Genomic DNA, 138,967 nt, shown 5'->3' on the forward strand with positions numbered 1-138,967 from the left:
CTAACAGAACCCTCATTTTGTTACAGGTGGCAATGTGCCCAGCTAAGACTACATTTCCCAGACTTCCTTGCAGCCAAGTGCGGCTAATAAGTTACTGGGTGGAGCTTCCAGGAAAGACTCTTCAAAGGGGCTAACTCAACTGGGAGCTTGTTCTTTTCTACTCCCTTTCACCTCCTCCCTCCAAAACACAGTTATGATTAGACACAGAGGTGACATTGAGGACACATTAAGGCTATGGAGCAGAAAGATGGGAGCCTGGGTCCCTGATGGCATAAGGCCACCCCACAAACCCTAGACAGCCTATTTTACACATGCTGCTCACCAGTACACACTAGCAAAGTCAAAGGCCCTCAGCCCAAATCTCCTGAGCTGCCTCTGAAAGCTTTCATGATGATAATTTCCCATGAAGTTCCTCTTCAGGGTAGATTAGCAGCTCATTAATCTGAAATAACTAAAAGCAACAAGGTCTTGTGCTTAAGAATGAAAATAACCAAAAAGGCATTTCTAATCTGTTCAGAAGGGAAAAGATCCCCAAATGGAGGAGAAAGCTCCCAAAATGATATCTTGAATGCTGACAAATAACCTGTTTCCTTTAAAGGAACGTTTTTGCTTTAGAGGGGAAATGACACCAAAGTCCTTCACTGGAATGGCAGCACCTGCACGGCAGTTGCATGCAGTCTTCAAATGGATGAGACCAGTCCAAACTGGTACTGGGCAGAACACTGCACAACCCACATAATGCAGGAGAGCGTGGTGAAGTTAGAAATTCCCCCTCCTAGAAAACGTAGACAATAGAAAGAAATGGGACTACATCCTAGAACACCAGAGCAAGGAAGCTGATCACTTGAGAGACAAGAACACCTTAACGCCTGTCTGAATTACAGAAGCGTTCAGAGCACTGCCTTTGTGCGACAAAAACACCACCTTGCTCTATTTTCTGTCCTGTTCACCACTCTATCCCCAGAACCCCCTCCCCTACCACCTTCCATCCCACTGTAGCCAGAGTGGGCCTTAAAAATACACAACTTACCTCCCTTCTCTTCCCTCCCATTATCCATGGGTGGTTAGGTCACTGGTGGGCATTAACCTCACTACAGGGTCTTAGCAGTCTACTTTTCTTCCAGCGGTCTATAAGAAAAGCCAAGGAACCTGTTCTCTCTCAGGGTCTGGCACTTAAAAAAAAATCCCATGTTGAATGACTGAAGGTGCCATACTATGGTATTTTAAATATTTTCTGCATTTAACATACACACATCTGTTTAAGTTATTAAACGAGGTTTCTATTGCACAAGCCAATATTTAGCATGAAGCACTTTGTACTTTTCTAAGCTAGAAGGAAGCATAGCTAAGGAAAGTCAAAATTCCCTGATACACAGGAGCTCTTGCTTAAACAGTACCACTAATGTGTAGATATATTACCCCATTTGCTAGCATAGAAGACTCACAGGAGCAAGACACTCTTCTGCAAGGAAAAGCTTTTCTGGAAAATAAAAATAAAACACTTTCCATCATACATACATTGACAGAGATTTTAAAGTAGCTTTGTGAATGGATCATTCCATCATTGTCCCTTAGCGCAAGGTAAACGTCAACCCATTAGCAGGTCATGAAATCAATTCAGAGTCTTGATGAGCATTAAACAAATAATAAAAGAAATAGAAAATATCAGTGTCACACATTATGAGCATTGAACAGTTTTGTAGGGCCGGCCCCGTGGCGCAAGTGGTTAAGTGCGCGTCCTCCGCTGCGGCGAAGGTTCGGATCCCGGGCGCGCACCGATGCACCGCTTGGAAAGCCATGCTGTGGCGGCGTCCCATATGAAGTGGAGGGAGATGGGCATGGATGTTAGCCCAGGGCCAGTCTTCCTCAGCAAAAAAAAAAGAGGAGGATTGGCAGATGTTAGCACAGGGCTGATCTTCCTCACACACACACAAAAAAAGAAAGTTTTGTAACATTTGTTTCAGAACTATAAACTTTATGTGTATACAGGATTATGATATTAATTTCTGAGTGCCAGGAAAAAAAAGTTAGGAAAGTGTGTCCCCTGGGAAGTGACATTTCTGTTTGCTGGGACATTGTTTATCATCAAGCTTCCCTACTGGGGGAGGGAGGGGGTGAACAGGATGCGGGGGCACCAGGCGACTGCTTTGTCTAAAGGTTCGTTTTCAGTCTCTATTTTGTCACTATAAAACCCGCTGTTTTACAGCTTTGGTGCCTGTCCTTCCCCATTTTGGTGGGGAGGGGCTGGAAGATGCCTTTCACCACGCCACAAATACAACACTCCCTCAGTTACCAGGATGTTTAAAGAAATGCACTGATTTTTAAAGTAACTGCACTAAAACAGAGTTCAAAGCACGCTAAATTTAACTTATCTTGATGACTCGGGACTTAGTCATCAAGAAAAAGGTAAATTTTGTTCAGTACACTCGATTCTTATCTGCCACATTTAAGAGGGAGGGTACTTCATGAAATATGCAGCATCCACAAGGTTCCTTGTGAGCAAAGCCAGTTTTCTCTCAAGCACTCGGATTCTGATTCAACAGGTCGGGGCTGAGGCAGGAGGGTCTGCATTTCTCACAAGCTCTCAGGTGGTGCCCATGCTGCTAGTGACCACACTTTGAGTCCCAGAGAGCCCCAAATGCTAGGCAGGGGATGAGATCTTTGGCCTGGCCTGCCGGGCCTCATCTACATACCACATGGGTCACTAGCTCCAAATGCGACTGGGTGGGAACCCACACAGGATCCACAATGGTTCCCATAGGTAGGAAACATGCTAAAATCTCAAATAAGAATGAGTCTCTCTCTAAAAGAATACATATACAAAAGAAACACAAATAGGTTCTTAGTCTCTACCAGCTTAGCTTGTCACTGAGTAGGACAGACAATTCGGCCTCTGTTCCTCCCTGCAGTGCTGAGTGTACACACCCCACTCCACCAGCAGCCTGGGTAGAGAGCTGTTTCAGGGCTCCTCTTCCCAGTCATACACCATCACTCTGGTTCGAGGGTCCCGGCCATCCACAGGACGGGCATGAGGGCGCAGGCACTGGAAACACTGACACAATCCCCTCCTTAGAAACTGGGGATGGTGCCCAGCCACCTCTGCTTCTCACACTGCTAAGTGACACAGAAACAGGATGAGATGGTGACAAAGATATTTTCTTAAATCCTTTACATGTAGACCCTTAGCAACACAGATAACAATGTTCTCTTCTCACAACTGGCACTCCCCTACTCCCTCCCTCACACCTCTGTCACCTGTCACATTTATACAGACTGGTCCCACAAAACTTTTTAAATGTGCATTTCTTTAATTTTTAAAAATATATACAGGAGAAGCCATGTGTTTTACATAGGAATACACACATTAACAAAGCATTTCTTATAGTTTTCCAAAACTCTATTATATCAGTCTGAAACTTATAAATTAAATATATCAGAAGTTTTTAAAGTTAAAATGAAATCCCTGAAACTACTGGATATGCTAGGCTTTTTCCAAAATCAAATAAACAGAGAATATGAATATGGTTTGTGTTAAATAAGGTTTATTGTTAGCTTTATTGCCTATAGTCTATAAGATGCAACTTTATTGTGCCTTTGCAAACAGGATACATTTCTTAAAAAACTGATCAAAATTTTCCATACATATAGCTCTATGATAGATTACAGTGCAACACTATTCTTGTAACATAATTATAGAAATACTATAGAACCCAAGAGCACAGGGTAAGCAAAAGAAATACAATCCTGAGCCATCTGAACAGATAATTTGATGAATCCTTTTAGTGTAAGTTTAGAAAACATGGAGGAGAAAAAAAAAAATACATGCATACTGCAGTCATGAGCAAAATACATTAAATTTCTGTTCCCTGCTAGACACAGGTGGGATAATGGTGACTTGCACATACATGCACACTCACTCACACTCCCATTTTCTTCCCCTGCTTCCCTCCCAGCCCCAATACATTCACTCCCACCCCTTCCCAAAGAAAACATCTGGCACCAAATCCTAAGGAACCCCACATCCGCCTTGCTGGAAAATGTTAAGTGACTGCTAATCTAAGAGTGTAGGGTCTTCATCCACGACACGAAACAAAGCAGGTGCCATGAGCCAAAACCAGCTGCTTTTGCCTCTTTGAAAGTAAATGAAGCGTATGCTCACTAGAGTTTAAAACTGTAGAGGGAAAGGCCTGGAAAACAAAACTTTGTTTTCTCTCCCTATGTCTTGAAGTAAAATCAACAGTGGAAAACTCGCCCTAAAACTAATTGCCTCATCTGCTATTAAAATACATTTGTCATTCTATTTTTGGTATCTATTCAATTATAGTTCAACAAGAACAGTTCATGTAATTGCTTATGGTAAACACCATGGTACCACATAAATCCCGCCACAGCTGGACAGGCTTAGGAAGCACCACACCTTCTGTGTGTTCCTTGCTAATGTTCCCTCAAGGCCACAGCATTCTAGCGTTACCAAAGACAACGTACAGAGTTAAGTAATGAAAGGTATTTGGTTTGTCTCTTCATCTTACACATCCCAGTGGTGAAATGAACCAAACCATGCCTCCGTGGCTTCCCTGAAAACAACCTGAGTCTGCTGACTAGGCAGACTGGTCAGCTTGACTATCAGACCACTTAGTCCTAGGCTGAGCTGGAAAACCAGGACTAATGTCTACCAGCAGCTTGTCTCGTGCAGATACCCACGAGTTCTTGTTTTCGCAGTATCTACTGTCCCAGAGGCTGAAAGCACTGAGGTGGAAATAACTCACAGCATAAGAAATACTGAACTTAAACTGCATAACCTGTGGGACAGCTGGAGAGAAAGAAGGATCCTCATTCCCCACATAAGTTGGTGTGGGTTTTAGTGTCACTGTATACAACAGCTGCTACGGAAAAAAAATCAAAACAAAAGGTTTACTTCATAACTTTCTTATTTTCAATTAAATGCTCATACACTCACAAAATACTCACACACCCTATGAATATGAGGTGGCTCTTTCCTTCAAAATTTTTAAAATCAAGAGGCACCAATACCCGTTCATTTATGTATTAGAAGTCTCTTATAATCACCACTAAAACAACAGAAATGGCTTTTGTGATGATCACACAAAGGAGAAAAAAGATCGAAAGACAACCTTAGCCACTGTACTTCAGATTATACTTGAAAGCACAGATGCTCTGGCTAATAAGAACCTACGGATCTGGTAATAATGTTTTATTGGTCTAGCATAGTCCCATGGCCTTTGTCCACAACTGATAAATGGAAATGGTTCCTAAAGAAATTTAAGAAACCATTCTGAAATTCTGTTTTCAAGGTACGTTGTGATAATGAGCCTCACTAAAAAAACCTTGGCTCTATCATGACCTTTTGCAAGTGGAAACAGCGTGACGGAGAGTATCCTCCCGCACTGCTGACATACAGAGCCTCAGCGGTGACATGGTCCCGACACCATTGGTGAAGGTGTTTCTAGAGAAGGAAGGACAGCATGTTCTATTTAGCATCTTTGGTTGAGGTCTGGCCTCTTCAAATCCATGTCTCCTTCACATTTAGTCACCAATGATCTTTAAGTCGATGTGTTTAGTTAAAGAAGGTCACAAGACATAATTTTGATGTTAAATTTCAGATCAGTAGAGTTTCAAAATTTTTGGCCCTAACCTTGCCCAGTGGGACTACAAGGACCTTGCACAGGAAGCTGTACAATCAAACACATTAAAGCATGTTCTTTTTAAAGTTTCAGGAGCTGCACAGAAAACTGTCAATAGGATTCCCAACACTGGGAGAGGGACAAAGCAGAGCACTGGCTTTTGTCCTTGAAAGTGGCCTGAGCCAACTAGGTCAAATGTCTGGCCGCCAAAAATATTTACCACCAGCCTCTAGAGCGATGTCTGTATTGTTCAAATCCTATGTGAACCCTAAATGTTGTGTAGGTGTTTGCGGCGAAAAGGTGAGAACAAGTTGTGAATAAAGCTAAATCTGGCCTATCGAGAAAAAATAAATCTGGCCTATCGAGAAAAAGGTAAAAAAAAGATGACACTCTGGGTTTTAATTCAAAGGAAAAAATATATAATAAACCAGCTTTACATCCTCGGCCCGAGTATTGCCTGGGATCTCTACCTTCTCTTTTGAAGTCCAAGGAGCTTCTCTCTGCTCTCTTCCTTCACTGTATTAGTGGAGAGAGGTTTCCAACTGGAAAGCAGAAACATGGGACAGAAGTCGCTGTGAGGCCAAGGCTGAGGCTGGACAAAGCGAGCTCTGGGCAGGTCAATCACGATTCCTGGCTAACCCACATGGCACACAGCAGCGCTCGACGTCAGCCTGACCACACACAGCACTCCTTTCCTTTACAAAAAAATCCCAGCTCTCCCAGGTAAACACTTCAGGACAAACCATCCAGGCTGGTATACTACTGCAAATGCTGCCAATTTCCAGTCAACTTAGCAGTGACCCTGTTCTCTCCCTCCGCCACAAACTAAGTCAATCTGTAGTTTAAAACTCTGAAGTGTCACGTTTCTCTCTGCTTCAGTGTTTTCTTCTTTTTTCATTTTCTCAGGAAAGTTTTCATACATTGATGTTCAGTTCCATGTCAGATGAAATCAAGTTCAAAATATTTGGTGATTTCCATAGAACATTCTTCTCATAATGAAGTAACTTAATGGGTTTAAGTCAGAATTATGTCCACAGAAGTCTTTTCCATGTAGTTCATCATACAGAGAAAGACTCTTACACATGGCTATTTCTGGACAGTGCATTAAATGAAGATACCTCACAAGAGAAAAGATCATCATCTGTATCCATCAGAATAATATACAGATTCACAGTCAATGAGATGATACACTTTGCAGAAGAGAGGCATTGAACAGTATACTACTCAAATACAAAAACAGCAATAAACAAAAACAGCAATAAACATATTCTGCACTACAGAAAATTTGCTAGCTTCTAATTTCAAGGATTTAAAGTAATGAGTCTGGTAACTGCATTTTAGGACTGGAACATGCTTCTTCTCTTCCAGATACACAATGTTTGATGCTGGCGCACATATATACACACACACACAACACTGTGTCTGCAGTGATATACAAACGCAACAGACAGCCAAGTCCTGAAGGCAGATTTCAGAGAATAGGGCTACCAAGACCAAGAGAGCAAATATCAACTTAAGAACACTTCTAACTTCAGAATCTCATTTTATTGAACACACTTTTAAAATAAGCACCTCTTGGCAATAAAAGCAAAGAAACAACAGTACTCCTTCCACTCTGTTCTAGCAGAAGACTTCTCACACCAAACCGCCAAATTCATGATGGAATTTTAAACAGGTAGCCTGCTGGGGCTACAAGCAGAGCTCAAATGCAGGTCTGCTGACTTCTCAGTGAGAGCTGGAGCAGAGGAAAACATCAAAAAGCAAATTTGGAATCTACCACAGCTTTCTCCCTTAAGCAAAAAAAATGCAAATTAGTTTTATAGCCACAATTCAGTTTTTCAAACTTTTTCTGAAGAATTTTCATTTAATTATGAATACATAACAGGAAATAAAACTTTCTCACAAACATTCTCAATGCTTACAATCATCAAGAAAATGACAAAAGTAAAAGCAGGAGAAATATTAAACACATGGCGGGGAGGTCAATTTCTGTTTCTGCTCTTAAAAAGTAAAAAAATCACCATATAATTAAGTACAAAAACCTGCATTGAATGACAACTGCTGGTGTATTTACTTGATCAGAAATGAAGACCAAGAATATAATAAAGCCCTATGATAATATTCGCCTGGAGCACTCCCCTCAGTGTGTACACACTAAAATGTTGGCAAAGTTTCTGGAGCATTAGCTTATACAAACACGAGAGTCCTTGGTTAGCTGCATTAAATGGAACGCTCTCTTCTGAAATGCGCCCACAATTCAGTTTCACTTACAAATTGCAAACTAAAGTTATTTCTTCAGAAAAATATCTGTTTGGCATCTCCTGGACTTTGTTCCATTGGACAATATGGACATTTTAATCTAAAGACAAGAAAGAAAACACTGAATCAAGGAACAGGATCAGTACTGAGCATTCAATTCTCATCTAGTTACAGAATATCTTTAACAATCATACACCCACGTACATACACACATCTGTATTTTGCTCTGAGGGTTAACTGTGCTTTCTGTTAATATAACAGTCAAGCTTTGAAGGGTCACAAGTAAATACGATCCAAGCCAGACTCTAAATTGAAAGGCTCTTCTTCAGTGGAAATCAGTGCAAACTGTTTTGTAAACAAAACAAAGACAACTGTTCTGAAAATTGCTTTTGGGGTTTCAGAAGTAAATTCAATTTTTCTTCTCCAAGGTTTAGGTTGAACCTGTCTCTGAGTTTCAAATGTACTGGTCACACAGTCCACTTAGATGCAGCAACTCTGATGCCAGCTGCTGAGCCTACAAGGCATGTCGCCTACCGAGAGCGGCCTAGCATGCCTTGCAGTGTGGCACATGAAACTAGCATGGTCTGAACCAAGATCAAGATCTGGCTTCTAGTCACCACTGATCTGCACTACCAGGGTCTTGCATGGTCTGGGAGGGGCGCAAACAGCTTCGTCACACGCCAGGGCCTTCTTCTAAAAGAAAGACTTTACCATAATGGGTCTGAAACAAACTCCAATGAAAAATTTTCTAGCTGCCTAAGCTAGAAATAAGCTTTTTAGATTGTTTTTTAAAAGTTGGGCTCATTATATATAAAAATTATAAATGTATATATCCTTTGAATTAGCAATTCCAATTCTATGAATTTATATATTACATACAGATAAAGTAATTCACTTTATAGTAACAAAAATGAAATGCTCATCAATAGGGAACTGGCTAAATAAATTATCATATTTCCATATGGTAGAATACCCTGCAGCTTTAAAAAGAATGAGGGCTCTTTCTGTAGCATATAAAAGATCTCCAAGATATACTACTAAGTGAAAAAGGCAAAGTTCAGAACAGTATATAGTATGCTACCGTTTGTGTAAAAAGGCGGGGTGGGGGGGTTGAGGGGGTGGAGAGGACAAGGTATTGCCTACCCGAAAAGTTAAGATTTAAAGGTCATGCTTATAAATCTAATCATCAAATTTATGAACTAATTAAAAAGAATGACAAGAAAGCAGATACCATCCACTATGCCAAATGAATAGTTACAAAATCTATTTATTTCTAAATTCTAGCTACATTTATTTATCCTCATTACTTCTTATCCTCCCACTAAGTTCCAAAAGAAAAATTTTTTATTAACATTTAAAAAGTCAGACACTTACTTGCTACCATTAAACATTTTATTCAGGGCATCTCTTGATATAATATGACCACACACCAATTTCATGGGTGGATTGTTATCTGTCGTTTGCTGACGAAGAATAGGACAGGCAAATATAGAGTGATACCAGCACTTTTTACCAAGGTCCACCTCAATCTGTTCAACAAAAGTAAAAAGGCTTGAGTTATAGTTCAGAAAACCATCCACATGTGAATGTGCACTGTGTGGCAAAGAACACTGATCAAATCTACTCATCTGAATGGAATTTTTACAGCACTCTTCCAACTAAAAGGTGGATAGTCTTAGGGATTCAAGTATTACTTCATAATTCTAAATTAACCTTCAAAATTACTTATAATCCTACTTTTCAAACAGATTCTGATGTCCGAGAATGAGAGCCACATGCAAGGCAACGCCCCAGACATCAAACGCTTGTGAAAATGCCTCAGGATATACCTAAGAGCAAACCCACCAGAAGTCCTGACTGGCGTGTGGCACACTTAGCTGGTGATACAATTTAGTGTGATAATCCTTTAAAGGCAGACTAAACGCGGTTTCCTTCTGTGTCAGCTTCAGATCTGAGCTTCCCGTGTATCGTGTGTAACAGTCCACAGAACCACCTGAAACAAGGCTTTACGCTAAAGCTCAGCAGGCCTTTCACAGTCCGTACATTTGAGCTCACGGCACTTGTACCCACTGTTTCTCTCTGCACTGAAGAAACAAGCAAAAGCTATGAGATCCCCTAGCTAGGCGGCTGGCACACGACAGAGGCTCCACAGATGCCAGATCTTTCTGTTTTCTTTCCTTCTAAATCTAAAATGGCTATCAGGGGCCAGCCCTGGTGGCGTAGTGGTTAAGTTCGGTGTGCTCTGCTTTAGTGGCCCAGGTCCGGTTCCCAGGCACAGACCTACACCACTCGTGGCCATGCTAGGGTGGCAATCCACATACAAAAACAGAGGAAGATTGGCAATGGTGTTAGTTCAGGGCGAGTCTTCCTCAGCAAATTAATTAATTAAAAAAATTAAAATGGCTATCAATATAAAAGTCTATTACCCAGACTCTTTCAAGAAAGTTGACAAAGTCTAACAATAACCTTGAGGGAAAAAACAGCCAGATCATCACCTCCAATTGCTTCATTACTCTGACACACAGGCTTCAGGCGAATTCAGATTTCAGTATACTCTGTGCTAGTGTGCAAGTGTCAACGGTGCTTACAACCTAACTGCAAAACTGCCATTTTCTTGCAGGCACCTGCCACAGCAAAGCAAGTGAGGGCTCACATTCTTTTCACTTGCTCAGATGAGCAGCAGTCAAGCAGGAGTGCTGTTGAGTCCTGACCACACTCAGGACTGGGAATGCACCTGTGCCTTTAATCAAAACTGATCTCTGAGGAGAAGCCAGGGCAAACAACCGACAGAGTTACCAGCTGGAAAAACAAGGTACCTGCAGATAAACCTGTGCACAGGTGTGGCAGAAAAGATGCAAAAAGCCAAATGCACACTTTAGCCCTTTAGAGTCTGTGAGACAATCGTGACAAAAATGATAATTCCAAAGTTCTAGTGCCTACTGTCAGAGGCCTGGTGGAAACACACATACAGTGATCTTTGTCACTCCATGTCATAACTACCATGGCAGCAAAACTTGAGTACCTACTATATGTCCCATATTATTCTAAGCATACCTATGTTATCTCTAGCCTTTAATAGCCCCATAAAGAGAAGGACGGTCCCCATTTTAGATATGGACAAACTACTGCTTAGAGAATTACAGAGCTGGCAAATGACTGGGGTTGATGTTTAAAACCATGGCCCGTTCCACAACAGCAGCGGACACGCAGTACTGGAGGGCCACTGATGACTGCAGGTGTCACAGGGACAACACATTCATAACACAGCACAAACCCATGATCTCATAAACATCAATGCTTAAGACAAAACTAAATCCAATCTAATTGGCTCACTGCTTTTATATTTAAAAAATCATAGCATGAGTGGTCTGTCGACTGCACTGCACAGCACACTGCATGCACAGTATGTACCACCCTCCCTCCTTCTGATGTTTTCCTTCATTAGCTTTTATTGCCACTCCAAGTCACAATTTTAAGAAAACTCCTCCAGTGCCTCCAAAACGTACTAGCTCTCCATTTCTATTGTTCAACCATGTCTATATAGACATAAAAGAATCCCTGTTGAATGGCTACAATAATGTTCCCTGGTTAAAAGGCAACATAGGCATTTTAAATCCCTAACATCCATGTTTTTCTAATGGCAGGAAAGGTAAATAACCAATAGAAAATGGAACTCACGGGTAATTCGTCTTTCTGGTTCCAAACTCCAGTGCACTGCCTCTGTTCAATCACAGCTTTGATATTAATTAAAGCTGGCAGCGCCACACAACCTGCTGAGAAACTGGGAGAGCAGAAGAGGAAACGTCAATGCCAGGCCAGGTGTCCGTCAGCTTGGTCCTGGGAAATGTCAATTCCTCCACATCCCGCATGCAGAGGGCCCTGGCCACTGGACAGGGCACAGAGCCCTCTGCTTTGCTAAATTAGCGCCAAAAACAAAAAAGTTTTAAATTTTACAAAACCACTAGATTTAATGGGCTCTGCATTATCAGTCATTAATGACATTCGTAACATTAATGACACTCTGAAACATTTTCTTGCGTGGTTCCTTCGAGACCTGGTCATCCTTGCCCAGGGCAGAAGCACCAGCAGTCAACTCTCAGCTGAGTCCCTCTTCAGGACCATCCTCAGCTGAAGAAAGCCACCTGACCAGGGTCACATCTCATGACTGCTCCATATGAAGATAAAAAGTCCAGCCCTGCTGCCCCAATTTGAGACAACTCCACAGGCCCACTGTAGCTCCAGAGCTCCTCAGGGATGGGCTGAGGCCTTTGGTGAGACTGAACCGCAGTCCAACTTTTCCCTCCGCCTAATCCTGCTATTTTCATTCCCCCACAAGGGATGATCCCAATAAACTTCCTGCATGTCAATCTCCATCCATTTCAGAGTCTGTTCCCCAGAGAACGTGACCTGCAGCCTGGCCATGCATTATAGTTAACTGCATGAGTGTCTCCCACGCTCAGACTGAACACACAATGGAATGCAGATTGTACGTTATCCATCTTTGTATCCACACAATGCCTGGCATGTAGCAAGGGTTCAAAACACTTGAGAAATTAAATGAACAGAAGAGCTAAAAAAGTTATTTTCTTAAAACAACTTCTTAAACTTTTTAGTTTCAGGACCCATTTACATGCTTAAAAATGAAAGCTCTCAAAGACCATTTGTTTTTGTGAGTTATATCTATCATTATTGTATTAGAAATTAAACTGAGAAGTTTTTAAAATAATGATTAGTTTATTTAAAATAAATATATTACATGTTACCATAAATAACATTCTTATTAAAAAAAAACTATATTTTCCAAACCAAAAATAAATTCAAAAGTGGCATTATTTTACATTTTTACAAATCTCTTTAATGCCTAGCTTAATAGAAGACAGCTGGATTCTTATATCTTCCTCTACATTCAGTCTGTTGCGATGTGTTCTTTTGGTTGAAGTAAATGAAAAAAAACCTAGCCTCACAAAGATATGTAGTAATTTAATTGCCTTTTCAGATAATTGTGATATTCTTATTTAATGCCACACCAAAACTCAACAAATAGTAGTTTCTCAAAGGTTAATTGCAAAGTGGAGTCTGACTCCTTACCATTGAATTTTTTGCAACCTGCTACGTTAAAATCCAATGGTCTGGCTCATACTTTGAATAAATCTTTTACTCAGGCGTGATTTTATATCATACTGAATTAAGAGCTTCTAGTATAAACACATGTCATTATATAATAAAAAAATACAATTCATTAATATCACCAAGCTCATGAGAAAAATCTTTAAGTATTAGGAAGCTGTCAAGCCCATAATAGCAGGTTAAGTTTTCCAAAATTTCTAGTTTTGCTTAAAATCTTGAATTTTACTATTGTGGCAAAATGTTACTTATTTTCCTTGACGTGACAGGCTCACTTCACTCATTTGAAAAAACGTCTGCCAAAAACCTGAGTATAAATAACTGTAGTTTGTCTTTTAGTGATTCTTTCAAGTAAAAACTGTGTTTCATGAAAAAAGCAGCTATGTGTTTATTAGTTCATAACTCACACAACACACAGGTGCTTTTTCTTGAGACAGCCACCTTCCGTGGCTTACCAAAAGCACGAAGCTGAGGCGCCTCATGGGAGCTTCCCATGCTGTCACAGGGAATACTAAAAAGATGTGCACTCAAAGGTCGAGATTAATAAAACTAATAATTTTTAATGTTTAGTCAAAAACATTCTTAACTAAAACCAGCATGTCTTGAACTGCAAGCATGTGGTGGTGAGGAACACGGCAAGTCCCTTGTAGAGTTTGAGACCACTGCCCTGATCTGTGCTAAGCCTCAAGCACTTTAATCCATCACTGTTTCTGCACCATCTGTGCAAATGTCAACGCAGTGGAAAGGCTCTCAGAGACCCCCCCGAGGTTCACAGACCATACTTGGAGACCCACTGCTCTAAAACTGCTTCACTGTCAATTGTGATGATCTCTTGAAATACCAACCCCACTCTTCTTCAGAAAGACAAACATTCTCTCGGCTTTAATGTCAAGAACTAGACAACAAATAGAAAAGAACTGACCGATGCAGTACATATTTCAATAATAGATAGGACGAATTTCCATACCTGACACTGAGAGGGGACTCCACAGAGAGCCCCAGGAGGGCACACGCATCTCGTGTAAAGATGTCACAGATGTCAGCCCACTGGTTTGCATCAAGCAGGTGAACATATGGTGAGTTCTCAATCCCTTGTCTCAGGTACACAAGGCTTCCCATCAAAACCTGAATGTCTAAACAAAAGTGACAGCAATTTGGAGGTGTGAATGATCACACTTAAAACAGGGCTGGCTTGCAGGTAACAGGTTGAGAAAGGAAAGAATTTCCCCAACTGACATAGCCTAAATTAATTTATTAACAGTGTCTTTTAAAATTCTGGACCTTAAGCTTGGTTTCTCCCTTTACTCTAAATTAAAGAAACAGCATAGAGAGAAAGGGGAAGAAAAGGAAAGCACTAAATATTGAACTTCACGTTATTTTGTTTTCACACAGCATAATATAATTACCATTATCTGGAGTGGCAACAACTATGTATAAATGGGGTCATCACATATCTCTGGCTGTAGAACTAGCCAGGCCTCCCACACTGACACTCAGTGTTACTGTTGCCATCCCGGTGCACCCTCAGACACTTTGTCATGGCAACAACAGCAGCATGGCGGGGAGGAAGTGCACACCTCGCTCTTTCTCATGTCTCCTCTTAGTTTAGTATGGAATCCCCAAAAACGCAATGCCTTTTTCGGACTTTTCGTTGAAGAAGACAATGTTTTACTTTTGTTCTAGGGCAAGTCAGAGATTTTTCTGTAAGTGATCATCATCTACAATTGTTTTAGTTTATTAGCAAATATGCATTAGACCTAGTTAAGATAAACAAATTCCAGTGGTGGCTACAGCCCTGTTCCAAACATTAAAAACATCTGACTCCAGACTCACCTTTCTGATGATTTAGGGCAAATGGCTGAAAATTTTTAGCATATTGTAATGCCTCTCGCTGATTTGTAGTTCCACCCATCAACAAGCTAATAAAATACAATCTGTGTAGCTTAAATTCCAAGGAGCTGTTTTGGGCTATGAGCATTTCTCGGTTTGATACTGCCCATCTAAAGAAAAAGCAAAGATTTTAACAGTAATTAAGAGCTCAGGCAAGGTGTATTAAAAATTGTTTGAAAACCAGTAACACAAAAGAAGGGTTTGTCTGCCACCTTGTGGAAGTCAGTGGTAACATCAATCCCAAGAAGATCAACAACAACTACACCCAAAGAGGCCCTTCAGCCAGTGAAAAAGAAAGAAAAACAGTATTAAGTCAGATGACAATTACGTATCTAGTAAGGTTTTACACCAAGACAAGACGGACTCTGAGGAGTCACATGATATATCTGGAATGGTACAAGGCCACACTTTGAAGCAGGTGTCAGCCATGAGATTCACTTCTCAACTGTCTACATCCAATACTCTTTTCTTGTTAAACTGGCATGTTTATAAATGAATCAAAAGATTCTGAAGGGGAACCATCTATTTTTAAACTTTCATTAGGTGCAAGACTTTGTGCTACTCACTCTGGGATTAAAAATAGTAAACATAGGTATTTACCCTCAAGGTGGTTTCAGTCTAATCAGGCAGATAAAACTACATAAATATCATACAGTGTATCACACTGTGCCAAAAAGACTTGAACATAGTGCTAATGAGGGAAGGAACAATATTCGGTTTTGAATAAACCAAAGCACAGCAACTCAGGCCTCTATAGTACAAACAGCTGGAATAACCAGTCTTGAGCTGGGATCACCAGTTCAGGCGAGCACTGAGGCAGAAAAGTATACCAGCCAGCTGCTAAAATCAATTTTGCAATCAAGTGGTGAGGAAGCATTACTTTATTTCTCTAAACATATTAAGATGCAGAAGCTGTTAACATCATATTCTTCTTTAATTTGACCTTAAACTGGACAAATATTCCCCACCTAACCCCATTCACCAAGAACCACTGGAACCTGAACTGAGTATGAATACAAACTCAGAGTAACTCTACAAACTACAGGAGTAAAACGCTTGAGTTATGCATGACGAATCAGTTGATTGGGATTAGACTTCAGAGAACTGCACTTTCACTGGATCCTACACATATGAATATTCCAATCAACTTCTTGTTGCATCCACACCTTAGAGTCAAATCACACAACTTCTCTAATCTCAAAATCAATGTGATTTTTAAAAATGTTAATCACCTGGACCTTGGAAATATTTACTAAAATTTAAGTAAGCCTTGGATCCTTGCCTGGCAAATCTAAGATGAAGGCAGTCAAGTTGCAGCACCAAGCCTGGTAAATCCTGCTGACACCAACAAGGTACTTCCAGCAGCTATCTTTTGTGAATGCCCAACGCCAGGGCAGTCTCTAGTCTGCCAGGCACCTTCTTGACTTCCAATTCCAAGGAGTGCATTTACATCAGATCACTTACCAGAAGTCTATCCTGCCCCCTCTCACTCATAAAAGCGTGAGTATGTTTTCCTACTAACAAGCAAGGAGAGCTTGTTAGTAGGCCTTTTCTTTTTCCTGTTTCTGATGTGAGGTATATGTGCAAGAGTTTGTAGAGTCAAGAAGGGAGCTAATAGAAAGAAATTACAAATTTTAATAAACAATAAAAGCCAGCAGAAAAAGGGCAAAGTCCTTAAGGAGGCAATTCACAAAAGAAGAAAACAATCTATTTCATTTTCATAGGCAAATGTTCATAATATAATACTAAAGGTGGGAAAAGTTGTAATACATAAAAAAAAAATAATAATAACTTCCAGTCACCAGAATTTTTAACAGTAATGACTCCAGGAAAGTTGGGTTTCACACGTTTATCAACTGCTAGGCACAGGCTATGACAAATCAGAACAGCGCAGCAGCTATCAGAGCAGCACCAGGGGCTAAAGACCACCAGGAGGACATCCCTGAATGCACAGCAGCTAACAGCAGTCCAGACGACAGTGATTTTTAAATAGCCTATGCTGTCTTATGTTTTCCAAGTATTCCATAATGAACATATATTACTTTCATACTTAGGGTAATAACTTTTTAAGCTAATGCAAAAGTAAACAAAATTTCTTAACTTCCTTTTTTCATCAAAGAGCTGACAGTAACTGCAAATTACTTTTCCTAAAAGTAATTCAAGCTATGAACTATGAATTCAAGCCTTTCAAGCTATAAATATCTATCCTATTTTTTAAGTTGGGGAGGTTTTATTTAGACAATGGAGTTCCTAATGTACCACTTGAATTTATTTTTACACACTTTCAAATTATGCTATGAACAAGGCTATAAAATAATCAGAAAAAACTAACATTGCTAATTCCTGTCCCCCTACCAAGAAATTTTTAGAAAAGGAAATAGATATTCATTACAAAAAGGAGCTGGAGGAGTGTGGGGAGAATGCAAAACCCAAATTCATAGAATACAAGTTTTCACAAGTTTCTTAGTCATATTTCCTGTCAATCTGCTCTGAAACAATGTACTATCTTCATTTAACTTCTGAATATTATATTAAACCTAAATCTCACAAACCCAGAGATTAGAATAACCATTTCTAAGCTTCTCTCTCCCTGGCAAAATGTCATTTTCTAAACTAAGGATGATATACCCCATTTTTGCCCCCCAAACGTGTGCAATCACACTTAAGCATTAAGGTGAAACCCTTGACAAATAGGACCTCTCCCTCATACCCCCAGGATTGTACCCAAGCACCCAGGTTTGTATTTTCTTGACCCCAATTCCTTGGCCACAGTTAACTGGTCAGATAAGCATAGGTTTTAAAGTACTCTCTGTGTTGCTTCCTAATAAGAGAGTTTATCTATCTTTATCTCCTTTATGGTCATTTCAAGATCCTACGTCTTTTGCTGTATAAGTTCTTGACGGGCTGCCCTCCTGGACAATCACCATAACATCTCCCTTAATTAATCTTTGGAATCTGGGTACAAATTTCACAGCAGCATTCTTATTCACACTAGCAACCTCGCCAGAGAACTTAACATTAGTCAATTCATGATGACTTGTGAAATAATGAAACTATCTTTTACTGGCAGTAAAGTTCTTCTTCAATCTCCCTGTGATTATTGTTTTCTTTCAATGAGGCAACTAACGTCAACACTTTGGCCTGAACGTTAGCCAAACTGATGGAGATGTTTTACCGTTTGTTTGTTTGTAATCCAAAGTAGAGGTAAATGCTCCATTTAAACCATAAGCAGCTTTCTGTTCCTAGTGCAATTCAAATTAAAAGATGTTGAAGCGACTTGACCTTGGTTTTTACATTCATGGGACTTCTTCAATATGCTTTGTACTATAGCTTCATGCAGGCCTAGGTCTCATCCTAGCTTCACTTCGCTGTCATCATTTTCGAATCTTTCTAATCACATTCAATTTCACTTCCAGCAATTCATCTTTGTTGACCACGTGGGTTTATCACTGAGGATGAGGAGGCACTACATCTACACACTTGCTGTCTGTGAGTGAAATGAACAACAGATGTGCAGCGACCAATCACTGACAGACTTGGAAAGAAGTGATGTGGCTAGTTATGATCATGATGTGTATCTGTTTTTTATATACCGATTAGTGGACTGAAGAGCTGGCAGAGAAGTTTATATTTTATGCAATTACTCACAGTTAATGTATTGTGGTAACTGGAATTTGACCCATGTTGTTGGAGAACTGGTGTTAATTTAACTAAACTGTGGTAAATGAAATTTGGGCATATTGGAATTGTGCCGAGAGGACCGCCAACAGGCTCAATAGAGAAGACAAATAGGAGAGCCAGTACACAGGGATCTCACAGGCAGGAGGTTACTTTATAAAGACCAGGAAGGTCCAGAGTGGCACAACAGAGAAAGATGTAAGTTTGAGGAACTGAGCAGGCTAGGCGTCTGTGGCCTATCATCACGAATCTTAAAGGATTAGAAAGAAAATGAGATTAGTTTTCTATTTCTCTCCAAGATCTCTGCCCCTCCACTTTTCTTTTCTGAGAGGAGGGAAGCTGGGCTGGAAAACCAAGAAATTTATGCCAGATGCAACACTGGGGTGGGGTGGGGGATAAAAAAACAGTGGTTGGCCAGTAAGATAAATTAGAGGCATCAGTCATGTGGTGTGAAGAATTAAAGGAGGAAAATAATAGGCCCCTGACAACAGAATGGAGGTAGAGAGAGGTGCAGGTCAAGAAAAACATTCAAACATATTCAGATATCCTATCTAGCAACTTGCATTACCATCAACAGTGATGTGTCCAGGTGAATTAAAAATGGTCCAGATAGAAGACTTGTTCGCTTTATGAAAGCAGAAGCCATGATCCCATCTTCCACCACAGGTGCCAGTTAATTTTTGCAAAAGCACAATCCAACACAAAGTGAGTAGCTGAGAACAGCTGGAAACTCAAGGCCCAGGCTCAATTACCACATTTTCTACAACTTTCCTATAATCTCTCCATCCACAGAACTCTAGATGTTCTTTATTTGAACTTCTCACACAGCTCATCTCACAATCTATTTGGTAGCACAGGTTCCAGTCTCTTAAGACCAGACTCTGTCTCGCTCATCTTGGCGCGCCCTCTACTTTGGATGGAGTGTACTGATCAAAAGCACAGGCTAGTAGAGTCAAATATGCATAGACTTAAACCTGAGATCTGCAGTGTGAATCTGGGTAATCTGCTACTTAATTCTTTAAAACATGTTTCCTTACTGTAAAATGGAGACACCTCAAAGGGCTGTGGGCATTAAATGAGGGGGCTAGTTAAAGTAGTGAGCACAGAGACTGGCACAAACAGACACTCAATAATAAGCTACCTAATTTGTGTTTACTGAATGGATGAACTCTGACAGTTCTTCAAAGTCATTATTTTTAATAAGAAAATTATATTTAAAAGAGTTACTTGGGCACCTCCATGTAATACTCAGCGCCACTTTGATTTTTATAGATAGCACCAACTATGTGGGAATATGATGAAATGCATATATCTGTTAATCCCCTTGAAAAAATTTTGAAGTTTTTTTAGTTAGAAGTTCACACTGAATATCTGGGTATTTGATTCACTGAGCAGGAATAAGGAGTAGAAGATATAGTCACAGCCTTAACTAACCTGGTAACAACCAAATCCATAACTACAAAGCACATGAAACTACAGAACTAAAATTAGCACCAAAAACTTAACCCACTGTCTACAAAGCACTAGAAGACAGCACAAAAAGCTGGTTGAGATATTAGGGAATGGGATGCTGTAGTCTGGATAATGGCATTTCCAGCAGAAAACTTTTGATTTTTAATTAAAAAAAAAAAAAAAACTACCACTATACTACAAATAGCAAGCTAACTAAACATTCAGTTAAATTATAACTTTACTGTGATTTAAAAAAAACAATTCTGCTCCCAAATCTCCAATATGAGCCACAAGAACACTGTCAGCTTTAGAACTATTCCTTGTTTAGAAAAACACTGTAGACCAAAAAAAAATGACAACGAGTAAGGTCACTGATGTCACAATTATCTCCGTTCACTGTTACTTCATTCTCCAAGAAAGAGACCTTTTGTGCCTCTTTCATAAAAAGACCCCAAAACAACACTACTGACTTAGGTGACTAAGTTAGAAGCAACCCACACATCTACACAATTATCCCACAAAATAGTAAGCATTAATTATCCTAATTGTCAAGCTTCTGAAAAGACTTGACACACTGTTAGCTCTGTATTTAGAATTTCCATATTATTCCAAAAATAATTAAAACAAGATTCTGCCTTCATAGTCAGCTGTTGTCCCCTAGGAACCTAAACGACAGCATTTTTCTGTTTCTCTCTCTCTCACAGTTTTGCCAATTCAGGTTGATGTAATTTCTGGTAATACTGAAATAAAAATGCCTTTTGCCAATTCCCACAGCACACTCCACTACAACCTTTCACAGCATTTTTAAAGACTTACAAATATCTTCTTTTTCTAGTCTCTTTTAGGGCTATATTCTTGGGAGTAAAAGCTGAAGTTCCGGGAAATGAGTGACATTTACTTACTCCACAGGCATGGACTTGGCTGAATGTTATTGGTGACCAAATCATGTGCTTAAAAAATTCAGAAAACGACAAAAATCAAAGCTCAGCCAAAAAAGTTCAGAACCCTATATCTTTGCTTTAGAGACTAAAAAGGATAGCTAACAATTCATTTCTGAGATATTTTCAAATGGTAATTTCTCAGATATGGGTTGAGTCCATTACTGGAACTACCAACAGTTTATTCACCTCAGAGCTGGTATGAATCTTTGTCCTTCTTACATGCCACTTAAGAGACCACACAAACTACAGTATTACACATCTGAATCTACTTAAACTTAAACTTAAACTTAAACACACTTCCAAGTTTACATGAGGTTCTCAGTCACACAGAGTTTGGTAAGAATGCCCAGTAGCTGCATGTTGCGAGTAGCCACCATACTGGACAGCACAGTTATACAGATGAGTGATTTTTTTTTTAAAGTACTTAAACATGACTGTCTTATTTACTGCGAATTTCCTACCACAAAACCAAGAGATTTTATAAACCTAAATTAATAATCACCAGCATTTTATAAGCACAAAGAGTCTTTCCTCCTAGTTCCCCCTCCTGACCTAGTTTAGCTACTTATTCTTTTAAACTCTTAATCTCAGGGATAGTTTATTTCAACTTTCCCTTTCTCTTTAAGAAGATTCTCAATTCCTCTACAGTCATGGCTTGTCCACTCATTTCCAACAATGCTCAAGTCCTTGGTGAGGATGTATCCAGATAGAGATGGTCATGTCTATTCTTCCTCCTGAGGAACAACTACTGTCTTGGAAATTCAAATAAACTTTTGCCAGCAACAAACAGACAACAGAAAATGATGCCATCACCTCAAATATTTTCCCCCTTTTGGCCTTCATATTCCATTGTGCTATCTTCTCTTCTGTATCCTTTCTACTGGGCACCTCTTTCCATTTTCAATTAGCTTCTTTTTAATAGAGTAGCTCTTTCTCCACCAGACTTAGTGCATGGGCACAGTGAGTTAAAAATGTATACCTCAGGGGCCGGCCCCGTGGCGTAGCTGTTAAGTGCGCACACTCCGCTGCTGGCGGCCCAGGTTTGGATCCCAGGCACACACCGACGCACCGCTTGTTCGGCCATGCAGTGGCAGCGTCCCACGTAAAGTGAAGGAAGATGGGCACGGATGTTAGCCCAGGGCGTCTTCCTCAGCAAAAAGAGGACGATTGGCATGGATGTTAGCTCAGGGCTGGTCTTCCTCCCAAAGGAAAAAAAAAAAATGTATCCCTCACTCAGCTCTTCTGCCTTTTCACAATTAAGAAGCACCCTCAACAAAACAAAAATAAAAAAAAAAGAAAAACTCAAACTCTGGAAAAAATCCAACTTGTTCAAATCTTGATTCCTTTTCTCCAAAGGTACATCCATCAGAGGCTTCTCTTTCTTCTGTGGTTCCCTGTGGCTACTAAAAAATGCCTGAATCAGCATGACTGCTCACCTACAGGAAGCCAAAACTAAGAACAAGAAAACGACACCAGAAACTGCTTCATCGTTGTCACCCTCATTTCCAGTGGTCGTCAAGGCTCTATGATCAGGCACTTCGGCTTGCTTCTTTCATATTCATTTTCTAAAACCTTTCTCTGCTTATACTACAACTTTTCTAAGTCCCGCAAGCATCTTCTTCTTAGAACCACCATCCACACACACCACCAAGAAACCACAATGGCAAGCTCATCTCACATCCCTCTGTGGTTTTTATTTCTAGCCCCACCTAATCGCTAGGCTTGGAGACAGAGTCCTCTCATATTTTAGCAGCCTGATACTGCTCATGGCCTGTCCAATCTAAAACCCTTCTGTGGTCTAAACTCATAAAATATTTTTTCTCTCTTCCTCTGTGAAAAATTCTATAATTTCTCTCTCTCTTTCTTTTAACTATTCAGTTATTTTCTGTTCCCTTATGGCATTCTACTGAGGCTTTGCAAACAGAATGACAAATTCTTCTAAACAAGTGCTATGAGGCGCCTGGGCCTGCTCTCAGTGTTGAAAACGACCAGGTTTCCAAGTCCGCAAGGTTGATAGTCAGCTCCTAGACTGCAACAAATCCACCAAAGGTAATATTACTCTTTGAAACACCTTTAGGAAAGCAACCAATTGGCTTCTCCTAAAGACTGCACTTTCCTTCAAAATGTCAATAACTGGCACATAGCTACAAGGACAGTTTCTATTTTTCTAACGTTTCTCCATCCTTTTGTATTAAGTTATGTTACTCTTTTGTTAACACTAGCTATTTTTGGCTTTGCCTCTACCCATGCTTACAATGAAGTAAGCACTATGCTAGATGCCAAGAGGAATTCAAAAAACAGATAAAGCAATCTGGATGAGAAGAAAATCTGTACACAAACTAAGAAATATAAGCGCAGGAACAAAAGAGTAGGCAGGGTCCTAACTAGATCTGTATATATAACTAGCTGTTCCTCGGCCACTTCTCGCTGCCATATCACCTTTCTTTTCTGCCTTCTTTCCACTGTCTCTTATTACCTGCAATTAATAGCTAACACTCCCCAGACTTCCTTCTCATCTAGTCCTTCCATGGCCTCTAACCGTATTAATTTTTTTTGTTGGCCTGGCCTCTGCCTCCTCAACTGCCCAGACTGCCTGGAGGAACTAATGCAGCATCTCACCTTCTTCTTTTCCCTCATGGGTAGTTCCACGATGCTGCCTCCCAGCATGTACAAACAGAAGATGCCACACAACTGTAAGATATTTTCCCTCTTGTATCTAAAGAATTCCCCAAACTGATGTCCCATATTTTTCAACTTTTGCTACAAGTTGAGTAAAGTGAATTTTCTGTGTCTTGCTCATAAAAGATGCTGAATAAATATTTGCTTTGCATCCACTAGTAATAGGCAAGAATTGGAAAAATCTGAGTTGTTGTAATAGAGATTTCTATTAAGCTATCATTTTCCAAAATTATGTTTTATAGAAATCCAACTTTGTGGGTTTTAATAGGCATTAAGCGGGGAGAGAGAACAAGGATTCTTTGGTCAAATATGCAAGGGAAACCCTGGACTTTACAAAGTTAAATGAATTTTTTTACTGTAGAACTGATGATGGCCCATCTAAAGTGCTCAAGTGAATCTCTTAGAGGAGACTATTAAGGGAATATCATGTGACTAACATATAACCTTTTGCCTCCATATCCTTTCTTCATGGAGCATCTTCCAGGCCTCAATTCCTCCTCTGTAAAATGAGTACTTATTTCATTGGTTATTATGAGAACTGAGTAAGTTAATACATGTAAAATGCTTAGAACAATGTTAGGCATATAATAAGCACTCAAGAAGAGTTAACTATAATTAGCACTACATTCCCCTACACTGATATTTAACATGGCAATACTCCCAGAGAAGTGAAATGAATAATTTTCACTGTATAGTAATTTCCACTGTTAGTATCCTCCCTTTGCCTGAGAGGCACTGCTTCGGGCTACAAATAACAGAAAACATTTACAGAGATAATTGATACATATGGTATGGTTATCAGTAAGAAACTTAGATCTTACAGAAAAAGCACAAAGTTAAAAATGTCTTATGAATGTTCTTCATTCCAAAAGAAAAAGCCTTGAGTACTTTGAGGGCTGAGGTTGTCCTAATACTCAGCACCGTCTCTGGTGCACAGTAAGCACTCAATAAAAGTTTGATAAAAACCTGAAAAGTTAATGGATAAATGAGTATTACTTTGAATAACTCAAATATTATTTCTATTTATTTATTGTGAGGAAGATCAGCCCTGAGCTATCACCTGTTGCCAATTCTCCTCTTTTTGCTGAGGAACACTGGCCCTGGGATAACATCTGTGCCCATCTTCCTCTACTTTATATGGGACGCCGCCACAGCATGGCCTGACAAGCGCTGTATCGGTCCGCACCCGGGATCGAACCTGTGAACCCGGGCCGCTGAAGTTGAGCGTGCGCATTTAACTGCTACACCACCAGGCAGGCCCCTCAAATATTATTTATAAATCACTATAAAATAACTGGGACCCCCCCATCACATTTTTATATTTAGGTTCCCTCACCCTCCTTTACAGATGTTTAATCATACAGGTGAAATATGAACATAGAAGAGTGGTTGCCATATTCTGTTTAAGAGGTGTTAGAGGTACTTGATTGAATTTAATTTCCTAGGTGTCACGATCTAACATCCACTAAAAAACAAAAATCAAAAAAACTATAAAAGTGATATGCATCTTACAAAATGGTACTGTTTAAGTGACATCTATCTTTAAAGATACAGTACCTGTCTACCACCTGTTTTTAATTTATGCAGGAATTTATAATTTATGAATTTACAAAGGAAACTACCTCTACCTGTTCATCTCGGCTGGTTTTAGAACTCTGCAAAATTTTCAAAGAACTGAGAAATGATCAGAAGTAAAAATCTAAGCTTTGAAGAATTAAATGGGTGGGGCCAGCCCAGTGGTGCAAGCAGTTAAGTGCGCACACTCTGCTGCAGCAGCACGGGGTTCGCGGGTTCAGATCCCGGGCGCGCACCGACACACCGCTTGTCAAGCCACGCTGTGGCGGCGTCCCATATAAAGTGGAGGAAGATGGGCATGGATGTTAGCCCAGGGCCAGTCTCCCTTAGCAAAAAGGGGGATTGGCAGATGTTAGCTCAGGGCCGATCTTCCTCACAAAAAAACGGGGGGGGGGGGGGATTAAATGGGTTACTGCAAGACAAAAAATGTGCATTTTACAAAAATCAGCAAGGATCTTCCTTTTTTCCTGATAACAACGATCTCAAATACTTCTAATTTTAAAATACTAGGATTCTAAGGCTATGCCCTCACAACACCACTGCTTCTATCACCCAGTTTCTTCCTTTTATGAGCTCTTCTTTTCTAAAGAACTAACCCAGTAATCCTTACACTAACAAATTCTAGGACAAGGGTCAGAAAACTATGGCCAGGGGCCAAATCTGGCTTGCTGTCTATTTTGTACGCCAGATGGCCAAGATGGTATTTTACATTTTTAAAGGTTTGTAAAATAAAACAAAGAAGAATATGCGACAGAGACCTTATGTGGCCTGCAAAGCCTAACATATTTACTATCTGGCCCTTTATGAAAAACTTTACTGACCCTGCTCTAGGATATTATTATCACAGCTTACTCAGCAATTTCAGATAATTCATATCAATGACAAGTTCAGTGAATCATTAAATTTTCAGCAATTAGAATAGAACTCCCTCATAACAACATTTGCTCTCTTCATGCATACCACTTAGTTCTGATAACCAATTAAATTGTTTTTTAGAATGCTGGCACAGAAACCAGCACGTTATGGAAGTTCAAATATCAAACTCAGACCGCCTGAACAACAGTACTTCACTTATAATCGTGGTCTGCACTGGGATACAGGAAACTCTTCTCTCTCATGGGAATTCAGACCAACTGATAAGTGAAGTAAGCTCTAACCGTTTTCTCATATTGCATATCCCCCATATTCACTTAGCAAAAAGCAATAAAATAATTCTCCCTTGATTTCTCTGAAGTCTACCCCAGGTGAGAGAGAGATATATCTCAAAATCTCTAATGTGTTTCTAATTAAGTTTTCTTACAGAGACTTCTCTCAAAGAGAGAACAAACTCAGTAACTCACTCCAGAGCCGGTCTCAGAACTCTGACTTTTAATGCTTCTAATATTCGATTTAACTCCACAAATGGTTCCTTCTGACTTGGGTCTACAGAAAGACCAGATTCCTGAAAAAATAGAAAGAATTTTTGTTAGCATTAAAACGGTAAAGAGATATAGTAAAATGACGCTCTAAATTATAAAATATGGGGCAAGCCATTAGAGATAATTTTTTTTAACATGTATTTCTATGGCACAGACCAATGATTGAGCCCTAGTATTATTCTCTCCCCTTTTCCATAGTAGCAGGACCCCCAAATTTTAGCTGGGCACATAACCATATGGAATCAAGTTGGATATGACTTTGTGAGATGTAAGTTTTGGCCAATAAAATATAGGCATGTACTCTCTGCCCCTTCCTGGAGTACCAAAGATGTAGCTAGAGTTCTAGCTGCTATCCCGAGGATAGGGGACACTTTAGAAATAGCAGAGCTACAAGGAGCCTAGGTCTCCAAGAGCTTCCTGGAGCCTAGCTACCATAGACGCTGCGGATGGCTTGCCACCTCCTATTTCTGTGCAAGAGAGATAAATTTCATTTTTGTTTAAGCCACTGGTATTTTGGGTCTTTGTTACTTGTAAACAAACTTAATCCTAAATGACATAATTTACTTTAGGAAATTTATACGGACACACACAAAATTCCTATAAGGTATAGATAAAGACCTGAGTTATCATTATCTGAATTGTTTAAAAGAGAAAAGGCCTAGAAGTTTGGTTTACAAACTGGCTTTAAATTATTTAATCCTTACACTCCTTCATTTTTCTAAATGCAAAATACAACAGCACATGGTGGCTTAGAACAGACACATGAATTTGGAAGACACATGAATTTGGGACTGAATCCTAGTTCCTTCTCTAAGAACCTCTATGGCATTGCGCAAGTTACTTCTCCAGACCGCAGATTCCTCTTCTGCAGAATGGGAGCAATAATTTCTACCTCACAGGACTGCAGTGAGGAATTAAGGCAGGGCGTGGCTTGTGGTAAATACTCGATACATGGCAGCTGCTACTACTACAACTATGTGATATTGATAAACTGTTCTGAGATCCCTAAGCTGTGTCTAATAGAAATGAAAGACAAATGCTGCTCACATGAAGTAAATTTTAGCTTGAAATTCATTTGATAAACAAAATTCTACAAGTTGGGCCAGATCAGAAGAACAAACAAAAACCTCTTTGTCCTTTTCTGCTACACTAGTTCCCTATCAAAGGAGGAAAAGGAGAAAGTGGTATCACTGCTGACGACCTGGGACCAATGTTATGGGGCTGGAATAAGAAAAAGACAATTTGAATAAGAAGTTCTAGGACTACAACTTTTTCCCAATCAAAAAAAAAAAAAAAAGATTTCCTAGTAAAATGAGGTCAGTTCTGATAATTACAATATTAAAAATCTATCCACGGCTAGAAGACGACTCAAAAACTCCAAGGAGTTCCCTTGTTTCTGTTTCATCTTCTCACAGTGGACACGCTGTTACCTGGCAGAGCTCCTCAGCTACATCCAGCATGCCCTGTCGGAAGAAGTGCTCCACCATCACCTCGTTGAGAAGCCTCTGGCTGTCTGCTTGCCAGCAGCCATCTATTCCCACACTGCTAATGTCAGAATCAAAATTCTGAAAGAAAGAAAAGGAATCATGAATTGACTAGGATACATCACTTTATACGATTTCCACCCCACCTAACAGAAAGAATGGCCTTCACTTCACTCTGAGGCACCCTCAGTTAAGTACCCAATTCAAATTTATCTGTAGCCTATGACAGGAAGTGGTTTTTCCACTGCTCCTTTCTAAAACTTGTCACTCTCATTGATTATAGCTGGAAGAGTAAACAGGTACATTTTTAGAGTGTATTTTGGAAAATATATAAATTTAATAATGATTCTGTGAATAAACTGATTTCTAGGCATTATACTATAGCAGTATTTTCAGAGGTGTACAGTGATACCTATAAAAGCACGTTCAATGCAGCACTGTCTAATAAGGAAAATGATAAAGCCCATATGTTCAATACAGGATTAGTTAAATAATCATGGCACACCCTAACAACTGCAGAGCCAAGGTGGTGGTGGAGGTAGGAGAATGGCCAGGTGGTTAAGAGAGCAGGCTCTGGGTCCAATCCACCTGGGTTTGAATCCTGGTTCTCTCTCCTACCAGCTGTGTGATCCTGGCCAAATTAGTCAAGGTCTTTGCACCTCAGCTTCCTTATCTAACAGTACCTTCCTGTTACGGGCTGAAATGCATCCTCTCAAAATTTCTATGTTCAAGTCCTAAGTCCCAGTACAGTCAAGTGTCGCTTAAGGACGGGGATACGTTCTGGGAAATGCATCATCGTGATTTCATCACTGTGTGAACATCACAGTGTATACTTACATGAACCTAGATGGTATATAGCTTACCATACCCTAGGCTATATGGTATAGTCTAGTGCTCCTAGGCTACAAACCTGTACAGCATGTTACTGTACTGAACACTGTAGGTGACTGTAACACAATGGTAGTTGTGTATGTAAACATATCTAAATATAGAAAAGGTACAATAAAAATATAGTATAAAAAGTAAAAAATGGTACATCCGTATAGGGCACTTACCATGAATGGAGTTTGCAGGACTGTAAGTTGCTCTGGGTGAGTCAGTGAGTGTTGAGTGAATGTGAAGGCCTAGGACATTACTGTACACTACTATAGACTTTATACACACTGTACACCTAGAGGCTACACTAAATTTATAAAAAAATATTTTTCCTTTTTCCATAATAAATTAATCTTAGCTTACTAAAACTTTATAAACTTTTTAAATTTTTTTTACTTTTTGACTCTTCTGTAATAACACAGCTTAAAACACACACTGTACAGCTATAAGAAAACAGATATTTCTTTATATCCTTATTCTATAAGCTTTTTTCTATTTTTAAATTAAAAAATTTTTTTTTTTTACTTTTTAAACTTTTTTGTTAAAAACGAAGACACAAACACACACGTTAGCATAGGCCTACACAGGGTCAGGATCATCAATATCACTGTCTTCCACTTCTATATCTTGTCCCTCTGGAAGGTCTTCAGTGGTGATAAACACACATGGAGCTGTCCTCTCCTATGATAACAACGCCTTCTTCTGGAATACCTCCTGAAGGACCTGCCTGAGGCTCTTCTTGAGGAGGTGCACCCTTTTCAGAAATATGTCCATGGTGGTTTCCTTGGTTTGTTTCTTTTTTTATCATAGATTTGCTTGCAAGCAGATAATGCACCACAAACATTCCTCTCTATTAATGAAAACCTTTTGGGGTTGGGGTCCACGTTTTTAAACCTTTTAAGGAGCTTGCCAAAGTGTGCAAAAGCTTCTGCTAAACCCTTCACTGTGAATTTTCTTGGAGGTTCTTCTTTTACTTCTGTAGTTTCCTTTTCTCCTGCCTCTTCTTCAGCTGTGCATTCCTGTTCCAGTTCCAACAAGTCCTCATTAGTCAGTTCCTCAGGAACCACCTCCAGGAGCTCCTCAATGTCATCCTCATCCACACCCAGGTTAAAGTTGTTTGCCATCTCAACCACAGCCGTGTTGATTTTTGCAACCTCCTCATACTTCGCAAATCCTTTGAAGTCATGGACGAACCTCCAGCGTCTTCTTCCAGGCGCTATTCACACACTCCTTGGGGACACCATACCAAGCCCAAGCAAGGTTCTTGATGCAGTCACAGATGTTGTTCCAAAACTGCATCAGTGTCTTCTCAGTGTCTTTCCCAGTTACAGCAATAGCCTGGGCAAACATCCTCCTCAGGTAGTAGGCTTCAAAAGCTGCTCTAACTCCTGATCCACTGGTTGGATCAAAGAGATGGTATTTGGAAGGAGAAACACTGCTTTGATATTGGGAGGAAGATCACTAATAAAAGAAGGATGTCTGGGAGCATTATCAACAATAAGCAAAATCTTGAAAGGTATGTTATTCTCCAAACAGTACTTCTCCATTTCACTGGCACAGCAATTCAGGAGGGCATCCTGGAAGAGAAGCCGGGTCACCAGTGACTTCTTATTGCTCCTGTAGTGCACTGGCAGTGTGTGCTTACTGACATGCTTGAAGGCCCTGGGGCTCTCACTGTGCCAGATCACAAAGGGCTTCAATTTGTAGCCTGCAACATTGCCCCCAGCAAGATTGTTATCCTGTCCTTAAAAGCCTTGAAACCTGCCAATGATTTGGCCTCCTTATGAATGAAAGTCCTTTAAGGCATCCATTTCCAGAAGAGGAAAGTTTTATCCTAATTGGCAAGTAATTTTCCTCCCCAATCAGCTTATCTAGGGTTGCCAAAAATTCTTCAGCTGCCTTCATATCAGCACTCGCAGACTCACCACTCACTTCACATTATGAAATGAAGAATGATTCTTGAATTGTTTAAACCAACCAGAGCTAGCAATAAATTCAATATCGTAGTTAGGTCCAGCTTTCTCTTTCAACATTGCAAACAAACTATTGGCTTTGTCTGTGATCATCACGGTGCTGAGAGGGATACATTTCTGTGTCTGGTCTTCAACCCAGGTCATTAGAAGTTTCTCCATGTCTGATATAGGCCCTTCTCAAATTTTTGTTAGACTCACTGCCTTCAATGAAGCAGATCCTTTAACTGTTTCTGTCACTTTGTTCTTGTTCTTCGACATCATAGGTATGGTGGAATGGGACATGTCTGACTGGTGAGCAATAACCACCAATTTTCCACTTCCATAGTCATTAATCACTTTTAATTTTGTTTCCAGGTCAGTCAGTCGATGTGGCCTCTTACTGGCAACATTAACAGTGGATTCTGTATGCTCAGGGGCCATGATGAACAAAACAACACAAGATTAAATCAAGCACAAGAAAAATGACGCAATCAAGAGACGTGGTGAACACAAGATGCATGAGGCAGCTACCAGCGTAACAGAGCATACTGTTTTACAGTAAACTTTTTTATAAGTAGAAAGAGTATACACTAAAATAACAATAAAAAGTATAGTATAGTAAATACATAAACCAGTAAATGGTCCTTTATCAAATATTATGTACTGTACCGAGTTGTATGTCCTATATTTTTTTCTTTTTTTAAAGATTTAAAAAAAATTTTTTTTTTGAGGAAGATTGGCCCTGGAGTAACATATGTTGCCAATCTTCCTCTTTTTCTTTTTTTTTTTCCTCCCCAAAGCCTCAGTACATAGTTGTATATCCTAGTTGTAGGTCCTTCCAGTTCCTCTATGTGGGAGGCCACCTCAGCATGGCTTGATAAGCAGTGAGTAGGTCCGTGCCCAGCATCCAAACCTGCAAACCCTGGGCCGCCGACGTGGAATGGGTGAACTTAACCACTATGCCACAGGGCCGGCCCCTGTGCTATACTTTTATAAGTCTGGCAGTGCAGTAGGTTTGTTTACACCAGCATCACCACAAAAACGTGAGTAATGCGCTGTGCCCCGACGTTATGACATCACTAGGCGATAGGAATTCTTCAGCTCCATTTAACCTTATATGGGACCACCGTGATATATTTGGTCTGTCATCGACTGAAATGTCATTATATGACACATGACCACACCTCATTAACATGACATCATTAGGGTGGGCTCTAATTCAACAGGACTGGTATCCTTATAAAAAGAGGAAATTAGGACAGACAGGCACAGAGGAAAGACCATGTGTTACGGACTGAATGTGTGTCCCCCCCACAAAATTCCTACATTGTAGCCCTAACCGCCAATGTGACTGTACTTGAAGACAGTCTGTTAGGAAGTAACAAGGGTTAAATGAAGTCATAAGGGTGGCGCCTTAATCCAGTAGGTCTGGTGCTCTTATGAGACAAGGAGGAAACACCAGACCTCTCTCCACCACGGGAGGACAGTGAGAAAGCAGTCATCTGTAAGCCAGGAAGGAGGTTGTCTGCCCTCAAAAGGAAATGAATTGGTTAGCACCTTGATCTTGCACTTCCCAGTCTCCAGAACTGTGACAAAATAAATTTCTATTGTTTAAACCACCCAGTCTGTGGTATTTTGTTATAGCAGCCCTACCAAATTAATGCACCACTTTATTGGGTGAATGAAATGGTAGTTGCTACTATTCTAGTATTACTATTTACAATTAAAAAGTGAGGATTTCATTGCTCTGTATCTACTAACATGGAAAACTGTCCATAAGACCTTAAGTGGAAAAAACGCAACTTCTACAAAAGTATGAACCCATTTTTGTTTAAAAAAAAAAACTTGCAAATGCTTAGGAAACAAATTATTTAGGATCATTATATTTAGGAATATACACTAAAATATTAGCAGAGATTATCACTGGAGATTACTACTCTCCGAACAAAGAGCAAATATTCCTTTTACAATAAACTAAAAGATTTTTTAAAAGCACACACGTTGGGCCGGGCCCGTGGCTTAGTGGTTAAGTGTGCGCACTCCGCTGCCGGCGGCCCGGGTTTGGATCCCAGGTGCACACCGACGCACCGCTCCTCTGGCCATGCTGAGGCAGCGCCCCACATACAGCAACTAGAAGGATGTGCAGCTATGACAGACAACTATCTACTAGGGCTTTGGGGGAAAAATAAATAAATAAAATCTTAAAAAAAAAAAAAGCACACACGTTGACGGTTCCAGTTCAGGGCAAGATGGAGTGAGCACACTCCACCCTGTCTCTCCCACCAGATGCAGTTATCAAATCAGGACAGAATGAATGCAGCAGCTATCAGAGGACACTAAAAAGTGAATAGTAGTATGTGGATTGGGGAAGAAGGTCACAGAACTAGTGGTGAGTTTACTACTTTTCTCCCTCCGACATCTCTCAGCCTGGATGCAAGGCAGCCAAAACTCAGAACTGGGCACCCAGAGTGTGGAGAGAGTTCCAAGGGAAGTCCTCTAGTTCTGGCAGGAGGAACAGGGATGGGTTCTTCTACCACTCAGACAGTAGGGGAAATCGCATATTTTTTTTCATTTTCTTGCACCTTTAGCTCATTAGTTTTCTACTGAGACTTAAAACAACATAATTTTATTATCTCACAGCTGTATAGGTCAGAAGTCCAATAGGCTCAGGAGGTTTCTCTGCTCCAGGTCCCACAAAGCTAAAATCAAGATGTCAATGACCTAGGCTCTTATCTGGAGGATCTGGGAAGAATCCACCTCCAGGTTCATTCACATTGTTGGCAGAATTCAGTCCCATGCAGTTGTAGGAATGGGGTTTTCCTTATTGGCTGTAGGGTATGGGTTGAACTCAGCTTCTAGAGGCCACCCACATTCCTTAGCTCGTGGTCCCCTCCATCTTCAAAGCCAACAACAAAGGTGACATCCCTCACGCTTTGAATCTCTCTGCCTTCTCTTTCTGCTCACCTTTACTGCTTTTAAGGGCTCACGTATATTACACTGGACCCACCTAGATAATCTCCCTATGTTAAAGTTGACTGCTTAGTAACCTTAATTACATCCACAAAGTCCCTTCACAGCAGTACCCAGATTAATGTTTGACTGAATAACCAGGGGACAACAAACTTGGGAGGATATCCCTAGAATTTTGCCTACCACAGCAGGCAACCTAAGACTCTGAGGGAAGGGCTTCTTTCTCTCCGATCAGAAAGCTGTGGTCACAAGACGGAAGGGCAAAAACCCCTACTGCATCATTGCTCTCTGTCCTTCCACCATCTAGCCCCAGATACAGGCATAGTAATGGTAAATATACAGGAGAGCAGGGTAAATAAAGCCCCAGCTTTGTAGCTTAATGATCAAAAAAGTAGCCCCAGAGAACCATAAAGTACCAGGGAGATCATGGAGAGGGAGGAACTCAGAAAAGTGGTCCCTTAAAGTTCCTGGGCTCACTCTCGAGTTGCACATGCACACGTCTTACCCTAAGCAGCATAGCCCAGACTGAAAACTGAACTAGGGGACAGACCTAGTTTCCAGGTCCCAGAATGGCCACTGGTTGGCACACAAACAGGACACAGCTGAACAGCTCTGTAATGGCTTTGGAAATGAAGTTGACACTGAAACTACAACTCAGAGAAGACTGGTCAGAACTTGTAGCTTGAACCCCACCAGGTCTATTGGCCGCTAAAACAAAACCATAAATATCCTCCACAGAATTTAAACAAGACCCAGAGCCTCATCACATAATATTAAAAATATCCAGGATACAATCCAAAATTATTTGGCTTACAAAAAACCAAGAAAATCTAAACTCGCATGGGAAAAGATGTTCAACAGATACACCAATGCTGAGATGACACAGGGACTGGAATCATCAAAGACTTTAGAGCAGTTACAAAATTGCTCCAAGAAGGAAGGGTAAACACTTTGAAACAAAAGACAGCAAGTCTTAGCAAAGAAACAGAAGATAAAGTAATCAAAATAAAAAAATTCATTGGATAGACTCAATAGCAGAATGGAAGTGACAGCACAAAAAGCCAGCGAAGGTCAATAGAAATGATCTAATCTGAACAACAACAAAAAAGATTGAAAAAAAAAATGAACAGAGCCTCAGGGACCTGTGGGACAATAACAAAAGATCTAACATTCACGTCATCAGAGTACCAGAAGGAGAGGAGAGTGCAGCATAAAAAAAATATTTGAAGAGTATTTCCCAAACTTGACAAAAGACATAAACCTACAGTTTCAAGAAGCTCAGCAAACTCCTAAAAGGATAAACTCAATGAAACCTGGACACCTCACAATCAAACTGCTAAAAACTAACCACAAAGAAAAAAATCTTGAAAGTAGCCAGAGAAAGGTGATGCATTGCTGACAGGAGAACTATGATTCAAATGACTACAGATTTCTCAACAGAAACCACGGAGAACACAAGGAAGTGGCACATTTTTCAAGTACTGAAAGAAAAGAATTATCACCCCAGAATTGTATGTCAAGTGAAAATCTCCTTCAGAAGTGAAGATGAAATAAAGTTAACATTCTCAAATTAAGGAAAGTTAAATTTATTGTCAGAAGACCTGCTCTAAAAGAACTGTTACGGTAAGTTCTTCAAACAGAAGGAAAATGACACCAGAAGGCAACTTTGAACATCAAGAGCGAAGGAAGAACAAGTCTACCTTGTGGTCTGAAAGCTGTCCCTGCCTAATCTCATTTCCACCCCCTTCATCTTTCATAGGCATTACCCCCTAATAAGCCTCTTACATTGTTTTTAAAAGCACATAAATTTAATTAGACAAGATCATTTAGATTTAACTGAAATTACAATCCTCGTCAATCATTGCTTAAACACAGTCCAAGCAACATAGGGATTATTTTACAGCACATATAGGAAGAGCACATTTGCACATTTTTCTTTAAACAGCTATCTATCCCATTCTTAGATGTCAATTCAGTAGCTTATAATAAAACACATATATTAAGACTCAAGAATTACTCAGACAAATGGTGTCAGCCTGGTGGCGCAAGCAGTTAAGTGCGCGCACTCCACTGCGGCAGCCCAGGGTTCGCCGGTTCAGATCCCAGGCATGCACCGACGCACTGCTTGTCAAACCATGCTATGGCAGCGTCCCATATAAAGTGGAGGAAGATGGGCATGGATGTTAGCCCAGGGCCAGTCTTCCTCAGCAAAAAAAAAAAAGAAGAAGAAGAGGATTGGCAGATGTTAGCACAGGGCTGATCTCCTCACAAATAAAAAATAAAAAAAAAAAGAATTACTCAGACAAAAAAGCAAAATTACTATCAGTCTTAATTTTTTATTGATTTGCTTTTCATAAACATCTTTCTTGGTCTAGTACTGAACCTAAAGAATGGAAATAATACAAAGTACCCAGATGCTAAAGCAACAGCTTCCATGCACATACTAGCACTGAAGAGAAAGCCACAACTGCTTGGATAAGGTTCCCTAATTTCACATCAGCTGATCAGATTCTGCCTGCTGAGAGATGATTTTTCAACAGTTCATCAATACTTTCAAGCAAAAGTATTATTATATCTGTATGCTGTCCGTGACAACTAGAGCTCTACTTTGTCCCTCTTCTGGACTAGAGTAGATGTCTAAAAGGGTAACTGATGTCACAGATACTCTCCCATATTTTCTTCCCCAAACAGCCATTCAAATGAATAAATGAATGAGTATCTGAAGATGCCAGAATTAATTGAAAACTCAGACATTTAGAGAGTTATAGGCAGATTCCTAAGTGCACCCTATAAGCAAGAAGCATTGAGACTAAACAAAAAAGATTCCTCACCTATCTATCAACCTCATTCAATCCAAATACAACTTTCAGATTTCTACTTATTCAATTAATAATTATTCCCCAATCCCATCACAAATTTATCAGGTGTCTGTTCTGCAGGAAAGAAAGAAAATGACTTTGGAAGAAACACTGATCAGCTCAAAGCAAAGATCATGTCAAAACAGATAATTTTATTTGGCAGTATATAAATAGCTATCACCAGACAGTAACTGCTCAGATCAAACAAAAGAATTCCTTCAAATCTTTCCTTAATAAACATAAAAAGTAAATTTTGATCATCTAGAAAACTTCAAAATGTAAGAGTCTAATATTTAAACAAATTTAAAACAGGTTTACAACAATGCTCTTCATATACCTTTATTTCCATAAGGTATACCGTGGTCACCACTATATGGGTAAGAAAAATCGAACACACTTACGCTCAGGATATCTCTACTACATTCAAAGTCTATAACTTATTTACTAGTCTTGGAAAATACAACTAAGCATAAATAAGCAATGTATTAGATGAAATTTTCTGAGCTCCCTTCTACCATTCTGATTTTGCAGCTTAAACCACTGCAGTAGAAAAGTAAACTTCTTTCATAGCTTATTTTCTGCTCACATGTAGTAAAAATTAAAGCTAAAGTTGTAAAACGAGTTCAAGGAAATGCAATATATTGTCAGAACTCCTTTTGTTATAACTGCACATTCTTACTGTTGTTGCATCAGAGCTAAGATAAGTTCCAGCTTCTGTTGCTAAGTAACCAAACTCGTTTGCATGGCTGCCCAGGTAATCAGCAGCACTGCAAACCAGCCAAGAAGTGGGTAATGAAGAGAAATATCTGTCTATTATGAAATATCTGTCTATTATCAGCACTTCTGTTTTACTATATTTTTTCCTTTTATATTTTTAAAGAAAAAAAGACTTGAAAAGTTCGCAAATGTGATGGCAAGATTCAAACAAGAATCAAAAGCAAAAAAAGCACAAATTCAAGGGTGTGTCTGCCTGGAGAAGGTGTTATGGCTTGGAAAGAGAAATTCAGGACACACTAATTCATACACCATCTCCTGTACTTTTAGTGTCATTCATGTTTTTGATGAATTTTAAAGGTTTTAAAATCTAGAAGCTGAGGCCGAGAAGGAGTAAATAACTTTAATAGAACATCATTATGAAACTGAAATCTAAACAGATCATTCTATCTCTTTGGCCATATCATGAACATGCTTACAAATTGGTTAGACTAGTCTAAGGACTGGCTTTCACTGTTCACCATCCAAAACCAATACATTTCCGAAATACATTTTATGAAATTATAATTATTGAGCTGGCAGCAGTAACAATACATATGATAAAACTCAGTATTGTTTTAATTCTTAAGTTCCAATTCTTTAATACTGTTAACAACTTTTTAAAAATTCCCCCAGCTACTTTTGAAGAAAAATTGGTGTATGAACCTAACAATGTGCTATTGTTGAACCTACCAAGAATCAATTTCCCCTGTAAGCATCCAGTTAATCTGGTTTAGCAGTGAGAGGTACTCCACAAAGAATATCTAACAGAGAATAAGAAGACCTGGATTCTGGTTCCAATCAGTCTGGGAAAAGATATCTACTTTACATACAACCCACAAAAGATTAACATCCAAAAGAGCTAAAAAAAAAACAAATCCTCCCAATCAATAGTAAAGACAAAAACCTAATAGAAAAAGGGACAAAAGATAAGCAAGAAATTCACAAAAGGGAGAAATTCTAATGGTCAACCTCATGAAAAGATGCTCATTTTCAAAAATGAGGAAGGAAATGCAAATTAATGCAACTAGATACTACATCACATCCGTCTGATTTATTTAAAAAATTACAAAGTCTGATAATACCAAGTATAGGTGAGAACTGAGGAAACAGGAACTGCTATACATGTTTGGTAGGACTGTAAATTGGTATAAACCCTTTAGGGAAAAATTTAGCAAACCTAGCAAAGCTGATGTTGAGGTACATGCTCCATGATGAAATAATCCATATTTAGGCATATACCAGATAGCAGTGCTTTGCAAACTACAGGCTGGAAAATAAATTTAGTACTAGTGTATCATAATCAGCATTTGTAGATGCATTTTTAGATGTAGATGCTACCTTTTTAGACATTCCATTCTCTCCTCTGTATGACACTCATACCTCTACTTTGGTTTTCAAACTTAAGAACAAAGAAAGTTGTGCCAGATCAAGGAAGGGGGGAAAAAGCCACTTACAAATTATTACTTTATAAACAAAGGGAAGTAATGTGGCATGGTCAAAGATATGCCAAACTACTTTGCTAAGCTTTTAAGACCCTGAAAATGCTCCATAATCTAACCATCTGTCACATTTGCATCCCTATCCCTCATAATTATTTTACATATTATTTTACATACCTTTCTGCTTTGTCAATCTGCCTCCCCAAGTGCCTCCTTATCTGAACAGACTACAGACATCTGAGTGACTATTTTACTAATGCTCTCCAATATGCCACATACTTCTTAGCATTCTAGATGCACAGGAGAGAAATTCATACATATGGTGGGTGCCTCAGGGCACTAGGGATTAATTCTCTCAATGAACTCCAGTTGAGAAAGGCTCCTCAAAGTCTCAAAAGCTGGGTTTTTATCCCAGCTCTTCCATTTGCTTTCTAGTTCTTTGATCTCAGGTGGGTTACTTAAAGTCTTAGTTTTCACATCCGTATCTGCAGACAATAATCCCTACCTTACTAAGTGTTGGTAAAGACTAAATTAAATCAAGTACACAAACATATCTACCAGGACCTATCCTACAGTAAGCCTTCAATACACAGTAGCTGAATGTGAGAGCCAGCCCTTGCTCCCAAATCTTCTGATTCTACATTTAAAAGAACCTTCATTTTAGAAAACATAAATAAAAACAAATATACAAAAGCACATTAACAGAGGCATTAATAACAAACTCATTAATTTCAAAATCACTTCAATACAATTACAGACTGGATTAGTCGGCACAGCTTATTGGGTACAAGGTCCTCTTTCCCTCTCAACCCAACCTGACTTGGACGCCAGACCAAGCAAGCTAGCCTCAGGCACAAGCGGGTCTGTACCACCTCCAGGTCCAGTGGGATTCTCCGATTCTGCATCCTAATATGAGACCTGACTGCAAAGGTACAGGCTTTCCTCTGTGCTAGACTATAATTCAACAAATAATTACCATTATCAACTAAATAATGTAGTTTCATTCTGCTCAGAGCAGAAGTAATAAGAACAATATAGGCCCACAGTTTAGAGCTAATGATGTAAGGTGACAGGTGGCACAGAAAGCAGAGCTCAATTCATCTTCTCTTTTAAGAATGATCTTCAGACTGAAAAGGGCAAAACCAGTATTGTTTCACAGAAACTGGAGCCCAATACAAGTAAAGAAGCCCAGAGAGCATCTAGCTGCTTGTGTGAGTTACAACTCTTGGTTCCTACAAACAGAAATCTCTTTTGTCCAAACAAGCTGGATTTAAAGAAAGGCTCGGGTAAACAGAGATAGGCAGGAGAGTAACTGAGCCTCAAAAGACGTCCCCTCCTCATCTCTTGCCTCTACTTCTCTCAGCACGTGAGAGAAGTATTAATCACTCCTAGGCTCACATATTTCCAGCCTTTCTTTCCATAAGAGCTCTAATGAGAAAGATCCTATAGAAGGACTTTGAGGTATCAACTACGGAGCAAACAACTGTGGCCAAGCCTGGGTGGGTCAGTCCATCCTCAGACCACGCACTGTGGCCAAAGTGGACAGGGTATTGAGAATTTGACTGTTTTTAGTCAAATGACATAATTTAAAAAGGAACATCTTCCATCTTGATCATAAAGATATGAGATTTTTATTAAATGCCTTGCAAAAATTTAGACACACTGTCTACTGCATTTTCTTGGATTACTCACTAGTAATTTGGGGAAGGGTGTTAGTTTTATAAGTTTTATTTTATTTTTAGGGTATACATTCCTGGCTTTTTATAACTTTGCTAACCATTCCTTTTCAGTAATTCTAAAAATTCCACCCCAAAAATATATATCAAATTATCTGTCTATATTTCAGAATTCAACTTAGCTCTTTTTCTTCTTAATCAGAACGAATTTTCTAATTTTTCAATTTCCTTTTTTCCTTCATTAACAGTAACATCTCTCCACTGCATAAGGATTTACCCATCACATAAGAACAGAACTTGAGCGCCAGTACATAGCTGCCCTTACCCACTCTATCCAAATTACAATTTAAGGCTAAATCCAAGAACTTATCTCCCACTGGCATCTTTTTCTCCTCTCATACCCTGGTCGTACCTACATAAAAGGCAGTTCCAGATGGCTCACCCAGAACTATTTTAAAACATTCTACATTTCACTTTTTAAAGCATTACTCCATTCATTTCTTAACAGTCAGCATTTTGCCTCACCAATGTAGATGCTCCATCTAGTGGCAGAAGATCAGCTTCCGCAATGAGGATTAAACAATTTTTTTAACCATTATTTTCCCCCTTAAAACACTACCAGCTCTGCAATGGCCTCATTTCCTAGTATAGCACAGTGTTTGAGGAACAGACTCTCAAAAGAGATCTTTTTCCAAACCTTGATTCACCACTTCCAAGCTGTACACCTAGGGTATGTTACTTGGTATCTCTGAGTCTAAGTGTCCTCATATGTAAGAAGGGAATAATCTACCTGCATCACGGGATATAAACGTATGCAAAGCACTCAGCTCAGTATCCAGAACATGGTCAATACTCAGTAACTGATAGCTATTATCTTCCCACTCTTAACTTCTCCTTAGTTTAATTCCATCCTATTTAATGAGGGCAAGCAAATCCTCAACTGCTTTTATCATTCACTCCCTTTTCCCCTAATCTCCTTGGATCAAACCCTTGGGCTTTCCATCATTTGCCTTTCCCCAACCTGATCTTGCCCTATTCCCAACAGGGGCAGCCACTCCAATGCAGTCAGTCCCTGAGAGTCGTTAGCAGGAGTCGAGCACCTTCTCAGTTGTTGTTCTGTCCCATTCCCAGCCCCACAGACAACCACACCTCACTGCTCTGCTGCTCTAAATCGTACCCATTCTTCCAAGTCAGATTTAAGATACCAACTTCACAAAACTTAGATTAAATAAGAGCACAATGATGTCCCCTTTACTTTATAGTATGCAGAGTCCATCCCATACAAATGTTACTTTATGTTGCCTCAGAATTTTTCCAGTTCTTTCCAGCACTCTTATGTGACCAAACTAGACCACAATCTTCTAAAGAACATGTACTATGCGTTTCAGTTTCAACTGTCCCATAGCAAATTTTAGACAGTTAAAAATCTTAGCACTATTTACTTTAACACACACACATGTCTAAAGCAGTAATCGTTTTACTGACTTTCCTTACTTAGGAAGTAAACAAACAAACAAAAAAAAGTCAAAAGACTAAGTAAAACACTAAATAAAATGCCCTAAACAGGAGAGAATTCTAGCTTTTCTTAAAATGGGGGAGGTAATTAAAAATAGCCCAACATGTTTGTTTTTCCTAAAAAAAAAAATTTGCCACAGAACCCAATGGCTGATATTATTTTCTTGTTTTTATGTATATATATATATATTTATTTATTTTTTTTTTTTTTGCTGAGGAAGATTCGCCCTGGGCTAACATCTGTGCCAGTCTTCCTCTATTTTGTATGTGGGTCACCACCACAACATGGCTGACGAGTGGTATAGGTCCACGCCCAAGAACCAAACCTGTGAACCCAGGCTGCCAAAGCAGAGCATGCCAAACTTAACCACTAGGCCACAGGGCCAGTCCCCTATTTATTTTAAATAGGGATCACACCATGAGTATCTGAAAATAGTCAACACATTAAAGCAGAAATCTTCAATAACTTTTTACGTTCACAATAATTAAAAGCCAGAAAATGCCTTGGCTAACACCACAAACTTCTTTTCTGCTTATGTTTTCAGGGAAGTGATGACTAAAGAACTTTAAAACAAGCATTAAAACATTAAAGGAAAAAAGGTCATTCAGCAGGTAAAAAATTCACTCAAGTTCCTCACTCAAAACCAGCCTACTCATAAAGGAGTCACCAGCCTCTCTGACTGTCCTCCTCTCAGCAGGGTGGGAACATGTGTCCATCATACAGTGCTCAGAGGCTGCTGCACAGCATTCCAGTATATTACTCAAGTCTGTCTGTTGTGGTACTTAAAGGCTTGTGCCACAATGGCATCAGCTTCATCCTGTTTGTTCATCACCAATCCATGAGTCCACCCAGCCTTAAAACAGGCAGCCCTGGAAGCCTGTCAAATTTACCAGGTCCAAACTAAAAGTGAAGGAAGACTTTACAAGTCAATGGAGTCTTATACAACAATGGCCTACACAGAATTCCTCATGTATGTGAGAAGCTCATGTACAATGTCTAGGTAGTTTTAGTAGGGTAACAGCTTCCTCTACAGCTAAGACCAAGTAGATGCCAAAAAAAAAAAAAAAATTGGGGAGAGAATGCACTGAAAGATGTGTAAAGACTTGCTAGATCAGGAGAAAGACATGCTTGGCAAGTCACCAGGAGTTAGAGGGACAAGAGTAAAAGGGGTTTCTGACGATAATTAGGACAGAACAACAGACATAAACTAGGAAGCGGGGATATTTGGTCACCCTACCAGTAGCAGAATGCAAAGCTGGTAAATTATTTGCCCACGTGGTTAAGATCCTGGTGGCCAGCGGTCCACACTCTGGAAGTATGGCTGCTGAGGTTCTCCCCACCTATTCCCAGAATCTGGGATCTCTTCTCAGATACTTTCTCTGATTGGCTGCTTTTCTTCAGCTCTTCTCACTGTCATGGCATCTTCTAGTCGTGCTGTCCCCACCCTCTGTCATAATCTGGTGGTCAAGCAGATGCCTCCAGGAACCTCCTAGGGTTTGAACCACTGGAATCACTAGAATGCCTTGGTCACTGTCAGCCACCAAAATCTGAAGCATCCTAAACACCACCAGTAGTTACTTCACCCTAGAGGAAGTGAGGGTTCCTCACCCACGCTGATTTAAGATCATCTCTACAGGGCCCCACTACCATTCCCATAAGTCTTTAATCTGGTACACACCAACAATCACTTCAGGTACCAACTGAAGACTTCCAATGCCATAGCCTGAAAAAGCCTGATGCTGAAGCCACTGTGTTCACTCCCTTGGAGTTACCAAACAGGTGTCACAACCTCAAAGCTATTTCAGAGAATACTCATTGCCTTCCCAGCTTTTGCTGGCAACTGCCATCACTGATCCAAAATGGGGCTGCTGCTGCCAATACCACTTCTCTGGCCTCTTTTGCTGAGTCAAAGCCCTCAGCGCTATGGGTCACTAACACTTCTGTAAGCCACAGTTACCCAAACAGTGCCCAGAGTCCCTGCCACTCACAGTCCCGTCATACTGTAACTACCACTTAATGATATCTTGTTAGAAGCATATAGTTCTGCCTTAGGCTGCCTCAAGTCTAGCCTTTCAATACTACTGCTCTATAGGATAATTCCTAAGTGTTAGGCTTACCCACGAGTTAGAGCCACTTTCTAGATTCCATGAGTTTCTGTCTATGTTACAGCCATTGCTCTCGGGCACACAGACTAAGCAACATATAGGACTGGTTTTGCTAAAAGAACTCTCCCCAAAAGTTCTTTCTACCCTCCCAGAGTTTACAATGTGTGAACAAAAATGTCCATAGCCAGTCACAAACTCCCTAATGGCTGAAGTAGTGTGAGGTATAACACAGTAACCTTAGGCCACTTCTCTTAGGCCCTACTAGGACTATGAACTCCAAGGGCAAAAGTGGCCCAGTGCTAAAAATAATAACTGCTTAAAAGTAAACTACTAAGTCAAAGATTCAAGAGATGTCACAAGGAAAATCACCCAATACAAGTGATAGCCTTGCTGACACAGAAAGTAACACTGGAGAAAAGTGACCAGCAGGCCCACAGGAAGACAACAAGAGTTAGGGTGATGCAGGGGAGACGGATGTTATCCTAATCAACCCATAACAGAGACAGAGTCACAGCCAGGGAATTACTCAGGAAGTCGGAAAAATTACTTCTGTAAACAAACTCCCCCATAGTAAGTTAAAATTTCTTTGGAAATTTACTCATCATGATACTAGGAGCTGTAGTCATATAAGCAAATGGATAAAAAACAACACTGTAAAAAGAAAAGGGTTTTTCGGTTTGTTTTTATTTTTGCTTTTTAAATTATACCAACAAGGAACTTTAAGAATAACACAGTAAAACCAGATCTGCAAAAGTTATTAATAGCAAGGACAAAAGGCATAGATAGCATAAAACAACTTGGGAAAGCTAATGTTATCAAAGCAGTGAGAGGAGATGAAGGATGAAGCTAAAAAATACCAAACACTTCCTTCAACATCATACCTTATCAATGGCTTTTCCAACCCGAGAAACACTGCTGTGGATGTCTTTGTGGTCTGAGGCCAATTTTTGAACAGTATCCTTTATTCTTTTACAGCACTGTGTCAAAACAAGTGAAAGTGTCCCTGATAATTCAGCATCTTGGCCTATAAAAAAAAAAAAGAAAGAAAGAAGACTGGTTACTCATGAAAGCAAACCCAAAGATGGCAAGTTTCAAATAGGCCCTTCAGAACATGAAAGATGGCAGAAAAGTGAAGAAAAATCAGTGCCTGCTTTGATGCATGTGGTCACATTTACAGATAATATTTTTCAAGTGAATAGTAAGAAAGCTATCTTAATAATTTTTATTTTTTGGAATAAGGACATTTTACTATAAAATAAACCACTTTTGTAATTATTAAAATCAGCATAGACTGTGAACAATATTGCCAAGGAATGTTTGTAAGGTTGGCCCTTGGCTGGCCTCTGGGAACTTGAATTTCGGGAGGGTTTCCACCATTCCCAGTACCAATAAGAATGGCTCACTGTGCCTAAACTGTTTGTACAATGTGATTTATCCTAAACATCTGCTTTCCTGTTTTGAGTGTGGAATTTTGGTATGTGCCAGGCAGAGGGTGCCTATACGACCAGTCCCCAATAAACACCCTGAGTACTATGTCTCTAATGAGCTTTCCTGATAGAAAACACTTCACACTTGTCACAATTTGATGCTGGAGGAATTAAATGTGTCCTGTGTGACTACACTGGAAGAGGACTGTTGGAAGTTTTCTCCTGGTTTCTTCTGGACTTTGCCCCATGTGCCTTTTTCCTTGGCTGATTTTGCTTTGTACCCTTTTGCTGTTATAAATCTTTGCCACGAGTGTGACTACACGCTGAGTCCTGTGCGTCCTCCTTGTGATCACTGGGACCTAAAGGTGGTCTTGGGGACCTTTGACACACGTGATAAATCAACTGAAAGTTACTACAGTTTATATCCTCTTTCCCTGTGCTACTTCCTCAGGAAAAGAGGAGGAGAAGAAGGGAGAAAGAACAAATTCAGTTATATTTGTCAATTACCTCACATATCTACATATTCCCACCTGTAATCAACAGGCCTGGCTTCTGAAATCCTACTCAAATTATATAGAGGTGGTTCTTAAACTTTAATTTACATCAGAATCACCTGGAGGCCTAGTTAGAACAAAGTAGTTGGACCCCCATACCCAGAGTTTCTAATTCAATAGGTCTGGGATGGGGCCCAAGAATTTGAACAAGAACAAGCCCAAAAGTACAGTAGCCCGAGGATGTTCATTCATTCAACAAATATCTATTGAGCACTCAGTATGTGACAGATATAGCGGTGAAACAAAACCACCGAAATTCCTGCCCTAAAACTACCTTCTGGTGAACAAGATAAACAATACACAAAATAAGTCAATTATACAGTATGACAGAAAGATGATACATGCTACTGGGGGAATATAAAGCAGAGTAAAAGAGCTGGGGAGTGTATGTGGGTTGAGCAATTGCAATCTTAAACAAGGTGGATGTGATAGGCCACACTGAGAAAGTGACTTTTGAGCAAAGACTTGAAAGTAAGGGAATTAGCCATGTGGCCACCTTAACGGTGAAAAGTAGCAGAATATGCCACCCCAAAATATGCTTCTTTGGCGTAAGGATCATTTTGAGCTGATTATTGAGAAACAGCAGCCACAGAAGCTCTAAGAACAAAGAAGTTACCCTTTTGTAAAAGAAATTTACATTTATATAAGAGAAATCTCCATTTGTAAGGGTGTCTCCTTCTCTGTTTCAGGAAGAGAAGGATGACTCTAAATCACAAGAAACTTTCATCAATGGAGAAGGCTAAGACTCAGATCTGCATAATAAACCTTACTCTTGTTTACTGTGCTTTTCCTGGTAACCTCCCCAGTACTGGCCTCCCCACACCTTTCTTTCTTTTGTCTTTAGCTGAAGATGGTATTTAAGCCTGAATTCTAAGCCACCTCTTTGAGCTACTCATTTTTCCCTGGGCATCTCCCATGTATACATGAGGTATACATGTTAATAAGCTGTTTTTCTCTTGTTAATCTGTCTTTTATTACAAGGGTCTCAGCCAAGAATTCACAAAGGTAGAGGGAAAATTATCTTTCCTCCCCTACAGGGGAAAGGATTCCAGGTTGCAAGGAAAAAAGCCCTATTGCAGAAACATACCTCAACTATTCAAGGAATAACCAAGAGGCCAGTGTGGCTAAAGTAGATTTCTGGCAAAGGAAAATAGGAAGAGAGAAAGTCCAAGAGATAATGGGGGTCCTGATCGTGTGGGGCTTTCTTGGTACCATAAAAACTTTGGCTTTTACTTTGAGTGAAAAGGATATCCACTGCAAGGTTTTGAGCAGAGCAAGTAAATAAACCAACATAACATTTTAATATGGTCACTCTGGCTGATGACAGGAGTATAAGAACAGAAGCAGGGAGAAAAGTTAGGAGGTTGTGGCAGCAATCCAGATGAGATGATAGTGGCTCAGCCCAGGGTATTAGATGTGGAGGTGGTGAGAAGTGGTTGGATTCTGGATATATTCTGAAGGTAAAGCCAAGAGGATTTCCTGACTGGATACGAGGGCAGAAAAGGACTCACAGATTACTAAGGTTTTAGCCTGAGTCAGTTGGATAGATGGAGTTGTCTTCCATTAAGACGAAAAACATTTAAGGCAGAGCAGGAATGAGAGGAAGGAAGAGACAAAGAGTTCAGTTTGGGGCTTCTTAAATTTGAGAGGTTGAGTAGTCACCCCAGTGTATATGTGGAAGAGTGAGCTGGATATAGAAACCCCAAGTTCAAGAACAAGGTCAGTGCTGGATATACAAATTTGTGAGTCACTGGCATACAGATGATACTTAAAGCATGAGACTAAATGAAATCACCAAGAAAGTCCATGCAGACACAAAGAAGTGGTAAAAGGGGAGAGTCCTGGGAACTCCAAGTTTATGAGACCAAGATGAAGTGGAACTGGAAAAGGAGACTAACAAAGACTACTAAAACACTAACTGTGAGGGCGGGCCCCGTGGCTTAGCAGTTAAGAGCACGCGCTCCGCTGCTGGCAGCCCAGGTTCGGATCCCGGGCACGCACCGACGCACCGCTTCTCCGGCCATGCTGAGGCCGCGTCCCACATACAGCAACTAGAAGGATGTGCAACTGTGACATACAACTATCTACTGGGGCTTTGGAGGAAAAATAAATAAATAAAATTATTAAAAAAAAAAAAAAAAAACACTAACTGTGATGGAGGAGAGAAATAAAGAAAGTATGGTGTTGGGGAAGCCAAGTGAAGAAAATGTGTCAACGAGGGAGCAACCAACTGTGTTAAATGCACTGCTAGGTCAAGTAAGATGTGAACTAAGAACTGAGCCCTGGATTTACAATGTGGAAGTTATCAATGACCATGACAAGAACAGCTTTTCTAGAGTTTCAAAGAAAGAAATCTAGAAGGTTGTAGGGACTGTGAAGAGGGAATATAATAAGTCTGGTTCAATGACAACCACTGAGAGAAGTAAAAAGATAAGCAAACAGAAGATAGTGCCCATAAGATACCCAATCCAATATTGAGTGGCCAAGACAGAAGCTGCCCTTATCTCTAAATACAACTGCACAAAAGTATACAATCATGAGCCACATAACAACCTTTCAGTCAATGACAGACTGCATATACAACAGTGGTCCCATAAGATTAGTACCATATAGCCTAGATGTGTAGGGGGCTATAAGATCTAGGTTTGTGTAAGTACACTCTATGATGTTCACACAACAACGAAATCACCTAATGACACATTTCTCAGAATGCATCCCCATCATTAAATGATGCAAGACTGTATGTCAGGTGCTTCCAACTTCTAATAACATAATTTAGGCTAAGAGAAGACTTGGTAATTCAGGAAAATTTCAAAATCTGTCCAAAAGGTGCTCCATAAATACTTTGGGCCAAAAGAATCTAACTGGTTCAATAGCTCTGCTCCGGCTATTTCTGGTCTTTCTGTATCTAACCTAACGTCAACGGGTTCATCTCCTCTATGAACTTCTCTGCCCACAGACTTACCGGGTCTTCTCAATTTCTAATGAATTCTGTTCTCTCCACCACTCCTGTAGCACTGAATCATGTACCATTTAACAATTTCATGTATATATGCCATCATCAGTCTTAGATATAAGTCCTGAAGGGAAGACAGGTTCTTATTGTAAACTATATACTCCACAGTCTTATCACATGCCTTGCACATATGCAGGCACTATTAATGTAAGTATTTGGATTGATGGCAAATAAAGAAAGGGAAAAGAACAGTTAGAAAGAAAGCCACATGCAACAAATGGTGCTGGGATAACTAGATATCCACATGCAAAAGAATCATACCATATACAAAAGCTAACTCAAAATGGAATAAAGACCTAAATGTAAGAGCGGAAACTATCAAATCCTTAGAAGAAAATGACTGTGTTCTTGACCTTGGATTAGGCAATGGTTTCTTACATATTATACCAAAAGCACAGCAACCAAATAAAAAATAATTAAACTGGACTTCATCAAAACTAAAAACTTTTGTGCTTCAAACACTACCAAGGAAGTGAAATAACAACCCAAAGAATGGGAGAAAATATTTGCAACTCATATATCAGATAAGGGTCTAGTATTCAGAATACATAAAGAACTCTTACAACTCAACACTAGCAAGACAAATAAGCCAATGTGAAAATAAGCAAAGGATCTGAATAGACATTTTTTCCAAAGAAGATATACAAATAACCAACAAGCACAGAGAAAGATGCTCAACATCATTAGTCAATAGGGAAATGCAAATCAAAACTACAATGAGAAGATACTTCACAACCACTGGAATAGCTATAATGAAAAAGAGGGACAACAACAAGAAATGTTGGTGAGGATGGGGAGGATTTAGAATCCTCAAACATTGCTGGTGGAACGTAAAATGGTCAAGCCACTGTAGAAAACAGTTTGACAGTTCCTCAGAAAGCTAAACAGAGTTACCCTTGACCCAGGAATTACACTCCTAGGTATATACCTGAGAGAAATGAAAACATATGTCCACACACAAACTTGTGCATGAATGCTCACAGCAGCATTATTCATAATAGCTAAAAAGTGGAAACAATCCAAACGTCCAAACAATGAATGGATAAATATAATGTGGTATATCCATACAATGGATTATTCAGCCATAAAAAGGAATGAAGCACTGATACATGCTACAACATGGATGAACCTTGAAAACCTTATGTTAAGTGAAATAAGCCAGACATAAAAGGCCATACGTTGTGTGATTCTATTTATATGCAATGTCCAGAATAAGCAAATCTCTAGACAGAAGTAGATTCACAGTTGCCGGGGCTGGGGGAAGGGTGGAATGGAGAGTAACTGTTAATGAGTATGAGGTTTCTTTTGGGAGTGATGAAAATGTTCTGGAATTAGGTCATGGTTATGGCTCCACAACTCTGAATACACTAAAAGCTAGTGAATTATACTCTTTAAAAGGCTGAATTTTATGGTATTTGAACTATATCCTCCCCCAAAAAATGCAAGCTAAAAACTAAAAAACTAAACTAAACTAAAAAATGTAAGCCATAACTCCTATCCATCCAGACATGTTTGTTTCTACAGTCAGTAGATGACAAAGTAAACAAAAGGTTAAAGAACAAAAAAGCAGAGACCAAGCTGGAGGAGAGACAGCATTTGGAATTTACCAACTGAACTTCTATGCCCCAACCTTGAAATCCATTGTATTTTCAAATCTTAGCAACTTAGGTATCTGGAGTTTGATACTGCTATCTCCTCTTCTTCCTTTCTCATCTACAAGTCCCTTTACTTTTTGGTTTTCAAGTTTATAAATGATAGATACTAGTAGTATAACGTCAATTAATTGAGAGTTCTCAGTATGCCCCAAGGAAATATAATTTCTACAAAGTATTTGGAAGTGCAAGAAAAGTATAATGGAATACTCTGAAAGAGAACCCTGGGACAGCTCTGGTCAGAGAGAAAGATTCCACTAATGCATTTCCAAATGGATTCAGTGGAAAGCAGCCAAAGGTAAAAACAGGTTTGAAAATCACTATAATAACCAAACTGACCGAAACCAAACTTCTCAGTCTTAAAGGGAGAGTTCTAATGTTGTTTTCTCTGTCTGAAAACAAAACCTGCTTCTAGGAGAACCTTTCTGTGAAAGAAATCTAATTGGATTCAGTTCCTAGAAGTAAAGCTGGGGAATTACTGTGATAGTTATCTTTACCGTAACTACATTAGATCTGAAGGTGAATGCTGGAATCCAGGTTGGTCACTGGAGTGGTCACTTTTTACCCAGAATGATGTCCTGTGCCAACTGTGTCTTTCAATGCAGTAAACCTCCCTGGACTCGGGCCCCATACACAAACATGAAAGAAACAGTTCTGGGGGCTGGCCCGGTGGCGTAGTGGATAAGTCTGCGCACTCCAATTCAGCGGCCTGGGGCTTGCCGGTTCGGATCCTGGGCTCAGGCCTACACACTGCTTATCAAGCCATGCTGTGGCAGGAATCCCACATATAAAGTAGAGGAAGATGGGCACGGATGTTAGCCCACAGCCAGTCTTCCTCAGCAAAAAGACGAGGATTGGCAACAGATGTTAGCTCAGAGCTAATCTTTCTCACCAAAAAAATAGTTGTGAGGTCATGCTTATCACCTACAGTCACTACAAGTACTTTCTTCTTTTTTAAGACTATTTTTTAGGGCTGTTTTAGGTTTACAACAAAAGCGAGAGGGAAATACAGAGATTACCCAAATACACCTTGCCCCCACACATGCATAGCCTCCCCCATTATCAACATCACTCACTAGAATGGTACTTTTTTTTTTTTTAACCAAGGATAAACCTACACTGACCCATCATAATCACCCAAAGTCCACAGTTACCTTAGGGTTCACTCTTGGTGCTGCACATTCTGTGGGTTTTGACAAATGTATAAGGACATGTATCCATCATTACAGTCTCATACAGAGTATTTTCACTGCCCTAAAAATTCTCTGTGCTCTGCCTATTTCTTTCTCTCCTCCACACCAACTCTGGCAACCACTTATCTTTTTGTCTCCATAGTTTTGACTTTCTCAGAATGCCATGTAGTTGGAATCATACAGTATGTAGCCTTTTCAAACTGGCTTCTTTCACTTAGCAATGTGCATTTAAGCTTCCTCCATGTCTTTTTGTGGCTTGATGACTCATTTCTTTTTAGTGCGGAATAATACTCCATTGTCTGGATGTACCACACTTTATTTATCCATTCACCTACTGAAGCACATCTTAGTTGCTTCCAAGTTTTGGCAATTATGAATAAAGCTGCTATAAACATCCGTGTGCAGGTTTTTGTGTGGACATAAGCTTTCAAATCCGGTAAATACCAAGGTGTATGACTGCTGCATCTTATGGTAAGAGTAATGTTTAGTTTTGTAAGAAACAGCCAAACTGTCTTCCAAAGTGGCTGTACCACAAAAGTACTTTTTAAGATCACTTTTATTATGACTTGATTCAACAAGTAAAATAATTAGCATGTCAACAAGAGATTTTAAATCCAAGCAAAGGACCAACACACATGGCTGGTCTAAGTTAAGATAACATCCTTCCAACACAATAGAATAGTACCTTTTATAAAGAGATTTTAAGCACAATATTGTCAGAAATTAGAATAGTCATGGTCTCCTCCAAAATCAGACATTCGCCAAACTAAAACATATTTGAGTTTACTCCTAAACTGTTTTTATAGAGCCCAGCTAAGACTTCAAGCTCTGCCCTTGGGCTTCGCCGCCTAGCCATTTCAGGATTTATGCCCATTAGTTTCACAGAAACGATAAATTAGAAAAACGTTTGTTTCCACAGCATCCTGTACTTCTCTATCAGGGTTTCACATGTCATTATAAATACCTACTTCCCTATCAGGGTTTCACATTTCATAGTAAATATTTGTCTATCACCCCCACGAAATTACTTGAAGATAGGAAATATGACTGTTTAATCTCCAGTATTTAACATGGTAATTGGCACATATTAGGCATTCAATAACTATTCACTGAATAGAAAAATAATAGATTGTGTTGTATTACATATTCTCAATTTCAAGCCCAGCATTGGAGACTCGAGCACTCTGAACCAACACCCTCTGAAATGCTGGCAGTTGCACACTCGGCAGCTCGTGACCCTCCACTCTCTAACAGGATGTTTAGTGTGTACTACACAATAGCACTGCAGCCTAAATTTTCCAAATACCCAACAAATAAATCAGTCAATACACACACACACCAATTTCCAAATAAAACATCTTCACAAAATAGAGTCCCCCAGTTATAAGTTTTTTCTCTTTTCCAAATAACTCCCCCATCCCCCACAAAAAAACAAACCTTAAACATGTAGGTAAAGATTTGGAATAAAAATTCACAAGCTTGTGTTTAGAGCCAGAGTTTCCTTGCTTGTAAAAGAAAACTTTCCCAAGATTTGTCAAAGAAATGAAATATATCTCAACTTTAGCGTATAATGTGTTCCAATAAAAGTGTGCCCCAGTCAGAATGTAGGAAAGTAGAACAAACTTACACTTAACACGAGTAGGTGTTTGGTTTCCACAAAGTAAAAAATTATAAAATTCCTAATTATAGGTTGGGTTTATAAATAACTTTAATACAGTTCTATCACTTTGTACATATATTTGTTCAATTATTTTCCTTCATTACTCATCACATGGCTTAAGACAACCATGTGTCCAACTATGTGACAAGATTTGCTAATCATCTTGGGCCATCTAATACAATCAAAACAAACACATCAAGATTGAAAACTATGTTTCTCATCCCTACTCTGTGTTTGCATTTTCAATTCTGTCACTTATTTTTATGATATCAGGGGAAAAAACCCCTCAAATAACTGCACACACACTCTTACAGAAAGATAGTGTTGCTAAAACTAAACAGCTGGTTGGTCAGTAGCACTACAATGCTGTAGTTTGACATGCCTGCTCATCAGCAGATAATCAAAAGTTCTACCTGGGTCTATACAAGGGAGTTGAGAGGTGTCAATTACACCCTGAAGTACATGTTGCCTGCGAGTCAAACACATGGGTCGAGACCCACTATAACTGAGAGCACTCTATAAAAAATGATGAGGCACAACACAGGAAGGTACTGCTATCATGATGATGACTGTTATTCAGATTTCCAAAAAGGATGAACTAGGACTCACCTAGGACTAAAATATTTTGGTAGAAATAGTAGGATTTCCCAGAAATCACTAAGACTTGACAAACGTTTTTATGAATATTGTGGAGACAGGAAAAACTTTATTTATTTATTTTTTTTTGGTGAGGAGATCAGCCCTGTGTTAACATCCGCCAATCCTCCTCTTTTTTTGCTGAGGAAGACGGCCCTGGGCTAACATCTGTGCCCATCTTCCTCCACTTTATATGGGACGCCGCCACAGCATGGCTTGCCAAGCAGTGCGTCGGTGCACGCCCGGGATCCGAACCAGCGAACCCCGGGCCGCCGCAGCAGAGCACGCGCACCCAACCGCTTGCGCCACCGGGCCGGCCCCTAGGAAAAACTTTAAATATCCAAGTTTATAAATATTATGTAGATCGCATTTGAGCTCTTTTGAGTTATTAATTTCATTTTTATTTATTTTTCCCCCCAAAGCCCCAGTAGATAGTTGTATGGCATAGCTGCACATCCTTCTAGTTGCTGTATGTGGGACGCGGCCTCAGCATGGCCAGAGAAGCAATGCGTCAGTGCGCGCCTGGGATCCGAACCCGGGCCGCCAGCAGCGGAGCGCGCGCACTTAACCGCCAAGCCACGGGGCCGGCCCAGCTCTTTTGAGTTATTAAAAGTTAACGCCACCTTCATAAAATGGACAGAGATTTTAAATTTGGAATTAAATGGAAAGCAAAACGGCACACAAGTTCTGATGTAGATAAATACAAAAAAAATCTATTTATTAAACATAATCCTAACTCTAACTAATAGAGCTGTACTCCAGAATTCATCCTAGACTAATTCCTTTAAAAAAAAAACAGAAAGCCAAAAGAAGGCTATAAGGGGAAAAAAATTCTACGTAATCCCACTCTTATAAAAAAAAATCTTAATACCTTAAAGTAAACAAAGTGAAACCAGACAAAGACAAAACAGGAAAAAAACGAAAGTCAAAAGGAAGGGAGAACCATGACATTTAGATTCAATTAACATTTACTGAGTGCTAAATGCCTGTGTCAGCAGTGTTCAGGGTACAGATTAAGAAATTGAGGATGTGAATAAAACGAGATAAAGGATAAAAGGTCTAAGATTGACTCTAAAGAAGTTGTTGACAAGGTGAACATGGATATGCTTGCAAAATAGTAAAATAGAAAAACTTGAAAAGTGAAAAGATTAAGTTAGTATTAAAAAAATAATAATTTTTTATTTCATACTGTGAGCAGCAAACTAAACTGTGTCCTATGGAGTTGGGGCTTCTTATGAGCTACCTCAGCACCCAGGACACAGCAGCTACTCAACAGAGATTTACTCAGAGGAGGAAGGAAAAGGTACAAATAGAACACACTCATTTTTTTCTAGCGGCAGTACACATCGAAAACAAAACAAACTTTTTTCAGTACATTAATAGCTAGCAAATCTACAAAGTATAGTATTTGTTGGTCAACCCCTGACCTTTCAGAACAGAAAGGTAGATTCAGATAGGTGTTCTGACCTGCTGCACCAAATCACAGCCTAGTGTGCTGCTAAGCCAAGCAGGAGAAAAAAACAGAAAAAGAAAGTTTATATTTAAGAGCTACACTGCATGGTACAGACTAATAGTGCTCCTGGGGCAGAGAGCTGGACCAAAATGACTGGCATAGGGAAGAAAGGGAAGGCTTCAAAAAGCAGACTAGGAGGCAAGAACTGGAGAGAAAGAAGAAAAAGAGAATGTAGGCACAAGTTTTTAAATGTCTGCTCGATAGTCCCACTTTAGAGAGCCTATCCATTCCCTTCCAATTTGAAATACAGAGAATTAATCTCTAGGCATCTATTTATCTCTGAAATGAATGGCTGAATCAAATAATGTTTCTTTTAGCATTTAAATGTGGATGTCATATTTAAAAGCAAACTGAAATTTCTACCTTCCCCTCTCCTAAACTTCCCATTTTCTTCCTGGTTCCTTAATTGTCTACCTGTCTCTCTTGCTCAAAACCTTAGGTTAACTTTTGATTTTCCCAGCCCTTCTCTCCCACTATGCCAAACCCCATCCATGTACCAAGAACTGGTAATTCCCTCCCTCAGGAGATCCCATGCAGAGGTCCCTTTACATCTCTACCACTACTACCCAAAGACAGGTCCCTATTCGATCAGATCTAGGTTGACATTTAACCTTAACTAGTCTTGTTGCCTCTAGCCAGACCCCACTCCCAACTCCAATTAACCTAAATGCTGTTAGTTCGTCTCAGATCATGTCCCTGCCCCTCCTCTGTTCAAAATGTCCCCCCACCCACCCAAGTCATTTAATATCTTTCCAGTTTACTCTTTCCCTGGTAACTGTGACTTATACAAAACCTGATTCCAATTTAATTCTAATTCTTTCATCCCATTTCTCCATACTCTGGTCCTTGACTGTTCCCCGAATGCCTTTTGTACTCTCATTCTTCTGCACTTTCTTCTTGCCAACCTCCTCTCTTGGCACTCCATCCTATCTTCCTACTATCCACATTCAATCTCTGTTATTGAAACTTCCTACAGGTTAGAAGAGTCTCTCCCTGTCTCAAATCCTTCCCCCTCTTGTCTGTACCACTCAATCAGCATTTGGCCTATACACATGGCCTTGCATTACAGTGCATTATTTCTTTGTTAAAAACATACCAGTCTCATCTCCCCTAACTAGATGGAAAGTTCTTTGAGCATGAGAATGACTGCTTGTAACTCCCACAAGATTTAGCCTAGTTCCACATATAATCGGTGATTAATAACTATCGACCAGGTGCTCTCAAGTTCATTTGATCTACCCTTCCCCCCAAGCAGTTCTTTCTAAAGGCTCCTTCTCTTCCCATCTCTTTGAACTGCTAGTATTTGTACCAACCAGAAGCAGTTATCTATACTGTGCCATGGCCATAGTTTTTTCCCCTCTCAAACGTTCAAGTCTGTCTCATTACCCAACTGAAGTTCTCTGAAGACTGTTTACCTTTTAAGTATTCCTTTCAGTGCTAAGCAGACCACTGGGCACAGAATGGTAGTTAACACAGTAATCAAGACACTTAAATAGTCAAAGTGTCTCAATTAAAACAGTGCTTAACACTGTTTAAAGGCACAGACCTTAACAATAACTAATATACCTTGTTTGTTACAGATTTCAAAGCCAGCTCACATCTATTATCTATTTAATTCCCATAACACTGTCATATAAATTATCAGTTTAAGGAAGAGGAAACAGGCTAAGCAAGATTGTAGAACAAGTAAAGTGGCAAAGCAAGGACTCAAACCCAGATCTCCTGAGCTCAAGGACAAAATTTTGTGTTCTACTCCACAAGCGCAGACTCATCTTCTTATCACCTCAACTAGCCTCCAAATTCCTGGAGGACTGAGGCCATGTATAATGTTTCTTTTAAAAGAGGTCTCCTTATCTCCTCCCAAATGTCTTCATAGATCAAAAATAAGATATTAAATCTATATGGATTCCACAGATATAGCAAACTCATCAAACATAACACACAACCAGACACTGTGCCCCAGTATGAGAAGAAATTACTATTCAGGCCTCAATCTTAAGTGGAGAAAGGCTTGGCAATAGAAGCCTTGCAGAATCTCCACACAATGTTCCCGAAGAACCATTTTGAGCTCAGCCATATAATCAGCAAACCCAAATAAGGTGAAAGCATATTTCTAAAAGCCTGAAATTCTGCTAAAGATTCTAGTCTCTATTCTTTGAGGTGTGAGACTAGCACGTAATCTAACAGGAAGACCTGAAGTTTCTGCCACTCTTCTACAAACTCTTGGAGCTTTCAAAGAAATGTCCAGTTTAGAGAGTATCACCTCCCTGGTATCTATCAACTTCTGGGAGTTACATGGAGTACCATGGGGCTCCAAGTACACAGCTCCAGGCCACAGCCCTCTACATTCTCCCCTAAACTGCATTTTGGGGTCATTTTCACAGATTCACAGATGAAGAAGCAGGCCCCAAAATAAAAACAAGTTAGTTTTAATATCCCAAGTGAACAGTTCGTTAAAACACCATTTTCACTATCCTAACAACTAGGAGACTAAGACATAACAACAATGGAAATTTCTCTATTAGCTCTAGTATGATAGTATCATGGAAGTGTTGGCAAGTTTCCCCCTCACCAATGTTATTATCCAGAGGTAGAAACTACTTAAGAGATAAAATAATCTTAGGAAAATGATTTTATTATGCCAAGCATTAAAGCAATTTCAAATAAGTTCCTAAAGGTAACATAAATCAAGTTGTATTCTCTAGTCTACAGATAAAGTCATACGAACTCAGTATTTGAATTATGTGAACATTATAGTTAGGAGGCAAGGCAAAAGCTGAGAAATAAGGGTTAGGCTAGTCAAGAAAAACATCTCAGAGAACACTGTTACTGATATAATATGTAGTTGGTCAACTATAATAGACAGCTATCACTTTTGTGTGGGTGCAAGTTTTCCTTTCTAGAACTCTCTATCTGATCAACAGTGGATCACATGGCCATACATCTCCTGACATAGGGTAAGCACAGCCCAAGGTGGTGAATGGACTCCATGCTGAGGTCCCAGCTGCTGATTCAAGGAGAGGCTATGACCCAAACCAAGACAATAAGGATATTCCCTGCTAATTTTGCTGAAAATACAGAAAAAAGGCATGTTCCTGTCTTTGGGATCACTAGCAGTATAAGGATGACATGAGCTCCACTGGTCATCTTTACTTCTATGTGGAGAAAGCTCCTCTGAGAATGAAGCCAACCACGGAAAGCGCAGGTGAGAGAGGAAGAGAACAAGACCAGTCCTTATGACATCCTCTGTGTGCCTGGTGCCAGCTGGCCTAACCTCAGCCTATTTAGTTGAGTCAACAAATTCCATTTTAATTAAAACTATTCTGCCACGTGCAACCAAAAGAATCCTGAGTAATACAGCAGTCTGAAAGAATAAGGTGCCAAATAACAAAGAATTATCTCCTACATGGGCCTGGAAAGGAATGACTGACAAAGTTAAATCTGCTTCTAAACTCAACTGTAAATACCATTACTAACCTATTATTCTCATCATCTAGAACAGCCCAAGTAGCCTGGTAGCTGGTCTAGTCTCCTCTTAGGGTATTTTAACAATGGCTGCTGCTATCCTTTTTTTTTTTTTTTTTTGTGAGGAAGATCAGCCCTGAGCTAACATACATGCCGATTCTCCTCTTTTTTTGCTGAGGAAGACTGGCCCTAAACTAACATCCGCGCCTATCTTCCTTCACTTTATGTGGGACGCCGCCACAGCATGGCCCGACAAGCGGTGCGTCGGTGCACGCCCGGGATCCGAACCCAGGCCGCCAGCAGCGGAGCGCGCACACTTAACCGCTAAGCCATGGGGCCGGCCCCTGGCTGCTGCTATCTACCCAAACTTTTCTGACCTACTTATCTGCTACTTTCCAGACTGGATGTTAACTGTAGATAACAAATTTTATTCAATTCAAAACTTAAAGTCATTATTCTCTCAAGAGTGTCTCATTAGTATTTAGCAAAAAGTTTGGTTAACACATAGAAGACCAGGCTACATAGCCCACTCCAAGTACACCAAAGAATAATGCTGAATAAGTAAACAAAACACTAGTCCACCAAACCCTGATCCTTTTACCTTCATTCAACACAATACATTCAACACTGGTAGGCTCTGAAAAGCACAGAGAATTTATATATATGTGTGTATATATATATATATATATATAAAAATAAATAAGAATACTTTCCAATACGTATGTATAATATATACAACCCAGATACTAGAATGGAAAGTTATACGTAACACGTGAACCCTGGACCTCTGATTTCTGCCTACTGAAAAAATACCATATCACAGAAATTAGTTAAAAATGTGACCACCATAATTTGGTTTTTTCTTTCATGCTTAATTGCCTACTTACCTTTTCATATGTCACCTTCAAATTTAAAAAAAAAAAGGAAGCAGGTTTGCAACTAGTAAGTAAATTCTCTTTGATTCACCAAAGATTAAATAAAGGTAGATGATCACGGTTTAAATGTTTTACTACTAGGAGTCAGATCACACACACACACACACACACACAAAAGGAGTTTTAGATGTTACACTCCCACAAATGAAGGTGTCTTTACCAACTTGCAAATTGAGATAATACTAAGCCTAAATTACAGTAAGTAGAACTACATGTCCAATACCCTTTCAAAGTAAAAATGAATAGTGACAAATTATCATTTCCCTGAATTCTTCTGGAAACTAGCATTTTGTCTGTGAGGTAGGCAACTAGGTGGTCCAGGAATAAGAAAGAGTGGGAGGCAGATTTTTTACTGGGTATCCTTTTTTATCATTTGACTTTATAACCATTTGAATATATTATCTACTCAAAATAAATAAAATTTAAATTTAGAAAATTCCTTGAGAATCACTTTCAGAAACTATATTAGAACTCCCTTTAATAACGGCCTAAAAATAGTAAGAATAAAAAAAACTGCACACCCTCCACTCTTAAAAAGATCCTAATTTTCCAAAGCGCACTTTAAAGATGTCATAAAAATCTTACTCAATTATTTCAGTCTAATCTTTTCACCAAATGTGAATTTGTAGTTCCCATACCATTAATGTGAATCGTGATTTCTGCTGATTGTGAAATAATACTTTAATAGTTATGAATTTATTTTTAATATGTAGTTTATTATACCTAACACATCAAATCTATGACTTCAAAAATATCACTGCCTAGAATGAGGATAAATCTCCTTAAGCAAAATCATGAATCCATCTGAAAATAAAAGTGCACATGCGAGAGTCAAGTCTGAGAAGCAGCAGCACATTATCCAAACCAGATCAAGAGCACACTGGGAACCACCACCAAACAGCATCAACCACACTGAACCTTAAATCAGACCAAACTTCATGCTACAGGGAAACGCTCATGGAAAGGCTGGTACAACTAAATGACAACAGTGTTCTTCTCTCCTCTCAGAGTTGGGGAAATTAAGAGAACCTAGAGTTTAATCAAAATAATTAAGGATAAGAATCAGAGCTCAGTACAATCTTTGAACTTCTGGCAAATTTAACTAAAACATGGTATTCCTTTCCCAGACCAAGACCTAAGCACAGATCTTCCACTTGCCCTGAACAGTAAGTTATCTCTAATCCCTTTTACCCTCAGAAACGTCACTCTGCAGCCTCTGGATCACTCCCCCATCCTCCTATCTACCACCCTAAGGTCCCCAAGGCAGTTGCAAGGGCACGAAGAAAAGCCTTTGGTGTCAGTCTCCAGGAAGAGGAATGGATCAGGCTTCGGCAGAACTCCTTTTTAGTATTCTCCTCTTCGTACTATTACCACTATGTTGCCCCTGAACCACCAAAACCCCTAACTGGGTCAAAGCCCGCACTTATCTCTCAGAGCCTTATACTCCCAGATAACTCCTCTGCCATAAGCCCAACAACCCCACTAAAAAAAAAAAAAAAGATTTTCCCCCAGGCTGGACTTGGTTAGGGGTGGATTAAACAGCAGAGTACAAACTAATTCACCAAGTGTGAGTGACCATCTCATACCACCCTCATTCTCCCAAAGGTATATGAATTAAAAAATTTACATTTTTAAAAGAAACAGCTAATTAGAGAAAGTTTGTATGAAAGAAGTCCAGGCTATTTAAAGGCAATTTAGAGTAGATGAAAGAGATCTTAGGGCTCACTGTAGGACTACTTCCAGACCAGCTGCCACGCTAGCCCCCTTTGGGCAGTGTTCACAATCTGGAATATGAGTGGTGAGAGGGATAAGGGTTGCCAATGGGCTTACTAACTAAACTCCATTTATGTATGATCAGTTTCCACCACAAACTATCCTCTGCTCTCATTTAGTATTGTTGTCTGCTCACAACTTTAGAAAAAAGAAATTTAAACGTAAGAAAATGTAATTCATCCTCAAAAATTGAACTGATCCCCTAACCTTAGCTAAAGGACTCTTCAAAATCAGACAGTCACTCACCAGGACTGTGATGCAATGTGGGGGATCTGTATGATCCCCAAGATTCTACCTGATTCATATCACATTCTTATAAGAAGATTACCACAAATAAGCCCAGAGAATGAGCTCCAAAGCCCTGATATGGGCTCCCAACTGGAGCTCCCCGTCTCAGATCATACGAGCCCACCAGATCACTTGCCCAGACAGGTACATTCGGAAGCCCTGAAAACATCCCTCTAAACTTGAAAATGGAGTTCCAAATTCAGATTTCAGTAGATATAACTGAGAAAAGTGTGTAAGATTCAATGTAATACCCGCCACATTGCGTGCAGAGAACTTTAGAAATTATCTGCTTTAAAAAATACCATAACCCAGATACCAAAGCATGGTGTTTGTCTTCACACATAAGAACACCATAAGAAGATTTTATTTTGGAAAATAGACCTGGCACTCCTGGTATTTATTTTTCCTTCATGTTTTATAACTGCCTTTAGTCACTTAATCCTATTATTAAAGAATTAAAGAGAATCAAAAAGATACCAGTATAAGACTGCAATTTGGTAGAGAAGAGGTTGAAAGGGGAACACATACAATTCACCTAGTCAGACTGTTTGAACAGCATGGCTTACTGTGTGGCTAATACCCCCAGACCGTAAATTCCTTGAAAAGTTCCCAGGTGCCAAGCAAAGAGGTCTAAAACAAATCCCTGCTTCAGCACGTTCTCGCATTTATTTTATCCATCTGAGATGGGCCCCAAATTCCCTAAAATGAGGCTCACTATCACATCCCTTTTCAATTAATATCCCCTCTCTCTCTCATGGAAGAAAGCTATTTTACTTTCTGTCTTCTCTTTCTCAAACTCTGTGCATCCAACCCCTCAATCTCTAACCTGTTCTCTAAAAAGGAAATGTTCCTTCCACCTCTCCAAGTCTACACCCTTCACTCATTCTCTTCCTTTCAACCTTTAACAAGACAAAGATTTCCTCTCCAGTGGGGGGATGGGGGGAAGGGACACCTTCCACCTCTTACACCCCAGTCTGCATATTTTTCTTCTCAACTCCCAGTAATCTAGTTTATTTTAACAACTCTATGAAACTGCAAGCACAAAGGGTCACTGACTCTCTAAAGCCAAATACCAGTTGACCACTCTCTTTTTCTAAGCCCCTGCCCTTTTCTGTTTCTGCTGGCTCCTCGGTGGTCCTCCACCTCCAAGAGGAGTTCAAGATTGTGCTAAGACCCTACAGTCTTTCCTCCCTGCAGCCTAAGTGATGTCCTTCACTCTCCTCTGTAGAAATGACACCAGGAAACCATCTTAGACCTTACTTTTCTCCCAAACTCCATCTATGCATCTCCAGCAACCAACAAAGATTAAGCCCTTGACTATATCTTCTTCAGCCCTCCAGTTTTATCTCCCATGTCCAAAATCAAATTCACCAGAGCTTTCCCAGGATTCCCACCCCATTTGCACTTCCCCTTCCCAGGCAGCGATCTAGCTCTGCTCATTTTACCATATTAATATTTCAACTCCTTCCCCCACCATGGTTTGCTTCTTCCCCAAAGCTTAAAAGTGACTGCCATGTGTGGAATGAGACGTTATTAGACTCCCTTACCATGGACTAGCACTTACCTCGCCACTGAAAGCAGTGCGGGAGAGGAAGGTGTAGGAGGAGGAGAGGAGACAAGCTCAGCTAGCACCACTGCCCTCATCTCACCTGCCACAAAGACCCGCATTTCACCCCAGCTACCAAACCTTCTCTTCATAAATTTCTTAGAAGGCCCCTCCAACGTCCTAAATAAATCCATTAAATAAAATCCTTTACTTTTTGATCAGAAGGCATCATCACTGTGAATATTTTAATCTAAGGATCTCAGACCTTGAATGTTATCTAAAAAACCAAAACCAAAACCCCTTCCTATCCAGGTTCCACAAGTTAACTTTGGCAAAGTATCTGCCCCCAGGGCCTAGGATAACAATGAAATAATCTAGGTAAAACACCTTCTATAGAAAATTGGTTTTCTGAAAGGAAAACAAGTGAAAACTTGACCAGGTAAAGGAAGTAACTAACAACTTGTGCCACAATTTGCTTCCGGAAAGTTGCCTGTTCTTCCTGAGTCTCATCCCAGGCTACGCTAGGCAAACTGAACAGTCTGATCCAGCTAGTTTCCTCGGAATCATGTCAGTGCTGCTGCGGAGCTGAAGAAGAGCTGTTTCCAGACAGCAGTCAAATTATGAAGTTGCAGGAGCGGCTGTTCTGTCAACCCACAGCTAAGAATAACATTCCACTTTCTAATTAGGAAAAAAAGGGTAAAAGTCAGTCTCCGAGCCAAGGATTATGCGGCAGGGGAGGAGGAAGAGGCTTCCTGCACTGACGCTCTTATCACACAGACCCCTGAGTCCAACGCAAGTGGAGCACCTCCCGCCCGCGGGGACGCCGGGAGACCCCGGGGCCGAGCGGGGCCAGGGGCGCCCAGTGCGGGAGAGCAGAGAATGCAGGTGCGGCGGCCCGGCCCCCACGCACGTTTATCCCGCCTGGAGCCCGCGGCGCCGGGACGGGTTTCCGCGTGGGTTCGCGCTCGCTCTTAATTAACGAGGTCGGGGCAGGTTCGAAGCAAATCGGGCGAAAAGAAGAGGAAAAGTCACAGGGGCCTGGGGGGGTCTCCGCGCCTGGGGGAGGGGGGCCGGGCCCTCCGGATGCTCCCGCTGTGGCCTGACGGGCGCGGGCGGTGGGCCTGCCCCGCGCGCCCACCCGGGCCCCTACCGTGGCTCTGCAGGATCTCGTGCTTGAGGCCGCCGGTGTAGTCGATGAGCTCCTCCAGGCCGCGCTCGCACAGCTGCCCGTAGCCCGAGAACTTGTGCAGCACCTTCTCCAGCTCGCGCTCCACCGTCACGCACTGATCCATCCCGGAGGCGGCGGCGGCGGCGGCGGCGGCGCTCGGCTCCCCGGCGCCCAGGTGTCCGCAGCCGTTCGGCCCGGGCCCGGCCGAGGCCGCGTCCTGCTCCTCGTCCCCCAGGCGGGCGGCGCGGGCGGCTGAGGAGACCGAGGCGGCAGGCGCGCTAGCCGCGGCGCCGAGGGAGCCCCGCACAGCCCGTGCCCGCCTGCCCCATGGCGCCCCGGCCCCCGACGCGTCGCCGCACTCCTGCTCGCTCGTCCCCCACCCCGGCCCCGCGTTCCCGGCCCCTGCTCGTCGCGTTCAGCTGCCCGCGGCGGCGCCGCCGATTGTTTTTGTTTTCACGGGAACCGACCGATGACCTGGTTCTCCCGGGCGGCACCAAGCGCCGCCGACCCGAGGGGGGGCAGCCACCCCAGCGAGGGAAGGAGGCGGCGCGGGCCGTACCAAGAGCACCCTCGAGGGGGAGCAGCACAGCGAGCTCGGGCGGAGGAAAGCGACGGTCGTCAGCTCTAAAGGTGTGGGCCGTACCACGCGGGAGGCGTGCAAGGGAGAGGGCGAGGGTGGAGCAACGACCCAATTGGCCCGAGGAGCTAAATAGGGAACTTTGGAGACAGCCCCAGCGCTCCGAGAGCCCTACGACTACGCGCTCCGTAAACAAGAGGGTGGAAACCGTCCCTAAACGCTCCGCCCCGAAACTGGGAAAATGAGCCAATGGGCGCGGGGAATAGTAAGGCACCGACGTTCTCCAATCCCTGGCCGAGGCGTAAACCTTCAGCCAATCCGGAACGAGGGGCCAAACCAATAGTCTCGCTGTTGGAGGGGTGCCTTAGAGAGCATATAGGGAAGCAAGTCGTTTCTGGAAACACGTGAGGGAAAACGAGACAGAAGTACAAGGGTCTGTTTTCCATAGGACTTAGCTCTAGCCGTAAATTATTTCGTCTCCCCATCACTCCTGGGGGTACTGTCATTCCGAAGTTTTGGAAGACTGACTCGCGGCCCCGGACGAAAAACCCAGCCGGGCCAGGCGGAGTGGGTGGTGCCGCTGTGGGGGTCGCCAACGAGAGTTAAAGGCGCGGGTGACTCGGGCGGGCTGAGGGAGGTGCTGGCTGGTGCGCGGGGCGCGCGCCGGGAAGGGTTCTGGGCGGCTGTCAGTGCCGCCTGGATGATTGCAACACCCGGAGGTCACACTCCCCACCCCCCCCCCGTGGCCCTGGCCCTTTGGCCCCTGGGCCAGAAACCTCTCCTGACCGGTTGCCTCACCCCCGTGCCTTGTGCGGGCAGCTTCGCGGAACGGAAAGAACTTGCGTGGCCCCTGCCTCTTAGGCGCCCTACTCCATAGACTCGGATCGAGTTACCCCCTTTGCGTAACGCCTTGCCCTGACGTGGTGGGGCGCCTCCACCGTGGCCTGTATGTCCTTGCTCACTAAGCTTCAGCCTCACTACCCTTAGTTCCTCCAACGGCCAAGCTAGTTACTGCCTCAAGGCCTCTCTGCACTCGGCCTTCCCTCGGCCTGGAAAACTCGTGCTCCTTTCTCATCCTAAAGTTCTCAGCTCGCTTGTCTCAGAGGGTCCTCCCCTGACCACACTAATATAGCCTCTACGTTTCCGCACGCCCTCCCCCGCTGCTGTCTCTTGTTTGCTATAGTATCTGTTATGTCACCAGTTTTCTCACACCACTTATGAAAATCTGAAATGATCTGATTCATTTTTTGTTTACTTTTCTGTCTGCACCTCTTTAATAAAAGCTCCACGGAGCCTGTCTTTCGGTGCCCAGAACGGTGCCTGGCAACATAGTAGGCCATCTTTTTTTTTTTTTCTTTTTCTTTTTAAGGCGAAACCTTTTGAGCCTCAATTTCCTTTTTTATAATTTGGAAATAATTGGAATACATACTTCATTAGATTCTTAGGAAAATTGAAATTATATATGTAAACGCCCATAATAAGCGAATGATAGCCACATGATAAATGGTGGTGGTCATTGTTACCCTTGTCAGTTCCCAGAAGTAAATCTGAGATGGCAGCCTAAACTAAGGGAATCACGTTGGTCTAGCCCCCAGTCCTTTTATTCATTTCTGGGTGATTCTCAAGGGCAGCCCCAGCTGTTGCTGTTACTCGTCTCCATTCTCCTCCCCACCTAACCCATTTTTCTTTTTCCCCTCTTTCTTGGCAGATGGCTCTGATTCCTGCTTCACTGAGAAGATGAAAAACATCCAGCTCCAGCAGCCTCTGCCATTCTTAAAGTATTTCTGTCTGCACCATCCATTTTGTGAACTGTTGTCAAGTAACCCAAAGGAACAGGAGTCCCTTCTGCCTTCCTGAGCCTCCAACCCTTAGGCTGCTGGCTTCATCTCACCTCTGTCTAGATCTTCCTCCTTTCCTTTGCTCTAGGTTCTTCCTTTCTGCTTTCAGGCTGAATGGGTCTGAGCCCCCTGGGGGTTTGGGGGGGAATCTTCATTTAACCACCCTCAAGCTGTTTCACTTCTCTCAGTCCTTTCTCTGCCAAACTGCCCAGACAAATCCTCTACACTTGTTTCTCCCTTTTCTCCAAGGATCTCTTTGATAAGCTCAGTCACTCTTTTCTCAGTCTTTTTTGTTCGTTGACCTCACTGCAACACATGAAGATTTTGACTCACCTTCACCTTTAAAATTCTCCCTTGACCTCCAGGGCATTGTCCTGGTATGGTTCAGTCTCCTCTCTCTCTCTTGCTGGCTCTTCTTTCTCATTTAGCCCTCCATGTGGGTGAGCATTCACCCCAGGTTCTATCCTCAACCTTCTCTTCTCCCTTTACCTGCTGTCCCAGGAGAACACATTATAATTGCCCCTCTCCAGCCCTGATCTGCCTTCTAAATTCTGGCCTCACATTCCCTCCAGCCGGCAAAACATCATCATCCAGAGGACTTGTTACCTCCAATCAACATGTCCAAAACAGAATTGGTATTTCCTTTCCACAACCAACTTTCCTCCCCTTGACTCCTCAGTTTTTGTCAGCATTACCTTAACTCTCCCTGGTTCCTCTGCCACTTCTCCATCCTCATTTTTACTTACCTGTAGGAAAGTAAAAACCTTTTCTTGAAAACCTTTTCTTTACCAGATTCCTTGACTCCACTAACGTGTTTCCATTGCCTCCCATCTACGTCCTTCTCAAGATCCCCTTGCTAAGTCAGCTGCCTTCATTCACCCCAGAATCATTGGTGCCTCCCAGGATTTTGTCCTCATCAGTATGCCACAGGATACAGATTGTCTCACTCACTTTTTCATTCACCCTCCACATGTGGTCAGACATCAAGTTCTATTGAGTCTAACTTCCTAATGTCTTAAATGAGGCTTTTTAACTTCTACATCCTTTACCGTCATCAGTACCTTTGACGTGTTTCCAAGATTATAGTCGCTTCCTTTACCTGCCTCTAATCTCTTACTCCTACAGTGCCACCAAATGAATCTTCGTACCCTTCAAAAGGTTGTTATAATAATTAAATGAGATAATCCATGTAAGGCATTCAACATAATCCTGGGTACATGGTAAGAGCTATTATTATCCACTAATCAGAAATAATTATACAAATACTGAATCATTATGTTGTACACCTGAAACTAATATAATATTATATGTCAATTATACCTCAATTAAAAAAAAAAAAGAACCAATGACTTCCCATTACTTACAGCTTCAAATCCTAACTCTCAGCTGCATGGTTTGCCGAGTGTAGCAACCCATCACAATCCCCCATCCAAACACCAGGCACTTTCACACACCCGCATCCAAACACTCACACTTTCGCACAGCTCATTCCTGCTTTTTCTTCTGGAATCTTTTCTTTATTCACATTCTCCTCTTTCTTCAAGTAACAAGACAAGTCTTACTTTAACTATTGATTCCTTCTAGATCTTGGCCTGCACTCTTCAATATGGTAGTCACCAGCTATATGTAGTTATTTAAATTAAGTAAAACTGAGAATTCAGTTCCTTGATTGTCCTAACCACTTTTCAAGTACTCAATGACCACATGTGGCTAGTGGCAACTGTGCTAATCAACACAGAATGAACATTTCCATCACTGTGGAAAGTTCTATTGAACAGTGCTGATCTAGACCAGGACCACAGTAAAGTTATAAGCCATTCCTTAACTGCTGTAGGACTTCTCTGTGTAAGTCATTCAGTGCCTAAGTGCTTACTGCCACCCTACTTTTGGTTAACTTTTCCAATATGTGCCTAGTTTACTCAACTGAAGTGTTAGCTCCTAGGTCAGGGCTGACTTTTTCTCTCCCATGATTTAATCAGCATAGAAAAAGTGCTCTAGGTATTTGTTAAAAGAAAGAGAATAAACAAATAAGAGAATTTAAATTTAACCAAATTGAACCAAAGGGAGAAAAATAATACTTGTAAGGGCAGAGATCTTTATGTTCCCTCCTTACTTTGCGTTGGCCCTTCCTACCCAGTGCATAATTGCTTTAAACCTAAACTTTAATTTCTCAGAGAATGGTCTCTAGAAGCAAGAAGGAAAAAATTCAGTTTTCAGAACAACTGCAAATTATTTTTCTGTGATTGCATTGTCACCACACGACGAAAAAGAATTCACACGCACACACACAAACACAAATAAACAAAACCCCACTGCAGTATCAAATGGACTCCTGCCCCCATATTCTGTTCAATCTGGAGAACCTTTCATTTGCAATCATTCTGGACTTTGCTCTGGTCCTCCCCTCCACTCCAGATTCAATTCTCTGTAACATTTAAGTAAACATTAATCAAAGGAAAAGGAAAAGAAAACCTTTAGTCTCCCGACCAAAATTCATATTCATTGTAAGAAAATTAGAAGATACAGAATTAGAAAATAGGTGAACAGAAATAATAATCCCATGAAATCCCAAGACCCAGAAAGAAAAATCAGTTTTAACATTTGGGATGAATTTCCAGAGTTTTTCCTCTGTATACACATACACCTACATGTGTATTTTTATAAAAGACAGCTCTCATTACAGTTATATATAACTGTTTTATAAATTGCTCTTGTTGTCCACTTAACATTTTTCTAACAACAACAACAAAATTTTAGAACTGCTTTTGACATCTTTTTGAAATGTTTGATAGCTGTTACACACAATTATAGCTTAGCATTTACCCTTATTCAACATCTCATATGTATTCTTTTCACTTCGATTTATTCTTAGAAGCCTGAAACTAGAGAGAGGCAAGATAGAAAAAGTCAAAATTTCATCTTCCAGATTTGAGAATCTATAAAAAACTGCTTTAAAAGTGTACTTTTATGCAAAATACACTTTCGGATAAGGGTAAGAAAGACTATGTTTATAATTATAATTGTAAAAAAGACCTTGTGGAAAAGTCCTTGCTAATTTACTGACTATTCTAGCTGACAGCCAATATAAAAGTTAGGGTAAACTGACAAAATATGTTATTATGAAATACTGAATTACAAAAATATCATTCTTTCTCATCATTTTTTTAAAAAAATAAATTTTCATCATTTTCAAGCCAAAAAGAAATCTCCACATGAGATATTTCTGGAAATTGCTACTAAGGCCAGTTTAAGAAAAGAGTGAAGGGCTGGCCCGGTGGCTTAGCGGTTAAGTGTGCGCGCTCCGCTACTGGCGGCCCGGGTTCGGATCCCGGGCGCGCACCGACACACTGCTTGTCTGGCCATGCTGAGGCCGCGTCCCACATACAGCAACTAGAAGGATGTGCAACTATGACATACAACTATCTACTGGGGCTTTGGGGGGAAAAAAAGGAGGAGGATTGGCAATAGATGTTAGCTCAGAGCCGGTCTTCCTCAGCAAAAAGAGGAGGATTACCATGGATGTTAGCTCAGGGCTGATCTTTCTCACAAAAAAAAAAAAAAGAAAGAAATGAGTGAAAACACAGCTACTACCAAAAAATATTGATCTGAATGTTTTCTGCTTTTTTTAATATCTCCTGTGTGGTTTGGGGCACATTACCACTTAAATACCTGTTTGCTGGCTGGATGGATGATACTTGCTCACCATTATGACCTACTATTAGGGATTGGATAGGCAGTATTAACAATAATGCCTTTTCCTCTGTATCCACCACCCCCTTCTTTCAGCCCCACTAATGTTTGTAAAAATAGCCTCTCTCACCAGCAAAGCGCCCCCCAGTGTAGCCTTCACCACTTCTGGATGCCAGGGCGCTTCTAACTGGTTGCCTACCTTAAGCTGCCCCCTATAGATCTCCATGAGGATGGTATGCAGGCATTGCCCTCCTATATGGTGCCCAGTCTGTAGGGGGGTGTTTATACCTTTTGGAGCTGCTCCCTCGGGTTTTATTGGTCTGAATCTTTTTCTTTCTGGAATCTGGGGTGTCTTTCTATACTTTGTTTGCTGCTCACTCCTTCATGTGCTTTACCAGGTGTAGCAGGAGGAGCGCTAGCACTGTAACCCTGAAATAACTCATTCAACACCCCCAGCCCCAGTTTCCTTATCTATGAAATGAGAAGCTTAACATAGATGACGTTCAAGTTCCTTCTAGTTCTAAACTATAGAGATGCCAATGGTTATTAGGCAACACGTGAGGTGCTACACATCCAAACAGGAATGGACAGGTGCACTCTCCTTGCTTTTGAAAGCTTCGAGTCTGAATCATTACTTCCTCATTGCAGTGAGGTGGGTTTTTTGTTGTTGTTGTTTTGGCTTTGTTTATATATCCCTAATAATAATAATAGCTACCATTTACTGAGTGCTTACAATATGCCAGACACTTTGTTTTAAATGTGTGATTATCCAAAACAAGCTTTTGAAGTAAATATTATTATTGTTATCTCCATTTTACAGATGAAAGAACTGAGGTGCAGAGGGGTTAAGTAATTTTTCAAAGATTACGTAACTAATGCATGATGAAGCTGGAATTTGAATTTGAATCTGTCTGACTCCAAAACCCATAAGCCACCTCACCTCAAAAAGGCAAAATTATGCTCCATGATTACTTGTAAAGCATGAGATTTCTTTTTTTTTTTTTTTTTTTTGTGAGGAGATCAGCCCTGTGCTAACATCTGCCAATCCTCCTCTTTTTCTGCTGAGGAAGACTGGCCCTGGGCTAACATCCATGCCCATCTTCCTCCACTTTATAAGGGACACCGCCACAGCACGGCTTGCCAAGCAGTGCATTGGTGTGCGCCCGGGATCCAAACCGGCGAACCCCGGGCCGCCACAGCGGAGCGCGCACACTTAACCACTTGTGCCACCGGGCCAGCCCCACGCATGAGATTTCTAATAGAACAAAGGATCATTTACCCTCGGTAGTGGTTTGGTAATAGGAGCCCGGGGTAAAATTCACAAAAATTGTAACACTGCTACTTGCCAGCTTTTCAATCTTAGGCAAGAACTTTAACCAAACAGCCTTTATTTTTTTAATAACAATATACTCCGCCTACCTTGCAACATTATTGACAGTAATATATATATATATATACTTTATATAGTAAATGTATACATTTAATTAGTAAATGTATGAGTGTGTAAGTTATATATATGTATACATTTAGTTCTCTGTAAACTATGAAGCCTTATAGAAATTTAGGGTGCTATTTCCTCTTATTATGTATGCATTTGATTCATCTGTTTATGTATCTTATCTTTATGTTTCTTACTATGCATCTGTTCAGGGCAAAGTCTAGGTTGTAAATTGCTGAAGTACAAGATTCATGTACTTTTGACAACCTGGGGGAGGTTCCAGGTAGTAAACTAAGTGAGTGTTTAAAGATGGCCTTTTAAGGAGACTTCCAGTTCTACTAACATGAAATAATCCCATTCCTCCAGGTCATCCCTAAAAACCCTTGGACATAGCACAAAAAACAAGGATAGGAATATTTTGAAAGGTAGAAAGAAGTTGGGCTGCACAGAGGTCTTGGGACTTGAGGAATGAGATGATGATATGTTCCCAGGTTTCCTTATTTCCTCTCATATCTTAGACAGGGCACTGCAAAGCGTCCAAACCAGCACCACAAACAGTCGTGGATGATAAAAGCTCCAAGAAAAGCCTGTTTTCCCTAGCCAAAGGATAGAAAAAAGATAGCCTAACAACGGAAAACCTTACTGGCAATATCTGTCCTACTCCAGCCAAACACAGAAAAACTGCACACTCTCCCCTCATCATGGTTTCAGCAGAGGTGAGCAGAGAATTAATTTTCCACTCAACCCCCCTAATCCATGGACATGGGAGGCAGCACTCCAATTCCCCTGCAGGATGGTTTTGGCAGGGCTGATTGGGAAGCTGACCTGCCATCTCCTGCCTGGCAAAAGCAGGTGGTGCTCCAGTATCCCCAGGAAGTGGTAGCAGTAGATTTATTAGGGAGCTGAGTTTATACCCCCACTCAGAGGCAACAAGACAGTGGGAGTTGGTGCCCACTTTCACTGGGAAGTTGTCAGTGGAGCAAGGGGAGAGCTGAACTTCTACCTCTTCCATTTGCAACAAGGCAGTGTGAGTCAGTGCTCCACTTTTGCCAGGTGGTGTTGGCAGGACTCAGAGAGAAGCTAAACATACACACCCGGTCGCCCATGTGCTAAATCTCAACAGGAGACTGCCTGCTAAGAAAAAAAAAAGATCAAATAGGATCCAGAGCTTCATAATATACTATCCAAAATGTCCAGGACACAATAAAAAAATCACTCATCCAAGAACCAGGAAAATCACAACATGAGTAAAAAGACACAATCAATAGATGCCAACAATGAGATGAATCAAATGTTGGAATTATCTGATAATTATGTTAAAGCAGCTATCATAAAAATACTTCAACAATATTTACAAATTCTCTCAAATTAAAGATAAATATTTCAGCAAAGAAATAGAAATTATCAAAAATAACTAAGTGGAAATTATAGAACTGAAAAATACATGAGTAAAATAAAAAACTTGCTGTCTGGGCTCCATAGTAGAGCAAAGATAACAGAGGAAAGAATCAGTGAACTTGAGGAACAGAACAATAGAACTTACCCAATCTGAACAACAGAGAGAAAATAGTCTGGAATAAAATGAACAGAGTCTCAGGGACTGTAGAATACTGAAGAAAAGAAAAAGTAACAAATCATATCATTGTAGTCACAAAAGGCGTAGAGAACAAGAGGAGGACTGAAAAAGTATTAAGAGAAATAGCAGCTGAAAACTTCCCTAACTTAGCAAAAGACATAAACCTACAAATTCAAGAAGTTGAACAAATCTCCCCAAAGATAAACTCAAACAAATCCACTCCAAGACATATGACAGTTAAATTTCTGAAAACTAAAGACAAAGAAAAGATCTTGAAAGCAGCGGGAGAGAAATGACTCATTACTTATAGGAGAACACCAATAAAAATGGTAGCACATTTTTCACCTTAACCATGGAGGCCAACAGCAAATGGCACAAAATTTTTCAAGTACTTTAAGAAAAGGATTGTCAACTCAGAATCCTATGACAGTGGAAATAGTCTTCAGTAATGAAAGGGAAATCAAGACATTCTCAGATGAAAAAAAATTAAGAGAATTTGTCACCAGCAGACCTACCAAAAAGAATGTTTTCTAAACAGAAAGAAAGTGATAAAGGAAGGAAACTTGGAACATCAGGAAGAAAGAAAGAACACAACAAGCAAAAATATTGGTATACGCAATAGACTTTCCTCCTCCTATTGAGTTTCCTAAATTTGTAAATTGACAGTGGAAGTAAAAATTATAACACTGTTTGATGTGGTTTTAAAGTAGTTATTTAAGACAATTATATTATAAACAGGGAGGGCAAAGATGTAAAGGGAGTTAAGGTTTCTATACTTAACTTGAACTGGTAAAATGATGACACTAGTAGACTGTGATAAGTATATATAATATAATACCTAGAGCAACCACTGCAAAAACTATACAAAGCATAAAATAAAAAATACTATGGAAATGGGGAGTTATTATTTAAGGGGTACAGAGTTTCTATTTGGAATGATGAAAAAATTCTGGAAATGGATAGTGGTGATGGTTGCACAACATCATGAATGTACTTAATGCCACTGAATTGTACACTTAAAAATGGTAAATTTTATGTTATGTATATTTTACCAAAAATTTTTAAGTGAGTAATAAAAATAGGTAATTAAAGAAAACTATAGAAGTGGTAATCATTTTGCAATATATAAGTGCATCAGATTAACACATTGTACACCTTAAACTTACACAATGTTATATATCAATTATATTTCAATAAAGCTGGGGGAAAAACACTATAGACAAATCAAAATAGAATTCTTCAAAAATGTTCAAGTAACCCAGAAGATGGCAGGAAAAAAGATACTAGAGAAATGGAAAACAAAGAGAATACACAGAAAACAAAAAATAAAATGGCAGACTTAAGCGCTAACATATAAATAATTACATTAAATGTAAATGGTCTAAATACACCAATTAAAAGATGAGATTAGCAGAGTGGATTAAAATACATGACCTAACTATATGATGTCCCCAATAAGTTCATTTCAAATATGATGATACAGGCAGGTTGAATGCAAAAGAATTTAAAAAGACATATCATACAAACATTAATAAAAAGAAAGTAGGAGTAGCTATATTAATATCACATAAAGAAGACTACAGAGCAAAGAAAATTACCAGAGATAGAGATGGCCATTATATCATGATAAAAGGATCTATCCACCAAGAGGACATAGCAATTCAAAATATGTATGCACCGGGCAATAGAGCTGAAAAATATGTAAAACAAAAACTGATACAACTAGAAGAAATAGACAAATTCACAATAATAGTTGGAGACTTCAATAGTCCTCTCTCAGCAGCTGATAGAACAACTAGACAGAAAATCCACAAGGATATAAAAGAACTCAACACTTCCAACAACCAGCAGGATCTGATCAACATTTATAGAATACTCAATCCAATAACAGTAAAATACACATTCTTATCAAGTGTCCATGGAACATATACCAAGACAGATCATACACTGGGCAATAAAACAATTATTACTAAATTTACAAGAACTGAAATCATACCAAGTATGTTGTCCAAGCACAATGGAATCAAACTAGAAATAAATAACAGAAAGATAACCAGGGAAATCTCCAAACACTTTGAAACTAAACAACACACTTCTAACTAATGCATGGGTCAAAAAAGAAGTCTCACCTCAAGAAAACAGGAAAAGAAGTGCAAAATAAACTCAAAGTAAGCAGAAGGAAGGAAATAAATATAAAAACAGATATCAATAAAGTTGAAAATAGGGAAACAATAGAGGAAATCAGTAAAAGAAAATTAACAAACCTCTACTAACCCTGACAAAGAATACAAGAGAGGAGACACAAATTACCAATATCAGGAATGAAACAGGGCATTTCCCTACAGACCCCACAGACCTCAAAAAGATAATAAGGAAATACCACTACAACTCTATACATATAAATTCAACAACTTAGATGAAATGAACCAGTTCCTCAAAAACACAAACTACCACAACTTGTTCAGTATGAAATAGATCATTTGAATAGCCCTATAGCTATTAAGGAAATTGAATCCATAATTTTAAAACTCTCGAAAAAGAAATCTCTAGGCTTACATGGTTTCACTGGAGAATTCTGCTAAACCTTTAAAGAGGAATTAACACCGATTCTATACAATCTCTTCCAGAAAATATAAGAGGAGAGAATACTTCCCATTTCATTCTATGAAGCTAGTATTACCTTGACATCAACACCAGACAAAGACAGTGAAGCCAAAAGAAAACTATAAACCAATATCTCTTGTGAACGTGGTTGCAAAATACTCATGAGTAAATTGATTCCAGCAATACATAAAAAGATTTATGTACCATGATATAGTGGAGTTTATTTCAGGAATACAAGGCTGGTTCAACATTCAGAAATTACCTAATGTAATCCACCATATCAACAGGCTAAAGAGGAGAAATCATATGATCATATCAATTGACGCAGAACAGGCATTTGACATCATCCAACATCTGTTCATAATAAAAAGCCTTAGTAAGCTAGCAATAAAAGGAAACTTCCTCAACTTGTTAAAAATATCTACAGAAACCTACAGCTAACAGCATACTTATTGGTGAAAGGCTGAATGTTTTTCCCCTAAGATGTCCTAGGATGTCCACTCTCACCACTCTAGCAAAGTGCCTGGAAGTTCTACCCAGTTCAATAAAGCAAGAAAAAAGAAATAAAAGACATGGCATACAGATTGAAAAGGACGAAATAATACTGTCCCTATTTGCCAATGACAGTGTCTATGTAGAAAATTCCAAGGAGTCTACACACACGATCTCAGAACTCATAAGTGAGTTCAGCAAGGTCACGAGATGCAAGATCAACACACAAAACCCAATTGCATTTCTATACCAACAACATGTGGAAGCTGAAATTAAAAACATAATGCCATTGACAATTGCTCCAAGGAAAAATACTTAAGTATAAGTCTAATAAAACATATACAGGATCTGTATTCTTAAAATTACAAAATGCTGATAAAAGAAGACTTAAATAAATGGATAAACATGCTGTGTTCATGAAATGGAAGATTTAGTATAGTAAAGACGTCAATTCTCCCCAAATTGATTACTGTAGATTTAATGTAATTCTGATGAAAAGTCTCAGCAATATATTTCGTAACATAGACAAACTTGCCGTAAAATTTATATGTAAAGGTACATGACCTAGAATAGCTAGAACAATTTTTAAAAAGAAGAATAAAGTGAGAGGAATCCCCCTACTCAATGTTACATATTAATATATAGCTATGGTAACCAAGACTGCATGGTACTGGCACAGGGATAGGCACGTAGATCAATGGAATAGAATAGAGAACCCATATACAGCCCCACACAAATACACCCAAGTGATTTTTTAACAAAGGTGCAAAAGAAATTCAATAGAGGAAGCACAGCCTTTTCAGCAAATAGAGCTAAAAAGTAATTGGGCATTCATAGGCCAAAAAAAAAAGAACCTCGACCTAAGTCTCACACTTTTTACAAAAATTATCTCAAAATGGATCACTGGCTAAAATGTAAAACAGGTAAAGTAAAATTTAAAATTAAAAAAAAATAGGCAGGGGCCAGCCCCGTGGCTTAGCGGTTAAGTGCGCACGCTCCGCTACTGGCAGCCCAGGTTCGGATCCCGGGCGCGCACCTACGCACCACTTGTCCGGCCATCCCGGACCACATCCCACATACAGCAACCAGCAGGATGTGCAGCTATGACATACAACTATCTACTGGGGCTTTGGGGAGAAAAAAAAAAAGGGAAACAAAAGGAGGAGGATTGGCAATAGATGTTAGCTCAGGGCCGGTTGGCCTCAGCAAAAAGAGGAGGATTGGCATGGATGTTAGCTCAGGGCTGATCTGCCTCACAAAAAAAAAATATATATAGGCAAAAATCTTTGGGACATAGGGCTAAGCAAAGAATTCTTAGATTTGACAGCAAAAGCACAATCCATAAAATGAAAAATTGGTAAATTGAACCTCAACAAAATTAAAAACTTTTGCTCTATGAAAGATCCTGTGAAGAGGACGAAAAAGACAAACTACAGACTGAGAGAATATATTTGTGAACCACAGGCTGATAAAGGACTTGTATCTAGAATATATAAAGAACTCTCAAAACTCAACAAAGAAAAAACAACTAATCCAATCAGAAAAATGGCAAAGGACATGAACAAACATATCACTGAAGAGGATATGCAGATGGCAAATAAACACATAAAAAGCTATGCAGCAATCATTAGCAATGAGCAAAATGCAAATTTAAAGCACAATGACATATCACTACGTACGTATTAGGGTGGCTAAAATAAAATATAGAGAAATACCAAATGCAGGTAAGGATGCAGAGAAACTGGATCACTCATATTGCTGGTGGGAATGTAAAAAGATACCACCACTCTGAAGCACAGTATGGCAATTTCTTACAAAACTAAACATGCACTTAACATGTAACCCAGCAATTGCACTTTGGGGCATTTATCCCAGAGAAATGAAAACTTAATGTTCACACAAAAACCTGTACACAAATGCTTACAGAAGTTTTATTTGTGATAGCCCCAAACGTGAAACAACCCAAACGCCCTTCAACAGATGAATGGTTAACCAAAATGTGGTACATCCATACCATGGAATACCACTCAGCAATAAAAAGGAATGAACTATTAACACACACAACAACATGGTTGAATCTCAAGGGAATTATGCTGAGTGAGAAAAAAGCCAGTCTCAAAAGGTTTCTTTTATATAGCATTCTTGAATGACAAAATTATAAAGATGGAGAACAGATTGGAGGTTACCGAGGACCGGGGATAGTAGGAGGAACAGGGGTGGCTGTGGCTACAAAAGAGTAAGATGAGGAGTCTTTGTGATGGAACTCTTCTGTGTCTTATTGTGGTGGCCACACAAATCTACATATGATAAAACTGCATAGAAGTGAGTTCACGCAAGCACATGCACACACAACATGAGTGGTGAAAACTGAATAAATTCGATGGATCGTACCAATGTTAATGTCCTGGTTGTGATATTGTGCTATGCAGGATCTCTCAGCATTATTTCTTACAACTGCATGTGAATCTACAATTATCTCAAAAAATGTTTTTTAACTGTCCTTTTGAGGATAATTATGATAATGAGGGGGAAAGACAACCACTCTTTTTATGTCCCTAATTATTATATCTACAACCTCTTCTTGTTTTTAGGGTTACCTGGTCTACTTTTTCCAGTGATTAATTCTGAGTTACGTTTAATTCCCCCTCTTCTGTCCTCTCCATTTTCCTATCAAATAATCAATGGGTTATTTGGGTCTGATGCAAGATTATTTAAAGTTACATTTAAATATAGAAACTTGACTGTGGTTCTCAAACTTGTGACTGATCTTCCTCATCATCCCAAGGGCAGGGAGGGCATTATCATTGTTGGCCACTCTCTAGCGGACAGCATGGGGGAAGGGGGTAAAGAGCATGCTTCTGTTGCTACAAAAGACAAATACCTCCATTACTAATCCTCTAAATCACCTTGTGTGTTGAAACAAGTGAGGTGATTTTTCTTTTTCTTTTTTTTTGTGAGGAAGATCAGCCCTGAGCTAACATCCATGCCAATCCTCCTCTTTTTGCTGAGGAAGACTGGCCCTGGGCTAACATCTGTGCCCATCTTCCTCCACTTTATATGGGATGCCACCACAGCATGGCCGGAGAAACGGTGCGTCGGTGGGTCGGTGGGCGCCCGGGATCCGAACCTGGCCGCCAGGAGCGGAGCACGCGCACTTAACAGCTACACAATGGGGCTGGCCCCTGAGGTGATTTTTCTGCTCTACTCATTCTGAGCTCCTGCCTTTGCCCTTGATTGAGAATCAGACATTACTCTTTTCTCAAAAGAGTAATGGCTTACTAGAATTCAGAGAGAGTAGCAATTACCAATAGAAATAAAGGTCAGAATATGAAGGAGACCGCATAACTGATTACAAACATTTGAAGGGAAAAGTAAGGTATATCCTTGGCAAGTACAATGTCGTTTTGTGTCCCTGTAGCTTAGCATATGCTATTCCATCTGCCTGGAATGCCTTCCTTCCATGTTTCAAACCCTGCTTAGGTGTCTATGAATCCTTCTGACCCCTTTATCCTACAGATATAATCATCCTCTATGCCGTACTGTTTCTCTAACCAGTGTACATACTTCTATTGTGCTATATAGAATGGAAAGAGGCAGTGCAATACAGTGATTAAGAACTTGACCTCTGGCACTAAACTGAGTTTGAATCCTAGCTCCACTAGCTGTGTGACTGTGAGCAAGTTATTTAACCTGTTGTTGCCTCAACTTCCTCATCTATAAAATGGTGATAGTAATAATACTTACCTCATAGAGTTGTAAGGATTAAATTAATCAATAGATGTAAAATGCTTAGAAAAGTACTTGGCATATAATAAGCACTATATAAGTGTTAGCTATTATCTTTATTTGTATGTTTATTTCACTTTAATTAGACCATAAGCTACTTGAAGGCAGTGTAAGTTACTATTGCTGTACTCAAATTACTCCAAAACTTAACGACTAAAACAACAAACATTGTCTCATGGTTTTTGTGGGTCGGGAATCTGGGAGCACTTAGCTGGGTCCTCTGGCTCAGGGTTTCTCACAAGGCTGCAATCCAGGTGTTGGCTAGGCTGGCAGTTATCTGAAGGCTCAGCTAAAAGAGGATCGCATGGTTGTTGGCAGGATTAAATTCCTCATGGATTGTTGGACTGAGGCCTCAGTTCCTCACTACCTCTTGGCCAGAAGCCACCCTCAGTTCCTTGCTGCTGGGCCTCTCCATAAGGCAGCTCCCAACATGGCAGCTGGCTTGCGTTGAATGAACAAGAAAGAAAGGGTGAGCAAGACAGAAGTCACCCTATTTTTATAACCTAATCTCAGAATTGACATCCCTCGTCTTTTCTGCATTCTATTTGTTAGAAGCGAGTTACTAGGTGGAGCCCACGTTCAAGGTGAGAGGATTACACATGAGCAAGGATAAGAGAAGGCAGGGAACATTGGGAGCCATCTTACAGGCTGTCTCCCCAATTGTTCACATTCCTCCCACATGCAAAATATACTCATTGCCTCCCCAAGTCCCCAAAAGTCTCATCCCATTATAGACAGAGACTGTATCTAAATCATATTTGTAACAACCACCTTTTCTTATTGATTTGAACAAAAGGAAAAGGGTAATGTTCTTTGTTATGAAAAAAAAGTGTAGAATCTCATGTCACTAAAACTTAAGCTATATGAATAAAATTCTATAAATAAAAATGTAATAAAGAACAAGATCTTTCTTAGCTGTTATTTTGAATGCCTTGAAATTTTTGGAGAATTTAATAACTACACAAAATTTAAGCATTATTTTTTTCATTTCCATGTTTGGTTTGAGTGTGAAGATGTTCCAAGAGATCATAAGGTACAACCTAATCTTACATCTTAACTTTCAATAAGTTCATCCATATGATGTTTTTCTTCTCTGTTTACTGTTGGATTCATGACACCAAGGAATGTGGATAAACTCCTTTTTCCAAACTAACTCCTGATCATGGTTGTCCAATAAGATACAAACATCTAAAACATAACATTGCATTGAAATAGAACTCTTCTCATCTAACCATCTGTAGGGCATTTCTCCAATCTCTCACTATAGGTGCATTCATCTGTGATATGAAAGGAACACAGTAGGTACATGCTATACCATGCGACCCTTTGCTCTCTAGCCCTCTTCTCGTGACACGCATTTTTCCGAGGTATAAGCAAAAGCCACAGAACCAACCACTTTGCCATGGAGCCTCTGGTTGGATCTGCAACAGCCTGTTGGAGCCAGACGTTTGGAGAAGGGGTGAGAGAGGGGGATTTCTTCTTATGAAGATCTGAGTTCAGTGCAGTGAGGCAAACAGAGGAATTGAACCTGAAAGCGACAGGTCTGCTCAAGGTTTATGTTTTGATGGCACAATAATTAAAATCTATTTTTCTTGTTCCCAGCCCAGTGGGCCAGAAAACATCTTTTTCTCTTAAAACTTTGGGATTTTAAGACAAACTTTAGTTTTTAGATTTAAATTATCGAAATAAAGGGAGATTTTCAAGCTACTTCATCTATCGGGGCTAAAGATCCTGATACCCTGTTCTTATTTACTTCTGCCAAAACAAACAAACAAACAAACAAACAAACATAATGAAAACCTTCTGTAGGGATCTTTAGGACGGTAGTTTTATTTTTCATGAGAAACTATGAAGGATATCATTCACAAAAAGTCAGTTGGTATATTATAAATAGTAAATAGTTCTGTCCACGGACCAGCAGTCTTCTGAAATAGCCCTCCTAGCGCCCTCCATGCACTGCCCACTTGTTAAATCCAGTAACCTTCCTTGTCCTGCTCACTACCAACCCATTTGTTCTTGAAACTGCCTCCCAGCATGAACCTTCAGTTCTGATCCAAATCAGTCTCCTCATTTTCTCTGCTCACATTGTCCCTGCTTCTGTCCCCACCCCTCTGCTAATCTGATGCCCTTCTCTCAGTCCCTTGAAGTCTGGTCCTACCCCTCAGAGGCCAGCTTAAATCATGATTTTTTCCTTGAAGCCTCCTGACATCATGAGAGCCCTCCTGGATCTCTCCCTTTTGTGCATTTCTCTTGTAGATAAAATTGTCACTGCTTAATCTGTTTCTTAACCAAAGACTCTCATTTTAGTTTTCATATAACCTTTTCACCAGTGAGTGTCCATCACAAAGCTGTCACCTCATGATATTTGCTTTGCAATTTCAGACCTCTGGAGATTAATGGGTTGTGAAGTGTGAGTAAGTCCTGCAGATGCTTCACAATGCTACCAAGTGGTGGTAAACAGTGCCGCATATTCTTGAGATTGAAGGGTACAGGAGCAGAAGAAGGTGTCTTTCCTAAATTAAATGGTGGGTTTCTGTCTCATCTTATATCAATCTTAGACTTCCAAATCACAATTCAGAAATAAACTAAAACAACTTGAAATTAAACAGTCACTTAGAGCTGATGTATCTTTAGAGCATCTTACTAAAAATATTATATGTGTGTATTCTATGATACATTTGGATTTCTTTCCTCATGATTTCTTAACTATTTCTAAAACTCTATAATTTTCAAATTTTCCTGAATTTTTACTTAAACTAAGTCCTTTTGTGGGCAGTTTGTCAAGTTTACTACCTTTTCTGGCAAGAATTTTATGTGACTACTCCTGAGGATCAGAAGTAAAGCATCTACGTGCTTCTGAACTAAACTGCAATAAAACAATGACAGGTTTTTTTCACCCTTCCTTAGGCGGCTTCTCACATAATTTTCCAACCTCTCTCTTACTTCACTCTCCAGTCGTTTCTTCATATAAAATACACAGACACTGTTTTAATTTTTAGTCAGCAACCAAAACTTCTTGTATATTTTCCACCAAACAGACAGCCACTTTGGAAAATTCATCTTAATTTTACTCTCTCTCATGGCCATCCCTTGGCAGGGAGCCAGTTTGGCAATTTTTATTTACTGACCTAAGTTACCAATTTAACAACTCTTCTGCCAGTTTCCCTTGGCAAATTATGGTGTGTGTGTGTCTGTGTGTGTGTGTTATTTCAGTGGTTTGCATCATATTAAATTTAAAGTGACAGTATCCCTTTCAGAGGAACAGAAAAACAGCTGGTTTCATCATACTCCATAACTAAATTGTAAGTTTCTCTTTAATTTTCTCTTTCCTGCACCTCTCCCAGCTTAGCACAAGTGTTTGAGTAGTATAGTAGTGGTGAATTAAAATTCTATTTATAATACAAAAATTAGAATGTGTCAGGGTACCGACTGTTACAAAAAATTCTAGGTGTCCTCCCCTTCTATTCATTACCATTAAATATTAACCATAATTTTATAAATTTCATTTGTTGGAAGTGAAATTTTAAATTTCAAAACTAATGCATAATTAGCAGTTTAATAAATTACATTTAATATCTGTTGATGAGGGTCGAAGATAGTGAAACTACTTAATTTCTCAACACATTGCCTTTATACACACACAAAAAGAGAAAAGTGATGCCTGTAAGAGACTCCATGTTCTTGCTATGATCAGAGTCCTGGATCTCTCTTTGGAATTAGGGAAGCGCCTAAAATCCATGACTCAACATTCTATTGGAGAAGAAGTAATGAAGCATTGATCCAGCAACTCCCAAGAATGAAAACTCTGTAACAATTTCCTGGGCTAGTCTTCCTCTCCTGTTACCCAGGCCTCTGGACTGGGAGGAAATGTCATGATAGAGTTGCTGTATTAGTTCTCTATTGCTACAAAACAAATTATCCCCAAATTTAGCAGCTTAAAACAGCAAACATTAATTATCTAATATAGTTTCTGAGGTTCAGGAATCCAGGAGTGGCTTACCTGGTGGTTCTGGCTCAGCATCTGAAAAACAAATGATTCTTTTTATTGCATGTAAAAATATATATATATAATTGCAAACAAGTAAGCACATTTTATTTGACATGAATGTTACATTTAATCAGAATGTATCATGTGTTTCATTATTATTTCAACCAATTTCTGATTTTTTTAAAGTGGTTTCTTGGAATGTAGTTCTGGCCTACATAATTCTGGGAAAGGAATTCTAGTACAGTGATCCACTGTGTGCCCCAACAAAAGCAGCATTTAATTTAACTGTAATATACTTCAAACTATCCTTTATGTTTTACTTTAGAATTCAACATTAAGAATTAATCAAAAATACTAGCTAATTGATAATCATGATGTTGATGATGATATATTTTATTTACCCAGTATTTTTTCAGTTAACAAATTATTTTCATATACTTTTTCTCATCTGATCTCAAGTCAATTTTGTTTACTGTGCCTGGCAAGAAGCATTCATCCTACCAGGGAAACAAGTGAAGCTCAGAGAGATGGTTCACTCCCCAGGTTAGACCAGAGTCTCCATTCCAGTTTTTACTCATGATTACTTACATGAGAGTTTGTAGAATACTTTTGAAATTCTGTATTTTCCCAAGTTCTGTAAGCAGGAGGGATCTGTAAAGAAGATGAAATGAATATGAGTGTTTTGAGAAAATCCGCTAAAGAAACACTAGAAATGTAGAAAACAAACAAAATGAACTTAAACGGGACTTGAATTAACTAGGTAGGCCTCAGTCATAATAAGCAAAGTGGGGTAGAGGGAAATGTTCTTTATCCTCAAGAGCTGAAAGAAAAGAAAGAAAATGAAAAAAGAAAATCATACCAACAACAAACATGAGACTGAGGCAACTCAATCAACTGTAAGAAAAAAAAAAAGCAAAACAAGACCTGAGGACTATAAATTAGGAAAAGGTGGTGTTATCAAAAGACGTCACGGTCATAGAGTAGCAGGATGGGGGAAAAGGTTATTAAAGCTTTTTCAGACAACGCAGTTTTGCTCCTCCCAGAGAAATGCAGCAATGTAGCAAATAATTAATAAAGGAAAAACAAATGAAAACATTAGTCACAAATCAGGGGGAGATTAAGCAGAGATCCACAGTAGACGGATGAAAAAAACGGTGTAGTTCCAAAGGCAAGCACAGAGAATCAAATGTTTGGGGTTCCGGCCCCAGTTCTCCTAGTTGTTGGGCTTTGGGTAAGACATTTACTTCTCTGTGACTTTGTTTCCTCAACTATAAATCGAGGAGGTTGGAAGATCATGGTATCTGAGATCTCTTCCTAAAATGATGTGGCTCTGTGCACCTAAGCTCTAATTGGCAAGAATAGAGTTATACAAGAAAGTAGTCAAGAAAAATGCACAGTTGAAGGATGATTAAAGAAAAAAGTTCTGAAGCAAAAATAAATAAAACTTAGAGGTAAAGAAAGTTCAAGTTGCCTCCAACAATAATCCTCAAAGACTAACTCCCATCACTCTCCATCTGTACTCAAGCATAAGTGAAAGAATACAGTCATGCATCACATAATAATGTTTCAGTCAGTGACAGACCGCATATATGATGATGGTCCCATAAGATTAGTACCATAGAGCTTAGGTGTGTAGTAGGCTATACCATCTAGGTTCATGTAAGTACTGTAAGGGAGAAAGAAATTTTCCTCTGCCCTTCTAGGTTCTTCTGACTGGTCTAAGAATTAAATTGACATGAAACAGATTAAAAGGAGAAAAACAAACAAAAGTTTAATGACATGTATACATGGGAGAAACCCAGGAAAACTGAGTAACTCACCAAAATGGCTGAAGCCCTCACCTTAAATACCATCCTCAGCTCAAGACAAAAGAAGATGTTGGAGGTGGGGAGAGTCAGGGACTTCAAAGTGAAGGAAGGCAATTCGCAAGCAGCTGAAAAGTAGCAAACATTTGGAAAACAAATGTCTGTTGGCCACACAGCAACAGAAGAACACAGTGGGGAGCCCAACAAACAGGCTTTTCTAGGTTCCTCCCTGGCTACCATCTAGTTCGTGTTAGGCCAAGGTGAGAGCTCGCTTCCTGAGACAGGTTTTTCGTCTGAATTCTTTTAGGCGGTTAAGGGGGAGGCAACAAGAAAAATTTTCTGAGTCTTTTGTTTCTTAAAAATAATCAGCCTAAAATAATCCTCATGTTAAAGAGACACATTTTAGGGTGGCAAATTTTGTTCCCCTTCAGTACACTCTATGATGTTCACACAAAGATGAAATTGCCTAATGACACATTGCTTAGAACATATCCCCATCATTATGCAATGCATAACTATTATCTATCATAGAGGAAACGATAAACAAAAGTGTGATTATAATTAAAGATAAGAAATTTGCATTTTCAAAAGATTATACTAATAAAGAAATTTAATACAGGTACACTAGATTTGAACAATACAATGAATAAAACGTAACTGCTACAAAATCTACAAATGTACTTCCTTTCAAATGAAAAGATTCAAATGAGTCTTTTACAAGAACTAAACAATAAGCGCAAAGAACATCAATTCTATAAATGACTTTATATAATTTCAAACAATTTTTTAAAGTACTTAACCATAAGGGAAAATGTTAAAACATTATATTTAAAAAAGATTCTCAGGGCCAGCCCTGTGGCGTAGTGGTTAAGTTCAGCACACTCCGCTTAGGCAGCCTGGGTTTGGATCCCAGGTGTGGACCTATACCACTTGTCAGCCATGCTGTGGCAGCAATCCATATACAAAATAGAGGAAGATTGGCACAGATATTAGCTCAGGGCTAATCTTCCTCAAACAAAAAAAGAGGAAGATTGGCAACAGATGTTGGCTCAGGGCAAATCTTCCTCACCAAGAAATAAAAATAAAAAAGATTCTCTTCAGAGAGGAAATACAGAATATAATAATGGAATTTTTAATTAGCTTTATTGAGGTATAGTTAACATACAATAAACTGCACATATTTAAAGTGTATAATTTGATACGTTTTGACATATGTATACCACCATGAACCATCGCCACAGTTCACACAATGAGCACACCTGTTAGTCCCAAAAGGCTCCTTGTGCCCCTTGGTAACCTCTCCTGCACTGCCCTGCCTCTTGCCCATCCACATGATCTACTTTCTACCATGATAAAAATACTTTGCATTTTCTAAGTTTTATATAGTTGGAATTATACGGTATGTACTCTTTTTTGCCTGGCCTCTTACTCACCATAATTATGATGAAATTCATCCATACTGTAGCATGTATGAATAGTTCATTCACTTTTATTACTCAGTAGTATTCCATTGTATGGATATACTATAATTTGTTTATTCATTCTCCTGTTGATGGACATTTGGGTTGTTTCTAGTTTGAGACTATTACAAATAAAGCTGATATGATTATTGGTGCACAAATAATTGTATGGACATATAGTTTAATTTCTCTTGAGTAAATGCCTAGGAATAGAATGGCTGAGTTATACGGTAAGCGTATGCTCATATGTTAAGAAACTACCAAACTGTTTTTCAAAGTGGTTGAACCATTTTTCATTCCTACCAGCAGTATGTAAGAGTTACCATTCCTCTGCATCCTTTCCAAAACTTGGTATGGACAGTCTTCTAAATTTAAGACATTCTAATTGGGGTATAGTGGTATCTCATTGTGGTTTTTCATTTGCGTTTCCCTAAATGGCTAATGATTTTTGAGCATCTTTTCATATGAATATTTCCCATGTCTTCGGTGAAGTGTCTTCTTTTGCCCATTTTTATATTGGGTTGTCAGGCTTTTTTTAAAATTTTTAATAGTTTTGAGAGTAGTATTTATATATCCTGGACACAAGTCCTTTATCAGATATGTAACTTACAAATATTTCTCCAAGACTTTGCCTTATCATTTCATTCTCTTACCAGTGTTTTTTGAGGAGCAAATTTCTTGATTTTGATAAAGTCAACTTTTTTCTTATACGGATTGTACTTTTCATATTGTTTCCAAGAAATCTTTACCTAACTCAAAGTTGCAAGATTTTCTTCTATATTTTCTTCTAGAATATTTATAATTTTAGGTTTTATGTTTAAGTCTATGATCTAGTTGGGTCAATTTTTTCAATGCAGTATGAGATATGGATCAAAATTCATTTTCTTTTTTTTGCATATGCAGAATTTTTTTGCAACAGCAGAATTTGTTGAAAAGAAATGGAATTTCCTTTGATGTTTGTGGGTCTATTTCCGGACTCTGTATTCTTTTTTCCATTTGTCTATTTTAATGCCAATTCCATACTGTCTTGATTACTACAGTTTTACAATGCCTCGAAGTCAGCTAGTGAAATTTCTTCAACTTTGCTCTTCTTTCTCAGAGTTGTTTTGGCTATTCTAGGTACTTTGTATTTCCATATGAATTTAACAATCAACTTGTCAGTTTTTACAAAAAGGCCTGCTGGAATTTTGGTTGGGATTACATTGAATATATAAATCAATTTGGAGACAGTTGACATCTTAACAACGTTCAGTCTTCCAACCCATAAACAAGGTATTTCTCTCCCTTTATTTAGGTCGTCTTTAATTTCTCTCAGTAGTATTGCGTAGTTTTCAGAGTATGGCTCTTGAACATATTTTTGGGGACTTTATCGCTAAGTATTTTATGTTTTTGATGAAATTATAAGTGGTCTTTAAATAATTTTTTCAGTTTCCAATTGTTCTTTTTTTTTTTCTTTTTGCTGAGGAAGATTTGCCCTGAGCTAGCATCCATTGCCAATCTTCCACTTCTTGTATGTGAGCTGCCACCACAGCATGGCCACTGATAGGTGGGTGGTGTAGATATGTGCCCAGGAACCAAACCCAGGCCACTGAAGCAGAGTGTGCTGAATTTAACCACTAGGCCACTGGGGTTGGCCCTCCAATTGTTCTTTGATAGTGTATGAAAATACAACTGAATTTTGTATATTGACCTTAAATCCTACAACCTTGCTAAACTCACTTTTAATCACTTATCACTTCTAATATCTCTTTTGCAAATTCCGTTGGATTTCCTAGAGGATCATGTTAACTGCAAATAACAACAGTTTTACTCGTTCCTTTTCAATTTGGATCATTTGGTTTTCTTGCCTGATTATACTGGCTGTACTCTCCAGTACCATGTTAAATAGCAGTGGTGAGGGTGCACTTCCTTATCTGTTCCTGATCTTAGGAAGAAAGCATTCAGGCTTTCACATTAAGTATGACAGTAACTGTAGATTTTTTAGATGCCCTATATTAGGTTGAGGAAATTCACTCTAATCTTAATTTGCTGAGAGTTTTTATCAGGAATGGATGTTGGGTTCTGACAAATGCTTTTTCTTCATCTATTGAGATGATCATGTGGTTTTTCTTTTTTGTTTGGTTAATAAGGTAAATTACATTGATTGATTTTTTGAATGTTAAACAACCCTTGCATTCCTGGAATAGACCTCACTTCAATCATGATATACTATCCTTTTCACATATTGTTGGATTCATTTGCTAGCATTTTGTTTAGAACTTTTGGATATATGCTCATGAGCAATACTGGTATGTAGTTTTCTTTTCTTGTGTATGTCTTTGTCTGCTTTTGATATTGGGGTAATGCTAGATTCACAGAATTAGTTGGGAATTCTACTCTTTAATTTTCTGAAATAATTTTTGTAGAATTAGTATTATTTCATTTTTATGATTTTGCAGATTTCACCAGTGAAGCAAACCATCTGGTCCTGGAGTCTTTTGTGGGAAGATTTTTAACTACAAATTGAAATTCTTTTGTAAGTATAGGGTTATTCAAGTTATCTATTTCTTCTTGAATGAGCTTTAGTACTTTGCATCTTTCAAGGAATTTGTTCTAAGTTGCTGAATTTATTGGTATAAAGTTTTTCACAATATTCCATTATTATCCTCTCATATCTGTGCAATGTGTAGTGATGGCATGTCTCTCATTACTGATATTGCATTTGTGTCTTCTCTCTTTTTTTCCTGATCACTCTAACTAGAGGTTTATCTATTTTTTTTTTATTTTCTCAAAGAAGCAGCTTTTGGTTTTACAGATTTTCTCTATTGTTTTTCTGATTTTTGCTCTGATCTTTATTATTTCCTTTCCTCTGTGTACTTTGGGTTTAATTTGTTCCTCTTTTTCTACTGTCCAGGGATGGAAATTCAGGTCATTGATTTGAGACCTCTTTTTCTATTCTAATATAGGTGTTTAGTGCTATAAATTTTTCATGAAGTACTGCTTTAAGGGCATCCCAGATATTTTGATCTATTGTGTTTTCATTTTAATTCAGTTCAAAGTACTTTCCAATTTCTCTTTTGATTTTTTCTTTGACCAATTGGTTATTTAGAAGTCTGTTATCTAGCTTCCAAATATTTATTGTCTTTCCCATGATTTTTTTCAGCAATCATTGACTTCTAGTTTAATTTAGTTTTGGTCAGAGAACATACTCTGTATGATCTGAATTGTCTTTAGTTTATTGACATTTATAGCCCAGAATATGCTACATTTTGATAAATGTTCCCATGGGCACTTGAAAAGAATATATATTTTACTCTTCTTGAGTGGAGTGGTCAATAAATGTCAATCAAGTGAAGTTGGTTGATAATGTTAAGATCTTTTATATTTTTACTAATTTTTTATGTATTTGTTCTGCCAATTATTGAGAGTAATTGAAATCTCCAACTATAATTGCGAATTTATCTATTTCTCCTTGAAATTCTATCATTTATTTGCTTCATGTATTTTAAGTCTTGGGATTTGATGTACAAACATTTAGGATTATTCTGTTTTGTTTTGTTTTTGATGAATTGACTCCTTTATCATTGTGAAATAAGCTTCTTTATTTCTGGTAATATTCTTTGCTTTTAAATATACTGTCTTATATTGTTATAGCCAACCAAGCTTTCTTTTGATTACTGCTAGCATGGTATATTTTTTCCATTCTTTAACTTTTAACCAATTTGTGTCTTTATAAAGTGTGTTTCTTATAAGCTGCATATAATTAGATCTTGTTTTCTCATCCAATCTGACAATCTCGGACTTTTAATTGAGGTGTTTAGATCATTTATACTTATGTAATTATTGATATAGTAGGTTTAAGTCTATCATTTTGATACATGTTTTCTAATTGCTCCATATGTACTTTGTTCTCCTTTTCTTCATTTTCTTTGGATTGAGTATTTTTTATGATTCCTTTTTATATCTTGTGTTAGGTATTAGCTATTACTTTTTTTGTTTGTTTGGTGGTTGATTTAATTTAATTTAATTATATTACATTATTTTGAACTTATCACAGTTTGCCTTGAAGTGATATCATGCCACTTCATGAACACTATATAAACCTTATAATATACTTCTATTTCTTCCCACACTGACTTTTATGCTATTGTTGTCATATATTTGAATTATACATGTGTTAGAAACCCCATAATACATTGTTCTTGTTTTTTCTTAAACAGTCAGTTATCTTTGAAAGATATTTAAATAAGAAAAAGGGGCAAATGTTTACTCATATGGTTACCATTTCCAGTGTTTTTAATTCCTTTATATAGATCTATATTTCCATCTGACATACTTTTCCCTCTGTCTGAAGACTTCCTTCTATATTTCTTTTAATCTAGGTCTGCTGGTGATGAATCTTTTCATCATTTATGTGTTTGAAAATGTCTTAAATCACCTTCATTTTTGAAAAGTATATATTCCATGGGTATAGAGTTCTAAGAGTGACAGGGTTTTTTCTTTCAACATTTTAAACATATTGCTCTCTGTCATCTAACTTGCAGTGTTTCCAAAGAGAAATCTGCCGCCATCTTAATCTTTGTTTCTCTGTGCATAACTTGTATCATTTCTCTGGTTGCTTTTAAGATTTTTCTCTTTATCACTTTTTTTTTGTAAGCTGATAATGATGCATCTTGCTGTAGTTTTTGTAATATTTCTTGTGCTGGGGATTTGTCAAGCTTCTTGAATCTTTGGATTTGTAATTTTCATCAAATATGAAAAAAATTTGGCCATTGCTTCTTCAAATATTTTGCAGATCCCCACCCCAACTCCTGCCTCCACTGGGGAATCCAATTACATTTATATCAGGCTGTTTGAAGTTGCCCCACAAACCACTGATTTTCTCTTCCTTTTTCCTTAAATTATTGTTGTAATCTAAGTTTCAGTTTAGATAGTTTCTGTTGCTATATATTGAAGTTCACGAATCTTTTCTTTGTCGATTTATGATCTGCCATTAATCACATTCAATATATTTTTCACCCCAGATACTATAGTATTTATCTCTATAAATCTGGCTAGGTATTTTATTTTTTTACATCTTTATTTAATTTTTGAACACGGAATACAGTTATAATAAGTCTTTTAACGTCATTGACTGCTAATTCTAACAGTTGTGTAAGTTCTGGTTCAGTTTTGATTTATTGATTCAGTCCTCATCATGGGTCATATTTTCCTGCTTCTTTGCATGTCTAATAATCCTTGATTAGATGCCAGACATTGTGAATTTTGCCTTGTTGAGAGGTGGCTATTTTTTTTTTTTTAAGATTTTATTTATTTATTTATTTATTTATTTATTTCCCTCCCAAAGCCCCAGTAGATAGTTGTATGTCATAGGTGCACGTCCTTCTAGTTGCTATATGTGGGACGCGGCCTCAGCATGGCCGGAGAAGCGGTGCATCGGTGAGCGCCCAGGATCCGAACCTGGGCCACCAGTAGCGGAGCACGTGCACTTAACCACTAAGCCACGGAGCCGGCCCAAGAGAGGTGGCTGTTTTTTATCCTACAAATATTCTTAAACTTGTGTCTGGGGTGCGGTTACTTGGAAACATTTTGATCCTTTCAGGTGTTTTTTTTAATATTGTTAGGTGGGACCAGAGCCATGTTTAGTCAAGGGTTAATTATTTTTAACTACTGAAGTGAGATCCTTCTGAGTACTCTATCCAATGCTGAATGAATTATGAGGCCATTCAATTTGGTTGGCTGGCCCTATTCCTGACCCTGCATAAATTCCTCTAATCCTTTCAGATGGCTTTTTCCCAAGCCTTGGGTAATTTCCTTACACATATGCACTAATTAGTACTCTGCTCAATACTCGGGGGGGATCTTCTGCAGATCTTCAGTGTTCTTTCTTTGTATCTCTCTGGTACTCTGTCTTGTGATGTATAGCCATCTTGGTCTCCCCAGACTCTCAGTTCTGTCTCCTCCATTCAGAGGGTCCAGTGATTCCACCCGAGGTCCCCTCCTCCTATGCCATAGACTGGAAACTCTCTAAAGACAGAAAACTGGGGAAATTATAGGGCCTACCTCATTTTTTTCTTATCTCTTAGGGATCACCTTCCATCACTGCCCAATGTGCAGTGTTGAAAACTATTGTTTCAAACGTTTTATCTGGTTCTATTCTTATTGTTTCAGGTGGAAGGGTAAATCCACTTCCCATTACTCCATGTTGGCCAAAAGTGAGAGTCCATTAAACTTTTATAAAACTACACATTAAGTAAGCTTAAATTCTACAGAGAATTCTGTATAATTTTAGAATAATTAATACATTATCGTGGAGTACCCAATTATGTGAGGAAATAATAAAAATTATGTTAAAAATATTCTCTTTAGGGAGCAAGTCCAGAAATAATAATGGAATATTTTTTAAAAATATAAATCCTAGGCAAAACATTTTTAAATCTTTGGGATAGAGCCAAAAGCAATATAAGTATTGATTAAAATGCTTATATTCACAAAAAGAGAGAAAAGAGAAACCTAATTAATCAAATTTATACTTTAGAAAAATAGAAAAGGAAACTAGGAAAGGTATAGTAATAAAATTAAAAGTAGAAATATAGTATTGGAAAAATGTTAACTTAGTATGAATAATAAATAAAGCTAAAAATTAGTTCTTTGAAGATTAAAATGCAGATAAAAGATCAGCCCAACTAATTTTTAAAAGGCACACAGAATACATAAATTAAGAAGGCCCAAAATGAGAAAGAAGATACTGCAATCAATAAATATATAGAGGGAAATGATGTAAGCCAAAATATTACTTACTACTTATCATTGGAGGATGAGATTACAGGTAACTTTTATTTATCTATTTCTCTGTGGTGTGTGTGTGTGTTTTACATTTCTGCAAAAAACATATGCTACTTTGTAATAAAAAAGGTATTTGGAAAAAAATTTATGCAACAAGATTTATAAAACTTAAAGGAAGTAAGAAGGAAAGAAAGAAAAAAGTTTATCCAGTTGATTTACAGGAGGAAAAATTGGAGTGGCCAGTAAAGGATTGAAGACATGCTCAACCTTGCTAGTAATCAATGAAGCACAGAATAAAACAATGCGAGACCATTTCACATATTTGGGTTTGCATAAGTTAGTAAGTCTGATAATGCCACGTGTTGGCAAGGATGTGAGACCCAGAAACTCTCCTAGTCTGCTAGCAGTAGTGTTAACTGATCATGTTGTACCTTGGTTCTCTGGGAAACAGGCTCTGAGACAGAGATCTTTGTACAGAGATTATTGGGGAGGAAAAATGCCTGTAAGGAGGGAGAGAAGTAGCATTCAGCAGAGGGAGAAGTTGAACCTTTATACAATTGCAACAGAGCCCTCAACTAATCCCATGGGGGAGCTTTGGGGTTCGGATGGCCCCAAGGCAAGGGAGCCAGGACTTTGTATCCCTGTGTGAACCAGTTATTAGATGTGGGCTATCCCTGGGGAGGGGCCATAATCCTGGGTGAGGTAGCTCCTTTCAGTCAAGGATAATTTCTGGAGAGAGACTCAGCAGTGAGCCTCAATATGACACACCTCCAGTAGCTGAGGGAATGAATGCCCTGGTCCTCCAAGGGTCCTGCGCAGAGCCCCACAACATCCACAATAGGTTCTGTGTTAGCCTGGATAACAGCCTCCCAAATACGTCCACACCCTAATCCCTGGAAGCTGTGAGTATATTGCTTACATGGTAAAAGGGAATTTGCAGATGTGATTTAGTTAAGGATTTTGAGATGGGGATTATCCTGGAACTATCTGGATGAGATAATTACAGTGTAATAGTTCCAGAACATTTTCATTACTCAAAAAGAAGCACTATACTGATTAAGCAGCCACTCCCTATGCCTCTCCCCCACAGACTCAGGCACCATAAATATGCTTTTTGTCTCCATGGATTTTGTTTCGTGTAAATGGCGTCCTATGATATATGACCTTTTGCAACTGGCTTATTTCACTTAGCATAACGTTTTCAAGGTTCATCCATGTTGTAACATGTATTAGGACTTCATTCCATTTGATGACTGAATAATATTCTATTGATAGATATATTACATTTTGTTTATTCATTCATCAGTTGGTGAATACTTGGATTGCTTCCACTTTTTGACTATTATGAATAGTGTTGCTTTGAGCATTTGCGTACAAGTTTTTGTGTGAACACCTATGTTCAATTCTATTGGGTATGTACCCAGGAGTGGAATTGCTGGATCATATGGTAATTCTATTTTTAACTTATTGAGGAAGTGCCAAACTGTTTTCTACAGCAGTTGCTCCGTTTTAAATTCCACCTGCAATGTATGGGAATTCCACTTTACCCACATCCTTTGTCAACACTTGCTATTTTCTGTTTTTTGTTTTTGTTTTTGTTTTTATTTATTATTATAGCCATCTCACCAAGTGTGAAGTGGTATCACATTGTGGTTTTCATTTCCATTTCCCTAATGACTAATGACATTGAACATCTTTTTCACGTGTTTGTTGGCCATTTGTATATCTTCTTTGGAGAAATGCCTATTCTGGAGTGTTTTCCAACACCATCAAGCAGTTCTCCAATTCTCAGCGGACACTCACAGGATGTCCTAGAAATTTAACTCAATTCTGACACTATCTACTTGGAGATAGTGTCAGATCCCACAGGTTAAGGGCTGAGTCCCACAAGACTGTTCCCACATCAGACACCAATTGCAAGTCCAGAGTTTCCTGGACCCCTCACCTCTAGTTCAGTCATTTGTTAGAATAGCTCCTAGAGCTCAGGGAAACATTTACTTATGTTTACCAGTTTATTATAAAGGATACAGATGAACAACCAGATGAAAAAGTACGTAAATCAAAGTCTAGAAGGATCCTGTACACAGGAGCTTCTGTCCCTGTGGAAATGAGAAGCACCACCCTCCAGCATGTGGATGTTTTCACCAACCCAGAAGCTCATCAAATCATGCTGTTCAAGAGTTTTTACAGAGCTTAATCTGCAGATCCTCCCCCCCGCCCCCACTCCTGCCCCTTCCCAGGCATTGGTAGATGGGGCTGAAATTTCCAACTCACTAATCACTTGATCTTTCCGGTGACCAGCCCCATTCTGAGGCTATGTAGGGGCTCCAGCCTAGTCTCAGTAGCATAAACTCAGCTGTGCTCTAAAGGAACTCCTTATGAATAACAAGACACTCCTATTACTCAGGAAATTCCAAGGGTTTTAGGTACTTTGTACCAGGAACCCAGGGCAAACACCAAATAAATTTCTTATTATACCACCCCCTTTGCCCATTTTTTAATTGGGTTGTTTGTCTTTTTGTTGTTGAGTTGTAAGAGTTTTTTTAATATGGATATTAGACCTTTATCAGATATATGATTTGCAAATATTTTCTCCCATTCTGTGGGTTTTTTCACTCTCTTCATAGTGCCTTTTGGTACTACCAAGTTTTTAATTTCGATGAAGTCTTTTTTATGTATTTTTTCTTGTGTTGCTTGTGCCTTTGGCATCATATCTAAGAATCCATTGCCAAATTGGGGTCATGAAAATTTCCCTGTTTTCTTCTAAGAGTTTTGTAGTTTTATCTCTTATATTTAGGTCTTTGGTGCATTTTGAGTTAATTGTTGTATATGGTGTGAGTGAAGGGTTCAACTTCATTCTTTTGCATGTGGATATCCAGTTTTCCCAGCACCACTTGTTGAAGAAACTATTTTTTCCCCATTGAATGGTCTTGACACCTTTGTTGAAAATCAGTTGACTGTAGAAGTGTGAGTTATGACTGGGAACTCAATGATTAGAACAGTAGCTTCCAAAGTGGGTGTATGCACCCCTGAAAATATTCAAAATGATCTATTGGGAGACAGGAAGAAATTATTAAAACTATATATTTTTATTTAATATATAATATACAATTTATATAATATGTAATTTATTAAAATTATATATCTTTAAAATAAGAAATTAAGCTTATTAATATTTATTTTATAGATTTGAAACTGGAGGCCAACTTGCTTTAACTATACTCAGTTGTCTGTTTGCAAAAGTCCTTAGATAATGCATTACTGAAACCCATGCTATAGATAACATCTGTGACGCTTGGGTCACCATGGTAACAGGGCTTAAGTTGTTTTCAGTCGACTCCTTGTCTGGTTCAGGCTGATTAAGACCAGAAACTCATCAATGAGCCTGCACAAATGCCAAATTGGTAACCCTTTGATGTCAGGGGGCCAAAAACTCCACCCTCAGATCACGCTATTGCCACAATTTTGTGAACATGAGTCCTATGAAGAGCTGAGAAGCTTGACTTGGCTTGTGCGGATCATCTATTACGTCACTTCTCCTTACCTGCAATCATCTATCCCCACACTTCAGACCACCCTGCCCCTTTATCCCATAAATATCCCTAATCCCCATTTTGAGAGAAGCAGATTTGAGGCTTGTTATCCCGTCTCCTCGCTTGGCTGCCTTGTGAATAAACTCTTTCTCTGCTGCAAACTTGCCTTCTTGGTGACTGGCCTACTATGTGGCGGGCAAAATGAACCTGATTCAGTAACAGATTGACACTGTGATATACCTTTTCTTTTACTTTCTGTATATGTGACATACTGCAGTGTATTTGCTACAGGATGTCATGAACATGATTAATTTAATTTTTTTAAAGAATGTTAAGTCACAGACTCTATACAATACTTTGTATTGCGATGGGAAGACACAGTGCAATTTTTTGGTACCACACAGGAGTTCACTAGCACGGTCTTTCTCAATATTTTCCCTCTAGAGGAACTCTTGGTGTAATTTTCAGGTCTCAGAGAACCTTTGTATAAAAATTATTTTACCTACCGCTCTTAGTATATTAGCATGATCAGTAAATTGTAGATCTAACAATCCAATAATAATTTCCAATGCTCTTTTGAGTAGAGAATGACGTTTTTTTGAGGATCTGTTTATTTTGCCTAAATGATTAGCCTACCATTTTTGTGTGGTTCATCCTCCCAACAAAAGATATTAACTCATAATACCTACTTGATTTTTTACCTTGTCCAAGTAGATCTGAAATTCTTATCACAAATTCCCACTAAATGAGATTCTAATGAGGTTGGCATGTGTGTGAGAGTAGTTATTTTCAGTATTTAAAATTAAAATGTCTTTTTAACCATCTGTTCTTGAAAAAGAATCAGATAGTTAAGATTAACTTCTCTTTCTTGAAATTTATCTCCTTATTGTCTTGTCATAAATATTTAAAACTCATAAGGCAAATATAATACATTTTTGTTAAATAACAGCTTAAAGGCACAATGAAATTTAATTTTTTTAAAAGTAGGGGGAGTAGATTTAATTTACATAAAAATTATAAATTTATTTTAAATAATTTTATTTAAAATGTGAAATTTAACATTCAACATTAAAATTCGACATTGACAATGTTGAAAAGCTACTAAAACTAAAAACCAAGCAATATGAATAAAAATATGGCCTAAGATAATTTTATTCAGGACAGTATAAAAGCATTTTCTTACTGAGCGACATGATCAGGCTCCCATATAGGACTGGCAACTGCAAAATTATTAAAGACATGTGTTACTCTCTTGATCTCTTTTATCAGACTATAGAAAAGCATTAAAAGTATTCATTTTGAAACAAAAACTGAAGAATGAAATTTACCTCAATTGAAACGTGTGTTTGTTTTTTTGCTGGTCTAACACAGAGATTTTATTTTCAACTGAAATGAGACCATTTCTGATGCTTGTTAAATAAGAAAAAAGCTTATTTACACATTTAAAAGAAATTAAACATTCAGCAAAATGTTCATTGCTTTCCCATGAATAGCAGAATCCTACTTTTTCATAAGAATCCAGAACTTGTCTAGAAGCAGTTCAGTAAATCTCACCTTGAGTTTACAATTTGACTGCAGCTCACAAAGTCCTTCTCTCAAAGTCACGTTCTCAGATTGAGCAGAAGATTCAGTGAGTGTCGTTATCCAAGTCATTCCCTTGTGTTGACAGGGAGGGAACATACCATAATGTGGTTCTGTGGTTCTCCCAGGTGATTTTCAATAAGATGTGAGACTCGCAGAAACCCTTCCTCACCTTCAAACTCAATCAACAGTGGAAACACGTCAAGATTTCCTTTTGCAACATAATTCATCAAAAGATTCCATTTCTTTTCAATCCAAGAACCTTGCCACTTGAAGTCAAAACATTTTCTCCAGGGTTTCGTGATTCATCTTTTAGCCTGAACTCCTGTTGAGAAGTCTTCCACTGCTAAGCGGCCAGACTTCAGTTTGTAGCAGATTTATTTGTTCTTTATCCAGGTGTTTACACAGTTTAAAAAATATTCTCAGGTGAATTGGTTTGTCTTTAATGAAGTTGACCATTTTTGTCTCATCATCCAGACTTTTTAAATTTCTTCTTTAACAGGCTTTGACACCAGCATCTCTCTATGAAGAAAACAGTGTGTTGTGAACAAAGTCAGACTTTTCTCTGTCCATTAGAGGCAAAGCCCCTCTTGGAGGCAACCATTGGTGGGCCCTGTCAGTACAGATGCCCACACAGCTCCTCCAGGTCAGACCTCTTCATTCCACTTATGAAGACAAAACATTAAAGGTATCTTGGCCTTAACATGTTTGGACAGCTCTTCGCAACAGAAAAAAAAAATTCTCTTGGTTTTCACCATTATTTCCAAATCTTATAAATGTTATTATAAGACATTTATTGGTAAAATCTGTTCACTCATCAACCTGGATAGAATAGCAATTGTTGTTCAGTTTATTACACAAAACTTCTTCAGCATAATGTTATGTGTCACCAATATTTTGACTGATTATACTGCTAGAGAGAGGAATCTTTTCATTTTCTCATACTATATCTTATCCTAGCATTTTACTCACTCTGATTTTACACACTGACATTATTAGGTTCTCACCAACTGGGTGCCTCTTCCTTTTCTGGACAATAAATAGATGCTGCTAAATAACTTGCTTCCTGAGCCGTTTCACTGATTGTGACTTTTTTTTTTTAACAACAGCTTTACTCTGTTTTGAGATTTCAATAGCCATTTAAAATCAGCCCCCTTACTTGTCAAATGACTGTGATTTGGAGTTAAGTGTCTTTGCAATTTGGAGGGAGCCATTGCTTAATGTATAAGTTGTTTAACACAGACAATGTACCAAGGAGTAAAACAACTTGGATTACCAGAATCTCTTATCTCCGAGTGCAATGAAACGCCTCAAAAGATTGAAACTCTGCATCATTAACTTGACCAGGAGGGTCCACAGACCTAGGCCTAGAATCTTTTCCATCTCACACCTTGTCTTTTAAAAACCACCATGTTGGACAAACACATGTTTAAAGATACAAACACTAGGGCTGGCCCGGTGGCCTAGCAGTTAAGATTGCACGCTCTGCTGTAGCGGCCCAGGGTTGGCAAGTTTGGACCCCGGGTGCAGACCAATGCACTGCTTATCAAGCCATGCTGTGGCAGCATCCCATATAAAGTAGAGGAAGATGGGAACAGATGTTAGCCCAGGGCCAATCTTCCTCAGCAAAAAGAGGAGGATTGGCAAAGGATGTTAGCTCAGGGCTAATCTTCCTCACGCACACACACACAAAAAATACAAACACTAAGGGCCGGCCTGGTGGCGCAAGTGGTTAAGAGCACGTGCTCCACTGTGGCGGCCTGTGGTTGGCCGGTTGGATCCCGGGCACGCACCCACGCACCGCTTGTCAAGCCATGCTGTGGCGGCGTCCCATATAAAGTGGAGGAAGATGGGCATGGATGTTAGCCCAGAGCCAGTCTTCCTCAGCAAAAAGAGGAGGATTGGCAGATGTTAGCTCAGGGCTGATCTTCTTCGCAAAAAAAAAAAAAAAAATACAAACTAATAAAATAGAAAATGATAGAGCATAATAAATAACTAAATGAGAAAAATTACCAAAAAATGTGAAATTTTTATATAATTCAGTTCTAACCAATACAATTTATGCTGTCAGTGATTATAGTTTATGAATAAGTGAAATGAGTGACAGCAATGTTACAAGAGATGGGAGGGAGGCATTGGTAATACTCTGTTACAAATTACTTGCACTACCCATGAAGCACCATAGTGTTATTTGTCAGTGGACCTGGATTAGTTGTAAATTAGATTGCAAGCTCTAGGGAAACCACTATTTTTTTTTTAAAGAAGTATAATTGATATGCTAAGAGAGGAGAGAAAATGTAATTAAATAAAATGCTCAGTTAAAACTAGAGAAGGCAGGGGCCGGCCCCGTGGCTTAGCAGTTAAGTGCGCACGGTCCACTACTGGCGGCCCGGGGTTCGGATCCTGGGTGCGCACCGAGGCACCGCTTGTCCGGCCATGCTGAGGCGGCGTCCCACATACAGCAACTAGAAGGCTGTGCAACTATGCTATACAACTATCTGCTGGGGCGTTGGGGAGAAAAACGAGGAGGATTGGCAATAGATGTTAGCTCAGAGCCAGTCTTCCTCAGCAAAAAGAGGAGGATTGGCATGGATGTTAGCTCAGGGCTGATCTTCCTCACAAGAAAAAAAAAAAAACTAGAGAAGGCAGAAAAAGACTGGAAGACAAAAAAGAAACAAAGAATAAGGGAAACAAATAGAAAACCATTATAAATATGGTAGATATTAATCCAACTATACCAATAATCACTTTAAATGTGAATGATCTAAATACAACAGTTAAAAAACAGAGACTGTCAGAATGGATAAAAAATGGATATATGTTGTTTAAAATAAACCCATTTCAAATATAAAGACACAGATAGATTAAAAGTAAAAAGATGGAGAACAATATACCATGCTAGGACTAGTTAAAAGAAAGCTGGTGTGGCACATGAATTTCACACAAAGCAGACTTCACTGCAAGGAAAATTATCAGTGATAAAGAGGGGCATTACATAATGATAAAGAGGTGAATTCTCCAAGAAAACAGAACAATCCTTAATGTGTATGCACCTAACAACAGAGCTCAAAATATGTGAGGCAGAACCTGGTAGAACTACAAGGTAAAATGGATGAATTCACTAATATACTTGGATATTTCAACACCACTCTTTCAGTAATGGACAGATCCAGCAGGCAGAAAATCAGCAATTATGTAGTTGAGCTGAACAGCACCAGCAATCAACTAGATCTAACTGATATTTATAGAGTACTTCCTTCAACAACAGAATACACATTCTTCTCAAGCTCACATGGAACACTGGTCAAAAGAGACCACATTCTTGGTCATAAAACACACCTTAACAAATTTAAAGGAGTAGAAATCATACAGAGTATGCTCTCAGATGATAATGGAAGTAAACTAGAAATCGATAACAGAAAGATAGCTGTAAAATCCCCAAATCTTTGGCAATTAAATAACACACTTCTAAATAACAAATAGGTCAAAGAAGAAGTCTTAAGAGAAATTAAAAATTATTTTGAAATCAATGAAAATGAAACCACAACTTACCAAAATTTGTGGGATACACTGAAAACAGTGCTTAGGGGGAATTTTATACCATTAAATCCATATATTGGAAAAGAAGAAAGATCTGAATTTAATAATCTAATTACCTTAGGAAACTAGAAGATCAGAATAAAAACTTAACAGGCAGACAAAGAGGAATAATCTAGTTTCCTACCAGTAAGTTTGATGTTACTAGATTCTTTCCCCCTAAGATCAGGAACTAAGCAAGGATGTCTTCTCTCACCACTCCTATTCAATATCATACTGAAAGTCCTTGCTAAAGCAATAAGACAAGAAAAGGAAATTCAAAGCACACAGATCAAGAAGGAAGAAAAAAAACTTTGTTCACAGATGACATGACCATCTATGTAGAAAATTCCAAAGAATCAACGAAAAAAAAAAAAAAACTCCTGGAACTAATAAATGATTATAGCAAAGTTGTCGAATATAAGGTTAACATACAAAGTCAAATCCAAAACACTGACAACACCAAGTGATGGAGAGAATGTGGAACAACAGGGGCTCTCATTCATTGCTAGTGGGAATGCAAAACGGTTACAGCCACTTTGGAAGACAGTTTGGCAGTTTCTTAGAAAACAAAACCCACTCTTAACATACAATCCAGCAGTTACACTCCTTGATGTTTACTTAAATTAGTTGAAAATATATTCACAGTAAAACCTGCACACAAATGTTTATAGCGGCCTTATTCATAATTGCAAAAATGAAAGCAACCAAGATGTCCTTCAATAGATGAATGTATAAACAAAGTGTACATCCATACAATAGAATATTTTTCATCAATAAAAAGTAATGAGCAATGAAGCCATGAAAAGACATCGAATAACTTTAAATGTGTATTTCTAAGTGAGAGAAGCCAGTCTGAAAAGTCTACATACTGTATGATTCCAACTATACGATGTTCTAGAAAAGGAAAAATTATAGAAACAGTAAAAAATCAGTGGAGGCCAGGAGCTCTGGGGCAAAGAGGGAAGGATGAATAGCTGGAGCACAGGGAAATTTTAGAGCAGTGAAACTACTCTGTATGGTACTGTAATGGTGGATACATGACAGCATACGTTTGTCAAAACCCATAGAACCATACAACAGAAAGAGTGAACCCTAATGTAAACTATGGACTTTGGTTAATAATAACGTATCAATATTCATGTACCAATTGTTAACAAATGTACCACACTAATGCAAGATGTTAGTACTGGGGGACACTGGGGGAGCAGGGATAAAGGGGATATATGGGAGCTTTCTGTACTTTCTGCTCAGTTTTTCTCTAAACCTAAAACTGCTCTAAAATTAAAGTCGATCAATTATATTTTTAAAAACTCTATAGGCATAGTTAATAAAAAGGTGAAAACTTTCAAACAGAATTTTCTAACCTGTTTAAAAGTTTCTAAATCACTCTAATGGATTTTGAACACATTTATTTAAAACATAAATGTAGCATATTCTGATTGGTTTGTGGGAACAATTGATTATCATTAGGGAAGACAGAAATTGAGTAGCCAAATTTCAACAAAAGTTTTTGCATAACTGCCAGATAAGATTGAAAATATAGATAAGTTGGAATTATCTTCATGAGGTATCTTTTTCAGCTATGATAGACATTAAAATGATACCTTCAAATCACTACAACACAAAAACTTAAATCCAGATTTTAGCTGACATTTATTTTTTACTATATACCAGGCACAGCACTGAGCTCTTTATATATATCAATGCATATTATTCCCATAAAAATCCAACAGGTAGGTATTACTATACACCCCACTTTACAGATGAAGAAACTGAAGCAAAAAAAGAAAAACAGTTAAGTAACTTCATCAAGATCACGTAGACTTTAAGTAGACTAATTGAGATTTGAACCCTAACAATCTGTCTCCAAAACTTATAGTATATAAATTATTTTAAATATAAAAAGGTTAAGTACTCAAATTAAAAGGCAGATGTTATCAGATTGGATTTAAAAATGAAGATCCATTTAAATGCGACTTACAGGAGATGTACTTTACATTTAAATACATATTTAAATACGTATTTAAATGTAAAGATAAGGGATGGAGAAAAATATACCGTGCAAACATTAATCATAAGAAAGCCGAAGTGGCAATATTAATATCAGACAAAATAGATTTCAAGACAAGGAGTACGAATAGATATAAAGGGGACATTTTAATGATAAAAGAGTCACACCATCAATAAGACATAACCATATGTGCATGCACTTAGTAACAAAGTTTCAACATACACTAAACAAAAACAACACAACTAAAGGGAGACACAGACAAATCCACAATCATGTTTGAAGAGTTTAATATTCTCTCCGCAATTGCTAGAACAAGCAGGCAAAAAGTCAGTAAAGACACAAAAGATTTCAATAATGCTATTAAGCAATTTGATCTAATTGACATTAATAAAACATTATCTAATCACATTTCCTGATTTCAAAATACACTACAAATCTATAGTAACCCAAACAGCATGGTACTGGAACAAAAACAGACACACAGATCAATGGAACAGAATCGAGACACCAGAAATAAACTCACATGTCTATGGACAGCTAATTTTCGACAAGGGAGCCAAGAACATACAATAAAGAAAGGAAAGCCCCTTCAATAAATGGTGTTGGGAAAACTGGACAGCCACATGCAAAAGAATGAAAGTAGACCATTATCTTACACCATACACAAAAATTAACTCAAAATGGATTAAAGACAAGAACGTAAGGGCTGGCCCCGTGGCTTAGCGGTTTAAGTGCGTGCGCTCCACTACTGGCAGCCCGGGTTCGGATCCCGGGCGCACATGGAGGCACTGTTTCTCCGGCCATGCTGAGGCCGCGTCCCACATACAGCAACTAGAAGGATGTGCAACTATGACATACAACTATCTACTGGGGCTTTGGGGGAAAAAAAAAAGGAGGAGGATTGGCAATAGATGTTAGCTCAGAGCTGGTCTTCCTCAGCAAAAAGAGGAGGATTAGCAGGGATGTTAGCTCAGGGCTGATCTTCCTCACAAAAAAAAAAAAAAAAAAGAATGTAAGACCTGAAACCATGAAACTTCTAGAAGAAACACAGGCAGTACACTCTTCAACATCAGTCTTAGCAGCATATTTTCAAGTACCATGTCTGACTGGGCAAGGGAAACAATAGAAAAAATAAACAAATGGGACTACATCAAACTAAAAACTTCTGCACAGCAAAGGAAACCATCAATAAAACAAAAAGACAACCTAACAATTGGGAGAAGATATTTGCAAACCATATATCTGATAAGGGGTTAACCTCCAAAATATATAAAGAATTCATACATCTCAACAAGAAAAAAACTAATGACCCAATTGAAAAATGGGCAAAAGATCTGAACAGACATTTCTCCAAAGAAGACATACAGATGGCCAACAGGCACATGAAAAGATGTTCAACATTATTAACTGTTAGGGAAATGCAAATCAAAACTATAATGAGATTATATAGCCATGCCTGTCAGGATGGCTATAATTAACAAGACAGGAAATAACAAGTGTTTGAGAGGATGTGGAGAGAAGGGAACTCTCATACACTGCTGGTGGGAGTGTAAACTGGTGCAGCCACTACGGAAAACAGTAAGAATTAAGAATAGAACTACCATATGATCCAGCTATTCCACTGCTGGGTATTTATCCAAAGAACATGAAAACATGAATGCATAAACATATATGCACCCCTATATTCACTGCAGCATTATTGACAATAGCCAAGACTTGGAAACAACCTAGGTGCCCATCAAGAGATGAATGGATAAAGAAGATGTGGTATATATACACAATGGAATACTACTCAGCCATAAAAAAAGGATGAAATCTGGCCACTTGTGACAACATGGATGGACCATGAGGGTATTATGCTAAGCAAAATAAGTCAGAGGGAGAAAGTCAATACCATATGATCTCACTCATAAATAGAAGATAAAAACAACAACAAAGAAACACACAGAGATAGAGATTGGATTGGTGGTTACTAGACGGGAAGGGGGAAGGGAGGAGGGCGAAAGGAGTGATTAGGCACATGTGTATGGTGATGGATTGTAATTAGTCTTTGGGTGGTGAACATGATGTAATCTATGCAGAAATTGAAATATAATGATGTACACCAAAAATTTATATAATGTTATAAACCAATGTCACCACAATAAAAAAAAAATTTATGGGGCTGGCCCAGTGGTGTAGTGGTTAAGTTCACGCCTTCCACTTTGGCTGCTTAGGGTTCACAGGTTTGGATCCTGGGCGCGCACCTACACACTGCTCATCAAGCCATGCTGTGGTGGCATCCCACATACAAAATAGAGGAAGATTGGCACAGATGTTAGCTCAGGGCCAATCTTCCTCACCAAAAAAAAAAAAAAAAAGAAAAGAAAAAGAACATTATCTAACAAACACAAGATACATGTTCTTTTAATGTGGAAATCATCATTATAAAGAAAATCTTGCACATGTTCATTTTTGTAATAATGAAACAAGTAAAACTGGAGAATTGATAAATAAATTATAACATTTTTATGCAAAGAAAAATCACATAGCAGCTAAATAAGCAAAGCTAATTTCATCCACATAGATTAATATGGATAAATCTCAAAAATCTAAGAATGAGTAAAAAAAGCAAGTTGCAGAATGATAAATGCGATATGACTTTATTAAGTCTTAAAACATACAAAACAATGCTGCATATTAGTTATGGATACTACATACTTAGTGAAAATACAACATTAGTTGGCAATGACATATTGCCACTTCAGAACAGTGGTTACCTCAAAGGAGAAGGAGAGGGAAATGAGATCAGGCATTCAAATGTGTTAGTAATATTACGTTTTTTAAGAAAGAAGGAACTAATGAAAAAATGACTTTTTTGCCATTACTTAAAATATTGACAAACTAGACACCATCTCAGTGATCAACAGCAAGAGAATCCAACATTCCACCTACACCCAGGTTGCTGAAAGCTTCTGGGGCAAACCACACCATTAAGCAGAGTGGTGTCCCTCAAAATTGATGATTTCCGTTTTCTATTGGGGTCTCAGCGCCCTTCCTTCGGTCTCAGAGGATGAGATGCATCTCATCCTCTTCCTATGCAACCCTTCTATCTCTACACATAATCTCCACCTCCCACTCCCAACTCCAGGATCCTAGTCCATCAGTTATTGCCTCCTTCTCATGCTTATTCAATCTCTTGCTCTCCATAGCCTATAAACATGCTCAGATCTCTGTCACTTTTAGAAAAAAACAAACAAAAAAACTGAACTTGGCTTTGATATTGTCATCCTTCTTTTTATCTGAAGCTAAATTTTTCAAAAGGGAAGTCTAGTTACCTCCATCCGTTTCCTCAACTCGCTGCAATCTGGTTTTCACCCCATCACTCCTTCGAAACTGCTATGGTAAGCTCACCAATGAGCTAATTTCCAAACCAGAGGTTACTATGCAGTCCTTATCTCACCTACCTGTCTGTAGGTACTCTTTTTTTTGAAATTTTCAACCCCTGGATTTCTTTTTTTTTTTTAATTTATTTTATTGAGGTCACATTGGCTTATAACATTATATAAATTTCAGATGTACATCATTATATTTCAGCTTCTGTATAGACTATACTGTGTTCACCACCAAAAATCTAGTTGCTATCCATCATCGTACACATATGCCCCTTTACCTCCTTTGCCCTTCCCCTGCCCCCTTCCCCTCTGGTAACCACCAACCTGTTCTCCATATCTATGTTTGTTTGTTTATCTTCTACATGTGAGCGAAGTCATAAGGTGATTGTCTTTCTCCGTCTGACTTATTTTGCTTGCTGTAATACCCTCAAGGTCCAGCCATGTTGTCTGGAATGCCACAATTTTGTCTTTTTAATGGCTGAGTAGTATTCCATTGTATATGTATACCACACCTTCTTTATTCATTCATCCATTGATGGGCACTTAGGTTGCTTCCAAGTCTCGGCTATTGTGAATAATGCTGCAATGAACATAGAGGTGCAGCTTTGGTATTTATCCAAAGAATGTGAAAACACTAATTCAAAAATATATGTGCACCCCTGGACTTCTCAGACCCACATCTTGCTCGTTTCTCTTGGGCCTCTCTTCTTCAGTCTTCTTCTTTGGCTTCCTTTCTCACTGCCCACTCTCTCCACCTCAATGATTATTCTAACTAACTTTATCTACCTTCCAGGCTCTTCTACCTATGTGCTGATAAACTCCTAAATCCCTGTCTCTAGCAGGACTACTTCCAGAACTCTAGACTTACAGATCCACTTGACAAATACATAGTCCTCTCCACCTGGACTCCCTCATTATCTTTTCTATGGCGCTATCTCCTCTTGCTCCCCATCCCCATTCCTTATCTTAGTCAATGTCTCTATCACCACCCTAGTTTCCCAGCAGAGACTCTCTAGTTAGATCTTCCCATTCCTCATCCCCCAAATCTCAACAGACACTAAGTTCTGTTGCTGCTGTATCAGTTCAGGCCCAGCGCAGCTTTCACCCGTGCCATTGCCATAGTCTTCTGCCTAGAAATCCTCTACCTCCAGGCTTTTCCTCAAACCATCCACTCTCCTCCCTACTGCCAGCGTTATTTTTCTAAAATGCAAGTTTCTAAGTTCCCTCCCTTGCTTCAAATCCCTCAGTGACTTCTCTCTGTCCATGCCGCAAAGTACAAGTTCCTCAGCATGTCTCACAGAATCCTTTAGAATCTCGCCCCTGCTCACTCATTCAGACTCATCTCTAGTCCATCCTCTGCTACATTACAACAGTAATCGAAGAAATTAATATTGAAGCACCTCTAAGGTACCAACACACATCTATTAAACTATTAAAATAAGTGAAAAAAAGTTTAAAAACCATTGTTAAATAGCACCCAACTGAAAACTACCCAAATGTCCATCAAATGAAGACTGGATAAAGAAATTGTGGCATGCTTATTTAATGGAATAATATTCATCAACAAGAAAAGAATGAGCTACCACCATACACAACAACAATAAGGATAAACTTCGCAGATATAATGATGAGCATAAAAAGGTAGACACACAAGAGTACAATCTGTGTGATTCAATTTATATGAAGTTCAAGATTAGACAAAACTAATCTATGGTGATGGAAATCAGGATAGTGGTTACTTCTGGGAGTGGTACTGACTGCGAAGGGGACAAGAGAAGGGCACAAGAGAAACTTCTGGGGAGCTGGAAATGTTCTGAATCTTCACCTGGGGGTGATTACATGGAATCTGTCTATCTACCTACCTATCTACCCATCTATCTATCAATCTCTATCTGTAAATATTAATCAATATATATATTAAGACTTGCATCCTTTGCTATATATATGTTACACTTCAGTTTAATAATTGCTAAATTTTTAAAAAGTTTGCTAAATGGGTATGGGGAGATAGGTATACTACTGGCTACACAGTAAATTGATAACAATCTTTTGGAAAGCAGTCAGGCAATATGTAATGAGGGTTAACACCTGACATTCTTTCACCCACTGATTCCATTTTTGGTAAGAAAATTTCCTAATAAAATAACAGGGAAAAAATTTAGAAACCACTTGTGCAAAGATGTTTAGAACAATACTATACATAAAAATGAAAAACTGTATACAAACCAAATGTCCGATTATTGGGAAAAGTTTAAGTAAACTATGGTAAAGTAATACAATAGAACTACATATAGTCAGTTTAAATTGTTAACTTGCAACTTATCCAAATACATGAAAAATTTATCCAAAATAATGGTAATTCCAAAATTAGAATGCAAATTGCATGTACCCAACTATACCAGTTATCTATTATTGCATGCAAACTACCTAAAACTTAGTGGCTTAAAACAACAATCATTTTATTTGCTCACAATTCTGTGGGTTAACAATTCGGGCTGGGTTCAGCTGCATGGTATTTTGGCTGGCCTGGCCTGGGATCACTCATGTGATTGCAGTCATCTGGCAGCTTGACTGGGGCTGGATGGTCTCAGATGGCTTCATTCACATGTCTGGAGTTTGGTGCTGGGTGAAGTGTAGGCCTTTCTCTCTCTACATGGTCTCTCATAGCAAGGAGGTGAGGTCAAGCTTCTTCATATGATGGTGGCAGTATTGCAAGAGGGCAAGAGCAGAAACTGCAATCTCTTGGTCAAAGCCAGTCACAAAGCCAGCAGAGATTCAAGAGGAGAGGCAACAGACTCCATGTCTTGATGAGAGGAACATCTAGGTCACATTGCAAAGGGTGGTGTGAACAGGGATGAGTGGAATGTGTGATTCACAGCCAATCCCATAAGGAACTTATAAACCATATGTATGTACACTGGTAAGGATTGAAGAAAGATCCAAAAAACTGTAGCAAGTTGTTTCATATGCATGATTTCTTTTCTGTAAAAGTGTTAGTAAAAAGAAGAAAGCTAAGAAAAGAAATTTACATTCCAGGGCCGGCCCCGTGGCTTAGCGGTTAAGTGCACGCGCTCCGCTGCTGGTGGCCGAGGTTCGGATCCCGGGCGTGCACCGACACACTGCTTCTCCGGCCATGCTGAGGCCGCGTCCCACATACAGCAGCTAGAAGGATGTGCAGCTATGACATACAAATATCTACTGGGGCTTTGGGGGGAAAAAATAAATAAATAAAATCTTTAAAAAAAAAAAAAAGAAATTTACATTCCAAAATATATTCACTTGACAAACCCTGTAGTAAAGCATTCAAGGTTTTGCATGATCTAACACCACCCTAGTCCTGCTGTCCACTAAATTCTCTCTTGGACCATAAACTCTAGTCACAGGAGCAAGTTTTCCCTCCACTCCTGCCCTCCATCCACCCAGATTCCATACCTGACTCCATATAGTCCACCACTGATGTTACTTTCTTGAGAGTACACAGAAACTTGAAACATTTTATACAAGTAAATAATATGTACTGAGTTTCCCTTTCTTACACAAAAGTTTCCCCCTCTTACAAAAATATACAAGCACACCGGACTCACTGCTCTGGCCATTCTTTTACTTATACTGCTTGCTTGGCCAGGGACATTTTTCTGTACCATCTCCATCACTAAGTCAAGAAGTCTTCAACACCTGTTGCAAACTCCTCTCCCCAGAGCATTCCCCAATCCCACTAGTTGCAATTATAGATTATGTTCCTGGAGATTAAACAGGAACTTTATAATTAAACCGTAATTAGCTGTTTAATATCTCAGAAAGTGTCTTAGTTCTTATTTGACATAACAAAAGACAGACCTTATATATTAGGGAAAACCATATGAAATTGCTATTCTTTGACAGTTTCGACTTAAAAATGGCATTTCATACAGGTAATCTAATAGATTTAAGTTTAAATAGGACTTTTACCTCTTTAGTTTCCTATAGGATTCTTTCTTTTTTCACCGAGAAGCATAGATAGCATTAGTAAACTATATTCTTTTATTCCAACACTTCCCATCAATACTATTAACTGTATGAATCTAAGGCTTTGTAGGTTTATAATTATTTTTTATTTCCATGTTACACATGGCTCTTTCTCAGGAGTAATGACCCTTCTTTTACTCTCTCAACCATCCTTATCACTAGCGCAACACGCACACATTCTCATCAACTTGACCACCCACTGCTTTGATAAGCAAAGCACGAAGTCACTCAGACATTGTAGCCAGTATTGTTTCAGACTATGTTTTTCCTGCCCTGCTTGCTACTTTAGATGAGGTTATAACAGCAGCAGTTGGCACGTCACACGGACCGTGTTCTTTAATTAATCAATCATCTCATGACTAATTCATGTTAGGAAAACTTGTGCTGAAGACCTCCTCTTACAGGTGGACTCTCCTTGTCCAGCAAGAAGCACGCCCTCAAACAGATCTGGGACCATAGCCAAAAAATTCAATGACTGAAGGGGAAGAAAAGAAGGCCAGTCCAGTTAGAATATGTGTGGTTAAGGATTCTAATTGTTCTGGCTGGGGTCATATGCCCATCCCTGGACCAGTCACTGTGGCCAGAGGGATGGAATAGTTATTGCCCACTGCTGTAACCAAGGACTAGGTTATTAACAGGAGGCACTGGGGAGGTGAAGCAACCTGAATAGACAAGAACGCTAATTACTACTGCTTGTTGAATTGAAACAGATTCCCCTACCTGCACCTTCACCCACTGGGTTTTGATTTACCTCTTGTGTTACATGAATACTTGTCACATACTTGTTACATAAAATAAGTTTAATCTCTTTTCCACAAGAAAACTTCCAAATATGTTAACAGCACATGTGTCCTCCCTGTTTCTTCCCTTCTCCAGCCAGTGACCCCACTGCTGGTTTCCTCCTGGGTGTCTGGCCATTCCGTCTTTTTCTCCTCTGGCTCTTCTTCCCTGGCCCCATCCCTCCCCCAAGATGTTGGCCTTCTGTGGGTTTTTACCTTGGCCCTTTTCTCTTCTTCACTATGCACATCCTTCCTGGGTCAATTAGCTTTGTCAATGGCAATAGTCAATATATGTCAATTTGTTGACATCTATGGCAATCAATATGCCAGTTAATATAGCAGTCAGTATGGCAATAGCCATAGTCAACAGCAATTAGCCATTGCCCACTGCTCTGTCACTAGCACACCACACCAGCAGTTCCTATGCTTTCTGACTCCTTCTGACTGTATGCTTTTTCTGACAGGGTTTACCTTGTCAACGTTGTATAAAATCTTGCAACACTCTCCCCTCCTTAGGAATTTTACAAATTATTTCATCATTTGTATAATTTAGGATTGCATTTGCCTGTATGTAAAAAATAGCTCATGTCTTAGTCCATCTGAGCTGTGATAACAAAAATACTATAGACTGGGTGGCGTAGACAACAAACATTTATTTCTCACAGTTCTGGAGGCTGAGAAGTTCAAGATTAAGGTGCAGGCAGATTTGGTGTCTGGGGAAGGCCTTCTTCCTGATTCACAGATGGTGGTCATAGCAGAAAGGGCAAGGCAGCTTTCTGGAGTCTCTTTTATAAGGGCACTAGTCCCATTCATGAGGGCACTAGTCCCATTCATGAGAGCTCCACCCTCACGACCTAATCACCTCCCAAAGGCCCCACCTCCTAATACCCCACAGTGGGGATTACGTTCAACATATGAATTTGGGGGAGACGCAACCATTCAGCATATAGCAGTTGGCTACAGTGGTTGAAAAAAGTAAGTGGTTTCTATCCTTCAAGCCATAAGCAGTTAGGAAGTGGTCAGTGCAGTCCTAGTGTAGAAATCCCCCAACACCCCCCAGGACCAGGCTCCTGTTACAACAGATGTCCTACTATTTCCCTGCACTTCCAAAAAAGTACTTTGTAAACTGTAAAGTGCTGTGTAAGCATGAGCTGCTATCAGTTCTTAGATTTTCAATTCAGACATCCTGAGGGCTTCTCTTCCACTGGCTTCCAAGCCTGCAAGCCCCTCCTAGCGCCTTCACCCTCCAGCCTTGGAACTACCTCCCTGAATCCCCTTTGTTCTTTTGTAAAAAATATATTGAGGAGGCTGATTAGCTCAGTTGGTTAGAGCATGAGGCTAAAAAATATATTGTTAAAAGCAATTTTACAAGATCAATAGCAAAAATGCGCTATTGATTGCTTTACATTTCCTTGAGTGGGCTTTTCCTTTCTTCTATTTCTTCTATTTTTATTCGTTGGCTCACGTTTCAAGCTCCCCAGCTCTGGAGAAATCCACCTGCCTAGCCCTGGTTACCCTGAGCTGCCCACCCTAATCACAATTGAGATGTAGAAAGCAACTCCATTTGCTTTGTATTTGGCTGCTCACAGATAAAAAGGGATATACTATTAATACATGAGTTTACCACAACCTTTTCTTATGGAGCTTGTCTCAAAGTCACAGTATGTGCACTGACAGTGACAGCTATAAATTGGTACAATTTCTTTGAAGGGCAATTTGGAAAATATATCAAAATATCTTTTAAATGTTCACATCCTTTGACAAAGCAATTCCTCTTTTAGAGAATTCCGCCTAAGAAAATTATCAGTGATAATAATTTGTAGAATCATGTGGTTGAATCAAGGATGGTCAGCAAACCCTTGTTTGGAATCTCAAATAATTGGAAATATCCAAATGAGGGGACTGATTAAATAGATGATTGTATATCCATACAAAGATTAATGATGTTGCAGAAATGCATCAACCAAAATTTTAAAAAATTTAGAATCTATTGCCAAGTGAAGAAAGCAATTTATAAAAAAGTATGTATTGTGCTATTATCCCATTTTTGTTTCTTTTAAAAATATGTGGAAAAAGTTCTGGAAGAATTTCCACTAAGGCATTAATAGACAGGTGGGGTTATGAGGCTATGATTATGACATTCTCTTCTTGCTTGCTCCTGTTTTTCTATTTTTCTCTGAAGATCACGAATTATTTGTGCAATCAAATAACAACAATAAATGCTGTTTTGATTGCTGGAAGAGTTATGTGAAGAGTTAGTGGCCCTGCCTATTCTAACAAGCTGTCACCTGCCTCTCCCAGGCCAGCTAGAGTAAGGGTGTTCCACTGCGGGTCTGCCCTTCTGGCAAAGGAGATATGTCTTCAAAACAACGGGACTTCTCATTTTACACCCTGGCAGTCCCTGCTCAAACAACTGCCGAACTATCAGGAATTACAGGTTTCACAGACAGAGGCTCTCAGGCAGACAATTTGGCCCTGATCTCAACAGATTTGCCTATTTGCTAAAGAAATAAAATCTACAAACCTCATTCACTGTCTCCAGAATTCAGTAGTGTTTTATTAAAATTTGATACTGTTCCTTAAAAAAGAGCTCTCTATATTTAACTTCTCTAAGATATACAGCAAAATATGGCAAAGCATTCCATGCATCTTATATTCTCTCAATTATGGATTACATGGCTTTTGGAAAATCATTACCTTACTATAAAATCATTACCATCATCAGTCACGTTATCGAGCACATACAATACGTTAGGCAGAACATTATGTACATTATATCTATTATTCAATTTGAACTTCCCAACCCACTTTGAGGCAGATGTTATTATTATAGCATATTATTCGGGGCAGGTGCTGTTATTAAAATATATACCATATATAATAAAAATACATATAATTTGAGTCAGGTGCTATTATTAGCCTCTGTGGTGGACAAGTGTAAGTGGCCAACTCAGCATTTCTCTTCTCCATTTCCTAACAATACCCTGGAAAATGGGAATAATGAGAGTATCTACCTCATAGGATAGTTGTAAGTTTTAGATAAGTGAATACATGACTATCACCAATAAAGCTGCTATATGCATTCATGTACAAATCATCATATGAATACATGCTTTTTTTTCTCTTGGGAAAATAGCTAAGGACGGAATGGCTGGGTCATATGGTTGGTATATGTTTAATTTAAAAAAAAACGCTTGCCAAATAGTTTTTTCGAATTGGGCATACCATTTTATATTCTCATCAACAGTGTGTGAGAGTTCTAGTTTCTCTACATCATTGCCAACACTTGGAATGGCGAGTTTATTATTTTTTTTCTTTTCGTGAGGAAGATCAGCCCTGAGCTAACATCCATGCCAATCCTCCTCTTTTTTTTTGCTGAGGAAGACTGGCCCTGGGCTAACATCCGTGCTCATCTTCCTCCACTTTTATATGGGACGCCACCACAGCATGGCCTGACAAGAGGCGTGCAGATCGGAACCCAGGCCGCCAGCAGCAGAGTGTGTGCACTTAACCACTACGCCACGGGGCCAGCCCAAGGAATGGCGAGTTTTGTTTTGTTTTGTTTTGTTTTCCCCCAAAGCCCCAGTAGATAGTTGTATGTCATAGCTGCACATCCTTCTAGCTGCTGTATGTGGGACGCGGCCTCAGCATGGCTGGAGAAGCGGTGCGTCAGTGCATGCCTGGGATCCGAAACTGGGCCGCCAGCAGCGGAGCGTGCACACCTAACCGCTAAGCCACGGGGCGGCCCAGGAATGGCGAGTTTAAATTTTAGCCATTCTAGTAAGTGTGTAGTGGTATCACAGTGTGGTTTTAATTTACATTTTCCTAATAGCTAATGATGTTGAGCACCTTTTCATACATTTATTTGCCAACCATATATCTTCTTTAATTAAGTGTCTATTCAGGGCCGGCCCTGTGGCTTAGTGGTTAAGTGCACGCGCTCTGCTACTGGCGGCAGGTTCGGATCCTGGGCGCACACTGACACACCGCTTCTCTGGCCATGCTGAGGCAGCGTCCCACATACAGCAACTAGAAGGATATGCAACTATGACGTACAGCTATCTACTGGGGCTTTGGGGAACAAAAGGAGGAGGATTGGCAATAGATGTTAGCTCAGAGCGGGTCTTCCTCAGCAAAAAGAGAAGGATTAGCATGGATGTTAGCTCAGGGCTGATCTTCCTCACAAAAAAAAAAAGTGTCTATTCAAATCTTTTGCCAACTTTTACATGGGTTGTTGGTTTGCTTATAATTGCGTTTTGAGAGTTTTTATATATTCTGGATCCAAGACTTCTATCAGATATGTGATTTGAAAATATTTTCTCTCAGTCTGTGGCTACTCTTTTCATTCTCTTAACAGTGTTTTTTAAAAAATAGAAATGTTTAATTTTAAGTCTAATTTATTAATTTTTTTAATGAATTGTACTTTTGGTAGTGTATCTAAGAAATCTTTATCTAACCCAAAGTCACAAAGATTATCTCCTATGTTTTCTTCTAAAAATTTTATAGTTTCAGATCTAAGACCTATTTTGAGTAAATTTTTGTATATGGTACAAGGTATGGATTGAAGTAGTTTGTGGTGGTTTTTGTTTCTTTGTTTTGCATATGGATATCCAGTTGTTCCAGCACCATTTAATGACAAGACTATCCTTTCTCCACTAAATTGTCTTGTACCTTGGTAAAAAATCAGTTGTCCATATTTGTATAGGTTTATTGCTGGACTCTCTATTCTGTTCCGCTGATACATTTTTCTAATTTTGTGCTAATACCACACTGTCTTGATTACTAATTACTAAATTACTAATTACTAAAAAATAATAATTTTTGAAATCAGATAGTGTTAGTTCTCCATCTTCGTTCTACTTTTCCAATGATGTTTTCACTTTTTCAGGTCCTTTGCATTTCCATACAAATTTTAGAATCAGCTTGTTAATGTCTACCATAAAAAAGCCTGTTGGGATTTTGATTAAGATTGCGTTTAGTCTATAGATCAATTTTTGGAGAAATGACATCTTAACAATATTGAGTCTTCTGACTCATGAACACAGTATATCTCTCTATTTTACTATTATTTTACTTCTTTAATTTTTCTTAGCAATGTTTTGTAGTTGTCAGTGTACAGGTCTTTCATATCTTTTGTTAGAATTATCTCTATTCAATATATTTCAACATTATTGTAAAGAGTAATTTTTAGTTCAATTTCTGATGGTTTGTTGCTAATTATAGGACAATTGATATTTGTCTATTGATCTTGTATTCTACAACCTTGCTAACCTCATTTATTGTAAACCCACAAGGGAATTGGGAGCTTCTATTGGATCTCCTACAGAGACTATCACATCATCTCAAATAAAAACAATTTTACTTCTTCCTGTCCAATCTGGATTTTCTTTCTTTTTTTCCTTATTGCATTAGCTAGATCCTCCAGCATGATGCTAAAGACAGAGGAAAAGCATTCAGTCTTTCACCATTAAGTGTAATAGTATTGTAGGTTTTTTGTGGATACCCTTTATCAGTTTGAGGAATTTCCCTTCTATTTCTCATTTGCTGAGAGTTTTTATCAGGAATGAATGTTAGGTTTTGTCAAATGCTCCTCCTGCATTTACTGAGATTATCATGTGACTTTTCTTTTTGAGTTTATTAATATGGAAAATTACATTGACTGATTTTCAAACGTTAAATCAATCTGGCATTCCTGGGATAAACCCCACTTGCTCATATTGTATTATCTTTTTTTTTTTTTTTTTTTTTTTGGTGAGGAAAATTTGCCCTTAGCTAACACCTGTGCCAATCTTCCTCTATTTTGTATGTGGGTCACTGCCAGCATAGCTTGATGAATGGTGTAAGTCCATGCCTGGGATCTGAACCAGCAAACCCGGGCTGCCGAAGTGGAGCATGCCAGACTTAACCACTGTGCCATGGGGCCAGCCCCTGATGTGTTATCTTTTTTATTCACTATTTGTTTGACTAACTAAGATTTTGTGTAGAATTTTTGCATGTATGTTTGTAAGGGATATTGTTCTGTAGTTTTCTTCTGTAAAGTCTTTGTTTGGTTTTGATATCAGAGAAGAGTTTGTATAACAGTGATATTATTTATTTCATAACTATGTGGTAGAATTCACCAGTGAAATAATTTGGGCCTGGAGTTTTCTTTGTGGGAAGATTTTTAGCTACAAATTCAATTTCTTTAATAGATATAGGGCTATTCAGGCCATCTATTTCTTCTTGAATAAACTGGTAGTTTGTGTCATTCAAGGAATTTGACCATTTCTTCTAAGTTGTTTAATTTATTGGCATAAAGATGTTTATAATATTCCCTTATTATCCTTTTAATATCTGTAGAGTATGTTGTAATGTCCCTTCCCACTCTTTATGCTATTATTTTCTTGCATTTTACTTATGGATGGCATATGATCCCCATAATGCATTTTTATTATTTCATCATTATTTTTATTTAAAAAGTAAGTTGTCTTTTAAAGAGATTTGAATAAGAAAAAGTCATATATTTACCATATAGTTACCATTTCCAATGCTCTTCATTCCTTTGTGTAGATCTACATTTCCATCTGGTATCATTTTCCTTCTGCTTGTAGGATTTTCTTTCACATTTCTTGGAATGTAGGTTGGCTCATGATAAATTCTTTCATCTGTTGTATGTCTGGAAAAGTCTTTGTGATTTTTCTTTATTTTTTTCAGCTTTTTAAAAATTGAGATAAAATTCACATACCATAAAATTCACTCTTTAAAACTGTATAATCCAGTGGTTTTCAGTATAGTCACAAAGTTGTTCAATTATTACCACTATCTAACTCTAGAACATTTCATCACCCCCCAACCACCGCCACCAAATCCACACGCATTAATAGTCCCTCTTCATTCTTCTCTCCCCACCCCAGACCCTGGTAACCACTAATCTGCTTTCTGTCTTCATGTCCCTCATTTTTGAAAGATATTTTTACTGAGTAAAGAATTCTAGGTGACAGATTTTTTTTGTTTTTGTTTTTTTTTTTAAAGTTCTTTAAAGATATTTTCCCATTGTTGTCTCATAATATTTTGATAAGAAAACTGTTGTTTTCCTTGTATGTGTTCCTTGGTAACATAACTTTTCCCTCTGGCTGTTTTCAAGATTTTCCTTGTCACTGTTTTTGAGAAATTTGATTATGATGTGTCTTGATGTATTTTTCTTCATATTCTTGTTTTGGAGGTCCATTGAGATCTTGGATCTGTGGGTTCAGGGTTTTCAGTAATTTGAAAAAATTCTGGCCACTATTTCTTCAATTATTTTTGAGCTTCCCTAGTTCCTCTTCCACCTCATCTAGGGACTCCAGTTTCATTTTGATAGTTTCTAGTGCTATGTCTTCAAGTTCACTAATTTTTTTTCAGTAATGTCTAATCAGCCTCCACTGTAATTACCTCCACTGTATTTTTTTATCATAGATGTTGTAGTTTTCATCTCTAGAAGTTCAGTTTGCATGGTTTCCTATCTTCATGTCTCTATCTAACTTTTTGAACATATAGAATACAGTTATAATAACTGTTTTTAATTTGGTGGACTGCTTATTCTAACAGCTGTGTCAGTTCTGGTTTGTTTTTGATTGATTGATTTTTCTCCTCATTATGGGACATATTTTCCTGCTTTTCTGTATGTCTGGAAATCTTTGATTGGATGCCATACATTGTAAATTTCACCTTGTTGGGAGGTGGATTTTTTTCCTAAAGATTTTTATTTTTTAGACCCATTTTGGGTTTACAACAAAAGTGAAAAGTACAGAGACTTCTCATATACTCCTTGCCCCCGCACATGAATAGCTTTCCCCATTTTCAACATCACTCATCAGAATGGTACATTTACCAAGGATGAACCTACATTGACACATCATAATCACCCAAAGTCCATAGTTTACCTTAGAGTTCACTCTTAATTTTGTACATTCTATGGGTTTGGATAAAAATATAATGACATATATCCATCATTATAATATCATACAGAGTATTTTCATTGCCTTAAAAATCCTCTGTGCTCTACTTATTCATCTCCCCTCCCCAACCACTTCACCCATGATGTTTTATTCACCTGTGATATTTTTGATCCCTACAAATATTCTTGAGCTTTGTTCTGGGATGCAGTTAAGTTACTTGGAAGCAATTTAACACTCTTGGGTCATGCTTTCATGATTTGTCAGGTGAGACCAGACCAGTGCTCAGTTTGGAGTTACTTATTTGCCTACTGAGGCAACATCCTTCTTTGTATACTCCCCAATGCCCTCTAAATCATGAAGTTTTTCAGTCTGGCTGGTGGAAAGAGGCACTGTTCCCTGCCTGTGTCAGTGCCAGTCACTATTACCTCTAATCTTTATGGGTGGTTCTTTACCTGGCTTTGGGTATTTCCCTCACACACATGTGATGATCAATATCCAAGGAGCACATGCTGCAAATCTTCAGAGTAGTCTCTATGTGAAACTCTCTCCTCTCTGATACTCTGTCCTGCAAACTCTAGCCCCTTTGGTCTTCACATACTCTGAGCTCCATCGCCTCAATTCAGGGAGACCACTGCCCAGGCTCCCCATCCCTGTGTCATTGCCTTGAAACTCTCTCCACACAGCAATATGAGACAGGGAACGGCCCCCATACATACAATTGTATAACTAAATGTGTAAGGATATATAAGTGATTCAGATATGGACTTAGCCTAGGATGGAAGTTGAGAAAAAGGGATTGTCAGGATGGGCTGAGGCAGCTGCTTATGGCTTACTGGATAACACTGGGCTTCAGCTAGTCTGAGTAGAAGAAGAGTATATTCAAAGCCCGGGAGCAGCTTCAGGAGAGGTTATGTGCTAGTGGGTGATGCCATTTGCTGAGATGACAGAAGCAGGAGAAGCTGCAAGACAGGGATTTGAGTTTGCTTCATAGAGAAGAAATGAGGTGAAAATTTAAGAATGGTTCTGAACCAGACAGATGGAGAACAGAGAAAAGGTGTTCCAAGGAAATAGTTTGAAGAAATGCTAAGGTGTGGAAAAGTAAAGGTGAATAGGAAGAGGAGGTCAGGTATGGGAGACATTTCCAGGGGAGGCTCTGTGGAACTGGGTGTTGCACTTGATATGGCCTATGAAGAAGAATGAAAAGCCAATGCTGACTTTGATATTCAGAATTTTGTCCAAACTTAAGGAAGTCTTTGGGGGTAGTTCTCCATGGCTATCTAGTTTAAAACATGGCTGACACCTGTGGTAGCTAAGCAAAGAGCAGGCATGCCATAGAGGGGACACATTCAACTCACACAGGGCTGACTTGCAGACCTACACTTTAAAATAATGATATAGGGCCGGCCCTGTGGCTTGGTGGTTAAGTGCGCGCGCTGCGATGCTGGCGGCCCGGGTTCGGATCCCGGGTGCACATCGAGGCGCCACTTCTCCGTTCATCCCGAGGCCGAGTCCCACATACAGCAACTAGAAGGATGTGCAGCTACGACACACAACTATCCACTGGGGCTTTGGGGGGAAAAATAAAATAAATAAAATCTTTAAAATAATGATATACATTAGCCATACATCCCCAATTGAGAATTTTCCCCCACAGAAGACATCTCAGAGTAGCATGCCTATGTGACCTTTAAATGAATTATTTGATGTTGATGATTCCCAGGTTATTAAATTTGGGGAAAAAACTTCCCCAACATTTTTGTTTTTGACTCCATCAGGGCCAATTTTCTATGTGGAGCACCTCTAGGTCTTTCTTTCTTTTATTTGCTTCCAGTAGAATAGTTGAGAACATGTAAGCATCCAGTTGAAAGACTGAAGAAGAAGGAAGGGTGTTCTACATTGTGATAAATTCTTCTCTGAGCTCGGGACAAAGTGGGTTCTCCATATACACTTAGAGGCTCCTTTTTGTTCAACAACAGCAATAGCTGGAACTCAGAGAACACTTGCTGTGTACCAGACAGTCTCCTACATGCTTTTCATGGATTATTACTTTACACTCCTATCAACCTTATGAAATAGACACAAATAGTCTCTATTTTACAGATGATGACCTGAGACACAGAGAGATTAAATAATCTATGCTTCCCCCAAAGCAAAGACCAAGACAAAGACTTCTGGGTGAGTAGTTTAATTGGGAAAATGATCCTGGGGCAGAAATGAGGGATAAAGGGAGTGAAACGGGAAGAAAAGGAAACCAACACAAGGATGTGTATTGAGTTGACCAGCACTGTGGAACACTGGTTGCTTAATCCTCTGAGAATTTTCCATCCAAGGGAGACAGAAGATAAATTTATCCATCAGCGGCCCCCAGGCCCCACTCCATTGGTCAAAGTTTGCCCCATAGTACATTAAGCGCCATGCTTCCAAGCTGCACATGAGTGAGAGCTGAGAGGAGTCCTGTAGACATACCACAAGGCATGTCAGAAAAGCGCCAGGACTGAAATCAAGAGGCATATGGCTTAGACAGTGTCAGGCTACACCATCTAGGCTTGCACGGCACTGGTCACCTCATCAATGGCCAAAATAAGAGGTGAGGCTGAGAGCTTTTGAAGTGCACAAGAGGTATCCTGCTCAAGGTCCCACCACTAATATGCAGTGTAATATGACAGAGTGGGGATATGAATGCAAAGGCCTGTGGGAGCCCTTGCCAGGAACACGGCATTCTTGTTATGTTTCCCTCTTGCTGTTGCTGGGGAGACCGAGGGCGGGAGGTGGTAGGTGAGGGGGTGGGCAGTGGTGTGGTGACTTTAATCACCTTGTAATGTACTGCAAGTGTACTACATCTGGTAGTCCCTGCTAGGCATTGCATCCCAAGTTGCCAGAGCAGCAAGATCTGCAAAGTTCACAAAAATCTACTGCAGGACCCAAAGTCCCCTGAGAGAGAGTCAGATACCTGCACCTGCAAAGCCACCTGAGGTGGGAGTGTGGACAGCAAGCACCGAGGCAGTGTGGGCACTTTTACCATGACAAATGATTTTCCACACGACCCTCATGATTAGGCTGCCCCCCATTAGATCCTTTCAATACACAGGAGGTTTCTAAGGAAGCCCAGAGTCTCATGTTTTCTTCTCCTTCAACTGTTCATGGGCTAGTACATGGTTTCTAGTAAAGTATTCCACTTCCTCCCCCATCCCTTTGATTATTGTCTCCTGTCTTCCATTTTGTTTTAAATATTTTTAATTTTTTGCAGAAGCATTGACTTGGAATTCAGATAGATCTCGGTTGGAATCCCAGCTCCACTGCTTACTAGCTGTGTGACTGGCAAGTTACTTTCCTTACCTGTAAAATAAAAGCAGATCTTGTTCTAAAACCTGAAAACAGCCCCAAGTCTTGTTGGTTGTCAAAGTCCCTTACATTTATTCAACAAGTATTTGAAGCAGGCATCTTTCTAGGTGTTGGAGATAGGGCAGTGAACAAGTCAGGCAACAGTTCTACCCTTTAGGAGTTTACATTCTAGTTGTGGGATATCAGACCAGACATATGTAAATGAATAAATTAAAGATGGTAGTAAGTGCTACGGGAGAAAGAAAACAGGGCACTATATTAGAAAGCGACTTGAGGAAGAGGCAGGGCAGGAAGAAAGTTACTTTAGCTAGGATGGTTAGGAAAGCCCTCTCTGAGGAGGTGACACTTGAGCTGAGCCATGAAGGATGAGACTGAGCCAGCCATATGTATTAGTTATCTCTTGCTGCATAACGAATTACCCCAAAACTTACCAGCTTAAAACTACTAACATTTATTACCTCATGGTTTCTGTGAACCAGTGATGAAGGCGTGGCTTGGCTGGATGTCTCTGGCTCAGGGTCTCTCACAAGGCTAAAATCCAGGTATTAGCTGGGTCTGCAGTCAACTCAAGGCCCTTCTGGGGAAGGACTGACTTAAACCTTACCCACATGACTGTTGGCAGGCCTCAGGTCCTTGCTGGCTGTTGCCCCGAGACATCAGTTCCTTGCCACGTGGGCCTCTGCATTGGACAGCTCCCAGTAAGTAGGTGGCTTCCCTCAGTGCAAGCCAGTGAGAGAGTGCACCCCAATGGGAACCACTTTCTTTTTGTAATCCATCACCTCTACTGCATTCTACTTGCTAAAAGCAAGTCACTAAATCCAACCCTTACTCTAGGGGAGGGGATTACACAAATGTATGAATACCAGGAGGCAGTGATGATCCGGCCCATCTTAGAAGCTATCTACCATGCCATGCGAAGAGCTGGGAAAGAGTGTCCAAGACAGAAGAAAGAGAAAATGCACAGGTCCTGAGTGGGGGAAACCCTAGTTATGTTTGAGGAAGTGAGAGGAAGCTAATGAAGGTAGAATGTCCTGAGTAAAGTAAAAAAATGGCAGGAGATGATGTAGTCAGAAGGCAGACCTTGCAGGGCCTGAAAAGAAGTTTCAATTTTATTCTAAGTGCAGTGGGGAGCCATTGAAGGGTTTTAAGCAAGGGAGTCAGTGATGTAATCCAACCACCTGATATTTTCCAGAGCTGTATGGTGGATGGAGCCCCACCAGGACTTGATAGAGCAGATGTGGCATGGGAAGTAAAAGAACTCTTCTGCTCCAAAGATCTCAATGGCACCCAAATCCCTATTCAACTAAGTATAAAGACCTCAGGATCCTATAAATTATTCCCCAAGCTATCCTTCCGGCCTTATCTTCCACCACGTCCTTCAACTCCTGTCAAAGTGAAGTTCCCCGACCATGTACTGTGTTTTCCTGTCTCAGAGCTTCTGCTGTTTCCTCTGCCTAGAGGGCTGTCCCCACCATCTCCCCTTGTCAAACTTGAACTCTTTTTGTCAAGATGCTTCTCACATGCCACCTCCTATGTGAAGCCTTTCCTGATTCTTTGAATCCCTGTTGTTCTTTGTTTCATTCACCTTTGGAGTTTACCACGTCTTTCCTAGTATCAGTAGTTCATGTCTAGACTGTAAATTCCTTGAGATTGGGCACTCTATTTTCCTTATTTTTGTAACCTGTGCAGTACCTTGGGCTACAGCATATATAATCAGTGTTCAACAAATATTTGTCAACTTGAATTAAACTGGGAACTAGATGATTGCAGCACCTTTAGTTGGCTGTGAGGGCTTCCTGAGATGTAACAATTTCCCTTTGGTTGACACTAAGTTTTAATTTTCCTATTACAACTGACAAACCATACAAAGTATGTTCAAGCTATACAAAGTATGTTCTTTGGCCATAATGGAATTAATAGATATTCATAACACAAATACTCTTAGAAAAATATCCAAATATTTGGAAACTAAATAACACACTTCTAAATAACATATGGGTGAAAGAGGAAGTTAAAAGGGTAATTAAAACTTATTTTGAACTGATAAAAATAAAAACAGCACATCAAAATTTGTAAGAAGCTACTAAGGCCGTTTTGAAGGGGAAATTTATAGTATCAGACACCTATATTAGAATAGAAGAAAGGTTTCAAATCAGTGACCTTAAGACACTAGAAAAAGAAAAGCAAATTATATCCAAAGTAAGCAGAAGAAAGCAAATAATAAAGATCAAAGTATAAATCAATAAAATAGAAAGCAGAAAAACAATAGAAAAATCAATGAAACCAAAAGCTGCTTTCTTGAGAAACTCAATAAATTGATAAAACTCTTGCCAGACTTATTAGGAATAAGGAAAGAATACACAGATGACAAATATCAAGGACAAGAGAGATGACATCACTTCAGATTCTACACAGATTAAAAAGGCAATAAGGGAGTATTATGAACAACTTTATGCCAATATATATGACAACTGAGATGAAATAGACAATTTCCTTGAATGACAAAAATTACCAAAGTTCACTCTAGAAGAAATAAATAATCTGAATAGCCCTATATCTATTTAGGAAAATGGCATAGTTCAAAACCCTCCTCCTAAGAAACTCCAGGCTGAGATGACTTTATGGGTAAATTCTATCAAACATTTAAAGAAGAAATACCAATTCTATACAAACTCTTCCAAAAATATCAAAGACAAGAGAATAATGCCCAACTTGCTCTAGGAGGCCAGGATTACCTTCAAAATGAAACAAGACAAAGACATTACAAGAGAATACTACAGACCCAAATCCCTCATGAACAAAAATTCTATACAAAATGTTAGCAAATTGAATTCAACAACATATTAAAAAGATAAAGCATCTTATGACCAAATGAGGTTTATCCTGGAAGCTGGAATGGAAAGTTGGTTTAACATTTGAAAATAAATCAATATACTTCAACATACAAAATAAAAATAAAAATCGTATGCTCATCTAAATAGATGCTGAAAAAGCATTTAACAAAATTCAACATTCATTTCTTTCTTTCTTTTTGGTGAGGAAGATTGACCCTGAGCTAACATCTGTTGCCAATCTTCCTCTATTTTGTAAATGGATCACTGCCACAGCATGGCTGACAAGTGGTGTAGGTCCATACCCAGGATCCAAACCCATGAACCCAGGCAGCTGAAGTGGAGCATGGTGAACTTGACCACTACACCCCGGGGCTGGCCCCCAAAACTTCTACTCTTTAAAAGACATACTTAGGATAAGGAAAAGACAAGACACAGATAGAAAAAGTCTTTGCAAAACAGGTGTCTAATAAAAGACTTGTATCTGGAATATATATTCTCAAAACTCAACAACAAGATAACAAACAAACTAATAAAAAACTGAGTAAAAGATTTGAACAGACAGTTTAAGATACACAGATGGCAAATAAACATAAGAAAATATGCTCAACATCATTAGTCGTTAGAAAAATGCAAATTAAAACCACAATGGGATAACACTACATAGCTATCAGAAAGGCTAAAATTAAAAAGACTTACCATACCAGGTGTTGATGAGGATGTGGAGGAACTGAAACTCTTGTGAACTTCTGGTGACAATGTCAATATTACAATCACTGTGGAACAATTTGGCAGTTAAGAAGTTGAACATACAATGTGACTGTATGATCCACCCAATCCACTCCTAGGTATTTACTCAAAAGAAAAAACAAATTTATGACCATACAAAGACTGGTACACAAATGTTTACAGAAGCTTTATTTGTAATAGCCAAAAACTGGAAACAGCTTAACAGTCCATCATCATGTAAATGGATGAGCAAACTATGACATATTCATAAAACGGAATACAACTTAGCAATAAAAAAGAATGAACTATTGCTACATATAATAATATGAGTGAATCTTAAAATTATCATGCAGAGTGAAAGAAGCCAGCCAAAAAAGGGTACATACTGTATGATTAAACTGTAGAAAACTCAAAACAAATCTAATCTATAGTGACAGAAAGGAGATTGGTGGCTGCTTAGAGATAAAGGTATGGGAGGGAGGGATTACAAAAGTACAAGCAAAAACTTTTGAAGGAGATAGACATGTTCATTATCTTGATTGTAGGATGATTTAACGGGTGTATACACATGTAAAAATTATACACTTTAAACGTGCAGTTTACTATAAGCTTTATATATAAACTTTAGTAAAATTTATATACATGTGAACTTTATCTGTGTATATTGACATACAGTAAAATGTATATTAAACTTTTTTTTTTAAACGTAGGCCCAGAAGTAAAAATGTCACTTCCTGTCATGTTTCATTGGCCGGTGAAAGTCAAATGTCCACACCTAGCTCCAAAGGGGCAGGAAAGTACAGTCTTACCACATGCCTAGAAGGAGAGAGGTGAATATTTGTGTATAGGCTTAATGCCTACCATACTCAGCAGTAAGCATGCTGGTTTTTTTAATAAATGGAACACTTGTCTCAGTTGTTACATAATAGAATTCACATTCATTTGCAGAACCACCAAACAACAGCAGATTTAGCAGCCGTTATTCAAAAGTCCAGCAAAGATTGGACTGTTTTGCTTATAATGGTGAGGAACACAGGTTAAATCAACTTGGCCAAGTTACCCAGACCTTTTCTTCCTAATTCTGAAATTAGTACTTCCTAGAATCTAAGAAAATTAATAGAACTAGGGAAAACATGAACAACCATTGGACTAGCTCCTGTCCCCTAGCTGATTAAGTTTAATGTACATCACAGAAGAGAGATGGAGGGTCAGAGATTCCATAGCAACAAATTCCTTCTCCTGCATTTATTCTCTTCATGGTCAAGAAGTTGTTTCTCAAATCCAACTAAAAAATTTTTTTTTTCAATTTAAACAATTTTCTTTTTGTTCTGTTCTTAGCAGTCACTTTGATGAATTGGTCAGAAATATTAAAGCAAAATTTCTATGGCATAGAAAAAGGTTAGTATCCTTAACATTCAAAAAACTCTTGTACATCAGTATGGAAAAAAGACAAACATTTTACTTCCTTTTCTAGCAATATGTCAGATTGTGTTAATACAGCCCCTACCTCACCCCTAGCAGGACTTCTTTCTGAAAAATGCATAGAAATGCTGTGTATGCTATATTATTTTCCATACTTTTTATATGTACTTTTAAATATTTCTAATTTTTTTAAAGAAAAACAAGCATCTTAATTAAAAATGGTCAAAAGACACAGGCAATTCACAAAAGAAAAATATATATGAACAATAAATATAGGTGAGGATGGGGGCCAGCCCCGTGGCACACGCAGTTAAGTGCGCGGGCTCTGCTGTGGAGGCCTAGTGCGCACCGACGCACAGCTTGTCAAGCCATGCTGTGGCGGCGTCCCATATAAAGTGGAGGAAGATGGGCATGGATGTTACCCCAGGGCCAGTCTTCCTCAGCAAAAAAAGAGGAGGATTGGCAGATGTTACCACAGGGTTGATCTTCCTCACAAAAAAAAACAAAAAAAACATAGGTGAGGAAAGAAGTAATTTATTATTCAAAAGAGCAATGTAAATCAAAATAGCAATGAGATGCCATTTCAGCTGTAAAATTGGCAAGCATTTTTAAAAATGAAAATGCCCAGTATTATCGAGAGTGTCAAACCTATATTTACAGTAGCATAATCAATTGGTACACACTTGTTTGTTGTGTGAGAATGGTGGGACTGTGCATATTTCAAATTTTCTTTTTTTTGCTAATACGTATTTTCTAAGTTTTCTATAATAAACATGTACTACTTTTGTAACAAAATATACCCTTAATTGAAAGCAATATTGCTATTTTAAAGTTATCTCTTACCCTTCTCTTCTCCATGCTAACCAACTGTAATTTCTTTCATCTTTCCTTACAAGGCCTATTTTCCTTCTAAAATCCGATTTATTAAGGTTTTCAGGACTTGCTTCATTTTCTCTATGTCCTTAATTCAATTGAGTTTACTTTCTGAATTATTCTACCCTAACAGGTCTAAATTTTTGAAAAATGTTTTTTTGGTTTCTCTTTTAAATAATAAAGTAATATTTGCATTGCACTTCACCTAAAGCATCCATGAGCCAGATTGCCATTTTAAAACACGTTCATACTGTGTTCTTTTGTCCAAAAAATAGACTTATTAAGTACCTTCTATGTACTCTGGTTACTGTCCCTATGTGTCATAGCAGAGAGGTATGGGTATAAGGGTATGCGGGTAAACATATATATATGTGTCTGTCCATTTGTATAAAACATGTGCCAGGGGCCGGCCCAGTGGTGAAGCAGTTAAGTGCGCGCGCTCTGCTGCAGCGGCCCGGAGTTCGCCAGTTAGGATCCCAGGCACACACCGACGCACCGCTTGGCAAGCCATGCTGTGGCAGTGTCCCATATAAAGGGGAGGAAGATGGGCATGGATGTTAGCCCAGGGCCAGTCTTCCTCAGCAAAAAAAACAAAAAGGAGGATTGGCAGATGTTAGCACAGGGCTGCTCTCCTCACCAAAAAAGAAAAACAAAACAAAAACATGTGCCAGTTGCTGGGTTTAGTGCCTTATAAGCTTTACTTCATTAAGTACTCACAACAATCCTAGGAGATTATTGTTATTATTTGTATTTTACAGGTAAGGCTTAGAGAGGGGCTGTAAAATGCCAGAGAAGAGCTGCTAAGAGTAGGATGCTAAGCCTTGCAGATTGCATCCAAGAAGGAAAGCAGGTTATGTACAGAAATAAAACTATACACAGGCAGCCTATGAGAAATGCCACAAATGTGATAAAAAATAAAGAATTTTCTGGACCTTCACTGATTTCAATAATTCCATCCCACACAACCGGCTTCAGGGGTGTGTGAACAGAGCGGTTGCACAGGACCCCATGTTTAGAAGGACCCTACACGCTTGAAGTTTAATGCTCTGCAGTTGCCATCTTGAAATTCTAAATAATTTTTTCTTTGAGTCTGTGTTTTGTTAAGTGAAGTCTGATGAACATTGGAGTGTGTGCCAAGGGCTTGGAGACTTCAGCTCACACGCAGTCTGCCTGCTGTCAGCTCCCCTCCTCCTGGCAGCCAGCTCTCCATCTCCTTGGCAGCCAGCTTTCCATCATCTGGTGCCTGGGGCCCCGCCCAGCCTCACCCTCTCTACATCTGCCCTTCCCACTGCAAAGGGGGACCAACCAGGTTGTGTCCGTGGTGTGGATGGGGGGAGATCCATGTTTTGCTGATGCCCTCTGCCCCTAGTGGGGCCCTGGGCTCAGGCCCAGGGAGGGTTTGGGTTGGGCACCTGCACCCCCAGGCGCTTCGTGCCAAGGCCTGGCAGCAGCTGTTCCTGCCGGGGGCTGGCAGCACCACAACTGTTTGTGGGGGGGACTTGCCAGGGACAGGCCTCTCGCTCACCGCCAATCCAGGTACTGGGCACGTCCTGGCGCTGAGGTTGCAATCCTTTCAGGGCCCACGTCTGCTGAAGGGGTCTTCAGCTGGAGAGACAGGGTCCAGGTACCTGTGGACCTGCACTTACCCTGCGGGTATCCCCTGCCTAAGAGAAAGTTACATTAAATAGCAAATTAAAAAACACCATGACAGGTCAAGAGATCCACCAAGAAAGAAAGAAAACGCTTTATACAGTGCCTTTAACGGCACTTTTTTCCTGCTTTTTGAACAAAGGGGAACATTTTTATTTTGTGCTGGATGGGAAATTATGGTATATAAATAGCCATAAGAGAGTAGCCAGGGGGCCGGCTGGTGGTGGAGCAAGTTAAGTTTGCGCGCTCTGCTTCACGGCCCGGGGTTCGCAGGTTCCAATCCCAGGCGCTGACAGATGCACCGCTCGTCAAGCCATGCTGCGGCGGCGTCCCATATACAAAATAGAGGAAGATGGGCATGGATGTTAGCCCAGGGCCAGTCTTCCTCAAGAAAAAAGAGGAGGATTGGCAACAGATGTTAGCTCAGGGTTAATCTTCCTCACAAAAAAAAAAAAAAGGAAGAAAGAAAGTAGCCAGCCCTACTGTCCCGTGGTCAGACCATGCGTCACTGTAGCCTCAGAGGATCAGAGGAGGGAACAGTTTACTCCAGGAGGAAAGGTGACTTCTGATTTGCTTAGTCCACCCTTATTTACCTTTGTCTTCAAAGTGTTTATACAGAGTCCTACTGCTTGCTATTCCTGGTGTTGGAAGATGACAGCACTGGGCACTCTATCTGGCTGGCTGGCCGGCCAGAGCAGAAGGGCTGTTTGTTACATGGATGGCGATGTACAAAGCAGAGCTGCCCCAGGGTGCAATCCTTTCAGCTGTACGGAAAGCCACTTTCTGCAGGCCTCTCTCTGGTGAAAAGAGGCTCCTCCTTTCGAAGATTCCAGCTTGAGTGCCAAATAGGTCTCTGAATACTGCTTCGAGACATCACTTAATCCTGCAGATAATAGCCTTAATACACTGGAAAAAGCAACTTGGTACCTATGCTGTGGTGACAGTCACCAGGGTCATCTCCACACAGAAAGGACAGGACAGACAGTTCTCACAATCACAGCAGGGGACATTCCTGGAGAAGGCACTCTTGGGCAAGTCTGGTTTTCTCACGGAAACAGTATAGTTAGGTAGCTACATCCCTAAGGGCTTAATATGAACTCTTCTCTTTTAATGACCATAAATACCATATTCAAATCAGCTATAAAGTATATAATTGTACACCATCTAATAGTAAGCTTTCGAAATGTAAATCAATTAGTCCGGTAATAAAGAAATAGATCATATAAATTTTCAGTTAACTTTGTTTAATTGTTTAGGAGATTCCTCAGGACAGGGACTTGTACAGGGATGGGACGTGTGGGAGGAGAAGGCCAAAAAAGGGCAGAGGAGCTACGGGGAGAGAGGGGAGAAGCCAGGGGGACAGTAGGCTTCAGGGAGTGGGAGGTATGCGCTGCCTGGCATCATCTCATAAACGTGTGTGTCTGACAAAGAGCTCCCAGGAGAAATCGCAGAAGCGTGAGCTGCTCTAAGTCAGGGGCTACCCATATGAACCTTTTATTATGAGTTACTAATGAAATTAACATTTAAGGGGCCGGCCAGGTGGCGTAGCTGTTAAGTGCGCGCGCTCCACTGCGGAGGCCCAGGGTTCGGATCTCAGGCGTGCAGGGACGCACTGCTTGTCAAGCCTTGCTGTGGCGGCTTATAAAATGGAGGAAGAAGGGCATAGATGTTAGCCCAGAGCCAGTCTTCCTCAGCAAAAAGAGAAGGACTGGTGACAGACGTTAGCTCAGGGCTGATCTTCCTCACAAAAAAAAAAAAAAAAGAAATTAACATTTATGTCCCTGAAATGAGAAATATCAAATATGTTTATATGCTAGAGACAGACTTAAAATCACTCCCTTACCTGCCTCAAATCTGTGCTTAGCTGGGTAGATCAACCAGACATAAGATGATAAACTAAACACCCAACCTATCTACATAGGACTTAGATTTCTAGCCATTTTTAAAACCATTCTAGCCATTTTAACTATTTTGTACCAAAATGTGTTCTTGATAATAGAGTAAGAGAGAAAAGTGAAGAAAATGGTGTTATTTCCTTTGCCTTTATCTGTCATTCTCCGTGCTGCCTCCAGAAGGCAAAGTAGCAAATGTGGGGATTCCTTTTCCTAGGTTCCCTGCCTACCACTCTGAGGTCCCTGCAAGTTCCACCCTTGCTCCTCCGGCTCTGTGGAATTGATCGTATCTTGGACACAGAGAGATCTATAGTCAGAAAACAGAGGCAGAAGATAAGAACAAATCCCAGGGGCCCCAGGGCCTGCTACAGTGCAAAGGTCTCAGGGCTGGTCTCCCGGCCCGCCCCTCTCCCTGGCCACCCAATCTGGAGATGGCTCGAGGCTGTCTGTGAGGGCCAGGCCTGGAAGGGGTACATATTACCACTCCCTTCCCACTGGCCACAATTCAGTTGCTTATCCAAGCAACCGCAAGAAAGGCTAAAAGCTGTGGGCTGTCTAGATTCCCGGGAAGAGGCAATGGCATAGTGGACCTGCGGCACTGCCTCTGCCACACTAAACAGTTGGTGCCACAGAACCCGGGAAAAGTTCAGAGATTGGAAGCATGACACTTTGGAAGCCCACGGTGGTAGGTGGGGCTGAAAACTGGAGGATTTGTTAAAAGTTTCATAAAGTACAGTTAGACCCTGTGCAGTCAGGCACTTGCCCCTCTCCCACCTCAGAGGAAGATGGGAGGTTTGTCCTCTGAAGTGAACAGAGAGGCTCTGGACTTAGAAACACCCAGCACAGCTATGTGAAGGAGATGAGCAACCCCACTGAACACTGTGGTATTAAGTTCAGGCCTAATGGCTGAGACTTGATATTCCCAGCCTCCTTCGCCAACTCAGTTCCAGGATGCTGACAGCCGTACTTGAACTTTCCGGGATTCCTCTCTGAAGAAAGTAAACAGCCCAGGAGAAAAGACTTACGCATCCTGCTACAGAAATCGCTGGGCCCTGACCATTCACCCTACAGTGAGCCCCACTCGCTCTCAGAGAACTTCCAATGAGCTTTCCAGTGCCTCACATTCATGAATCTATGAACAAGGAGAGAGCCAAAAATTACCAAGTAATTAAAGAGAGCCTCTACCCTGAAGGACCAAGTCTGAAATAAACAAATAGAAAAGGAACCCAGCTCTAAGAGGCAATGCAAAGAGCAAAAGAAACTTGAGGGGGAAAACCACTGTTAACATCTTCAGAGAGATGTGAGAATGTATTGCATACATAAAACCAAAAGAACAGGATGCCATAGAAAAACACATCCCTGTGACGAGAAAGAGCTTTTGAGAAAATAGACTGTGGACAAAATAAAGATTTCAGGAGAAGGGGTGGAAGATGAAGTTGAGGAAACCTCCCAGAAAGTAGAACAAAAGGAAAAGAGGAAAGCTGGAGAATGAAGAGAATAAAATGACGGGATCAGTTTAGGAGTTGCCACATCTCACTAATTGGAGTTCCAGAAAAGTGAGAAAATGGACAGAGGAAATTACCAAAGAATTTCTCAGAACTGCAGGTCATGAGTTGCCATATTGAAAGGGCCCTCTGGGCACTCAGAACAATGAAGGAGAGGAGACTGTGCACTCAGGCACATCATCATAAAAGTTCAGAACACCAGGGACGAAAAGAAGAGTTGAAGAGCTTACAGAGATAACAAACAAGTCACAAGAGAAGCCAGGAGATAATGGATCAAGGCCTTCAAAATTCCGAGGGGAAATGATTTCCAACTTAGAATTCCATACTTGGCCTACCTATCATTCAAACCTGAAAGGTAACTGCAACTAACTCTTAAATGGGTCAAGAAAAAAATATGCATATACAATATAGAGAAAAGATGCAACAAAGCAAACACGGCAAAAACATTAACAGTGACGGATTGGTGAAAGGTATAAAGGAAGTTTTGGTAATATTCTTGCAAGTCTTCTCTAAGTTTGAAAAAAAAAGAATGAGAATAGAATAAAGAAATTTTTAGACGTGTAAGGTCTCCAAAGTTCATCCCCATGTCCACTTTTTTACTAAGTTGTTGCAGGATGGGACGTGTTCCAGGCAAACAAGGAAGGGAAAGAACAAAGCGTAACCATGGGATCAGGAAAACAGAATCCAACACAGAGGAGAAGCGGAGGGAGGTCCTGGGGCGACAGCAGCGCAATCGGTCTGGAGAGTAACCAGTGTAGCCTGGAGCGGGAGGACCGTGCTTTATTTCCAATAAAATATGGATTTGATAGATTAGCCTTTGAGTAGTTGTATAGTTCAGAGAGCTTGGGGATGAATAAGTGGACAGGGCCCTAGAAAATAGAACAAACCAAAATTTGAGTTAATTATTAACTCCAGGGAAAATGAACACTTGTACCAGAAAGGAAATATAAATGATGTGGTTCAGCCATGAACAAGATTTATATGGTCATATTAATATAAAAATGAATATATAATATAATCACGTTGGGAATAAGGGGAGGGAAATGGTTTGTGAACGGAGGTATACAAGAGATCATTCCTCATCTTCCATGGCAAGAAATCAATAGATAATGTATAAAATGGAAAAATCAAGAAAAGCAGTAGAAACCTATTATTTGGAAATACAGAGATAAATATAAGAAAAGTGCTTAAAAGAAGGCAGTTCAATTCTTCAGTGCTTCTGAGGAATGGGCATCAGAGTGGGTAGGGATAAGCAGAGGGTCTGTTTTTTATAAGTAGCGTTTGTCTGGGACAGTCCCAGTTTATCCTTGTTTGTTTGACATAATTTTATTACCATTGCCCCTTTCGCTCTCAAAATTGTCCCAATTGGACAAAGCCTTGAAGTGTTGTTTGACTTTTTAAACTATGTATGGGTAATGCTATGATGAAAATAAAATAAAAAGAGAGGGCTCTTTGGACCTTAAATAAAATAACTCTGTTTCATCTAGCTCAGCCAAAGACTTTAATTTTCTTTTCCCCTAAAATTAATTCTTTGTTTTAAATTAAATACAAGGAATACGTTTGTTTCAAAGCACTTTTTTACATTCATTACCTCATTTAATTCTTACAACTGCTTCATGTAAACATTCTGTCCCATTTTACAGATGATAAAAATGAGGTTCAGAGAGGTCTTGTGACTTCCCAGCAAGGTGACATAGCTAGTAGATGCTAGTCCACACTAGACCAGGCCCTCTGATGATGGTTCCCATGCTCTTGGCACAAAATCAATGATAAGGCACTGAAGCCATCCCACAAACAAAAAGAATCTAAGATGTAAAATCAACTACCCAGATTAACAGCCTAGCTGTTAGAAAAACAGATTATGAAAAACAATGAACAACTCAAACGTCCTTTTGTCAGCCTGGTCTTGTACAGAAATTCTAATTAGTCTGCCCAGGTAGGCATAGTGGAGACTGAAATCACTCTCATGGGAGGGCAGCCCACACTTCTCTTGGAGTCTCAGAGGGTGAATCCCTGCTGCTACACCTCCAGACCAGAGATGCAGTCCTAGCCATGGTTTGATTTTTTAAAATACACTTGAAAATTATAAAAATAATTAATGATTATTTCAGAAAAATAATAAAGATAAAACACAAAATTTATGTCATCTAAGTCCTGTCACCTAAAGATGAATATGGTGAACATTGTAGTGTGATATATCTCTGTCTTTTTCTAATACAAATACAAAAATAGGATCATATCACGTAAACTTCTCAGTAACCTGCTTTTCCCCCGAAACATGGGGGAAATGTCCATAACCATATCCATAACCAATGATAACCCATCATTTCATGTCCATAACCATATGTCTATATCTTTCTTTTTGGTAGCTGCCTAATAGTTCATCATTTGGATTACTGTATTTCACCAATCCTCTGTTGCTAGATATTTGAGTTTTCTTTCTTTCTCTCTTTCTCTCTCTCTGTCTTTCTCTCTTTCTGTCTTTCTTGCTGTCTTTTTGTCTTTGTCTGTCTTTCTTTCTTCTGTCTTCTGTCTTTCTTTCTTCCTTCCTTCCTCCCTTCCTCTCTCCCTCCCTCCCTCCCTTTCTCTTCTTTCTCTCTCTCTCCCTCTCTCTTTCCTCCCTTCCTCCCTTCGTTCTTTCTCTCATTCTTTCTGTCTCTGGTTCTTTCTTTCTTTCATTCTTTCTGTCTCTTTCTCTCTCGTTCTTTCTTTCTTTCTTCTATTATTAACTTTACAGCAACAACAAAACTCTGCACACATATCTGTGTGGACATGTCCAATTACTTCCTCAGGATACTTCCTCAGTTCTC

At 39.3% G+C, this 138,967-nt stretch overlaps 1 protein-coding gene across 2 annotated transcripts; it reads right to left on the bottom strand.

The window, feature by feature from the left end:
- Window positions 1-3,520: 3,520 nt before the first annotated feature.
- Window positions 3,521-65,424, bottom strand: RMND5A (required for meiotic nuclear division 5 homolog A). Of its 2 annotated transcripts, XM_087436462.1 has the most exons (10): window positions 65,099-65,376; window positions 45,172-45,314; window positions 28,089-28,223; window positions 26,581-26,681; window positions 14,859-15,025; window positions 13,993-14,158; window positions 11,580-11,682; window positions 9,276-9,430; window positions 7,914-8,001; window positions 3,521-7,432 (listed from the first exon to the last, which is right to left on the bottom strand). In XM_087436462.1, the coding sequence occupies exons 1-9, from the start codon at window positions 65,238-65,240 to the stop codon at window positions 7,938-7,940; spliced, it is 1,176 nt and encodes a 391-aa protein (XP_087292588.1). In that variant the 5' UTR covers window positions 65,241-65,376; the 3' UTR covers window positions 3,521-7,432; window positions 7,914-7,937. The 2 variants fall into 2 exon arrangements, with proteins under 2 accessions (XP_087292588.1, XP_004437292.1); XM_004437235.3 differs by having other exon boundaries at window positions 3,521-8,001; window positions 65,099-65,424.
- Between the last annotated feature and the right edge of the window lie 73,543 nt (window positions 65,425-138,967).

The sequence above is a fragment of the Ceratotherium simum genome, chromosome 11, assembly GCF_057802395.1.
Source record: "Ceratotherium simum simum isolate JZ-2026a chromosome 11, ASM5780239v1, whole genome shotgun sequence".
Lineage (NCBI taxonomy): Eukaryota > Metazoa > Chordata > Mammalia > Perissodactyla > Rhinocerotidae > Ceratotherium > Ceratotherium simum.

Excerpts from the sequence above, each read along its gene's own strand:
- RMND5A (XM_004437235.3), bottom strand. The coding sequence starts at position 65,240 with ATGGATCAGTGCGTGACGGTGGAGCGCGAGCTGGAGAAGGTGCTGCAC. Across the intron at positions 14,159-14,858 it reads TGCCCTAAATCATCAGAAAG|ACATTCAGGTTTTGATGGGA; the intron begins GTGAGTCTGGAG and ends ACTTTTGTTTAG. Across the intron at positions 8,002-9,275 it reads AAAATGTTTAATGGTAGCAA|ATTAAAATGTCCATATTGTC; the intron begins GTAAGTGTCTGA and ends TCTTGTCTTTAG.